We start from the raw sequence: 144,179 nt of genomic DNA, 5'->3' as shown, positions 1-144,179 counted from the left end.
CAGTGTCCTTGGGCTGACTCTTGTTCACTTAGCGATAGTCATCAAGATGGAAGATCCCTGTTGAGGACAGGGATATCTTCAAAGAGGAGCTGTGTGGGTTCTGCGGCTGCCATGTGAAGCATCCTTATTGCTGCTCCCAGAAGCTTTTGTTGACGTTAGGGCAGCAGTGTTTTACAGGAACAGAGAGAGGAGGGACCTGTAAGATGGAAAAAGTCATGGGTTTTTTAGGTGCAGGTTTTTTTTTTTGTTTCTTATTTTTAAGTCAAGCATAAACAAACATACATGGTAGACATATGTCTTTTGGAGTCTACACACAAGTCCCACCATTCAATATAGTTCATATACTCAGCCACTCGCATGACCTCTGGATAATAGCTGATCTTTGGGAACCAGGGCCACCACCTTTGCTCCATGTCCATTTCAGCATACATGCCCACATTACCTACATCTTTAATTTTCTGAGGTCACAATATTAAAATGATTAAGGTAAACCTGTACTTATCTTCTGAAGCTTTAGATGAGAAACATAAAACTTTTTTTTTTCGCCTTGAAAGCTTGAGAGTATTTCATCAAATCACTACGATGACTGTATACTTCTGAGTTAAAATTAGGGATAAATCTTAGTATTATTTTTCCTCTCTTCTATTCCCTCTCATTTTAACTGAGTTATAAGAAAGGACTTGATTAAATAAAATGGAAGGCATCATGCTGTAATTGAAAGCATTTTGGAGTTGGCTTTTCTTCATGTATACTTTTTCTTTATTATATTACATTTCACTCCCCCAACTAGATGCTTAGCATCAATAACAGATGCTTACATCCCATCTAATATACACCGATGAGCTCATGTCCAATATTGGTCCTAAGAGTCAGCTAGGGCTCCACAGAAATAGAATGAAGTATTTTATTAAGCTGCTCATGAGGAATCAGCAGTTCCGATTGCCAGTTCTCGCAGAAAACAAGTGACATTTCATTCATATTTATGTTACAGCATAAAGAGTAAATTCTGACTGGTGGTGAATAAATTCATTAGCAAAAGGTGTGATCGTTTGAATATTGTGCTCTCATGATTTGAATGTTTGGACCCAAGAGAATGGCTCTTAGAAGATGGTTCTGGAATTCGGGAGGTGGGATCCAGCCTTAGGAAATAGGTCGTTGAGGAATATATTATCCCTGGAATTCGCTGCCTCCTTCTTTGCTTGCTGGTCATCAAAACAGTGGAGAACTGTCTTCCATATATATATACAAGTTCTCACTATGGAGTCCTGGCTGGCCTGAAATTGTTTATGTAGACCAGGTTGGCCTTGAACTCATGAAGACCTCCCAGCCGTCTCTTCCATGGTGGGATTAAAGGTGTGCACCACTTTGCCAATTCACCATCCTGATGTCATAATATCCTGCCCCAGTGCATGGCATTAAGTAACCACCTACGGAAGCCTCTGAAACTGTGAGCCACACTAGGTTCCTCTTTGGTGAAGTTGCTTCTACTGGATATTCTGTTGAGAAGCCTGCAGATGTGACTCCAAGAGCTGATGGTTATGGGCTGTACAAAGGCTGTGAGCTCTTCTTTGTGCTGTGTGTATGATTGCTTCCACAGAAACTGACAAGATTTCATGCTTCTTCTGTAAATTATATAGGAGGCCACAGAACAGACATGTCCCCAGACACGTACTACATAAAGGGTTGAGCGGGAGCAATCACAGCCTGGGTATCTAAAGAACTGACCCGTCATGAGTGAAGGCTTGTAGTTGGCTTGTAGACAGCATGGGGCTCGTGGAGAGCAGAGAACAGGGCTAGGGAGATGGCTCGGTGGTTGAAAGCAGACACTGCTCTTGTAGAGGGCACGAGCTCAGTTCCCAGCACCCACACTGAGCAGCTCATACCTACCTGTAACTTCATATCATGCTGTCTCTTGGCCTCCCCGGGCACCTGTACTCATGTGCACGTACACACAGGCACATGCTCACATAACCTCTAAAACAAACCCACTAGTTTGAGTAAGCCTGAGCCAGTCTGTTGACCTTGCCCCTGACTGACTGATGATCAGGGGCTGGAGCAGAGTAAATTGGAATCTAGGATGCCTGCTTTTCATTGTGCCATGGGGACGTAAGCACTGCACTGACAGATATATGAGGTTGCATTAGAACATTTTCAAAGTTCTGTTATACATGTTTTCTTTATCTCAGTTCCTAGTAAGCTTGGTAACTGACCAGGTATGTGTTTAGTGACTTAGGAGGTGCTTCTCCAACACATCCCAGAGAAACAACAACAACAACAAAAAAAAAAACAATAAAAAAACGTTGGGGAAGCTCATTGGTTTCTGTCACAGCAAAGGTGCGTGTGAGTACCTGTTCATCTTGGAATAACAGAATGCGTTTCCACAGCTCCTTTGTGTTGCCCTCAGCGGTGCTCTCTGTGAATGTTGTGGATTTTACTATCTTGGCAACACAGTAAGGTTTTCATTTTTCATCATCAGAGAGATTACAGACCTTGTGTAAAGTTCACGGCCTTTTGCAAGTGGTAAAACCAAGACTCACCCAGGCCCTCAAGCTCTGCGCTGGAGACACACAGAAGACTCCACTATGTTTTAAGACACACTTGCTCCCTTCCCAGTGTGGTGATGGAGCTGGGGAGCCGGTATGATGTTATCCACTAATGTATATGTTTATAGGAATAAACAGCTGGTTTTCAAATAGCTGGAAGAAGGTCACTGATGGTGACTAAGCTACTCATGGTGGAATGACTTTCCCAAATGGGAAGACTGACATTTTGATTTTATTAAAAGAAGAGGAACAGTTGTCATAGTCTACCAATATAACATTAATGGATACACTTATTTCCCCGAAATAGCCTACACTGTCAGAATAAAGGATCACTCTTCCAGGAAAAAAAATCTAACCCCATCAACACTTCCCTTCCTGTCTCTTATTCCCTCACCCTCTTCCCTAGCCTTCACCCTCCACCTTTCTTCTTCTCTTCTCTTCTCTTCTCTTCTTCTCTTCTCTTCTCTTCGTCTCATCTTGTCTCATCTCTTCCCTTCCCTTCCCATCTTTCCCCTTCCCTTTCTTCTCTTTTCTTCTTCCTCCCTCTTCTCTCTTCCCTTCTCAGGTTAATCCAGGCTATGAACTAGCATTGAGGATGCACAGGTGAACCCTTCTCTCCTCACTAGGAGCCTGTGCTTCTTTCCTTCAGGAAAGGACTCTGGGCTGCAGTGAACTAAACTGTGAATCTTTGGGGGTGGGGGTTCGGAAATCTCTGTTTCTAAGAAACATGGCAAATTTAACATATTAGCTCACGGTGCTGTAAAGCAGCACACTGCAGAAGAGAATGTGCCACCAGCGGAGTGTTGACATGTGCCCACTGAAAACAAAGGGGGCCTCCTCCAAGCAGAAGTGCAAAGGACTCCACAGCCATAGAAAGAAGGGGGTCTGGGAAGAGTCTTTGCAGCTGACAGCCGTGGAAGGTCTGCAGGGAAGGGCCATGGAGGGTGTTAGCACAGGGTGGAGACTGTGATGTTTGGATGGTGGCTGCAGGCTGGATCATCCCTCTGATGGAGATCATGTTTCCTTATGATTGTATTTCACACTTCTGAAATCACACTTGAGTGTGAGTCACTTCATTTCCTTTACGCTTCCCCACCCTCCAATCTACACCCCTCCAGACACACTGAAACCTCCTCCCAAATTCCCAGACTCTACCAGGCTCCATTCTTTGGCTGATAGGGACATCTGGTCCGTTTACGACGACGGAGGTAGAAGACGGACAGTGAGCTAGACGCATGGAAGCTTTGTGAGAACACTCTCCATTCTGCAGGCTCCTTGAAGTAACATCCTTTCCGCAGAGGTGTCATTAGCTGGAGGCTTGTCAGAAGTGTCCCACCTCGGGGCTTCCCAATTAAAATCATGTCTTCGAAGGTCCCAGGTCCTCTGTGAGTCCCCAGGGTCTACGATGTGCTGCTGAAGAGAAGAGGACTCTGGGTTTTAAAAGTCCTTCGCTACTGGCTTCTAAATACAGTTGAAATGCAGCTGATAAGTCCCTGAAAATTAAAACAGTTCCCATACAGCTAGAGAGTGAGCATAAGTCAAAGGTTATTCATAAACCATGAATTCTACATGATGCTAAAACTACTTTGCTGGAGAGATGGCTCGGAGGTGGGGCTGGAGAGATGGCTCAGAGGTTAAGAGCATTGTCTGCTCTTCCAAAGGTCCTGAGTTCAATTCCCGGCAACCACATGGTGGCTCACAACCATCTGTAATGGGGTCTGGTGCCCTCTTCTGGCCTGCAGGCATACGCACAGACAGAATATTGTATACATAATAAATAAATAAATATTAAAAAAAACAGTGAGAGAGCATTGCTCACTTCTCCTACATTATAAAAAAAAAACTACTTTGAAAGAGAGTACCTGAACTGCATGTAGTGACCTGAGCCTGTAATTCTAGTAGTCAGGCAAGATAAGGATCTAGAGTCTCGGGCTAGCCTGAGCTATGTAGTGAGTTCAGGGTTAGCTTCAGGTACAAGGGAAATCCTGTCTAAAAGACAGAGTTGGGGAGCATGGAGAAAGAATACAAGCAATCCAGGAACTACAGGGCAGGCACCCAGCAGGAGACCGTCAAAATGAAATTTTACATATAAAAGCTAACCGCTTTGGAGGTTGTCCTTTCTTCGGTCCTGCAGAGATTTCTTGCCTTTCTACTGGACAAAAATGGCATTTAATATAATTTTTTCCATAAGTATATAGCCTTGTGGATTTTTGTCTCTTAATGAATATTAAGTGTGTTTTTTTTAAAGAACAATATTTCTCCACTTCCTTTTATTGTATCTTCAACACCTGTTGGGAGGAGAATGTGAGGGAAAGGGATTGTCAAGATGGGGGAAAGACAGAGAGAAAGAGCAAAGAAAGAGATATTTTGACCAAGAGAGCCATCATGGAACTAGCAAGAAACCTGGCACTAGGAAAATTCCCAGGAATTCACAAGGATGACCCCAGCTAAGACCCTAAGTAATAGTGGAGAGGGTGCCTGAACTGGCCTTCCCCTGTAATCAGATTGATGACTACCTTAATTGTCAACATAGAACCTTCATCCAGCTGATGGAAGCAGATACAGAGATCCACAGTGAAGCACTGGGCTAAGATCCCAAAGTCCAGTCAAAGAGAGGAAGGAGCAATAATATGAGCAAAGGGGTGAAGACCATGATGGGGATACCCCAGCTGACCTGGGCTACTGGGAGCTCACTGACTCTGGACTGACAGCGGGAGAACCAGCATAGGACCAAACTAGGCTTTCTGAATGTGGTTGTATGGCTGGGGCAGTCTGCGGGGCCACTGGCAGTGGCACCAGGATTTATCCCTACTGCTTGTACTGGCTTTCTGGAACCCATTCTCTTTGAATTCTCAGTCTATATATAATAGGTAGGGCCTTGGTCCTCCCTCAAAGCAATGTGCTAGACTTTGTTGACTCCCCATGGGAAGCCTTACCCTCCCTGAGGAGTAGATAGGGGTGGTTAGGGAGAAAAGGAGAAGGAGCAGGAGGAGGGGATGGAATGGGAACTGGGATTGGTATGTAAAACGAGAAAATATTGGTTTTTTAAAAATAAATTAATTTAAGACAGGCAGTTGGTGGTGCACACCTTTAATTTCAGCACTCAAGAGGCAGAGGCAGACAGATTTCTGTAAGTTCGAGGCCAGCCTGGTCTATAAGAGCTAGTTCCAGGAAAGGCTCCAAAATCTACAGAGAAACCCTGTCTCAAAATAAATAAATAGATAGATAGATAGATAAATGAATGAATAAATAATAAGTTAATTTATAATTAATAATAATTAATTTTAAGAAAACAAAAAAGTAAAGAATGGGCTGAGGAGAGGTTGGGGAGAGGTTTGGTCAGCAGCACACTTGCTGAACAAGGATGAGGGCCTGGGTTTGAATGCCCAGCAGGCACATGAAAGGCCAGGCATGGCAGCTTGCACCTTCAGTCCTACTGCTGGGGAGGCAGACACAGGTGGATTCCCTGGGGTTGTTGACCTAGTCACCAATTAGTCAGCAATTAGTCAGGCCTAATTGGTAAACTCCATGTTCCCTGAGAGAGCCTGGCTCACAGAACTAGGTGAGAATGGTGGAGAAAGGCGTACCGCATCAGCATCCACCTGATGCACGTGGACGTGTACACTCTCACACACACCACATATAAACCAAGAGAAGGAAAGTGCACCCCCAGCATCCTCACAGAAAGGCTTCCCAGACCAGGAGATGTGTGGCTGCGAATATGAACCTAGTGTGCTTTTCTATGATTTCCATTTTTGGAAATCATAGAAAATCACGGTCTGTGATGCGAGAGTCGCTACAAGCTTCCCACATCACAAAACACCTTCTCCTCTGACCTTGCAGAGACACACATTCTGTCTCCACTAAGCTGCAGTCTCCCTCATGGAGACGCTTGTGGCTAGAGAAGCAGCCATGATACACATGGTCCCTGGGAAAGACACCGGAGGGGTGAGGGACCTGCTAGGTCCTGTCCTATTAGCACGTCAACACAGATTTGTTCAACTGGCTGATGCTCATCCTAGATGCCAGGGTAATCACAACCTCCAGTGACATGCCACACAGGACAAAAAATGGGTTTTAAGATTCACATGCAGGAGCAGAGCTGCCACTGGGCAGACCCTCTGGGAGTCTTCTGTGCAGGCACTTGAGATCAGCGAGGAAAAGAGATCCATGGCCCTAGGATAGACTGATAGAAGTCCATTGGAAGCAAAGAGCAAGGAAGGACTTCTTGTATCATGGTGCTCCTCTGTGTCTACCAATGATTGTGTTCTGAGCAATGACTAAGCACTGATGCACCTCCAAGAACAATTTACCCAAGGCATTTTAGCCTGGGCATCTTCAGGAAACATCAGAAGATCCCTAACATTGGCAATGTGGTTTTGTGTGTATGTTCATCTTTCTGAGGAGAGAGTCCACGACTTTTGTCAGAATCTCCATGTGTTGTATCCTCAAACAGAATCCAATGACTGAGGAGAAAACCATAAGAAGACTTAAAAAGCCACAATGGGAGCCAGGCAGTGGTGACGCACACCTCGAATCCTAACACCCAGGAGGCAGAATCAGGTGGACCCCTGTGAGTTTGAGGCCAGCCTGGTCTACAGAGCGAGTTCCAGGACAGCCAGGCACACAAACTGAATACAAACTGTCTCAAAACAAACTGGATCCATCCCATGAGACATCAACATTAGTCTATCTATTCCTGAAGGAAGCTAAGTCAGCATCACGCAGAGAAGAAACGTGTGTGCAGCCATGTGCATCGCTGCCCCAGGCTCGACAGCCAGTCTGTGGTCTCAGCCTAGCCGCCTGTCAACAGAAGGGTGCGAAGAGAAAACGTGATTCCCTCTGCCACACAATGGAGTTCTACTCAGCCATAAAGAAAAGTAAAGTACATCAGTTTCAGAAAAAGGAACGGACGAAGCTGGAGATTATCATTTTCAGTGAAGAAAGACAAACATGATGTTTACTCCCATGTGCGAAAACTAAAATCAAGCTAAAGACTTGAGAGTAGAAAGACTGTTCAGGATCATAAGGAGAACTAGAGCCAGGGAGAGAGAGGGGAAGGAAGAAGGAAGGGTGGATGAAGTCAAGGTATGCCAGATACCTGTATGAAAATCTCCCAGGAAAGCCAGTTAGTGTGTAATTAATAATTATAATTTTAAAAAGTTCCCATGACAGTGCCATAGCCTTCAAGTGTTGAGTTGGTCAGAAGGGTTGACTGACCTAAGCTGCCCTCGTGGACCTATCACTCCTTCGGTATGGAACCTTTTCTTCCTCTTGCTTCTCTTTTGAGTTCACAGTCCCCACAAGGTCCATTTATACTTCGTAACTCTCAGTGAGGCACTCTCTCCACTGAGGGCCTTCTCTATCCATCCTGTTGGGACCTTTATTAATAACTGCTCTGTTTCCTTCATTGCTTCTGAAGTGTTTCTGAACAGGGAATGGAGTGGAGAGCCGGGAGCTCACTGAATCCCAACAGCATTTGGCTTGGTGAGATGTGATTTTCTATTTGTTTGTTTGTTTGCTTTTGTTGTTGTTTGTTTGTTTTTAGTTTTGAGCTCTCTGGTCTCTTGTATGGGAGGTCAGAGGACCTCTCCCTGGGTTTCCCTGACAGAAGCAGAAAATAGAGACAAGTACCACCAAGTAAAGTGGTACCGCCTAGAAACCCTGAGCCATGATTACAAGCTACTTGGTTCCTAACCTGAGCCATTTCTTTTTCAAATTGTTTGGCTAGGGAACATTAGGACTCTGATTGAGGAGATGAAAGAGAAGGCAACTCAAAAAAAAAAAACAAAACCAGGTTGGGAGGTAGTTTGAAGAGGTAAAAATTATAACAAGAAAAAGGAAGAAAGAAAAGAACAAATGTGGATTGCAAGGTAATAAAGGAGGCTGTGGGAACAAAAGAAAGAAACTTCCCCGACAACGTGGGCACATCCACCGATGTGCATGCGCAGCCCACAGCTATGTTTGCACAAATATATCGGGGTATCAAGAATGTTATAATGATACTCCATCACCCGTGGCTCTCATTTTAACCACTGTAATAAGCAAAACACACAGAGCACATTGCTGGCCCTCAAGGCTATAATTTTCTCTGAGGAGAAATATTGCAAAAAAGGAAAAAGAGAGAGAGAGAGAAGAAGAAAACATGATATTTTGTTCAGATCCTAAAAAAAGCATTTTTCCCCTTTCTCTGCTGCTCTTTCCTTTCATTAAACTGTCCTTAAGTGCTTTTAGAGAAAACTAAGTAGGCCACAATTCTGGGATGTTGACTGAAAGATTATAAGTCTGGGAGGCTTCTGGGATGGCCGGAGAGAGGCCCAGGTCCCTTTCCTGAAACCCAGAGACCCGTGGGGACCATGCCAGTTGCGCCTGGATTCCTCACGTTGAAATGATTTCTTATTTTAAAGAGAAATCAGGGACATTCTTACCCCTATTAGGCTTTGCAGAACTTGGACCTCTGCCAGATTTTATTGGAAAATTGCAACAAAGGAATTAGAGATAGCGGGTCCTTATATTCAGAGCGTTATGTGAGAGGCATATCGAAACCATATTTATTTCCAGATCAGCTCCGCTCCTTGAGCCTGAATATATTCTCTGTGTTTTGAATATTCACATTTCCTGCAAAGCAGATCCTTCTGGTTAACTGTCCTTTCTCTCTTCCACTGTGTGTGCACATAAAATGTGGCTTGTAGGTAACCAAACAACAAAAGTCACCGCAATGGCATGGATGGGCCTTTGGCCACTGAGAGCTTCAATTTCTCTAGGTAAGCATGGGTCCAGATGGACCCATAGATGGTTGGGAACATGTAGAGATGCCACAAAAGACTCATCACAGCCAGGATATAGAACCCATTGAGAACAGAACAGAGACCATATTCTTAAGCACACGGTAGTTATTGCCATAAACTCAACAACAACAAAAATGGGTACAATATTAGAGACCGTCCATGGTACCATTGCCTGGGTGGCTATTTAGGAGGCTAAGGCTAGCCCAAAATAAACTGTAACTGTTCTCTGGACCTGCAATATTAAAATGCTTCTACATCACTAAGCTTCTAGTCACCCAACCTTTGCGACCATTCTTATTCTCAAGCGTGCCTCTTGGGCATTCTAAATGCTGCCAAGTTGACACTGGGGATTTACCATTGAAGCCATTCTCTCGGTGTTGTCTTTATTCTGGCCCTCTAGTGTGAGCTAGGTTGTGGGAGTCTCTGAGGACTAAGAAAAATAGCCCCCCCCCCACAGAGAGGCTAGCCTGAGGCAAGGATACCGGTCTCAGTCTTCCTTATTGACCTAAGTGGTTTCCATGAACTGATGAACTTAAGGGACCTGTTCAGACAAAGAATAGGAGGGGAAAAATACCTATTTTGGTGTAAGATAGATACCTTGTGATGTTTTCTTTCTCTTCATAAATGTCACTGTCATTTTACACTACTGGTTTTTACACAACCACAGAACAGACAAAGCAGTGGTAATCTCTGCTTTATTGTATGTTTGCTGCTGATTCAATATACTTACACTGTTTCCCAAAGTTACTTCTTTACTCACTAAAGTAAAAAAAAAATGAAGACAAAGATATGTGTGCACTTATCCAAAGGCAAGAAAGCGAACTTAAAGGTTTACAAGGAATTAGACTGTTCTAAAAGGGACAGGTTGGGTCATCTTTTCAACAGTAGCACTGAGCACAGCACTGGGCTACCATTCCTGCTGATTGTCTACCTAGTTCTGCACTTCTCATATGTGTGGCTGAACCCCATTCCTTCAGCCATGAGAGAAAATGGAGCAGCTTGGGGTGGGTGCTTGCTTGGCGGGATTTGAGTAAAAGAGAAAGGTGAGGTACGGGAAGAAGAGAACTGACTGCCTCTGATTTTGATGCTCTAGATGCTCAACTGGTCCACACCCAAATCTTGGATGAAGCTTCTGATTCTAAACTTTTGTTCTCTTAACTTGCAGGAAAATCGATGTGGCTGCCATTTGACGTGTTATTCTATTACCATTTAATGGCAAGCACCAAGTTTCTTATGATTAATGAAATGGCTGACATAAAACTTTCTCAACAGAAGAATAAAGTACATCCCGTTGTAGATAAAGTTCTTATAGACAGGGCCTGTGGATGATTCTGTAGTTCTCTCCCAAGGGGACAATTGGGTCAATTTCCTTGAAGATGTATGCATATGACTCTTAGTGTGAGTCAGGAAGCTTAAATGCTTAAAACGTGAGAATTGGCTGGCAGAATTCTCACCCCGCTTCCTCCAATCTTGAATTCAGAAGCATATATACCAGTTTCTATTCTCAGCAGCCTGCACTGGAGACCTCTCCTTCCCACCTCCATGGCCCAGAATGAGTTTGGCATCAGGTCCCTGGATCGGGACTGGTACTAAGAGGCAAGCATCACACAGCCTCACAAATAGATTGCTCATCTCTGCCACTCAGCTTTTCTCGCACCCTTTAGAGTTCAGTGAGTACAGTGGACTCTCTGAAAGGCCTGGGTTCTTCCACAGCATTATCAGATGCTGCTACCAAGTGTCTGGGCCCCTCGATCTTGCTGTCTCTCCAAGAAGCACTTTTCACGGAGGCCCCCACGTTATGAAAGCCAGGCTGGTTTCTCTCATTGTCTGCTCACAAAAGCGTGTCAGTAAAACAGGATTGGAACCATATTTTATCCTTCTTGGCAGTACTCCCATGCAGAGTGCAGGGTGATTGTCTTCATGTATTTCTGCACAGGCATGACACTGTCCTGGTTGCCGTCCCGTGGAGCAAAGACAGGACCAGGGAGCTGTGCACTGACTAGACTCTCAACAAATACTTCTAGATGCATAAAATCAATTCCAATGGTCTTCTGCAACTTCCTTTTGCATTTGCAATGCTCAGAGAGGGGAGTTTCAGTGAAAGGCCCCGGCATGTGTGCAGCCGCCTTTCTTTGCCCACTAAACTCTGTGAGCTTCTGAGCCATAGTTGGGCTGGATCAGAGCCTGCGAGTCTCCTGCTCTGTGTCCTCCTGTCTAAGTCTCCTTTCATGGTCCCATGGGCATCTGTGTGGTCCTTAGCAATGTCATTATCTCCAATTCAAAGCATACTTCACACGGGTCTCCCATGGTAGGAAATGACAGTCACCTTCCCACAGTCGGCATCTCAGACACTCTCTGTCCTTCATTCAAATTCCAATTCATATTTTCTTACTCTTGACAATTCTTCTTTATTGCCAACTTGGCTTGACTGGATTTAGAACCAGCTAGAGACACACCTTCGGGCTTGACTGTGGGGACATCTTCAAAAGGGCTTTACTGCATGGGAGTGACACCATTCCATGGCTGGATAAGGAGAAGGCAATTTGAGCACCACCATTAACCTCTCTCTCCTTCCTGACTTCCGATACAATGAGACCAGCCACTTCCTGCTCCAGTCACCATATCTTTCCTCTCATGACGGGCTATATCCTCAATCCATGAACCCATATAATTCTCTTCTTCTCTGAAGCTCTTTTTGTCACAGTGATGACAAAAGTGGCCCAGGCACCCACAGAGACTAAATTAGGGCCAGAGATGGTCAAGAGGTCACTTCAGGCATGCTCCTAGGGAGCTAGCCATAACAGCCCTAGAAGCTTTGACACTTCCGGCAAAATTTTCTTGAGACCAACCCTGTCACTACCACAAACAGTTCACATCACAATCCCCACAGCTGGTGATCCCTACTTAAGATCTTGGAAAAGTGTTGGTGCAAAACTCTCCAGTCTCTGATTTTCTTACGTGTCATGTGACTTGGCAGACATAGACAATGCTCAGGCCTCTGAACTGGAAGTCAGCAGTTAAAGGGCTGCCCAGCCAGGGGAGATGGAAATGGCATTTCTATGTGACTGACGCTGCTTTGAGGACACTTGAATCGCCTTTAGCCTCCCCACACCCCGCAGGGTCTGCACCAACTGTTGATCTTGTTCTACAGGTGAAGACATTCAGACCCAGAGAGATCAAGTGACTCTCCCAGGGCCACACATGCCAAGGAGTCTGGAAAGGAGATGTACTGGCTGAGTGGCTCCAGAGTCTGTGCAGTGACCACTAGGCTAGCCAGCTCTCCTTCATACTGTGTCATTAGTATTCTAGAGTTCATGCAACTCGGGAGGGTCTTTGTCAGGTGTGTATCTTACTTGTATCACTGCTGTGACAAACTACAAGGCTCGTGGGTTGAGGGTACATTCAGTCCATCCTTAGGTGGAAGCCATGGTTCCTGGAGCGAGAAGCAGCTCACACTGGGGCTATAGTCAAGAAGCAGGGAGATGGATTCTGGTACAAGGCTTCCTTCCTTCTTCTTCTTGAGTCTGGGACCCAGGCCACGGCGGAGTGAACTGCAATTATTAGGAAAGAAGTTGAGTTGTGATTAGGTTTTGTCATTGAGGAGAATTCTCATCAAAAGGTACAAAGAGGATGACATTGTGAGTGGAGGGAACAACAACTCAGAGAGAAAATAAAGGGCATCTGGGCACGGCAAGTCAGAGAAGCCTTGACAGCCTAGGCAGACCCTGTGGAAGAGCCGCAGAAGGCAGAACGCGGAAAGGGTAGGTTCCGAGTGGGGATGGGCACGAAGCCTGGGTGCCCTGGGAGGGGATCGCTGGCTACTCAACAGTTTCTTCCTTTCCATCTTTGCTGCAGAATTCCTCAATACTCCCACCGTCCCAGGCATGCTGTTCTTACTCTTCTAACTCTAGTCCCTCTGCCAGTGAGGATCTGGGGACACATGCTCATGCTCTTTTTGATCTTCTAACATTTTCACCCTGCCATCCACTATGGTCCCTGAGCCTTGGAGAAAGGGTGTGGTGTAGAAGTCCCATTTATGGTAGAGAATTCTGCAGTCTCCTACTCTGCACCTTAAAATGCAATACTAAAAAATTTGAGTTTGTTTTTCCATCAATTTATTTGTATATGAGTGACATGTGTGAATCTCTCTCTCTCTCTCTCTCTCTCTCTCTCTCTCTCTCTCTCTCTCTCTCTCTCTGTGTGTGTGTGTGTGTGTGTGTGTGTGTGTTTTCCATGAAGTACATGTGGAATCTAAGGACAACTCATGGATGTCAGTTCTCTCCTTTCAACATATGAATCCTGGGATCAAACTCGGGTCACCAGGCTTCACCTTTACCCACTGAGTCATCTCTCAGAATGAACGCAATAATAATCTTAAGGCATCTGGCTCATATCTACTTCTGACATGTATCTAGAAGGTGTATCTTGGATAACAGCAAGAATAACAAGTAACTGTTGAGTTCCTGCCACATGCCCACCCAGGACCAAGAACTCTGTGTATTGTTTTATTTAATCTTCCTGGGACGTGTACTATAAAAGCTCCACGTCTATTTCTTCTTAGCAGCAGAGTCCCTTCAAGGGAGTGCACGGGCTCTCATCTTTATCCTGCACATGAGGGCATGGGTCCAGTGTAGAAAGGGCTCTCACCATCACAAGGTGGCGAATCAGATTGCCTCTGTCTAAGCCCATTGCCTTGATGTGCATGTCTCCTGGTGTGTCTTACTCAAGGCTGAGCACTTGTCTTGTGCTGGTTTTGCTTGTTCACCACTGTGGTAGCACTGGGTCTCTGCATCTGTTTCCATCAGTTGCTGGATGAAGCCTCTCTGACGTCAACTGGGCTAGGCAAAAATCTATGGGTATACCAGAATATCATTAGGAATCATTTCATTGATTTTTTTTCTTTTACTGACCATGTTTGGTTCTATCCTAGGTCTCTGTGATGTCCAGACTCTGGGTCCTGGTCTTCCAAGCAGTATCAAGGGTGGGGTCCCTTTTATGGTTGGGGTCTCAAGCTAGACCAGTTATTGGTTGGCGAGTCCCATGATTCCTGCACCACCTTTCTGCCAGCATACCTTGTAGGCAGGGAAAATTGTAGGTCAAAAGTTATGTGGCTGGGTTGGGATACCAGTCCCTCTATAGGAAATATTGCCTGGTTACTGGAAGTGACTGGTTGGGACTCCATACCCCCCATTTTAGGAGCATTTGGGGTAGTTCATAACATATCCTGGCACACAACAAAGGAGGTGCATGAGCCATGAGTGGTGACCAGCATATCTCTGACAGATCTGTGGCTTCCACCTGAAGTTCTTAGAGCACCCATGCAAAGTCCTGGTGACCTCAACTGAATGAGGCTGTCGGCCAGTTCATTAGTGCCGGTATCACAGGTGTGGTATTTGAATGCAATAGCTTTGGTGTGGCTTTGTTGGAGTGGGAATGGCCTTGTGTGCCACTGTGGAGGTGGGCTTTGAAGTTTCCTATGCTCTGAATACCACACAGTGTCACAGTCAACTTCCTGTTGCCTGCAAGATGTCGTACTCTCAGCTATTTCTCCAGCACCACATTTGCCTGCATGCTCCCCGCCATGATGATAATGGACTAAACCTCTGAAACTGTAAGTGAGCCTCAATTAAATGTTTTCATTAGAAGAGTTGCTGTGGCCATGGTATCTCTTCCCAGCAATAGAAACCCTAAGACGCATGACCTTGCTAGAAATTTCCCCACTAGGAGTTCTTTGTAGGGTAGTGAACTACATGGAGTGTGAGGTCTGGAGAACGAGCTGGAGCTCTTCCTATGTGGAAAATCTCGTGAGCAGGTGTGTGTTCCCTCCCACTTCCCTGTGAGGACCACCCACATGTTGCTGTGCCCTGGAGTGGGGAAGGGAAACAGACATGTGTTTCTGTTTAGGTGTGACTTGCTCCGTCTTGCAAATGTCACTGTGACATTGTTCCTCGGGTGCCTCTGGATTTTGAACACAATGGCTCCGACTCCCTTGCTCTTAATTTGATCAGGCAAGTTGAAAAAGAATCATGGAGGCCTGGGTCACTATTGAATCCTCCCTGCTGATCAGCGAGCTGCTGTGTTTCTGAAGTTCTCACAGCTGGTTAGTGGCAGAGTCAGACCAGAACCTGGCACAGCTGCATACTAGAGCAGAGCCAAGAAGCACCAGGGCTTTGTTATGCCCTCTCTAGAGAAGTCTCATAGAGTGGTTGGGCCAGCAGGGAATTATGTGGAACCGGTTGACCTGTCAATCTTCTATCTATCTATCTATCTATCTATCTATCTATCTATCTATCTATCTACCTACCTACCTACCTATCTATCTATCTATCTATCTATCTATCTCCTATCAATCATCTATTTATCTATCATCTATCTATCTTCCATATATCTATTACCTACCAATCATCTATGCATCAATGCACCCACCCATGTATCTATTCATTCATCCAGTTATCATCTATCTATAAAAATGCCTCTATGTATAAACGTATATGAGTTTGTATATATAACATCCAGAATATAGCATATTATTCTTTCTTCATCTATTCCTGTACATATTCCATTGTTACAGTGTATTATATATGATATTAATAATATTCATGCTCCATATGTATTAACTCACTATTTATTCATCTACATATTGCATCCATCCATTTCTTTAAGCCATAATAATTTCAAATAGATCAGGAACCCCTAATGATACTTCCCAAGAATGGACGAATGGCTACTATCCATTTTAGAATCTATCAAAATAATAGACTTGGATAGGTAACTCTCTGTACTACAGTGCAAAGTGGTTCTTTTTGGGTTTTTCATATCCTTGCATGTGATATAACAGACAGCAGGATTTGTTTTTTGGAGGGAAATACTGAAAATATCTATCTATGCGTGTACGTATTTATATAACTGTAGATATGCATGTACATACAATATACATACAGCATATATGACAAGGGACCACGGTTAGAGTCACTAGAGAACGAACTCAGTTAATTTCAAACAGCTCGAGGTTCACCTGATATTTTCATAGATCCCGAGAATGCCTGGGCTTCTCATGAACACATCCCTCTGCTCTTCTCTTTGGGTGGTGGGGGTGCAGGTGAGGAGAATTTCATTGGCTGCTTGGCTAAGTTGCTTTGCAAAGATCTGAAGGATGCTAGATCGTCGAGGATGGTCCATCTCCATTGCCAACCTGGTGGGATTTAGAATGCTTTCAGAGAGGTTTAGCTGGAAAGGAAGACAGACCTTGAATGTGGACAGCACCGTTCCACAGACTGCGGACAGTGAGTCGAGCAGCAGCAGCCAGCTCTCTCTGCTTCCTGTCTGGGAGTGCAGTGTGGCCAGCCAGCCCCTTTGCAATCCCATCCCTGCACCTGCCTCCCATGGTGCATTGCATCGCCCTCTTCCTAAATGTGAGCTAAAGGAATTCTTTCTTTCTGCAGGTGGCTTTTGTCCGATATTTCACCACAGCGATGAGAAATGCAATATCCACTGCCTTGCAGGTGTCTCCATCACCACCAGCTTTTTACCCACGCTTTTTCCCCCACACCTCGCTTCCAATATTTGTTCCATGTGGATGCTGTGTGGGCTGAGAGTGAGTGGTGTGCTTGGAAGGCTGGTGGAAAGCCTCCCAGGCTGCAGCCCTTCTCTGGAGTTGCTGCTGAGAGCTACGTAGCACAGCTGTTCTTTTCAATTCCCTCTGAACAGAGGCCCTCCTTACGCAGACAGGGAGTGCCATAATTCTTGACAACTTCAGCTTTTCCAGCCTCCAGCCTGGAGGTCTACCAAGATGAGAACGTTTGGACCTCAAGGGTCAGGGAACAACTACTGTAAAGACGACCTAATATGGGCAAGGCCAAAGGTGATTATCTCGCCATTAATACCCAGGGAGACGTGCTAGGAAGAGCAAGGAACTCACTGTGTGGCAATGTCTGCAGAGGCAGAAGGGAGGACGCCCGTGGGTGGTACAAGAGTTCAGCTCTGGTATTTCCATTCCTGCCTGCTGAGGCTGAGGGAGCCTGGCCTTCTCAGGGCAGCTCCGGCGTAGCACATTTGTGTGTGTTTTACAATGGTGTTGATAAAATCCCTATGGAGGCCCAGAGCATGTGTGAGGAGTTCCCACCAGAAATCTAAACAACGCCCTGGCCTTGCTGACAGCTTAATAATGTGACAAAGTTCAGCCCCTTCAATGACAGGGACAGGAATGCAGCTGGGCCGGGTTGACCTAGAGCCTGGAAAATACCCCCCCTCGCCAACGCCAACCCAGCATTTGACAAACAACCTTTTCTTAGCCTCTTTGAAGGCACCAGACAGAATCAAGTGCCATGCATGGGCCACATGCCACTGTTAAAATGTTAAATGGAGTGGCAGGGGCCACAAGAGTCACTTGGGGCTGACATTTATCTTTATTATTATTAATAATAATAATGCATATATTGCTTTTTTGGTGCATTCCACGTTTCTCTCTCTCTCTCCCTCTTTTCCCTCCTAAATCACACGGCTGAATATCAGCAGACCCAGTAAATCACCCTGTGAGCCCAAATTCAGTGCAGCTGTCAGGCCAGAGCTGAAAGAAGCAGGGTTTCCAAACTGCAGCAGAGAACCAAAGGGCGTTGCCCAGAAAAATCAGGGTAATAGCAGCAGAGTGGGTGACATTCAAGAGCTAGGCTTGAGCTGCTAGCTTCAGCTTTAATTTTACAAGAGGAAAATAGATGTTGGGGCAGGGATGGGTGCAAAGAGAAATCCAGACTCCAGCAAATATTTAAACTTTTGGGCTTTTGATTGTTTTTCCCTTTCTGCCCCAGAGACAGTAGAGACGATGAACTCCACATTTAGGAAACCCGGCAGAAGACTCTTGTGCCTCATCTTTTCCTCTTCTTCCCTTTGCCATGCGCCATCTCTACCAACCAAAGGAAAAGCCGAATGTAAGAGAGCAGCATGACTTCAGTTGGTGCCAATTTAGTTGGCCAAGGGGTTGCACATGGAGGCAGCAGATCAAAGACCCACAAAGGATGTTACTGATGTAAAGTTATGTATGCTAAAACCCAGATCTTAACAGCTCTCATAAAGGTAAAGGCAGCTAATGGAGCGGCTTAGCTGACAGAAAATGGGCTTTCCCTCTGGCTGCCCTGCTCCCTCGACAAAATCACAGAGCATTTCAGCTGAGGAGATTCTTCCGGCCATAGCATGCCCTCATCCTTAGCTGACAGGAAAGGAAGACACAGACCTGCTCACCAGAGAGAGGTGAGTCCAGCTGGATTCTACACCAGCAGATCACCAGCTCTATTTGACTCACATCTGTCTGCACCAGTATGTGTGTGCACACATGACGTGTGTAAGTGTGCACAGGTGTGCATATGTGTTGAGTGGTTTTGTGCATGTGATCATGTGTGTGCACATATGTGCATGTGTGCACTTAAGTATGTGTGCACATGTGTATTGCAGGCATATGCCCATGTGTGTATGCAATGTGTGTGAATGTGTGTATAAACATTCATGTACAAACACTTGTATACATGTACACAAGCAAATATACACATGTGAGCACACATGCACATACATACATTTGTGCACATATTTTCACACATACAAACACATGATCATACATACATACACTTACATATGCACGTGCGTGTAAACAAATACAAATACAAATGTGCACCTGTGTATACATACATTCACATAAACATGTGCTCACACATACAAACATGTACATACACAAGCACATACACATACACATGCATGCACACACATAAATACACATGTGCAAGTGTGAATACACACATTCATTAGTACCAACGCAAACATAAATGAATAGACACATATACATACTGGTGTGCACACGTACTTATACATGTGCCTATGTGCACTCACGTGCACACATATTTACATAGCACACATGTGCACATCCACACATATGCACATCCATATACACTTGTACACTCACACACAGATACGCATATACACATGTGAACATACAAACACATATACACACATACAAAATACACTTGTGAATTGTGTCATGTGCATATATGTGCACATGCATGAATGTGCATACACATGTGCACGCACATGTAGCTATACGTGTGTGCACATGTATATGTGTGCATATGCACGTATGTGCACATGTATGTGTGTCTATAAAATGTGTTCATGTGTCTGTGTGCTTTTTCTTCAGATACATGTGTATGTATAAATGTGTGCACATCTCCACATGCGCATTATGTTTGTGTACCTATTGCACACATGCATATATGTATGCACATGTATACTTATGCATGTGTACGTGCATGTGTATGTGTGTGAACATGTACACATGCATATGTATGTGCTATTTCTTTAGACGTATGGCATCGCCAAGAAAACCATTCCGTTTCCCTCTTTAATTTTTATAACTCTGTGTAATTTCAGGGAAATTTGATCCACGTGTTTTGGATTCATTTGCACTTAATCATGAAAATCTCTCTGGAAAAAAGCTATTTTCTGTCCCAGAAGACATTGTTGCCCTTTCTAACAAGCCCAATAAGTACTCTGCTATCCCAAACTGCCCTCTCTGGTGCAGAAAGTTGACTTTGCCAACTTAGTAAGGTCAGCCACTGAAGAGGCAGGGCACATTTGAAATGCTGAACCTGTGAACTTGGACTGTGTTCTAGAAACAGGAGCATAGCAGAGAAAGCAAGCTTTCCTACAAAGTAAATAGATGGGAGTTGGGAGATGGCTTAGTGGGTGTACGCTGTGTGAACATGAAGAACTGGGTTCAGATCCCCAGAACATGTGCCTGTAATTCCAGCTCTCCTAGGGCAGAAGAGAAGTGGAGGCAGAAGAAACCCCAGGAGTTTGCAGGCCAGCAAGCAGTGCAGTTTTCCACATGTGTTAAATAAGGTGGGAGGTGAAGGCCTTCACTGCACTTGTTCCCTGACTTCTACATGAGGGTATTCATAGACTCTCTCTCTCTCTTTCTCTCTCTCTCTCTCTCTCTCTCTCTCTCTCTCTCTCTATATATATATATATATATATATATATATATATGTCACTTTCTTAAATTTAAATGATCAATAACAGCCTACAGTATTTCTTGTCAATCAAAGGCATATGAGCACACAGAAAATACTTCCTGACCACCCACAGATAAGGCTTAGCCTCCAGTTCACAGGATCATATATGTTCTTGCCTCCTTTCTTTGAGCTTCTTGAAGAAAATACTTTTTATCCAGAGGTTCCCAATTACCCCAAGCCATCTTGGATGGCTCCCAAAGGCCATGACACGGCTGTGTCCAGGACATATAGCTCCCCACCCTTCATCCACAGCAAGCCAACCACAGCGGTGAAGCCACAATGACGTTCCTCCAGTCCAAAGCAAACATGTCATTACCAGGCTCAGATTAATTGATGCCATTTGCGTGCCCTGCTTGTTGGGTTTGAGATGGAGGCTGCCCAACAGCAATGGCTGCAACTCTACCAAACCTCAAGGCACTTACAAGTTTGGCCCTTGGCAGAACTTCCCCGGTAATTCTATTTTAACCCTGTAGCTTCAAGCCTTCCTCCTGTCCCCTCCCTCCCACTCTGAGGCTTTTTGTCTTTTTGGAGTAAGTTCCTGGTGGAAGGAGATTTTCTGGACCACTGAGTTTTGCTTTGATCAAGGTCTTCACTGTCTTTAATTAATTTCTAAGATACACATTTGTTTTTGTTTTAATGCCCTTGAAACTACAATGTTTCCATAACTGATGATAAGAAAGCATTGTAATGAGGTCATGGGAAACCTTGCACATTTTAGTGGTTCAAAACTAATGGGATGTCTAGTTCCAGAAAGACGTGTTTAGTTTTCAAAGCAATGTGATCAATTTTATTTCCTGCATTCATCGATTCACTGTTTCTTCTTCATTTAACCACACGGCTGACTCTACGCCCAGTGAGGAAAAGACGAGAAGAGCATTAAAATGGCTCCTTCCTTTTAGAAAGTTATAATTTAGCTCTAAACATAAGTGCATACATGACCCACCATGCAAAGTGCTAAATTAGCGGTGTGGCCAGAAAGTGGTAGAGAAGCTCACAATGGAGCCACAGGGTGAGTGGAGAAAGTCGGAGCCAGTGGCAGTCTGCCTGGCTGCAGGCTTGTCTTTGTGACCCGAGGAAGTGAATTCTGTCCTGTTGGATTAGGGGCTCATATTGGAGCAGAAGAACTGAGCTCAAGGGAACACTTAGATGGAAAGAATTAAGTTCCCCAGTGGGGATGGATGGGAGCATCTCCTACATATATTAGTATAAGGTAAGCCCTATGGAGATCTCTGGTGAAGGTTGGGTTAGCTTGTTACTACAACAAAAAGCTTTGGATATGCAATTTGCTTAGGAACAAAAATATATCTGTCCTATGTGATAAATCACTATGACTAAAATAAAATTGGGAAGAAAAGGGTTGATTTGGCTTACATTTTCATATCACTATTCATCATCTAAAGAAATCAAGGCAGAGGCTGGTGCAGAAGCCATGAAAGACTATAGCTTGCTCCCCATGATGCTCAGCCAGCTTTTTGTAGCATCCAGGATCACCACCCAGCAGTGCTCCATCCACAATGAACTGGTCCTCCCATACCAACCACTAATTAATAAAATCCCCTCTAGGCTTCCCTGCAGCTGGATCTCATGGAGGCACTTACCAACTGAGGTTTCCAGCTCTCAAATGAGTCTAGCTTGTGTCAAAGCTGACATAAAACTAGACAACACAGAGGACCAGTCCACTGCAGGAGGCAGCATTCTCTACCCAGGTGGTCCTAGACTGTAGAAGAAAGTAGCTAAGCATTGGTCTGTGAATGAGCCAGCAAGCAGTAGTCCCTGTAGTTTCTGCCACAGGCCCCTACTTGTGTCGAGGAAAGCTCTCAAGGATGGGTCTTTGAGGGAATGCTCACGTGGGAGATAAAGGAATCATGGTTCCTTTCTGTCTCTCTATGTGCTTCATGGCTGCCACGAGGTAGAGGGTACCCTCTGTTACACACTTATGCAGTGATTTATTGTGCCAATATGAGCCAGATTCCCCCTGTTAAGTCTTCCCTCCAAAAGATGCCACCATCTCCCAGCAGCACCCCAGGCTGGGACCACGCCTTTAACCCACCGATTTTGGGAGGATATTTACCCAAAGACTTCTTTAAAATTGATGTAACTCAGTGAGAAAGAGGAGCAGGAATTCGCAACCACCCCTGCCACCACAACCACCATCAAGTACAGCCCCAGTTTTGACATTGGCTCCAGCTGTGACTCAACATCTGGAGCACCATGCAAAGGTGAACCAAGGAGAAGGTGCCCGTAGAACTCCTGCCAGGGAGCATGCTCGCTCTGAACAGTCCCAGTATGAGTGCTCATAGCCACCCACATCATGTCTGCATAGACCCCTTTCATCAGCCTGGTTTCAAGGGGCAATTTCAGTCTTCCAAGATCACCCACTGAGCAGTTGCTCTGTACATCTCCTTTGTGTGTTTGTTTGGTTTGGTTTGGTTTGGTTTTGGTTTTTGTTTGTTTGCTTGTTTGTTTTTGAGACAGGATTGCTCTGTGACTTTGGAGCCTGTCCTGGAACTAGCTCTTGTAGACCAGGCTGGCCTCGAACTCACAGAGATCTGCCTGCCTCTGCCTCCTGAGTGCTGGGATTAAAGGTGTGCGCCACCTTTTATCAGCACCTCATTGGAACAAAGTATTGTTCTGAGGATTAGCGGAAAGCCCCACTGCCAAATCGACAACACTGCCCACCAGCAGCAATGAGCAAGCCTTCGAGGGAAGTCCCCCAGGAGGACTTCCTGAACATAGGTCTTTTCTCTCAGCAGTTGCTAGAGAGCTTGAAGAATTTCAGTGGATAAAGCTGGAGGGTCAGCTTTCTGTGTGTTGAGGTGTATGAAGCACAGGAAGACATGCTTCTCAAAGGTGTGTAGGCAAGGCAATGTGTGGGAAGCCTTCTGCATGGGGGGGGGGTTTACTTAGAAATAGTACTTTCTATTTTGGGAACATTCTAGATTATTCTCCACACCTCCTTCAATGTAGAGACTGAAGAATGATTACAGGCATGAGAAAGCCTTAGTCTCAGGCTTTACAGCCCTAGATGCTAGCATCCCACCCTGGGTACAGCAAAAATACTCCCTGAAGATGCTTGAGCATGTTCTGTTTGGGCTGAGACTACGTGGAGACAAGTGAGGAGGGGGTGCATGCAGGGCAGACTTAGACATGAATAGATGTGATGTGTTAGCTTCCTGTGGCTGCTATAGCACAGTGCCACTCTCTGGGCAGCCTAACTGAACACTGTGCTTGTCATTCACAGTTTTAGATGCTAGAAGTTCAGTACCAAGGCATTGATTGTGACATGTTCTTCCAGTGTCTGGAGGGAGAATCCCAGCCTTTTGGAGCTTTTGTAGAGCCGGCGCTCCTTTCTGGCAGCGTATCTTCAGTCTGTTTCCGTCTTCACATAATTATATTTCCTCTCAGCCTGGTTCTATACACAAACCTGGTGTAGGAGGTCCTTCTTTCTATGTGTTGCTTGTATTGGTTAATGAATAAAGAAACTGCCTTGGGCTGATAGGCCAGAACTTAGGTAGGCAGAGAAGACAGAATTGAATTCTGTGTGGAAGAAAGCAGAGTTAGAGAGATGCCATGGATCCATGGCCGGAGGTAGACAAGCTGAAATTTTTCTGGTAGTCCACAACCTTCTGGTGTTACACAGATTATTAGAAATGGGTTAAATAAAGATGTAGGAGTTAGCCAATAAGAAGCTAAAGCTAATGGGCCAAGCAGTGATTTAATTAACACAGTTTCTGTGTGGTTATTTTGGGGCTAAGATAGCCGGGAGGCTGGGATGAGCAAGTAGCTCTCCTTGCAACATAAACCCTTTCTTTTTACTTCCTTTCTCCTCCTGCCTACTGCTCTTTCCTTCATACCACCCAGCCTAGGCTGTTTTGTACTTTCCATCCTCCTGCCTCAGCTTCAACAGGGCTTTGAATACAGGTGTGTAGCAACACAGCTTGTCTTAGCTAGGGTTTCTATTGCTGTGAAGAGACGCCATGACCACTACAATGCTTACAAAGAAAACATTTAAATTGGGTGGGGCCTTACAGTTTCAGAGGTTCAGTTCATTATCATCATGGTGGGGAGCATGGCAGTGTGCAGGTAGATGCGGTGTTGGCTGCATCTTGACCAGAAGGCAGCAGGATGTGGACTGGCTGTCACACTGTGGAAGGTTTGAGCAAAAAAGACCTCAAATCCCACCCCCACACTGACATACTTCCTCCAACAAGGCCACATTCCTAATAGGGCCACTCCCTTTGGGGGCCATTTTCTTTCAAACCACCACACACCTAACTATAAAACCCATTTAAAATAAAGCCAGCTGCATGGGTATTAGGCATTGGGATTCAAACACAGTGTTGGTGAGGGAGAATAATCAACCTATAACATAGAGATTATTGAAAAGCAATGATATTTTGCTGCTTTATCAGATGAATATCTGGGATGCTGTGGAAGCTTGAATCTATTTTTGTTCTAGCTTAAGGTTCACCCTTTGAAGGATGGTGACTTTCTTTTTGTCATTTTCTTTTATTTAAAAGGGGGGGACTATGGTATGGCATGAGATAATTGGAGTGGTTAGTATTGATCATCAGCTTCACAGGATAGACTCACCTAGGATAAGCTTCCAGGACATCTATGATAAATCATGAAGATTCCTTTAGTCTCCAGTCATGCCTAAAAGGGATGGCCTCACTTATTGAGGTGGGAAGGCACACCTTTGTATGAGACAGGGTTTCTCTGTGTAACAGACCTGGCTGTCCTGGAACTTACTCTGTAGGTCAGGCTGGCCTGGAACTCACAGAGATCCGCCCACCTCTGCCTCCTGAGTGCTGGGATTAAAGGTGTGTGACACCACCGCCCAGGCGGGAAAGCATACCTTAAAGGAAGGTGGTACTGTTTGGGGGTGCAGGGATTGTGACCTGAACAGCATGAAAGGGAGGAAGCTAGCTGAGTGCTGGTCAGCAACCTTTCCTCTCTTTTCCCTGACTACACATGCAATGTGACAGCCGCTTCCAGCATCTGCTGCCTTGACCTCCCTACCACTATGGGTTCAACTGTGAGAAAAAGAAGCCCCTCTTTCCTTGAGTTGCTCTCATATTTTATCCAAGCAACAAAAAATAGTAACTGACATGATAGTGGATCTCACAATAACAAAATTTTAATATAGTTTTTGTTCATTAAAAAGGATTAATCAAATTATGGCATACAAACTCGCCATGGAGAAGTAAGCAGCTCTAAGGAGTGGGGGTGGACTCTATGTGCTTACGTGGGAAGATGTGTCACTGTATGTGTGGGCTGCTATAATAAAGTGATGTCGCTGGAGTGATGAACATTAATTTCTCCCTGTTCTAGAGGCTGGGAAGTCCAAGATGAAGGCAATGACTGTTTGCCATTAGTCGTTTTACTTTCATGTCCTTCATGAGGGAGAGAGGAGGGTTCATTTTCCTCATGAGCATTCTTTTTAAAAATTTCATATGTATGAATATTTCAAATGCATGTATGTCTGTATACCGCATCTGTACCAGGTGTCCGTGGAGTCAGAGGAGGGCATTGGGTCTCTGGAACTGGAGTTGCATGCATAGTTATGAGATAGTATGTGGGCACTCAGTTCCTCTGAAAGAGCAGTCAGTGTCCCTAACTATTGGTCCATCCCTCCTGCCCCTCATGGCCATTCTTATTATAGTGTTGACCCGGTTCTTGGCGCTCTACCCTTATGACACAGTCTTTCCCCAGAGGCCATATCCCATCACCATCATACAAGACAGGACAGAAAAGTTCAACATATCAATTTTGTGACAATGCATTCTCTCCATAGAAAGTTCTCATTACAGAAATTGGAATGTGAAACTTCCCAATATTTAAAATATTAACATTATGTTAAAATATTAAATAAATAATAAAATATTAAAAGCATGTAAATATATTCTTAATTAAAATATAAGGCATTTAATTAGTTAAATGCACATCTCTGGGATCTGCTAATCATACCTTTAGGGAACTTGTACTAACAATATTTTGTCACATGTGTTCAATATTAGAGATTTGTTTGTTCCAGTTTTATTTCAATCACTAGAAGTCACTTAAGAATATTTTAAAAGTACATAGGTTCAATGATATTCTATCCACAAAGTGAAACACTAGGAGATACTACATAGAATATAAAATATATATTAATATGTAATTTCTCATATATTTAGATATATACACATGTGTAATCAAAACATCATATTGTCATTTTTGATAAAATAAGTATAATTTATGTATGTATACTGATTCCCCATATCCTACTGATTTTAAAAGAGCATGTATGTATGTATCTAATGGTATAACTATGTGTTTTACAGCAATTTCCTGTTACTGAAAATGTTCCATCTGGGAAGGAGGCTTCTTAAGACTCAGAAAGTAAACAACTCAGAAGTCTAGAACAGTTCCTGAAACCAACCAGGTTCACAATGTTCTTACTTTGTGAAGGCTGTATGAGCAATGAAGACTGCTAAAGAGAAGAGACCTGTTGAGGGGCCTGCAAGTTGTGCAGAGACCTCTACAGTTCCAACTTTCATGAGTCATCACCCAAGCTGGGGTGAGCCATTGGTGATATAGCAGTTTTGTTGTCATCCATGTTCCTGTAAGTAACCCCTCCTCATTAATACTCCTGCAAATAACCCCAATACAACCATTGATTTAACAAGTTGAACTTCAGCTTTGTGTTCATGTCTTCCTAGGAATAGTCTTAGACAGTGAGTTGAAATGGAAAAATCTGAAAGTAAATAACCATGCACAAAATCATGACTTCTCAAGGCCTTTGGAAAGCAGTGAGAATGTTCCGGGCAGGAAAGTTGCCTACTGTTCATTATAATACTTTTCAATTGAATTAATTTTCTTTTGCTTTGTGCATGTTTATCTTCTTAAATTAAAAAAATATGCATAAATAAATATCTGTTCAATAAAAATCCATATGGCAACAAATGGAACTGAAGAAGGTCTTTGTATTCTTAGAACAAACTGTAAGTCACATTTTAAAATAATATGTGCTTAAAACATAGTAACCTTTCTCACTGCTGTGACACAACCCTGACAAAGCAGCCCAAGGGAGAAATCATTTACTTTGGCTTACAGTTTTGGATGGGTACTATCCATCATTTGCTATAGAAATGAATACTTTGCATTGGTATGGCTCTTGGTTTATTGATACAAATTTAAAGCCAATTTTGTTATATGTATTTTTGTTGTAATAGGAGTGGCGGGGCTGCGTCCCCAGCACCCCGGCCACCTGGCTAGCTTATGCCCCGAAATAACAACACACAAATTGTATTTATTTAAACACTGCTAGGCCCATTAACTCTAGCCCTTACAGGCTGTTTCTCATATCCCGATCAACCCATCTCTAATAATCTGTGTAGCATTAGTCTTACCGGGAAAGATTCTAGCCTACGTCCATCCTGGGTCGGAGCTGAATCGCATCTGCCTCAGAGAGCAGAGCTCTCGCATCCACCCTGGAGAGGGGAGCATGGCGTCTCTCTGAGCTCACTTCCTCTTCCTCCCAGCATTCTGTTCTGTTTACTCCTCCCACCTATGTTTTAACCTATCAGGGCCAAGCAGTTTCTTTATTGCTTAACCAATGAAATCAACAGATTGATATGACACTCCCACATCATGTTTAAGGTATTATGTTTAGAAAGCTCATTTAAAAGTGTAATGTATAATTAAAAGTTACATATTAATAGATAGTCATTTATAATAGACAAACTTATAGTCATGTTAGTTAGTTTTTCTAGATGTACAGAGATGTATTTCAGCTAAATTGGTATTCTTCAAACCTTTCAAAGACTTACAGAATGTGGCATTTAAAATGTTTTAAAAACTTAGGACTTTCATGACAATGAGACACATCTGCTCCTGGCAGCACCAATCTGTTTTAAGAAGATGATGGGCATCGAAGAGGCTCCTTATGGAGTTTGCTAACCATTTGGGTAAGAAACTGCTCTTGCCTCGACTGCTTGATGGTATGCTAAATGAATTGGATATGTAGGACCCACAGAAAAAATGACTGCTGAACTTTCCTAAAGGTGAGACTGTCCTTCGGGGTTCCTGTTTTATGAAAGAGTCTGCCAGTCATTCTGCAGGACACAGAAGAAAGTGATTGACGAACTGCCAATATAGGCAAAAGGGTCTTTGAAATTTCCTGTTTCTTGGAAAAGTCTGCCAGATACTATGGGCCTATGGGCTGAAGATGGGTGCCCCAGTGTTTCAAAGGAACTTCAGGTGACTGTCCAGAAAGTGAGATATCTCTGTCAATTCTAGAGTTTTGGAAGTTGCTTAAAATGCACATCCTGGTAACTTAAGTAATATTATATCCTTCTGGAGTCTTTGATGAAGTTGAAGAAAGAAAGTTTTATAATTATAAAAGATAGATCAGATATAAAAATTTAGACTCACAAAAATAAGATAGATGATAGAGTATTTTCCTAAATCTGCCAAATGTAAATGGACTAAATATTATAATTCTTGCTTGATAACTGTTTTGTTATATGTAATTTTACTACGTTAAATTTAAAGCCTTTCTTTTTATTTAGATAAAAAGGGGAGGTGATGTGGGATTCCTCTCTGTATGCTGTGAATATGTTTACTACCAATGGTTAATAAAAGAAACTGCTTCGTGCATATTGTAGTGCAGAATTGGGCAAGGAGGGAAATCCAAGCGGATGAAGGAGGAGAGAGTAGGCAGAGTCAGGGAGATGCTGTGTAGTCGCTGAAGAAAACAGATGCCTGGGAACCTTACCAGTTCACGAGCCTTGTGGTAAAATATAAAATTGTATGAATGGGTTAATTTAAGAAGTAAGAGCTAGCTAGAAATATCTTTAAGCTATTGGCCACACAATATTGTAATCAATACATTTTCTGTGTGATTGTTTCTGATCAGGGTGGCCAGGAAATGAAAGAACAGCCTCTGCCTACAATCTTGACAGGGAAGACAAGGTAGCAGGAGCAAGAAGCCAGCGGCTCACCTCCTTACTCAGAAAACAGAGGATGACCAGGAAGTAGGGTCTCAGGTCCTACCTCCTAGTTGACCCACTTCTTCCAGCGAGGCTCTGCCTCCTAAAAGTTCTCTAATGCCCCAATGGCTACCACCAGCTGGGGACCAAGTATTCAAACATGAGAGCCTATGGGGGACTTTTCACACTGAACCCCAAAACTTCAGCTGCTTTGTATGCTTCATAATGCTACCTGGTTCCTACTCATCTGGTGGATTAAACATATCATATCTTTCCCTTTCTGACTTACTCTTTCATCACAGCTTCACACTAAGACTGCCATGTCAGTCTTTGGGGCCGAATCCTAGTTCTTTGCGAGCCCATAAACACCCTTTACTTTGCGACTACTGCAAGTCTCAGGTTCCATCTGTATATAAATAAAGAGAAAATATTATGAAGGTATTTTAAGGATCTGAATGAATATAAATATGTACTATTCAGCCCATGAGAATCCAGAGTTGGTCATTCAACAGGGTGGATCATGGTTTCATTGACAATTCTTGTGATTTGACCTCAGTTGGACTCAAGTAGGAGCCACCACACCCTAATTTCACCCCAGGTAAAACATGTATGGACCACGGCCAAGGCTGTTCCAATAGAAGTCCGGAATTTTCCTGGGTTTCATGGCCATGGTATCATAGATAAGAGTCAAAGAGTTCAGAATTCACTACTCTGGGTACAAATTGGTGTGTATCTTTACCTGTGTGGGGGTTTTACTGTCCTTATCAAGCAAGCTGATTATCAGCTTGAAACCACGTGCTCTTGTTCTTTGTCACCCTCAGGCCACCTATTGTTACCATCCCATGCTCTCAGTCCATCAAATCCCTTTGCCTTTGAGCACATATGTCCTTTAAAGATAATGAAATCATATCTCTGTTGTTTTTCCTTGACTTTATAGAGTAAAAAGGGAAAAGTGACCCTCCTTCATGTTCTTCCCATTCCCTCCTCCAGGGTAATGCAGGGTCAAGTGGGCTCACTATCTTGTTGGTTTTCTGCCTTTAAGTATTTATAGGGTCTTTCTTTTATTACTGACTTTGGAGTTCTTTGTAAGGTACTAAAGAAAAGGCATTTTCAAATAGGCTCCAGTGGGCAGTTTAGCATTTAACTGCTCTTTTCATTATCCTTCTCAACACTCCGGTATAGTTCCCCTTTCTAGAATTAAGCAACCGCAAGGTCGCTTTGGGAAACTGCGTCTCTTTTGGATGTTGAATTTGGACCTGCTGTGGCCTTTCTTGTGTAGTGGTTCAGTGAGACTCTTGTGACCCATCAGAGACGTTACTCGGTTCCCAGTCTTTGTTTGTGGGTTCTGTGGCCTCTTGTTAAGGGACAAACGCAGAGCACTCTCTTGGCTTGTTTGAGAATCTGTGACAATGAGAGGATGTTGACTGAGATGGAGCTCTGACTCAGGATAACATCATGGGACAAGGGAGAGACCAAAGAGATCAATTCAAAAGTCCATCTACTCCAGCTGAGTGAAGTCTTTCTCTGACCAGCACTAATTAACCTCAGATTTCATGGAATCTTTGCTGTTTCTCGGCTCTTGTTTGAGGGGCTAGATGACTCTGGAGGCTGTCATCCCAGATACAGGATAACTTAAATATAGACGCTTAGATTTCAGCTTCTTGTGCTTTCACACTTCCACACATCCTGGGGTAGAGACAGACAATTTGTTAGCTTTCTCCCCACTCCTCCATGCTCGTCTGCCCGAGAACAGGTTTAACTCTGTACACCGAGGGTTCAACGACGTCTGAGAATTTCCGGTAGAATTTTTCTAGAAAATCTAATGTTTCCACATACACTGCTTCCAACTCTGCAAGTTAGAGGAGACCCCGCCTCCCCTATACCTCACATGCTGGCATGAGACACAAGGACTTGATCTAGGGTGGCCCGGGTATAAACTAAAGTAAGGGAATTTTTTTTTCTGTTTTGTTTTTTTGCGTTTTCTCATGTTTCAGTTAAAAAAGGAAATCTATATGGTAGTGTCTGTTTCAAACTATACCAGGAAGTCAGAAGGAGAAGAGCAACTGCCAGAGAAAGCAGTTCAGGCTCGGCTCACGCAGATGTGCTGGCTTCAGATCTATGGCAGCTGTACTGAAGGAGAGGAAATGGTACCCCTCTTTTAAGAGCGAGAGCCTAAACAGTAGATGCAATGGATTCGCATACTTTGAAAAGCTCTTCAACACATAGGTAAACAAAGGCAGACCCATGAAGTGTATTTCACAGGCCAAATGGAAGAGAATTGGAAAGCAGTAAAACCTGACACTGGCAATGAGTGAGGGAAGGGCTCTCTGTGCTCTGCTGCCGAGGAAGGATGATGGAGCAATCCGAAGGCTAATTTAGCAGCATGGACAGGACTCTTACAATATGCATGCTTTTTGACCTAGTAATTCCAACTCTAATATGAATCCTAAGGAGAATCATGGAGACAGTGAGCAGTTAAGCCTCTTGATGGGCCTTTATAGCATTGGTATAAGAACAAAAAGCTAGGAAGAGTACTCCATGATTTCAGTATTCATTTTTAATCATAGAAAGTGTATGAAGGAGTGACTAACAGACACCATTCAAGATGATGATAAATGGTGAGAAAGCAAGCTTTGCTCCGTAGGTGGGATGCTACTTGATATCTATTCTGTATCTATATTATGACTCTTGGGTGGTTCAGATACGAAGCATCTATAAATTTGGAGCTAAGAAAATGTGGGACATTAAGGTAGTTAAATTAAATGAGGGTTAAATGAGGGCAAATGGAATTTATTTTCACCCACATTCATCTTTTTAAAAACATATAATATTTATTTTATTTCTAGTCATGAATGCGGTGGGTGGGTAAATGTAATATGAGTGCAGGGGCTCAGATAGGCTAGAAGATGGCTCCAGTCTGACCACCACAGCTGGAATAGAGGTGGTTGTAGTCTGCCCAGTGTGTGTACTGGAACCAGACTCATATCCATGAGAACAGTCACACTCTTAACCACTAAGCCATCTCTCTGGCCCCTTCACTCACGTTCTTTATCTTCAAAGTTTTTTGAGTCTTCCCTACTTTCTGTCTTAAGCAATTGCAGCCTGGTGAGCTTCATGGCAGAGCCGTGGGAACATGTTCATTGAAAGAGGAAGCAGGTTTCATTGCATGTAGGCGGAGAATATGAGACACAAGTGTTATGTGAACCAACTCCAAGACAGACACTTGACATATCAAAAACCCACTTAGACAACTGCCAATTCTTTATTTAATACCTGACCATTGATGAAGTCGACAGAGAAAGCTTCCTATAGACTGGACGTTTCAGTTTGTTGGAATGTCATTCCATTTGAAATAAGTCATGGTGGCCTCTAAGTGTTCTTCATCAGAGACCCCAAAATCTCCATACACGGGAGTTTGTGCTGCCTTCAGAAAGCTGAAGGCATAAAACAGTCCTTACCCAAGGTCACAGAACATTTCAATTACTGTCCTACAAGTAGAATTATGTTCTTGTCTTCAGCCTGAGCTGCCTCCCTTCTTGGTATGAAGCCCTGCACTTCTATTTGATAAAAAAAAATGACTCTGTTTTGTATGTAGGAAGCCTAGGTGATAGACCTAAAAGAGTCAGGCTGGAGGGATGGCTCAGTGGATAAAAGCACTTTGCCACATAAGCATGCTGGGACATGAGTTCCGATCCCAGCACCCACATAAAAAGAAGGGTGGATACACACACATTGCATAGGGAGGAGATAAGAGGATCTCTTGTAATTTCTGACCTTTAGCCTAACTTCAGGTTCAATCAGAGATCTTATCTTTAAAACAGGGAGATAGTGATGGAGCAAGCTACCTAATAGCCTCTTCTACACACACGTGAGCATAGATCATATTCAAACACACACTAATACAAACTAAGAATAAAAGAAACACAAAAGTGAGCATTTTTGAGTGATTTTTGGAGACTTCTCCACAAGAGGACTTCACCCTCCTCGATACTATGCACATCCATTGCACACGGTGTTTGTTACAAAACTTACTGCTGGTACCAAATACCTGACAAGCAGCAAATTAGAAGAGAAGGGGTTTATTTTGGCTTACAATTTGGGAAGGGATTCAGTCCTTCATTGTGGGGAAAGCATGGCAGCTCTGAGCATAAGGGACTGGACACAGTGTATCTGCCTTCAGGAAAACAGAAAGGTCTATAAGCCTCAATGCCTGACCACAGTGACCTACTTCTCCTAGTAGGTTCTACAACCTTCCAGCAGTTCCAGCAGCTTGTGTGGTGGAATAATCTTTTTGAACACTGTGAATATGTACCACTCTGATTGGTTCAATAAAAAGGTAAACAGCCAATACCTAGGTAAGATTTTCGGGGCAGAGAGGATGCTGGGAAGAAGAAGGATGTCATCAGCCAGACAGGAAAGCAGCATGGGCATTACAGAGTAAAGGTAATAAAGCCAAGAAGCAGAAAATAATGTAATAGAAATGGGTAAATTCAATTTATAAGAGCTAGTTAGAAATAAGCCTAAGCTATTGGACAAGCTTTCATAATTTAACCCCGTGGTTATTTGAGAGCTGGCAAACAGGACAGAGAAATCTGCCTACAAGCTGTACAAGCTCAAGCACATGAACCAATGGCTGATATTTCAAGTTCAAACCATGACATACTCCTACACTGCCTGGTTTCTTCATGATAAAGCTAAGGAGAGATGAAGTCTCCCTTGATTGAGCATGGGCTCTGCAGTTCACAGTTCTGCATTCCAACAATGAAACATGGGAAGCCACTTGCCTACTAACAATGAACTTGGCCACTATATGATGTCTTTGGTGATAGGGGGTAGGAAAAAACAAACACACTCTCAGGAATAATATGGGCTAAGTTACAGCATAGGGAGAACAGAGCTAGGACTGGGTTCAGAGTTTTTTTTGTTTCCTACAATATGTTTTACACTGCATAGAAAGGGGAGGGAGCGCAGTGAGGAAATACTGAGCTAAAGCAAGATGGAAAACCAGCTGGGAAAACTCTAAACTCTGAATATTTGATGCCAAAACACTCTTCAGATCTCCAACACTGTTCAGCTTTATTGACTACAATACACTTGTTTCTCTTGGGCTGGTTTCCTTCCCAGTTACCAGCTCTCTTTGACAGGTAATTGCATGGCTCTATCGCTGCCAACATCTTAGGGTCTCCAAGGCAATCCAGACTTCAGCTTCACAGTTTTAAGCATTGGCTTCTCTGGGCCTCCACACAGGGACACACCTGGCCTCAGCAGCTTTCCATAGTCATGGAAGGAAGTTCCATAATCCCTTTCTGTAGTAATAGGAGCGGCGGGGCTGCGTCCCCAACACCCCAGCCGCCTGGCTGCCAGCTAGCTCTAGCTTATGCCCCGAAATAACTACACGGACACTGTATTCTTTTAATCACTGCTTGGCCCATTTCTATCTAGCCTCTTCTAGGCTAATTCTCACATATTAATTTAGCCCATTTCTATTCATCTGTGTAGCACCCCTAGGTGTGCTTACCGGGAAGATTCTAGCCTATGTCCATCCTGGGTCGGAGCTTCATCCCGTGCGTCTGCCTGGGATCTGGGAGCATGGCGTCTCTCTGAGGCGTCTGCTCCCAAGAGGAGAGCTGTGGAGTCTGAGCTCACTTCCTCTTCCTCCCAGCGTTCTGTTCTGTTTACTCCTCCCACCTATCTTCTAACCAGTGAGGGCCAAGCAGTTTCTTTTTTTTAACCAATGACCTTCCTCCATCACCTTTCTTCTACCCTTGACTCTAAAGCCATAGCCATGTGGCCAAAGCTGCCAAGTTCTGCTCTTTGCTGGGGTTAGAACATGACCTCATTCAGTCACATCTTCATTAGCTCTCTGTTTTCCATGGTTTCCTTCACTGCTTAAACCTGGCTGTCCTGGAACTCACTCCATAGACCAGGCTGGCCTTGAATTTAGAGGACCAGCAGCCTCTGCCTTCTGAGAGTTGGGATTATAGGTGTGCACCACCACACCTGGCACTAGGCTTTTCTTTAATTCCTTTTCACAATTTGGAAGCTTAGTTGGGTGGGGTCTTACCCTGAGGTCACCACTTCCTATATTTCACTTAATATTTGGTTCTTCTTTGATTTTTTATTTCCTTGAACATAGGACTGAGCTCCATTCCACTTTCTGGTGCCCCTTTTCTCCTCAATCTGTACATTTTGTGTTTTTAACTTACTCAACTCACTCGCTTTCATTATAAATCTTCATAAGAGTGAACATTAGTAAGCACACGACTGAGTTTATACTAGGCTGCTTTGAGATTTATTCTGCCAGTGGAATTAATCCAAAACTCTTCACTTTAGTCTCAGGCAGACTTTGGGGAAAGGGCAAAAAGCACCTACATTCTTCACCAAAATATCACAAGAACAATCTCTAGGTCACTTAATAAACCACCCACAGTTTAAATCACCCTCAGCACCACTGTCTTCCATGCTCCTACTAGAGACACCATGACCACAGCAAGCTGTATAAAGGAATACATTTAATTGGGGCCTGCTTACAGGTTTAGAGATTTAGTTCATTATCTTCATGGTGGGACATGGAATCATGTAGGTAGGCATAGTGCTGGAGAAGGAGCTGCGAGTCCTACATCTTGATCTGCAGGCAGCAGAAGGAGACTGTGCACCACACTAGGCATAGCTGGAGTTTATGAGACCTTTAAGCCTGCCCCACAGTGACACTCTTCCTCCAACAAGGTCACAGTTACTCTAAGAAGGCCACACCTCTTAATAGTGCCATTCCCTATGACCAAACATTCAAGCACATGAGTCTATGGGGCCATAGTTTACTGGTCAAATCACCACATATATCCAGTGGTGGCACCTGATGAAGCTGTTTAGTAATTTCTCAGATTCTCAAAGGCTAGTCTCACTCTACAGAGACCCTACAAGGTGGCCAAGACCTTAGCTCATAGGTGACCTCATCAGAGATCACATTGACTTCGGAGACCCTGGGTACCTCAGCTCTGAGTCAGTGATATGATGCTAAGACCGGAAGTTTAGAGCTGGGCATGTGATGGGAGTTGGGCCACAAATTGATGGCTAGTTTAACTCACACTAGACTGCAACTCGCTGGTCTCCCTCTGGGTAGACATTGCAGAAAGGAAATGGGAAGCATGGCTGGTAAGGGTATAATGTTTCACCTTACCCCTGTGCTATCAAAGAGCTTATAGCCTGCCTACTTTAAAAAAAAATGGTAGTTTGGATGCTCACCTTACTAGACCTGGATGGAGGTGGGGGTTCCTTAGACTTCCCACAGGGCAGGGAACCCTGGTTGCTCTTTGGGCTGACGAGGGAGGAGGACTTGATTGGGGGAGGGGGAGGGAAATGGGAGGCGGTGGCCGGGAAGAGACAGAAATCTTTAATAAATAAATAATTTTAACAAAAATGGAACTGGGACAGCGACAGCACAAGCCTTTTGATTTCGTGCTTTTCACTTCCCATTCCTTTCCCCTTCCTTCATTTATCTTTGCCCCTTTTCTATCTTCCTTTCTTTTTCCATCCTTCCTTCTTCCTCCCTATTTTCCTCCCCCCTCCCTCCCCTCTTTCTTTCTATCTTGGGGATGAAACTTAAGGTACCTTGTACTCTAGGGCTCTACGACAGAGCCACATCCAGTTCTACCTGTGTGTTTTTTTAGTTTTGATTTTTTTTAAAAAAAATGAACACATTTTATGTGAAATTAAATAACCTTTATTTGAAAAAGAGAGAATTCTATGCTGTCATTTAAAGTAGCCTAACCCTTCCCCAAAGAAGTCCAGTGATCTCTTCTGTAATATTTGAAAATAAACCAACTTTATTTGAATCAGTCAATACCAATCAAAACTGGGAAATGCATTTACAGCTGGCTCAAGATATAAAGCAAGCGTTGGACTTGTGTGTATTCAAAGGCATGTCACATTTAGTAAGGCTTTTAAGCAAGGCCTGGTCTCACCACAGTTAAGGGTCTCAAGAAAAGTGAGTTACCATTATTTGGAGCATCTACAAATTATTAATTAGAATTGCTAAATTAGTTAATTACTTATCTTACAAAAATTAAAAGGCTAGGTGACTGGGAGGGTGGGGAGGACAAATTTAAACATCAGCTGGATATTTTGCTCCTTTTGATTTTGTCCTTTTGTTTTGAGATGGTCTCCTATAGCAGGCTGGCCTGCAACTTGCTACATAGCTGACCTTGAACTTCTGATCCTCCTGCCTCCACCTCCCTAGAGCTGGGATTACAAGTGTTCACATCAAGCCTGGTTTATGTAGTGCTGGAGATCTAGCCCAGGGCTTCATGCATGCTAAGCAAACACTCTATCAACCAAGCTAGATCCTAGTCTGATATCTTCTATAAATACATTCATGGTCAATGTCTCAACATCTTTAGCTATATACAAAAATATCGTGGCTTCAAATTTTTTTTTTTTGCCAAACATCAGGTTGATTTAATAGAAAATACAATTTAACTCAAACCTCATACGGGGACAACGTTTTGCTTATTTTTGGTAGTATAGTTGGTAGTAGTAGAGAACAGATCTATTTCCTCCAACAACGTTAAATAGGATTGTGCTGTTTGATTCATACTTACAAGATGAAAGTGTCTTGAAACGAGGCTGAGAACAGAATATTGTAAGGGGAAGAGAATGGACTTAGAGCTCAGCACAGACTGTTAGTTTGAGTGGTAGAGAGCAGAGGATGCAAGGTCACTGGCCTGTCTTTAGAAGGGCCCCATGGCCAATGACAAGATTCCGAACGCTCTCCCAACAGAAGAATCTGGTGCTTCATAGGCACGCTTCTCTCCTCCATGTTTTCTAGTGATCTTTCTTTCTCTTTCTTTCTTTCTTTCTTTCTTTCTTTCTTTCTTTCTTTCTTTCTTTCTTTTTTTCTTTCTTTCTCTTTTGAGAAAGACAGGGTTTCTCTGTGTAGCCTTGGATGTCCTGGAACTCATCTTGTAGACCAGGCTGGCCTCAAACTCACAGATATCGCCTGCTTCTGCCTCCTGAGTGCTGGAATTAAAGGTATATGCCAGTATCACTTAGCTTAAAGATCTTTCTTAATGCCATGTATAGGTCTAATATGTATGAATATATATATATATATATATATATATATATATATATATGATACACATACTTAGATCTTAAAATATAAGCCTTGAGAATTCACTGAACTTAGTTTCAAGCACAAGTTAATGTTTCATGTTTCCAGGCAAGGCCACATCCGTTTCCTGACTTGTCTTGTAGTTGAGCTCACCTCTGACCATGGGAAAATGGAGAATCCCAGAAGCACCTATCAGACACCTGTTGCTTCTAGAAAGATCTGATTGTTGTTGCAAATCCTTCCAGTGATGGCTGCAAACTCTTACTAGATGGACACCCAGCTTCTGCCTCTGCTTTCCTCAAAACACAATATGCCTGGGCCTTGCAGGTTGGGACTTTTAGACAGTTAACGTCTGTCTATGCTAAGCATGTTCCATTCCCAAGATGGTCCTAAAATGCTTGGGACTGTCTTTCTGTAGAATATGGCCATTTTGAAGCACAGGTGCTGTCTTCTCGACTGCTGCCTCATCTCACAACCAGAAGGTACCAAAAACATCCCCCAAACAAACCTCACTCTTGGAGCGGCTTCTTGTGGATGAAGAAAAGTCAAGACCCTGTCTGGTCCCACCAGCGCCAGAAGGGAACACCAGGGGCAGTTGCCATCTACCAGGAAGCTGGCACATATTTAGGATTGCCTGGCCAAATAAACCGACTGTTTCCAACTTCACAAGTGAGTTGTTTGCTGCCAGGAGCCTAATCTAGACCCCTTGTTTAAAGGGTGAAATATGCACATACCTAAGACCCTGAATTTAGCAGGAAAATATGAAATGTTCTGGAACAACCAAAAATTCACTTTCTATCTTATTGTATATAGTTGCTAATATCTTAATAAAGGTCTTCTCTCTGGGTCACCCTAAGATGTAGGAAGTTTTAAATAGGTAGATACACGCAACTCAGTCATTCTGAGTCTCACTCCAGCTGCCTGTCTTGCCTTCCGCTTGACACACACACACACACACACACACACACACACACACACAATTGTCATGTGTCAATCCAAGGTGAGAAATGAACACAAAAGAAATGGTTCCATCAAAATAGCTTGTCTTTCTCTGTCACCCAAATGCTTCCTGAGGGACTGGCATTTGCCAGAACAGCTCCTATCCAGTCTCTGCAGGCAGTGCCTGCACGGTCTGAGTTAAGACTTGGAACCTACGAGAGGGTAGTGGCAGATGGTGAATCATATACATGACAAGGTTAAGGCCAAGGTCCAAAGAAGCTGGAGCCTCAGAAGAAAACTCTGCTCTGGGGGTGGGGGATGGGGGCATAATCATCATTTACTTAATTGCTATTTTTATATACCAAGACAACTCTGTCCTAAGACACTGGTCAGTCTAATTATGATTCTCTGATAACATTAAAATCACTTCTGAACTCAAGTACTCAGAAGAGCCTCCATTCTATAATCTCACCACTTTTTAAAGGGGTTTGATAGATCCAACATGGGCTCAATTTTGTTATGTATGTAAAACTAACCCAATCACAGGAGGACCTTCTAGAAATAGTATTGACTCAGCTTGGGTGGTTTATTTTTAAAGACTTGCCCATTTCTGGGCTCAGAATATCACATGAGGGTCCTGAGTATTCTCCTTTCCCTCGGGGACCCCTCTATATGTATCCTGGTCTTCACCTGAGGTCCACCGGCAGGACACAGGGCTGTGAACTGCCTGGGTCACCCTGCTTGCAAGTTCTGGGAAGGATTCCTGAGAACAGCATGGTTTCCTATTAATTAAACAGCCTTCCTATGGTTCTGGAAGCCTCTTCCTGCCCCCTCCCTGCTCAGCAGGCCCACCAGGGGCTCTTTCCCTGCAGAAAAAGGGCCGGTCCCTAGGCAGAGCTGCCCTTTAAACACCCCAGGGGCAGTTTGCCGAGAGCCTGTAGAAAGGTTCCTGTAGGCTGGAAATGAATCGACTCATTTTGCACCTTCAAAGCCCTTTCAGGCTTATAAAACACAGGCAGAGTCCTCTTCCCCAATGGGCTAGGGAGACCTCCCGCTTCCTCCCTTCTTGGATCAATGGTTGTGCTTTGCTTTCGTGATCCCTAGAGGCAGGTGAGTCCGGTGACTGTTAGCACGTGTTGACGTTTCTGTGGAAAGGACCCGTGCTGCCCCACCCTCCGGAGTAATGAGCCAAGTCCAGGGGCTTTCCGGTCCTCAGGAGCCTCGCCCTGCACTGGCAGCAACACAGAAGGCAGGATTGTTAGAGTGAGGCCCAGCGGATGGATTTCTCCCATGTGCACCCTAGCTCATTGGTAGAGGAAAAGCGAATGGTTAACTCATTTGTCATAATGGTTGGTCAGTCCAGGCTCCCATACTCAGGCCCTGTGAGCTTTGTAGGTAAAACACAAGGCAGACAACTAAGGAGAGAAATATTAGGCTTAAAAAAAAAAAAAAGCTTTTTCTTAAAAATCTGATAGATGAGTCTGACGGCAGGGAAAATGAACCCAGGACAGTATATTTTCCAAATTCAAGCTGTGGCTTCCCAGTCAGAAAGACCCATGGGCTTTCTTCTAAAGGTAGCCCTTGATCACACCATTCCCTATTAGATTTCTCTTCCATCAGACGCTGGGGCTGAAGAAGCCGGGATCCTGAGCACACCCAGGTGGCAACCCACATCCAGAAGTGACTAGGAAGGGCCCGGAAGACAATTTTGGCCAATGTTGGAGTCTGCTTGATGGTTGGGTGTGCCCTAAGAACAGTCCATGATTTAGATGGTGAGGGAGAAGACCGGTCTAAAGGTTTACTAGGCTACTTTTCAAACTCCTTGCTTTATCTGCTCCCATCCCTCTCCTCCCACAACTCCACCCAAAGCCACTCATTGAAGAACAGTCCCACCCACTCATGTAATCTCCAGTGGCTGAGAGCTCTTCAGTCAGTGACCCCTGTGGCTGTAGACCCTGCGGGGTCTTTTGGCATCAACATTGCTTCCCAGAAGTCCCTCTCCTTTTGGATTGCCTCAGTTTACAATCCTAGATCAACCGCCTTTGTGGCAGAATGAAGACAGGTGGAAAGCTGGGCTCAGTGCTGGCCAGGACGTAATCATATTGCACCTGGTCCCAGCACTGCGACGAATTGGGGTGTATCCAAGGGGACTTTATAATATGGCCCTCCGTCAGAAAGTGAGCAGCTGGAACTGCTCTGCGTGATTCCCAAAGCCACACCCAACTGAGTCCCTCCCCCAGCACTGTCTTCCAATCAAAGCATGGTTCTCTCCCTAAGGATCATGGGATGATTTTTGTCGGTGGCCTCGCAGTTACTGAGGAAGAGGTGGGGTGGAGGAGAAGCTGGGATTGGAGTTGTTAATGCATCAGGGAAAGCGTTATGACATTGGCAGAAGGGACCAGTGACAATCCCACGGGAGCTCTTCAAACTGATCCCAGTCACACTGACCCTAGATGGGGTCAGCAGGTGGGAAGGTCTGCTGCTGTGTTCTTTCCTCTCGTCTGGCTCCTGGGATAGGGCGGAAAGATGGCACTGATCTTAGAAGGTAGCAGGCTGGAGCTGAGTTCAGGGGTGCCGGCAGGATGTGGCTTCATTCTTTGCTTTTAAATGTTTCCTCAAGGTAAGGAGGGAAATGAGTCTGTAGAAGAAGGCCCTTGGGAGAAATAGAATTCCTTTGCAGCAGAATCGGGCCAAATGGCTAAGCTCAGGATCGGCTGAGGCGCCTGGCGACATCTGCATAGGCCAGCTCGATCTCGCTGTCAGCTGCACAGGTGTTGGTGAACTCGTCCCGCGCATAGGCGTTCTTGAGGTACCGCCACAAGCCTGTCATCTCAGCCGGGAAGTCATAGTTCCGGTACTTCTTAGCCACGATCTAAACAAAGAGGACAAGACAGAGGTAGTGTGAAGACAGGACACAAATCAGTAGGAGGTATTAGGGCCATGATTTCACGGGTGACTGTGCATATCAGGTACATCTGCATGCACCAAGGCTGAGAAAAGTTGCCCAGAAAGACTAGCCATATCAGCAAGCTGAGTTTGATTGAGAAAGACTGCCTTAATGAGTCAATGGAAGAGAAACTGAGGATGACTCTTGACATCAACCTCAGGCCTCCATGTGTATGCACATACATGTTTATTTGCACCAAAGCATATACATGCCTACAGGCATGCAAACATGCATATGCATACACATATATAAAAACAAAAAAAAGTGTGCTGTGAAGGAAACCTGAAGCGATATGAAATTTTTTTAGGTAGACATAGTTTCCATTCTATGTAACATATTTGGGGAAATATGTGTGACAACCACAAGCATATTACCAATAGAGTATCCATATTCACATAGCCCAAGCTAACCTCAAACTTCCTATGAGACTTTGAATTTTCAGTCCTCCTGCCTCAACTCCCGGGTACAAGGATTACAGATACATGCTTCATGTTATAGTTCAAATTCTCTTTATTTTTGGTCCCTCTTCTGCTATGCTCTAAATAAGCATTCTTATTTTTGTGTGATGGCGGTGGTGGTGGGACCCAAAAAAGTGAGTCAGGTATTAGCATGTATATATGTAAGTTCTAGATCTGGTGAAGGCGTGGGCCACTAGTAATCTCCAATCTTTTCCGAGTCTCCACGCTTATGGGATGTGGCCTGGGACTTGTGGAGAAGAGGGGTTTGTGTTTATAGAAACAGCAGTGTTTTAGGGGCCAGCTCTGGGATTCATCTGGCCACTTTGTAGTCCCGATTCCATCTGACAGCTGTGACCAAGGACAAATCCCTGACACCTCTCTGAGCTCCAATTTGCTTTTCTCTGACATGGAGGTGATAGCAGGACTTTACCTTGCAGAAATGGGTAAATGGGTCCTGACAGAATGCTCAAAGGAGATCCAGACACTCCATAGCCATTGTCTAACACGATTCACTGAGGCCTGGCTGGTGCCCATTTCATGCATTTGCTTCTTCACTACATGGAGGCTGGCAGGGTGGTTTTTTGAATAAGGTCTGTGTAGTCGGGACAACTTTCTGGACACATGACCTGTGAGCTCTCCCAGGGCCTTGCACACAGAAGGCCCTTGCTCTTGCTTTAATGCTGTGTTAATATCAGCAGAGTCTTGATATATATTTTTTAACAAGGGCTCCTGTGTTCAATGTTCATTGGGACCTACCCATTAGTTCATCCTGCCTATAGCTCTCACGGTCAGGCAGGGGCAGCAGAGAGTAGTATCTCTCCAAGGGTTCTGCTCCCAACTTCCTTCATTTTCTCTTGTGGGTGGAGAGACATCAAACCACAGGATCTGATATTCTGCTCAGAACCCCCTCAGCTCAGCTATGTGAGGATTTCTCCTTCCTCCCCATCTGGATGATGTAAAGTCCACAGAAAATTATGCCAAGACAAGGACAAAGATGACCTACTGCACGAGAAACTCATTCTGGGGATCCTACTATACCAGGGAGAGCACACGTTCCTTCCAGGCGGCGCTCATTCCAGTTTTCAGGTTCCAGGACAATATTTACATTCTGTCCCGAGTCTCAAGGATGACAGCATCCTTTTCTCCTCCCCAGCTTGTAAGCAACAGCAGAACAAGGTGGGACCACAGTCTTCTCGCTTCTATACCCTTCCGTAACCCTAATGACTGGCTCATAAGCCCACTTTCATCTGGGTGCTGTGTTACACTACTCAGAACTGGGTGAGAGCTATTCAGATCTCTGAAGCATCCTGCAAGGACTGTATACCTATTGTCCAGATGAGAAAGGAGAGGCATAGTCATTTTAATAAGTAAAGCTTCAGTGCACAGCTGAATTGAATCTTTGGTATCTTCTGTTATCTCAACATCAGACAAGGTACATTGAGGTATATGTGAAGAAACCATTCTCTCTCTCTCTCTCTCTCTCTCTCTCTCTCTCTCTCTCTCTCTCTCTCTCTCTCTGTGTGTGTGTGTGTGTGTGTGTGTGTGCGTGTGTGTGTTGCAGAGGACTGAAGCCAAGGCATAATGTATGTTGGGCAAACCACCCCCATTAAGTCACATCCTGGGTGTTCCAAAGCCTTTCATTTTAAACGTGAAAACATTCTTTAGCCATGAGCAAACTAGACCCAGAAGAGACTGAAAGACTCATGAGATGTTGCAGTGATTCTCAACCAGTGAATAGCGACCCTTTTGTGGGTCAAATGACCTTTCACAGGGGTTACCTAAGACCATCTGAAACACTGATATTTACGTTGCAATTCATGATAGTTGCAGTTATGAAGTAGCAATGAAAATTATTTCATGGTTGGGGGTTGCCACAACATGAGGAACTGTAGGAAAGGGTTACGGCATGAGGAAGGGTGAGCATCACTGCAGGTCACAAGGACTGCCTGTACCGTGCCTGTCCATTGAGCATTAGGAAGGATGGGAACCACTGTGGCTTGCAGAGACTACCAGTATGGTGCTTGTCCACTGAGAACTAGGAAGGGTGTGCATAACTGCGGATTATAGGGACCACCAGTACGGTGCCTGTCCTTTGAGCATTAGGAATCATAACTGCGGATTATAGGGACTACCAGTACGGTGCCTGTCCTTTGAGCATTAGAAAGGATGGGAACCACTGAGGGTCACAGGGACTGTCATTGCAGGGCCTGTCCACTGAGCAATCAGGAACACTTGTTACAGTTCCCGCTCGCCCCATAACTCTCCTCTCCATTCAGCCCTATGCAAATAATGAGGACAGACAACTCAGATCCTAGGCCCTAAGTGCAAGTTAATCTGTGACCTCTTACTGGTGACATTTAGACAATGATACCCTGGTTCTCTGACATCCTGGGAGACCCAAAAAAACTGCTTGGGGTTCAGAGTCCCTCTACTTTTGTCCTGCTTCTCTGTGCAGAAGAGAATTGCCTGCTATAGCACCTTAGCATTTCACTGTCTGTGTTGGAAAGGGAAACCGGCCCCTATGCACACCTGCCCGGTAGCTTCTCAGTCTCATTCACAGGAGTTCCCTGTCTTTATGTCCATCCTCCCTCAGTAGTCTTCAAGGCACCTTCAAACTGATTGCATCCCCCATCTGCCTCTTCCCCTTGAGAGAGGGCTGATGAACCTCAGCTACTCTAGTCTCAGGTCATGTGGCCCCATGCTCCTGTGTAGAAAGTCATTTGTGACCTCCTCCCTTCCTCCATGGAATCTGTCCATTCCTCAAAACCTGTGCTCATTTCCAAATTTGTCCCCCAATTTGCTTTGTTGTTATTATTATTGTTGTGGTAATATTGGGGTTGTGACCAGCCTACTTGTGTCTCATCAGGTAAGTCTACAGGCTCTGAAAAAAAGTTACTTCACCCGCAGCAAGGCTGGAAGCCAGGGTAGAAGGTGCTCCCCTTCCGATGGCTCTACTGTTCTCTATGGCAGCCATGAGTCCTGTTTCTTTATTTACTCCCACACCTCCTGTGCCAGCTCAGAAGGAGCAGGACACGACAGGGACTCAGCGGCAGAGACTGGCTCCCGACACAGCCAACCCTCCCTCTCACCTCCAAAGTCCAGGTGGTATCTTTGCAGGACCCACATCTTCAGGGCTCCCCATTGACACATTCCCACAAATCTGAGTGGTCCTCTGAGAAAGTAACTGCCACTGAGCATGGAAACCTCCAGGCACATCTGTGCTTCCCAGTATTCAAGAGGCAGAACTTCTTGATAGGAAATCATTCTCTCCTGGGGGTGAACCCTAAAGAAACCACCTACATTGTTCTGTCCTGCTTGAGTGTAGCCAATAAACAATAACCACCAGTTGTCCCAGAGCTCCCTCTGGTCACTACAAGAGGAGGGCCTTCCAGTTTGACCAGGGACCTTTGAGAAGAGATTGTCTCGGCTTGGAGCAAATCTAGACTGTGATGATTTTCTGACCAAGGGAACTAGCTGGAATTAGCCAAGAGGGATAAAAATGGCTCAAAGGAGAGTGAATGAATCTACTAAGAGCCGGTGTGCCTGATTTGGCCCGAAGGCATGAACTTGGAATCCAAATAATCTCACAAGACTGAGGCAGGGGCAGGGATATTCCCAGCACTCGGGAGGCAGAGGCAGGCGGATCTCTGTGAGTTGGAGACCAGCCTGGTCTACAAGAGCTAGTTCTAGGACAGGCTCCAAAGCCACAGAGAAACCCTGTCTTGAAAAACCAAAAAAAAAAAGACTGAGGCAGGAGGATCTCAAATTAGAGAACAACCTGGATCATTTATTTATAGACTCTGTGCCAGCTGAGCCCAAAGAAATGGGGTTGGGGATATTTTATTTTGCACTAATTAATAAAACCATACTTGATTAGTGCTAGCATATTAACTTGGAGTTTTATTATTTTTCCATTTGTTTATTTGTTTTTGTGGTGCTAGGTTTCAAGGGCAGTGCTCAGGAAGAGCTGTACCGGTTGCTAGGTTTCAAGGGCAGTGCTCAGGAAGAGCTGTACCGGTTGGTTTTGTCAACTGTACACAAACTAGAGGCATCTGGGAGAAGGAACTTCATCAGGTCGCACTGTGGATATGTCTGGTGGCCATTTTCTTGGTTATTGATTGATATAAGAGAGCCCAACCCACTGTGGGTGGTACCATCCCTAGGCAGGTGGGCCAGGACATAAGAAAGTTGACCGATAAGCCAAGGGGAGCAAGCCAGTAAGCAATGTTCCTCCTTGGTTTCTGTTTCGGTTCTTGCTTCTGGGTTGCGGGTCTAACTTCCCTTTATGATGACTGTGATGTGAAAATGTAAGCCAAATATAAACCTCCAAACTGCTCTTGGTCGTTGCTTTATCAGAGCAATAGAAAAGCAAACTAGAAAACATATCCTGGGCTATCTTCATTAGTTTGGAAATAACAGACATGCAATTACAGAATCTATATATATATATATATGTCTCTCTCCCTTCCAAGTTGTCCCACTGAGAACAGTCACTGTGCTGGGCCAGGAAAAGCCCACCCATGGAAGTTTAGACCAGGCTCAAGGTGAATGTGGGTCACAGCCCCTCAGCATCCTTGGATGGGGATAGATGTGTCTGGAAGGCAAGCAGGAATGAGGACGTACAGAAGGAACTTCCTCACTCATGCTGTGAATTTGCTGTCTCATCTGAAAATAGTTAGCTCCCACCGCCCAGATTAGATTTTGGCGTCTGAGGCCAAACTGCCTTGGCTCCCCTTCATGCTCTCTACACTGGAGAGCTTTGCCAGGTCCCTGGATCTGATAAGCTGGATCAGCAGAAATCCAAGGAGACAGGAGCCCGGGCCCAGCCTTTGTTCCCTCCTAGGCCATCCTCCATCTGATCCCTGGCTTCCCAGAGCTAGAAACCCACTGAACTGTCTCCAAGGACAGGGATTAGCTTGGTCATTTAGGGCTGGATGGAGCTGACGCATTCAGAGGATGGCATAGAAGCTTGTGTGCTTGCTTACTTTGACAAAGGATGCCTAAGTGAGTTGCCTGTACATGTTGGAGAAGAGAAGAGAGAAGGAAGGAAGGAAATGGAAGCAAGGGAATTTGATCCACGCCTCTTCTTTTAGGCATGAGAAAAATGAAATCCTAAAAGATCAAATGACTTGCCCTAGTCCGCCCTGCTAGTTGGTGGCAGGTGATGAATTAGATTTGGGTCTTCTGATCTTTCCATTCTATCACCATGACACCGTGTGACTGAGTGGGCATCACACATACCTAATGGTTCTGCTTATTCAGGGAAAGGAGGAGAAAGCACACTTTGGTGGGTGGGGTGTGCAATACTTAATAACTTCAAAGCAACATACTTGGCTGGTCCTACAAGAGATCTTTAGCTTGGCCCTGAGCCGAAAATGTCTTCATATTAAAGTGTTGTATTGGCCTGCCCTGGAAGCATGTAATTCCCTCCCCAGTTTTCGTGCTAACCCAGGACCGTGGGACACTCACACATGGATGGCCAGCTGAGTGACTTCACCACAGGGTGGAGTGCTCTCTAACTGGAGGAGAGTCTGTGTATCTAGCTCAATACTACAGCTGAAAGTAATAGCTATATCCTAATGATTGAGAGTAGGTGAGCCTTCTCCTCAGTGAGGGACAGAAATAATATGACTACCATAAACAACATAGGGGCTGATCATATTGCCATAAATTAGTATTTATTAAAGGGTCACCACACTTGGAAAAGGTTCTGTGGTCAGAATGAGATGGTAAGACACAGTAAAAGCAGGGGGTTATTTGGGCATAAGACCCTACTACATGTTGTCGTCTAGATGGTGAGCATCAAAATGGATGAGGGTCAGGGTGAGCTGAGGAGATGACGGAGTCAGTAAAGTTCTTGCTTTTGCAAGCATGGGAACGTGAGGGTAGTTTCCTAATATAACCCATACACAAGAACAGGTGTGGTGGTATACACGTGGACTCCCAGTGCTGGGAGACAGAGACAGGAGGGTCCCTAGAGCTCACTAGCCGGCTAGTCTAACGAAATTGGTGAGCTCTGAGTTCAGTGATAAAAGAATAAGGTGGACAGGGATTGAGGAAGACTCCCAATGTTAATGTATAGCCTCCATGGGCTTATAATGCATATACTTACTTAGATGTATATGCACATACACAAACGCACACATGAGAGAGAGAGAGAGAGAGAGAGAGAGAGAGAGAAAGAGAAAGAGAAAGAGAGAAAGAAGAAGGGAGAGGAGAGGAGAGGAGAGGAGAGGAGAGGAGAGGAGAGGAGAGGAGAGGAGAGGAGAGGAGAGGAGAGGGCGGTGTGTCTGTTTGGAGACCTCAGTAGGATCCAAATGCTGACTTCCAATGAGATAAAGGAGAACAGAGGGCTGTGGAATAATCCTTTTGTACACGGTGAAGATATTTCTTATTAGTTTAATAAAAAAAATACCAACTTGCCAATAGCTAGGCTGAAATAGGTTAGGTGAGAGAGCCAGACTGAGAGAATATTGGGAAAAAGGAGGGCGGAGTCACCAGGCATATACAGAAGGAATAGGACATTTAAAAATAAGGTAACAAGGCATGAGTCGCATGGCAGCCCATGAATATATAATATAATATATATAATAAATATGGGTTAATTTAAGTTGTAAGAGCTAGTTACTAACAAGCCTAAGCTATTGCCTGAGCATTCATAATTAACAATAAATCTCTGTGTAGTCATTTGGGAGGTGGCTTATGGGACAGAAACTTCTGCCAACAACGGGGCTGTCCCACGTTGCTCTGGAGCACGTGGTTGAGCTCCATATAGGAAAGGATGCTTTAGTACTCAGAGCTGTGTGCAGCCAGAAGACAAGGGCTCCTTACCAGAAACATCCCTCCACACTGCACAGAAGGCTGCCACAGACACAGCAGGAAGTAGACCAGTGTGAGTTTGGAGGTCGTTTGAGATAACTCTTAAATTTCCTCTTAAAAGTGCTCAGTCTGTGACCTTTTTATAGGGAATGACTGAGCAGGTGGTGAGAACAGGCAGCAGGCACACTGAGAACAAACGGGCATTCTCGACGCCACTCCTTTGCGGTTTCTATGGATTCAGCCAATATGGAGGGAGAATGGCAGGTGGGTAGCAGAGGGAGCTTCTGGAGTCTGTGCACAGCAATGCATGAAGACCCATGAGGACCCATCTAATGCAGGTGGGAAAGCATGGCGGGGATAACTCCAAGATGAGGCTGCGATGCAACTGTGTATAGTAGCATTGCACTTATTATACATTGAGCCCCTATAGTAAAATAAGCAGTTTCATACCTAAGTCCCACAATAACCCTGGAGGTAAATAACAGATGACGATTTTATAAATAAATATGAAAGCTCAAGGGTTGGAGAGATGGTTCAGTGGCTAAGAGCACTGGCTACTCTTCATGAGGACCCGAGTTCAATTCCTAGCATACACTCGACAGCTCACAGCCATCCGTAACTCCAGTTTCAGAGTATCTGATAGCCACTTCTGACTTACACGGGAACCAGACACACACAGTGTAATACACACATGCGGGTAGAACACCAGATGTATACATTTTTTTTTTAATTTAAGGAAATTCAATCCCAGAGAGGCTGTTCACCCAGCAAGCTGTGAAGGTTGATCTGGGTCCCTAATAAATCTGACTTCAGAGCCTAGAGTTGTCTGGGCTCCCAGGAGTTACTACCCTTGATTCATCCCCCCCACACTTGGCTGGGCCTGAGAGGACGGCAATACCAGGCACAGACCCCTCTTACCTTGACAACATGCAGCTTGGGGAGCAGATTGCAGTCGGCCAGGGTCAGCTCATCCCCATCTAGGAACTTGCGCTGGGACCCTTTCTCATCCCCACGGATGTTGGTATCAATCTCCTCTGGCAGAGGCGTGTTCAGGTAGTCATCCAGCTTCTTTAGTGCCCTTGTCAAGCCCCTCTCAAGGGCTGCCATGGAAGAAGAAAAGAAGGGTCAGCTCTCTTACTAAATATAGTCACAGGGACTTCAGAGTACACCTGCATGTGTGCACACGCACACACACACACAATAAATCTGAGAAACTAGCCAAGCAGCAAACACTAGTTATTTCTTTAATTTGATTAAAACACCAGATATTCCTTTTAATTTGATTAAATTCCTTTTACTTTAAGTTGTGTCTCCTATTAAATAAAGAATTTCAGTAGTTAAAGCGTATGTCAAAGTATTCGGAGCTTATCTCCAGCAGTTACAACATTAGGCAACTTTTATTTTTTGTTATATTTATTTTTTGTCAATGATTCATAATACACACAATAATGTATTTGAATAATTTTGAAGAAAAGGCTGATTAAGTAATTAAAAATGACACAGAAGTAGTCCTAAGATAGGACCAGCTTTCTGGAAGTATTAACTTTGACTAAACTAGCTGGAAATGGGGAGGGGACCTTCAGGGACCAGGACATAGGAAAGAGAGCCCCGTCCTGTTTGGGGGGACCAAAGCAACCGACAGGAATGGCCATTAGTAATATGCATTCGATTCCACTGCATAGAGACTGTCACCTGTCATAGATGCAAAGAAGACGAGGTGGCAGAAGACGTTTATATTTCTATCCTGAGTATAGCAACTAACCCATTTAGATACGCAGGAGCAGAGGACCTTTGCATCATGGAAAGATGACATGGCAACTATGCACCTGAATATACAGGGTTGCTGCATGGTCATTAACCACTGTACATGTGACATCAGCCCCCCTCGTCAACTTCTCCCACCCCCTGTTTTGACAGCATGCTCCTGAGATCCCACTGACCCACATGGCCTCATACACAAGGGGGGCATTGCCATCCAGAGGAGAAACTGCGAGGGCTGTCCTCCTTGTCATGGCTTCCCAGATGTGCCTTCTAGTAATTAGCCACTCCCAAACAACCCACTTTTGTCTTTTCATAGCAGGCCTTTTGTCTGAGACAATGGAAGGACACTAATCTGAGACAATGCTGCTGAACACTTCCTGGAATGTTTGGGAACCGGCTAGAGGCAGGCCGTTAGTTTCTCAATACTTCCTTCTCCCTGGTGTGGCATTTGAACTCGGCTTCATCATCTGCTTTGTGTTTTCGGTTTGAGAGAATAGAGTGAGAAGAGCTGGGGAAAATGCTTGAATTCCCCTCAGTGATTGTCTAGACTGTGATGGGATTACCAGACTATTCAAGGGCTAAGGCAGAGGGTGGGTACTGGACAATACTTATTATGTTTTTCTCCCCAAAGCGATTGCATTTCATGCTGGATTTGTTTGCTTTCTCAAATCCTTTCAGCGATAGAGTGGGGCAAAAGCCCAATCCCAGCAGGAAAGGAAAAAAAAAAGCACAATATTCTAGTTTCAGTTTTGTTGTTCTGCTAAAACATCCTGTTACAAAGCAGTATGAGGGAAGAAAGGGTTTATTTGGCACACATTACTGAACTGCAGATCATCTTTGTAGGGAAGTCAGAGGCAGGAGCCTGAGACCCGTTGGTCACATCACATCCATAGTTAAGTTAGCAGCATGAAGCAAATATCCAGGGTGCCTTCTTGCTTGCTTGTTCTCTTTTTTTTAATGTTTATATATTTATTTATTATGTATACAATATTCTGTTTTTGCGTGTATGCCTGCAGGCCAGAAGAGGGCACCAGACCTCATTACAGATGGTTGTGAGCCACCATGTGGTTGCTGGGAATTGAACTCAGGACCTTTGGAAGAGCAGGCAATGCTCTTAACCTCTGAGCCATCTCTCCAGCCCCTTGCTTGTTCTCTTGTCTGGCTCACCCCCACCTCCCGCCTGGGGAATGCTGCCACCCACAATAGGCTCTCTTGGTGTCCGTGAGCAATCAATGGAATTCCTGCTCTACCTGACCCAAATAAATCCTCAACTGAAACTCTCTTTCCAGGCAGTCTAGGTTGTGGCAAGTTGACATTTAAAAATGACCATGACACATGGTATAGTTGTTAAATTTTGATCCATTTGTATCAGTGGACGGATATGAAGGAGTGTGCAAACGGAAAGGAGACATTCCAAGTCCTAATTCCCAAATGCCTCTTGGAGACCTTTCAGAACTGTGAATTTTGGCAACAGTGAATATTGGCAAAGAGGCAGGAAGCAGTGATGGAGACCTTGAGAGAGCAGCTCTGGATAGAGTCCAACTATCTGCCAAATGAGCTCTTGAAATGGAAGGGGTAAAGTTTAATAACAGTTATGGTTGGGTCCTCTACCTCATTACTACAACGTCACACAGGGCACGTACATTCTGAGCATGCTCACTGCTTGTCAGTAACTTGACTTGCAGTAATCATGGTAGAGACACAAGATGAAAAGCAAGACGGAATCCCACAGTGACTTCCCGCCCCCGTTAGGATTTGGATTTTGCCTAGAATAGACTCACAGTTGAGGTTATAGCTTCAAGACCCTTTAACTGAAGAGCCCTCTCCAAGACTGGGGATGGGAGGACATGACTTTTTTCACTTCCCTGTTTAAGTTTATTGTATTAGCTTTGGGCACCATAAATCCCACCTGTGCCCCTGATTCTGGAGGCTAGAGGTTAGCTCCTCAATGTCACTGAGTGACAGCCTCCTCATCTCAGTGACAATGAAAGCTCCCAGGTCACACATGGCCCCTTTTAGGTTCACTCAACTCAGTGTAGGGAAAGTTCCTGAGACAAGGGCCTGGGTCAGTCAATGGTTATCACTGTTTTCTTGTGACTCGATGAAGCGGTCATCCTTCTGCCTGTGTGTATCCTCCCATACTTCAAATCAGTGTACCCTTAAACATTCCAAGATGCAACAGAAAGCACGAGATTCCGAGTAGCCCCAAATCTGAGGTCAAGTCCCCAAAGTGGAGCTTTCTTTCCCTCTTTTTACTTATTTAGATTTTTAAAATTGTTTTTTGAGATTTGCTCATGAAGCTCAATAACTAGCAAAGATGGCCTTGAACTTTTGCTCATACTCAATAACTAGAAAAGATGACCTTGAACTTTTGCTCCTCTTGCCTCTGCCGCCCTAATACTAAGATTACAGGCATGTGCCACCATGGACCCTCCCTTGCATATTTAATGCACAGCCATAACTATGTCCCCCTACACCCCCTGGAATCCTTGTTGGTGACAAACCATGTAGAGAGGGATGGTCAGAGGGGAACGGACACACCATACCCACATGCTGAAACACTCCAGGCTAACAAGCCGCCCGTGACAGTACCAGACATTCTCTTCCAGCCTTCTCCCTCCTGCCTGCTGGCTCAGTCCTGAACCACAGGATTAAATGGTCTCTTTCGGCTGATGGCATTTGGGTCGTGAAACCACTCACAGTGAACTTTCTACTGTGGTAAAATGGATCGGAAAGAGACCAGGGTGAAAGGCAGGGGACAGTAAGTCCTTCGGGGTGTGTGTGTGTGTGTGTGTGTGTGTGTGTGTGTGTGTGTGTGTGTGATAGAGAGAGGGAAGAGGGAATCTCACCACTGAAAGGCTTCCTCAGACACTGGCTGTGGTAACTAACCTCAGGCAGGCTACGGCAGCCAGTGACCCTTGATGACTAACGTCCCATGAACTTGATGGATACCCAGTCTTTTAATTGCTCCGCTTCTGCTTCCCATAAAGATTTATTCCGCACTACACACAAATGTGCCGGGTAAAATATGCAATGAGGAAAAAGGGGAAGAGTTCATAAATATTCTCAGGCATATGCAAACAATCTCAAATTTATTTTTCTCTCTTTTTTTTAAGGAGAGAAAAAAATCCACCCATTCCATGATCACTTCCAGATTCATTGAGGTTGCTATTACATAAGAGCCAATATTGTTTTCTCGTCATAGAGAAATAATGAGTTGGGAATGGCAATTTGAGCTAAGAAAATAATATAGTCTTACCAAGGCATGGGGGTTGGAGGAGGAACGGGGAGCCAAGATTCTAATCCAGCTTCCAACAAGTTTCTGCAAGCATGGTTCAGCCCTGGTTTGCTAACATCTGGGCACAGCATGGGAACTGAGGATCATGAAACCAGCGGCACCTCTGGCTCTCAAAATTCACACAGAGAGGGGCAGATGCCAAGGGTGGTCTTTGAGACAATAGAAAGCAGGTCTGGGGTCAGGAGCTTTGTAGGGTCTTCTGTGTATTTTTCTCTCTGATGTGTATTTGGAGAAGTACACATATATTACATACACTCACACAGACATATCCATATAAACATAAATAAAAAGAAACCTTATAAAAATAAATTGGGAAAGAGATGGCTCAAGGGTTAACAATACTGGCTACTCTTGCAGGGGACCTGGATTCAAGTCTTAACTACACAGGGGCTAAGAAATGGTTCTAACTGCAGTTCAGGAGATCGATTGACCCTTTTTGTTTGTTTGTTTGAGACAATGTTTCTCTGTAGCTTTTGGTGCCTGTCCTAGAACTAGCTCTTGTAGACCAGGCTGGCCTCGAACCCACAGAGATCCACCTGTTTCTGCCTCCTAAGTACTGCTGGGATTAAAGGTGTGCACCACCACCACCTGGGTTCGATTAACCCTTTCTGCCTCCTCAGGCACTGTGTGAGGTCTACAGACAGATACGCAGGCAAAGCATTTATACACATAATTTAAATTATAAAATGTTGTTTTTGAAAGAGATCAAGGCCCACCTTTGGCAAAGATCTGCAGCCTAGGTAGGTGCCTGCCCATGGAAAGGTAGATCATGACCGCTAGGTGCTGGCCCCAGGCTGAGCAGCCTTCACACTCTGTTCCATTCATTGCTCCTCTAAGGACCATTCCCACGGGAAGGCAACACTCACTGTTTTCTGAAGGGACCCCTGAGTGTGGTACTCATGGTTGCCTAGACACATAAGAGCCAAGGACTAGTATTTATTCTCACTTAACAGCTAAGTAAACCGAGTCACAGACATACCCAAGGCACATATACTTATGTTGGACATACATAGCTAGTTTCTTGAAGCATTCAGAGCACTCCAAAGATATACATGAACATAGCATGTTCTTGGTTTCGTTTGTTTTACATGCTTACTTAGAGGATCTCATGCGCTGGGCAGTGGGAAAGTTAGCAATTTATTAATCTATTCTGGATTGTAACTTAGTCTGATGTAATAGTCCCTCTAGAGGATTCTCAGTCTCTTTTGCATAGAAGTACTCAGTTTCTCAGACAGACTGTCTCTCCCTTGCTCTTCTCCCTGCGTAATGGAACTGGGGTGGGGGAGGACACTCCTGTGACCTAGTGGCACTGGGTGGGGGTGGGAGCTCATACATGTCTTGACTTCTCTCTAGTGTGGCTAAGGACATGCTAGCTCTAAGGGTGGGGTGGGGTGCATATAGGCTTCTTGCCTCCCCTCCATGATGGGAGGATTTGCAAGCCGAGCACTACATGGGTCTGTTAGACACAAATCTGCTGACTTCCTGGCCTCTCTCACCTTTCTGTCACCCACAAATCTCTAAGTCAGTGGATCCCAACCTTCCTAAGGCTGTGACCCTTTAATACAGTTCCTCATGTTGTGGTGACCACTTCCCCATCGTAAAATTTTCTTTGCTACTTCATAACTATAATTTTGCTACTGTTCTGATTTTATCTGATATGCAGATGGCCTTAGGCAATCCCCATGAAGGGGGCATTTGTCCCCCTCAAAGGGGTCACAACCCACAGCTCAGAACCGCTTCTCTGAGCTTTCCTTTCAGTTTTTCTATGTCAAATAGTCTGTGAGGTCCCTAGCAGCAAGCCCCTTTGCCTAGGCGCATGAGGGGTCCGTCTGCACTTTGTGAGCTTTCTGGACAAGGTTCTTGAGGGGTGAAAAATTAAAAGAGAAACTGGGATTTAGAAAATCTCTAAAAAGGTATGCAGCTATGTTGAATTCCAGAAATCAAATACCAAATTCCTTTTTCCCCCCCTCTTAAAAATCTTAACTTAAAATGGACCTGGAGAGATGGCTCAGTGGGTAAAATGCCAGCCTTGAGCTTGGCTCATCAATAACCATGTGCACCAAGGCTTGGCAGGGTGCATCTGTAACCCCAGTACAGCAGGATGGAGACGAGAGGGCATCCTGAAACAACTGACCAGCTGACCCAGGGGACACTGCAGGCCCAGGTTCATGGAAGAGATTCTGCATCCAAGAATAATGTGGCCATCAACAGAAAGTATCCAAGGTTGACCTCTGCTCCGTTCCCTCAACATACACACACACACACACACACACACACACACACACACACACACACACACACAGAGCCTTCTTAAAATATCTTAACCTCTAGACATAAGTATGTATAGCTTGAATTAGAATATACTCAGAAATGCTAAGAAAAGCATATTTTCAAAATATTAGCCCAAATAGATAAGTCAGGAACAAAACCTAGTTTTAAAAATTGAGACTCTGGATCTCAAAACTTAAATCTTTCCTACCCCGCAGGCCACTGTGAGTGCCAAAGGCTGTCCCATTGCCTCTGGCCACCTCTGTGGTCTATCTCATGCTAATGTCACGTCATCTGTCTCCATCTCATTGTTAAGGGGAGCATCATTTCTTTGTGCCCCACCTTCAACCAATTGGAGGACACCTTGCTTTCTGCTATTAACGGTTGAGTTTGATTATGATCCTGATGCTTCAAGAGTCATCCAGAATGGCCTAGAATTTGTCTGTGAGTGCAAAGCCTACCAGAGGCCTTTACATCCTTTCTAAAGAACCAACAGAGGCTCTGCCTGTGCCCAGGCACAGTGCTGTGTAAGGAAAAGTGAAAATGTGTGGAGAAAATTCAATGGAGAAAACTGGGGTTCCTCCATGGAGGAAAAAACATGTGGATACTGAGAAGTACTTGGAGAATTGGATGAAATTTCTGATTTTTCATCTGAGCTCATGTGGATAAAAAAAGGGGGAAGAACACAGCTGTCATTTGAGGGAGACCCCAGCCATCATGTTGTTGGAGGCAGAATAGAAACATAGCCACATTTTGCTGGCATTCAAGAGTTAAAAATAAATGAGATTTCATGAATTAGATAAGGTAATGGAGACCAAAAAAAAATCCAATAAGAAGAATCTGACGTCACCTCTCTGGCATGTTTTGGAGGGAGAAGCTTTTCTTCCCATGCCCTGGTATTACATGGAGGGAGGCGAAGAGGAGAGGCGGAATTGCTCAGAGCCAGACATTCAAGGAATTTGGGGCTGGGGCTGGAACAGAACATGGCCATGAAAGCTGTGAGGTAAGGAGCCTGGCCAGCGTCAGACATGGTGACACTGTGACACTGAGGAGTGCATTTCTGAGGAAGTCGGAGATGCTGCAAGGACATTTTCAGGAGTGATTTCCAGTGTGGTGCCCCTGTCCCTGGTGCATGAATTCCAGTGTGGTCCCCCTGTCCCTGGTATATGATTTCCAGTGTGGTCCCCACTGTCCCCAGTATATGATTTCCAGTGTGGTGCCCCTGTCCCTGGTGCATGAATTCCAGTGTGGTCCCCACTGTCCCTGGTATATGATTTCCAGTGTGGTCCCCACTGTCCCCAGTATATGATTTCCAGTGTGGTCCCCCTGTCCCTGGTGCATGAATTCCAGTGTGGTCCCCCTGTCCCTGGTATATGATTTCCAGTGTGGTCCCCACTGTCCCCAGTATATGATTTCCAGTGTGGTCCCCACTGTCCCTGGTGCATGAATTCCAGTGTGGTCCCCCTGTCCCTGGTATATGATTTCCAGTGTGGTCCCCACTGTCCCCAGTATATGATTTCCAGTGTGGTCCCCACTGTCCCTGGTGCATGAATTCCAGTGTGGTCCCCCTGTCCCTGGTATATGATTTCCAGTGTGGTCCACTGTCCCTGGTATATGAATTCCAGTGTGGTGCCCACTGTCCCTGGTATATGAATTCCAGTGTGGTCCCCTGTCCTTGGTATATGAATTCCAGTGTGGTCCCCCTGTCCCTGGTATATGATTTCCAGTGTGGTCCCCACTGTCCCCAGTATATGATTTCCAGTGTGGTCCCCACTGTCCCTGGTGCATGAATTCCAGTGTGGTCCCCACTGTCCCTGGTATATGATTTCCAGTGTGGTCCCCACTGTCCCCAGTATATGATTTCCAGTGTGGTCCCCACTGTCCCCAGTATATGAAGTCCAGTGTGGTCCCCCTATCCCTGGTGCATGAATTCCAGTGTGGTCCCCACTGTCCCTGGTGCATGAATTCCAGTGTGGTCCCCACTGTCCCTGGTGCATGAATTCCAGTGTGGTGCCCACTGTCTTTGGTATATGAATTCCAGTGTGGTCCCCCTGTCCCTGGTATATGAATTCCAGTGTGGTCCCCACTGTCCCTGGTATATGAATTCCAGTGTGGTCCACTGTCCCCAGCATATGATATCCAGTGTGGTCCCCACTGTCCCTGGTGCATGAATAGTCACATAAGTGTTTGTGTTCATTGTGCAGGTTTGGGGAATCACCCAGAGTCAGGTTATCTGAGGGTAAGGGACCACACAGAGGTAAAATATAAAACAGTTGGCTGTGGGGTTTGGTTGCCCATAGGAAAGACACAGCAGGTAAAGTGGAATCGACTCTTATGAGGTCCCCAGAGCCACTGGGTCAGAGCAGACACAGGATTCCAGAGTCTTGGAAGGGGCTTACTCGGGGGTTCGGTCGCTTCCTTTGTTTATGGGCCTCTGGCTGTGTTAACATACCACTAGTGTCCACGGAGGATGGAGAAAGGGAGCCGGGGTCAGGGGAACCATGACAACAGATGCCAACCCTCCATGACACGTCACTCCCAAGTCACTTGCTCTTGATGTCTGCTGCTACCAATGGCTGTTTACTAGCCACTACTGAAGCTACTTCCACAGACTAGCAGAGAGTAGGACCTCAGGAAATACCTAACTTATGATCCCTTTGTGACTGGATCTGAGCCTATGGGAGGATGGGGTCACAGAGTGAACTAGAGGTCAACTCAAGGCAGAAGTTCAGTGTGGGAGGAAAGCTGAGAACACTGGATCTTCCTGGGCATGAGTAAGGATGACCCCGGGGGTCATAGAGGATGGCATTCATTCCCGTAGCGGAACCTACCCTTGTCTGGACTCCTCTCCTAGGGCCATGTCTTACTCTTTCCATAGTGCCAGAGTTCGGTTTTCTTGCTCTGATCTTTTGAAGAATTTGGGCCCCATCTTCCATCAGGCCAGTACAGTAGGCATGACCCAATTGGCCAGCAGGATGTGTGTTACCAAATCAGCCCAGCTCTGGGAAACCCAGCCACACACCTGTAGGAAGCAATCCCTAGGCCTGCATTTCCAGACACTGGCCCAAAGAGAAACGGCAGGAAGACAAAGGGAAGAAAGATGCCATGGCCCTTATACCTGTCCCCTGCTGTGCCCTGGCGGTGGCAGCCAGCTAAAGGAAGAGTCTAGAGTTCCTACCGCCAGGGTTGTGCCCTATCCTCTGGAAAGGACGTCCGCCTTGGGTGGAAGAATGATTTCTTCCTCCACAGGCAAGATCCAAACCTTGTGACTGTGGTGAGTTGCACAGTGAACACTGTGGGCTCCCCCAAAGTCACAGTGTAAGCAGAACCCTCTCAGACTGTCTCCAAGGAAGCCAGGGACTTTCCTCAAAGGAAAATGCATTCTTCATGAAACAGCTTCCCTGGGCTTTATAAAGGAGCCAGGTTTTTTGAAAAGAAGAACTTTCCGATTTAGCTCCACAGGTCAACTAATTATCCATTAATTATTGGCAAACATTTATGAGGGTGATAGAAAACACTATACGTATGCTATTTTATTGAAAAGAATGAGAGCTTTTGGTAATTTTTAGCTATGCCTAAAGCATCATTGTGGTGAGCAATTCAGAGCAATTTCGGCATGCTGTTCATATAATACATTTTTGAAGGATGGTATTGATGATATAGACAAGTTCCAGGTGCAGATATTTTTTTTAAATCTCCTCGAAGCCACGGTACATTCAAAAAGAAAAAAAAAATGTCATTTACTTCTTCAAATTTAGGGTTCCATATAACTGTACAATTTAAGCTCTCCATGTGTTTATTTATCAGTGGGGGGGAGAGGGAGGAGAGGAGAGAGGGAGGGAGGAAGAGAAGAAGAAGAAGAAGAGAGAGAGAGAGAGAGAGAGAGAGAGAGAGAGAGAGAGAGAGAGAGAGAGAGACGGCATAGCCCTGACTGAGTGGATGTGTTCTTGATTAGTGGCCAGTACTGACACCAGCCGTGGGATCGTGGCGACCCCTTCTGGCCTTTCCTTGAACAGCGCGCCACCCTGTCTACCGCTTCAGTAGGAGCTTGGGTATGTTTCCTATTAGGCTTCCCAGAAACTCATAAACGGCTGTAAAATCCATCGTGCTAATAGAAGGAACGACATAAATGCTGACTGACGCTGTTGATGCCGCCAGTGTCGTTCACGAGGCTGACTGAGTCGGGTGGAATCTAGGAGATGTTTCTAAATTACTTCACAAAAGGTGATTTTAGAGTGTGGGGGGCCTAGATTAGGGTTAACACGGATGTTCAGACTTAAGGGCGAGCTTGTCAGAGAGACGCTAATTACACTGGCTGTCTGCTCCTGTATAGCCCCAGGTCTTGCTTCACCTCTCTCTCACCACAAGCACTCGGACTAAAGAATTCCATTCCCCATGCTTGCTTGGTCCTCAAAGAACCACATCTTTAGACAAAGACCTTCTCGGATGCGCAAGCAATCACCCTGCCACCTCCCTTGCCTAGTCTGGGTAATTTGGGGCGTGGTCTACACATTTTCTTCCAGTTGCCTTGCTCAGTGTCCGCTACATGCTGGGTTTGGTACCTTCTGTTCCCCTGTGGATGGTGAGGTCTGGGTCCATGGTGAAGCTGGGCCTGCTGAGTGTCTTAGAGAAGTACACACGGTACTTACTCTGCGCGGACTTGCTGCCTTACGAACCGATTTGGTCACTGTTTTCCAAGCCTCCCTCTTGTTTGAAAACTCAGCAACTGTGTGCGGTTCTTAAACAATGGATAATGTTAAATATGGAACACACGCCAAGTCGAGAGCACAGACCATGGGGCCAGCCGCTGGGTTTGCCTCGCACAGACGGGGTGGGCTACTTTAACCTTCTGTGCCTCGGTTTTCTCATCTCCAAAGTGGAGCTCACAACCTGGTGTACCCCATTGGGTTGGTGGCCATTGTCATTGAGTCGCTGACTATCAGGGACAGTACCTGGTAATGTGTGTGACGCGGGAGGGCACTGGTGTCTGAGAATCAGAGATGCGAGGAGAAATGTAGCCCTCCCTCTGCGGGACAGATGTCGTGTCTGACTAATTGTCTTCCTGCGAAGTCATCCTGGACAGACTCAAGTCCTTCTTAGCAAGTGATCACAGGAATGGAGATTCTCATCTGGCCATAAGTGTGCATGAATGTGCGTGTGTGCGCACACATGAGTGAGCGTGCATGTGTGTACACGTGAGGCCATGTGTGTGCATGTGCGTGTTCAGATGCTTGTGCAGGTCAAATGTCAGAACCAGGTGTCTTCCTCAGTTAGTCATTTTCCACTTTTTTTTTTGAGACAGTGTCTCTCATCAAACCTGGAGCTTACAAATTTGGCGAGACTAGCTAGCCACTGAGCCCCAGGAATTTTCCTCCTTAAGTATTAGGGATGCAAACTCAGGTCTTCACATCTATGGAGCAAGTGCTGCACCCACTGAGTCATCCCCCACCGTCCTCATCCTAGCTTGTCTTTATAACCCTGCAGTCACTGTCTGGCCCCAGGAAGCCTCCCTCTTACCCATCACACGGATGGGGCATCCCTGGGGTTTTGACAGAAATCTCCACAGAACTCAGATACCTTCCAACCCACTCTCCCGGCCCCATCTTGCCCAGAACATTTCACGGGTGCCCCACCTGCCCCTGGGCAGTCTGGTTTGAGGATTGAAACTACCCAGGACTCTTACAACCAACCTGAGACTGTACCTTCTGAAGTTTGAGCTGGGTACACAGAAAATTCTTCACATGGTTTTTTACTTCTGTTTCTTAAAGTTCAGCATATTTTGTCAAGCCCCAAAGAGCATGGGAAATGATGTATCTTTTATGGCATGGCTAGATAGGATATTTTAGCCATAGGGGGGAAATTACCTTAACTTGAAAGTGAACTGTATGCAAGAATCCTCTCTTCCCTTCTTTGTTACTAATAGAAAACAGAACCCATTTTTTTCCCTTTAGGATATCAGAGTGTTTGGTCAGAAGGACACATCTTCTCAGACTGGCACCCTTTTAGGTGAATCTGGCTAAGGGGACACAAGTAGAAAGTGGTCACTGGACTTCTGGAAAAGACATTTCCACCAACAATGAGAGAAACTCAGATCTAATGTCTGGAAATATAGTGGCTATCTTTGTGGAATGAAGACAAAAGGCATACGTTGAAGCCTGGTGAGATGGTTCGGTGGATAACAGCACTTATTCACTAGGACCCCAGAACCTATGTGAAAAAAAAAAAAGCCTATCCCAGCATAGGGCAAGGGGTGGGAGTTGGGCAAAGGCAGGAGGTTCTGGAAGCTCCATGGCTGGCTATTCTACCTGAAACAATGATCTTCTGGTTCTCTGAGAGACTCTGCCTCAAGGCAATACTGTGAGGTGAGAAAGGGAGACATCACACATTCTGACTTTATGTGTGTGCAATGTTACATTTACTTGCACACTCATGTACTTGTACCACAAAACATGCATACCAAGTACAAACACACACACACGTGTGTACACATAGCTGTAAGCCCAAGATGAAGGATCAGGGGGTCTGAGGACCCAAATCCACCATTTCTTTAGGCCCCACAGTATTTGTCTGGAACGCACTGTTCTTTTGACAGCTTGTTATGTGAGAAAAGCAAACTTCTGTTGAGAAGTAGGTATCAAGAACTCTTAGGACAGGGCATGGTGCATAGCAACGTGCTTCACAGGTCTTGCCGAGCCAAATAGAATAAATGTTTGCGTTAGCTCCTGTAGTTATGTTTCTATTACACATAGCAAAACATACCTTTTTATCGATACATGTAGGTATCGCAGCATTTTGTTGTTCTATTTTTATCCTAGCACACTGCACAGCACCTGGAACTGAATGAACTGTGTGTGGAGGGGTGTGTGGGGTACATCCACGCATGTGTGTAGTTGTGCATATCCATTTGCACGCATGCAGAGGCCACAGAGGATGCTGGGGGTCCTACACTACCACTTCCTCTTTTATTGCCTTGAGAAAGAGTCTCACACTCCTTTGAATAGGCAGACCAGCTGACCAGGGAACTCTTGGAATCCTCCTGTCTCCACTCCCTAGTGCTTGGGTTATAGGCACGTGCAGCCACACCTTGCTTTTTCCCATGGGTGCTGAAATAGGAACTCAGCACTGGCAAATGTTCTAACCTACTGAGCCATCTCCCCAGTTCCTGCTGGAACCTGATTGAGCATCTGGCCCAGACTAGGAGCTGAGGAGGCCTCTGGAGGTGATCATGAGTGAGACTCGCCCTGGACGGCAGAGAACCATCAGGACGAGTGGTAACACTGTGACTGCTGAGGAACCATGAGCCTTACTTCGGGCCCACTGCCTCAGTAATAAAATACCTGATGCTGCTGACCTTATAAAGAAGAGTCTTTAGTTCAAGTTTGGGGTATCCCTATTGGTTTTGCATTCTGGCGAGGGCCTCTTAACAGTATCATGATAATAGAAATTGCATAGCCAAAGCAGAGGCCAGAAACTAAGGTATGAGTTGACTCATCCACAATAACTCAGGCTTAAGAAAGTGCAGAGATCTCATCAAAGCTGTCTTACTAACCTCCTAGGCAGTGCACCCCCTAAGCTCCTCAGTCGTGATTTGGAAATAGCCTGTCCCCCAAAGGCTCATTGCTGAAAACTTAGTATCTGGCTAGGGTGCTTTGGGGAAGTTGTAAAAACTTCAGGTAGAAATAGGTCTCTCTGATCATATCCTGGAAGGGCATGTTGTGTTTTGGAACCTCTTCACTTCGTTCCTCACTCTTTGCTTCCTGGCTGCAGTGAGGAGAACAGCCTCTACCACGTGCTGCTGCCATTGTCAGGTTCCTAGTCAGGAACTGAATGTCAGACTCTGAAACACGAAGGATGGCTGTGTTATAGGTTGGCACAGCCGAATCTGATGGGAATGGCAGAAGTCATTGAAGCCGGCACAGCTGCTTGGCAAAGACCCGGCAGAGCCATGTGATGGCCACTGCGCAACCTTTGGTTTGCATCTCCACCTAATGCTTACTTGGGGGGGTGGGGGTTAAATAGTTGCACAATTTGGGGATATTGGATTGATGGAAATTTTCTTATGAATCATTTATGCCTTCTCCCAGGAATGCTGCTTCTGAGCTTCCCCAGGGCAGTCATGAGCATGCTATTCCCTGTGCTCGAGGGAGAAAGTCTTATCTATTGAATGTCTTCCTTATGCCTCAGAGGTTTGACTCACGAAAAGAGGCCAGAGGTCTCTTTATGAGGCTCTGAGATATTCTTGAAACATCTGTCCCTGTACTTACACAGGAACAAGATAATCAAAACAAAGTAAACTGAAAAAGGTTAGCAAGAATTGTTGGGCAAGAGGAGCAGGCCACAGTTTGGATTGCAAGCCCCTTCCCACTACACACTCAGGCAATGGCATAGCATATACAGCCACAAAGTGAGATTCGCTGAAATTACCTCTGCCCTACACAGAGACTCATACTGATGAGCAAAGAATGGAGGGGAAATATGATAAAAGAATGAGATGTCAGGATCTCCCTTTCTGAGAAACGTCAGCTCATGCAGAACCAATGTGGTTTCATGTGACTAAGGAAAAATGGAATGCCAGGACTAGACATGTAGACAGATTCTATAAAAATATAAAATATAAACATTGTATAATGCCAGAATTTGATAATAACTGCAGCAGCTTTGGCCTGAGGATTTTTCTTGGGCACTCTGACCACTGAGAGTTAATAATGTTTGGGACATGGCCGTATGCCCGGGCTGGCTTGAAGATTTTGTTTTGGTCTAGTGTCCTTGAAGCAACCAGGGCTACCAGCCTGAGAACAGGCTGTCATGTGTCTCTAGATTCTCAAAACTTGGCTGATGGGGTTAATGAGTAACAGTGACAACTCTGTTTATCAATGAATCACTGATGTCAAGACTGGAGGGAAAATGATAATAGTGATAAATGTTGTCATAGTTTATTAATGATGACTAGAAGATGAGCAGAAGGAAGTGAAACGCATGTCCAAAACCAAAAAATGATATCATCTGTGTTTCGGAACAACATGAATGTATTCCTACTTACTAAATTCTGTATAAATAAAGAAATACTCTGGCTGCCAGTCAGTCAGGCTGCAAGACTCTCTCAACCACGACAGCCTGGCTCCCTCCCTCCCTCACCATCTCTCTACATCCCTGGTTGGGACCACAGAGGATGTGCTTTCTCTCTGTCCACCTCTCCTAAAATGAAACTAAGAGATGTCCATCTTTGATTCCTCCTCCGTCGCCGCCCTTGCATCCACCCATCTTCAAACCCTGCCCTCATCAGGAACCGGACTCCAGCAACAGGCGATAAAACAGCATCCAATGCTGGAAATACATCTGCCACCCCTCTCTTTTAGTTGAAAAGAAGCCCATAGATTTACCACAGTCAGGACCAATGCTGACCACTGAAGACAGCAGAGCAGCCTGGGGTAAACAATTTTACTAAACAGAACTCATGCGCAGTTACTGCCCAGAGATTCAAAACTATTTTGTTTGTCATTGAGGAAAATGCACTGTCCTCAGTTGAAGACGTGGTACGGGGTCATTCAAAGCCACTTTTCGGGGTGACTGGCTGAGTGTGCACTGAGCAAGGTCAGCTGCAATGACGTGCTAATGTGGGGAGGGGAAAAGCCCAAGAGGTCTCAGCTCCACTCAGAGAACTAGAGGCAACTCGGGGATGCTGAGAACAGGAGAAATAGTCCTCCCCAGGGAAGCACAGCAATTGGTTACCCAATGCCAAATGGTCAGCCTTGAAGACACGCAAACGGGTAACACACAGAGCGAACAGGTTATATTTAGACATAGGTGTGCATCCATATGCATAGATACTTATAAGCAATAACTGGAAGAAGAGCCCACGGATTTGAAAAAGAGCAAAGATATATGGGAGGGTTTGAAGGGAGGAAAGAGAACGAAGGAATTATAATTTTGAAAATTATAAGAAGTATTTTTTAAAAGCTGCTTTTCAGCTCCTGAGGATTCACTCACTCAAGGCAGAGAGGGACTTGACACTGTGTTTGAGACTCAACTCGGAATGGGGGTGGTGCCAGATTATGGGCTGAGCTACCAGACTGAATACAAATGAGCAAGTGAGCTGAGCATACGCTTGGCTCTTCTCTCACTACTCACTGACGGCACAAGCAATGTGACCAGCTGCCACAGCTTCCTGCCGCCATGCTTCCCCTGCTGTGTCAGTTGGTATCAGATTGGTTTGTAGATGCCCCCAGATGGAGCTATTTGGGGAGTTCTGGAACCTCCAGAAGGCAGAGGTTTCTAGAGGAAGTGCGTCAGCGGGCACAGGCTTGAGATGGCACAGCCTCTCCTCCCTTCCTTTTTCCCCTGCTTCCGGTGTGTAGATGAAATGCGATCCTTCTAGTTCCTGCACCTGCTGCCACGCTTCCCTCACCATCCTAAACTCTATCCCTCTGGTACCCTAAGCCGAACAAACACTGTCTTCCTTAACCTGCTTTTGGGTGTGGCATTTTATCACAGCAACAGGGGCATGCCCGATACAGCTGCTGTGATAGGCTGCTCTATCAGATTGCCAGGTAATACAAATGCTCCCTTCCTCACAGAACACAAACATTGTCACAGCAATGAGAGAGATAATTAACTAATGTAGCGGCATTTCATTTTTGTTTTAATAAATAAAGCTGGCCTGAAGACCAGAGAGTAAAACAGCCCCATTGGTCAGCCTTACAGACCAGGCAGTGGTGACACACACCTTTAGTCCCAGTAGCCATACTAGTTGCCATAGAAACCGGGCAGTGCAAGCCTTTAATCCCAGTGGTGCACACCTTTAATCCCAGTCCTACAGAGGTTTTATAAGACAGGAGAAGACAGTTCACAGATAGTCTTATTCTGAGATTCCTGGAGGCAGGATCGCCATTTTTGGACTGAGGTTGAGGTAAGATCCAGTGGCTGCCTGTTTTGCTTTTTGGGTCTTCAGGTGTAACCCCAATATCTGTCCCTGAGTTTTTATTAATGAGGCTTCAAAATAATACAGAGACTTTCGAAGATGTCCCAGTTCCCCTACCCTAGTTGTCTGAGCAGTGTCTTGAGTGCCACCTATCCAATCTGTACAGGGAAGAGACGAAATTGGCAGTGAGGGTGTCTCAGCTGATGTTTCAGGACCTTTGCTTACACTGTGTGACGATGTGTCTGTGTCTTGCCTCACCTGCCTCAGGCACCCGATTGGTTTAATAAAGAGTTGAATGGCCAATAACTAGGCAGTAGGGAATAGGTGGGACTTCTGGGCAGAGATAGGAACTCTGGGAAGAAGAAAGGCAGGGTACACCAGCCAGATATGGAGGGAGTCAGATATAGAGAATGGAAGAGAGGTAAAGAGCCACGTGTCAGAACAAATATTAGTAGAAATGGGCTAATTTAAGTTTTAGGAGCTAGTTGGGAACAAGCTTAAACCAAGGCCACGCTTTCATAATTAATAATAAGTCTCAATTTCATTCATTATTTGGGGGCTGGTAGTCCAAAGAAAATCCAACAAGAAAGGCTGACTCCCAGCTGGGATGTTTAGGTTTCAGCTGACAGTCTCGACAATCCACCAGGCTTTCACACCTTGTTGTTTTCAGTCACAGCTTTTCCAAAAAAGGGGGAAGCTCATTCCTCATGCTAACTTCCCAGAGCCCCTTTCCATGGCGACTCAAGGGAAATGTCGGAGAATCTTTCTAGAACACTGTGTCCTGATCGTGGATAAGGGCTCATGGACACAGACACCATAAAAATCAACTCTGCTTTTCCAAACGATGTGCACCCAGGGAATGTTGACACCCACACCCATGCAGCAGTGAAGAACCACTACGCTCGACAGTCAAGCTGGGTTGCATCATCGTGGATGGAAGCTGAGCGGAAGCTTAGCTTTGCTTCAGTTTAAATTAGATCTAATTGATATGATTAGTTAAGGAGGCATGCGAGGCTTTTGCCGGCACATAAAACCATCAGAACACAGACAAAAAATTGTGTGTATGTGTGTGTGTGTTTGTGTGTGTGTGTGTGTAGAAAGAGAGAGAGAGATAAGAAACTTATTTGCAGACTGCACAGATCTAAGAGATCCGTCACACAGGATGAAGTGAGATCCGTCACACAGGATGCAGCCACAGGGAAAGGAGCATTTAAGTTTTGTGTAAGTCACTCATCTAATGCTCCTTTATCCCCGAGGCCTTAGGTCTTGATCTGAGGCCAGACTAGGCCAGCAGAACTCATTCTGGTCAGACAGTGGGAAATTCCTCCACATGAATGGTGTTGGTGGTCTCCACCATACTGTAGTCCCGGAGCCCACACAGCAAACTCTCACTAATGAATGAGCCCACCCACGCAGGACCCGCCACTCCTACCCCCCTCCCATTCAACACCCTCACACCACCACCGACCGCCTTAACCGCATTTTTCACTACTACCCAAGGATTCGTGGGTTTCCGGAACAAACTTTGTTAAAATTCAAATCACAGAAACCTCCTCAATAAGGATCCAAACCAAAGACCCTCAGGAGGGATCCCCTGGGCAGCTCCTGGGGGGTGGCACAGGAAGTCACAGCCACTGGAGCTTGTAGTCTCCATAGAAGAAAGGACTAAGGTATGGGGCCTGCCCGATCTTGGAGGTGGGTCTACAGCACTTGGCTTGTTTGTTTTTCCTTGCAAGAATGCTAATCAAAGCACAGCTTCAACCCAACCAACCAACCAACAAAATACCCGGAGCTGGCAAGTGGCAGGCAGGGAATCCAGGGACAGGCAGTCTGGAGGGCCCCTTTTGTGGTGAAGGCTTTTGGAAAAGGAACTTTGATTGCTTTCTATGGAAGGTCTGGCCACCCAGGAACCCAAAGATAACAGCATCGTGACAGCATTCCCTGCAGTCTTTGCTCGGGGCTTCTCTCAGACTGGGGTCTGAGTTGCTAACAAGTCTTGATCTCTAGATGAATCAGGGAATATTCCCAGTGGAATGGACATGGAGCCTCCAGCCACAGCCCTACAAGCCACAGCCCTGTCAGCCACAGCCCTGCCTGGCCTGGAGAAAGCCACAGGGCCACTATGCTTATATTCCTGCTATCTTTGCTTTTGTTTGTTGCCTCCTCTGCCTTTTCACCAGGTCCTGGAAGTTAGGAGGAGGCTGACTGAGTAGGGGCGGTGCACCTCTGAGAAAACCAGGCTTCTATACAGGGTCCAGGGTATGAGCAGATACTGAGGGGAGGGGAGAGAGAGAAGATATTAAGTGCCTTGTTTTTGAAGTACTGAACACACACACACAATTTTCACTGTGGCCTGCCACATCTTGGGAATCTGAAGAAAAAAAAAATAAGTCAAGCTGGGCTCTGTCCCCAACAGCAGGAAGCTTTCATGACATTCTGGAACAGGCATGGGCTCTTTGATGATAAGGGTTCCTTAGTTCTATGTTAATAGCCCTCCCAGGCTTCTCAAATCCTTCCCAACATGTCTCTGTTTTAGGTCAAAGAAATTTGTAAAGGTTCAGACTGGTGGTGCTGGACATGGGAGAGGGAAGTGTAGAGGCTTCAGGATGCAGCTTGCCAGGGCCTCTGAGAGTTTGTTAGGCCTGGTAGGTTCATCCTTCCTTTAGTACGGGGCAAAGACTGTGGAAGGTGTCTTGGAGACCTGGCCTGTTTTGAAATCCCCAAGTCAAGACTGACTGAGGGTCTTTGGAAACCTGCAGGTCTTCAGGCTTCTCTGGGACTGATTTCTCTGTCTGCCACAAGAGGGCAGCACATGCCTCTCTATTGGCGGGAAATCCTGCACAGAGCAGTCTCTTGGAAACCACAGTGATAGGTGCTGGTATCTAAGAGCTCTGCGTGTGTGCAGGTGTTGATTGACACAGCGATGCTAGGGGGGGAGCCGTTTTAATAGCATCCCAGACAGGAGTCAATGCAGCAGAATCTAGAGAGCATGCTGCTGTAACCAGAGACTGCCTTAAACAAAAGTAGACACAACGCAGAACCAGACCACCATCCACTGCCCGTATTTATGCTGTTCTTGAGCTAAGACTGGTCTTTACATTTTACATTTACACAACTGCAGAGTTCAGGGAGTGGAAAGAAGAGTATTTTGTGACATGGGGAAAGAGTATGAAGATGTATTTTAGGATCCACAGACCAAGTTCACTTAACATAGCAACACACGCTTGTTTATGGACTGTCTGGGGTGCACAAAGATTCCAAGGGCCTTGCTGAGCAGAGCTGAGAGAGCTTGTGCAGTTTACCAAAAATACAATGCTTCCTATCTGACCCTTCACAGAAATATCTCATCAGCCTCCGACCTAAGACAAGTGTACTGCGTGACTCCAGGCCAGGGGACACAGGTGAGAGTTGACACAGGGGAGGGCCAGTGCAGCCAGGGCTGAGGAATGGGGCAGTGTTGACCTGGACCTCTTCCTTTCCTGCAGGGGAGCCCGGGGCAAACAGTAGGAGAGGTAACACATCTCACAAGCAGCCTCAAGAAAGGTTGGTAGGAATCAGGAGCCCAAGATACTGCAGCGCCCACATTTGAACATCTTTGGTCTTCAGCTGCTCAGAGACATTTTAAATGAATGGACTTAAAGCAAATGTCCCGAGGGTGGGTGTACCTGTATCACGGTACACCCGCCTGATAGCTTCAGCCAAGTGCCTTTCATGATGGAGAGACACGGTTCCTGGACTTAATGTACCCGCACCTATTTCTTATCACTCTGTCTCCAGTGAAGGCCACATGGAAGCAGCTGCTCTTCAGTCTGTAAAAGCATGGTCTCTGTGGTTTTAATGAGCATAGGGTGTGATGGTGGGATTTTTATCAACCTGATAAAAGCTAGAGATAATCTAGAGAGCTGCAACCTTAATTGGGACATTGTCTCTAATCAGATTCACTTCTGCGCACGTCTGTAGGGTGATTTCTTGATTGCTAATAGATGGAAGAGGGCCTGGCTCACTGTGCCCGTGGTGACTTTGGGAACAGAAGTAGACAAACACCTGCAAATCTATCTTAGGAACTGTGGCGGTTTGAATAGGAATGGCCCTCTCAGAATCACATGTTTGAGAGCTTGGCCCATAGGAAGTAGCACTGCAGTGTGGCCTTTTTGGAGTGGGAATGACTTTGTTGGAGGAAGTGTGTCACTGAGGAGGTGAGCTTTGAGATCTTATGTGCTCAAGTTACTCTCAGTGTGGTACAGTACAGTCTTCTTTTACTGCCTGCAGATAAGAATGTCGAACACTCGGCTCCTTCTCCAGCGCCATGTCTGCCTGTTTCCCACCATGATGATAATGGACTAAACCTCTAAACTGTAAGCCAGCCCCAATTAAATGTTTTCCTTTCAAGAGTTTCTGTGGTCATAGTGTCTCTTCACAGCAGTAAAACCCTAAGACAGGCGCGAGTGGCTGCTCGTATCTGTAATCCCTGCACTTGGGAGGCTGAGACAGGATGCTTGTTTGTGAGTTCCAGGTTAACTTGTGCTACATATAGAGCAAGACACTGTCTCAAAAAATAAAGAATAAGCACGTAGACCACAGGCAGGTTGCTATGTGTGCATCCTCCAGACCCAAAAGGCCAGCAGAATGGATGATACAGTCCTGTGCAGCAAAGCCTCTTAAGATCTTCCCAGAAACAAGAACAAAAAGAAGCAAATCAGGTCAGGATGCAGAAAGAACACAAGTGGCCACAAGAGAGGTAGGGAGGGGGTGTAGCCAAAGGCAGGGGCAGGGGCTGCGTGGAGAGAAAACACAGAAAGGGTGAGCTCGCCTGGGCTGGAGTCACTGGGCAGGAAGGCAAAGCACAGGGAAGAGCCAAAGAAAATGGAAACAGCAGCCCCTTGGTGTCTGCGGCTCAAGTCAGGACTATTTGTTATTCTTTGGGGAGCTTGGTTTGTTTTTATCTGTAAGGCAGAACCAGGTTGCACTGACCAGAAGCTTTATTTTGCTTCATCTGCTTGGAAGTTTTGAGCCACGCTGGTGGCCCACCATGCCTGTCAGGCAGGCCGTCCCGGGTACTGGACCTGGTTTACACATAAACACACACAAGCACACCACACACATACACACATAAACCACACACACACTACACACATACAAACACATACACACCACACACACATAAAAACACATACACACGCACACAATACACACACACATGCATGCACTCACCCCAAGCAGATAGCCCTTCTCTGCTTTTTTTCTCATGTTTTCCCTAGGGGATGATGGTTTGCTATGAGGAGCTAATAACAAATGGATTATACACTTAAAATAGAAAAGAAGGCCCCCAAGACAGAGGGACATGAGAGGAAAAACGAGAGAAATGGAGGCTGGAACAAAGAAGAAAAGAGGGAAACTCAAGCTGGTGAGAACAGTCACCCCACAGATGCGTGGTCAGATGGGGATGAAGCCCCATGGCTGTAGGTGATTTATAAAGTCCACACTCAGAGGCGACCACTGGGACCTTTTAGCCCTTTAGCGGGTAGAGAGAGTGCTCTCCCACCCCACAAGTGGGCTCTTTAAACTCCCACATTTGTGGCATGTCCACAAAGACTGGGGATGGAAGACGGTAAATGTGAACCAAGGGAAATAAAACCCCAGATCTTTGTCTTAGCCCAGTGCATACACATGGCCCACTCCCCACCAGCTAAAAAGAAAACACAGAGAATCTGACACTCTTTCCCAAAATGAGGATGGTAATTCCGGGCAGGAATGTTAACTGTATCTGAGGGAAACGCGATAGGGTTGGAAAGAAGAAAAAGGGACTCTCAAATGAGTTAGTAAGAACAGAGAATTAGACATGCGCACTCCATCCCTTGATAATTGCCTGGAATGCGCCATATGGTATAAGACATGAAATGTGCCCCAGCAACTGATAGGATTGAAGGGTAAGGAGAAGAGAGATTGGGGAAAATGCGGTAGAATGCAGTGTGCTACGCCTAAATTATGGTAAGTAGCTAAAAGGAGTTTGTGAAGGCCAAGTGATTTGGCAGAGATTTTCAGCTCTGATCTGAAGGCAATTTGTAAGATGAGTGTTCAGAGGGAGAGGACTAGAGTGTCTCGGGAGATGACAGAGAGTGGAGGAGCCATGTACTGGAGTGTAAAAGGAACCCCTACAGGGAAGAGGGAACCCACAGAGCCAAACTGAGGTCTCCAGCAGAACACATGCATGCCTTGCAGAGGGGTCAGGCAGAATTGTCGGGGCTACTGCCCCCACAGCCCATCTTGGTTTGTCTGGGGTTCCCTATGACTGCAGCATCTCCTTGGAGCAGAGGTGGGAGGCAAGGGTTGTGTCTCACATCACTCAAGTCAGAGATGGTGGGAACTAGAGAGGGAAGCTGGATGCTGTCATGTGACTGTCACAATGCATCAGAGTATTTAGGGTGACAATAGAGATTGTTGCCTGACTATGGACTCTAGGGATGGCAGAGGGTATGCCAAAGAGAAAATGGGAGCTTCAGGATTCTTGAAATCCCAATGCCAAGCAAGAGACAGCTTTCCCCTTCTCAACAGAAAAAGCCATGTGTGAGGAGAGCAGGGATCCCTGCAGCCACACAACTACTTCTCAGGGCCTGACGGCTTTTTCACCCCCAAGGTGTCCTTTCTTGGGCCATGGGCACCCTCTCTGTAGGTTTCTGCCGTTCAGTGCCATCTCAGCACCAGCCCACCAAGAGAGAGGAATCCTGACTCTCCACTTGGCTGGGGTTTCCCTGAGAATCAGTGTCGCCCACAGGAAGCAGAGGTGGAAGACACTGGGAATTTCAGGAGCTGCACAGTGAGCGACATTCACAGCCTTGGGCACCACACTGCAGGGTTTTCCGTAGACAGCCCTGGGCTTTTCTTTTTAAAATTTCTGCCTTTCCTGTCTCCGTGACCCCTCCCTCCTTCCCTTTCTTCTTAGGCTGGGTTTTCTGAATACCCCACCTTTCCCTCTGCCCTTCCTCAGACATGTTCCTTGGATGGATGTTGACCTTAGTGTCCTGCTCGCTTCCTGACCTAGTCCCCTAGTCCAATTCCTCAAACTGCCCCAAAGTGCAGCGGTCAGCCTTAGAACAGCTGGCTGAAACACAGGGAGAGCCATCATGTCATAGGAATGAGTGTGGGGTGCACACCTAACCTCCCTGGTCTGCAGATGGAGGAACTGAGGCAAACCCTGTGCTGTGAGGCCAGGCACTGTGCCAAGGTGTGTGCATGCTTTGACTGAAGAAATACATGAACCCACCACACCAACTGTGGCTGTGCTTGGCAGAAGTATTAAGAAGTTCATATTGGGCTGGAGAGATGGCTTAGAGGTTAAGAGCACTGACTGCTCTTGCAGAGATCCTGAGTTCAATTCCCAGTAACGACATGGTGGCTCACAACCATCTGTAATGTGTCCTTCTGGCCTGCAGCATACATGCAGGCAGAATACGGTATACATAATTAATAAATAAATCTGAAGAAGAAGAAGAAGAAGAAGAAGAAGAAGAAGAAGAAGAAGAAGAAGAAGAAGGAGAAGGAGAAGGAGAAGGAGAAGGAGAAGGAGAAGGAGAAGGAGAAGGAGGGGGAGGGGGAGGGGGAGGGGGAGGGGGAGGGGGAGGGGGAGGGGGAGGGGGAGGGGGAGGGAGAGGGAGGAGGAGAAGAAGAAGAAGAAGAAGAAGAAGAAGAAGAAGAAGAAGAAGAAGAAGAAGAAGAAGAAGAAGAAGAAGAAGAAGAAGAAGTTGTTCATATCCTTGTTTCAGAAACAGCCCTGGCGAGAACACATCTCTTAGGCACATTGTGCAGCTAGCTTTGCAGTTCAAACCCGGGTCAGTAATCCCACCGCCGCCTGATTTCTAGCTCATGCAGACGGCTAGTTCACTAAGACCTCTCACAGACTTCCCTTGGTAGCTTCAGACCCTGGTTCAGTGTCTGTCTGCAACATAACACAAGCTATTTCAAAATGAGTTCGGAGTAGGTGCTGTTACATGCAGTGTGTGTGTGTGTGTGTGTGTGTGTGTGTGTGTGTGTGTGTGTTGTTTGCACATGAGTGTGTGGGTGTGTGCAGGTGAAAAGCAGAGCAGGATGTCTTCCTCTGTTGACTTCTGCTTTATTGGCTTGAGACAGTCACTTGCTGAACTGGAAGTTCCCCTTTTCCATTAGGCTGGCTGGCCAGCAAGCTCTAAGGATCTGCCTATCTCTCCTCCCCAAAGCTGAGGTTACAAGCACAGGATGCAGCAGGTTTAGCCTTTTACATGCAGCTGAAGATTTGAACTCAGGTCCTTATGCTTGTAGAGCAAGCACCCTTGCTCCCTGAGTCATTCCCAGTCTCTGCGGAATTTTGTTGAAAGGCTACATGAGAGAGTGAATGGCCAAGCCTCTTGGGGACTAGCCGGAAGAATTTCCCCAGAATGAGAGCTGGCTTACAGTAGTTGGGAGATTTTGGATGGGAGCTAAAGAAGAGTAGAAGCAGCAGGATTGTCTTGTGTTTCCAACAAACATGATTATGATTAGTGTGTACTGAGTACTCCTTCGATGCGGGCACTGTGCCGAGGTATGTGGAGGAATGATTGACACCTTGAACGGTATTTGCGGCACTGGCTTTTCTTGAGCTTTCTTGGTGATGGGGAAAGACTAGATGATGACCATCGGCAGACTGTCTAGGGGGAGGAGGAAGAGGAGGCTCTGCTCATGAGAGAAAAGGAGGGCTGGAAATAGCTCTGCTGGCAAAGTGCTTCCTGCATAATAACGAGAACTTCAGTTTGGTCCCCAGTACTGCACGCAGTGGCTTGGAGTTGCAATGGCATTACTTAGAAGTCAAATGGCTTCCTGGAGCTCATTGACCAGCATGATTTAGCCACATCAGAGAGTTTCAGGCCAACAAGAGATGTGGTCTCGAGAAAAACAAGGGGATACCATCTGAAGAATGACACTTGGGATTGACTTCTGACCTCCACACACGTGTACACACATGTGCACACACACACCTTTCCACCCACACATGTGTACCCTGACACACAAGAACAACAACACCAAGTTAAAAAAAATACTCAAAACAAATGCAAATGAGAGAAATGAGAGCGAATTAGGAGATGCCTACCGTCTGAAGAGGGATGTCGGGAACAGGGGATTGACACAATGAATTAGGAGATGCCTACCATCTGAAGTAAGACGTCAGGAACAGAGGATTGATTAAAGAGCCAGCGAGAAGTGATGGATTTCAGAAAGCCTACAGTTTCCAGCCTGGAGCTCCCATGGACAGCACCATGGCCTGTCGCCTGGAGCATGTGGGCTTTGAGCATAGAGCTGGCTCTGCCTTGAGAGTGTGGCCCTGGGCACTCTTGCAGGAGGGAGGCCGTCTCTACAAGGAAGACTGGCCTGCAGAAGCATGGGCCCCTGGCTCGCTGAGCCTAAGGACGTCAGGATCCTGCTTACCAACACTGGGTATGGGACAGGAGGAAGGAAACGTGAAAGGGCGTGCGGGGCAGTGGGTAGTGCTTGCTACAAGCATGGGCTATCTCAGTGTGGGGCTGAGAAGAACAGAGCTCTTGAGAAAGCAGACCTGTGCGAGCTTTGAAATGTGCAAATGAGTTGGTGGAGGGACAGAAGGGCAAAGCCCCTTGTGGGGAAAACCAGGCTGAAACAGAAGAAGGGAAACAATGAAAACTGGAGAGGATTGAGTTCATAGGAAATCGACACACGGTATTCTGTGCAAACCGTTGCTTCGGCTTTGGCCGTAACAGAACTGCATATGTGGATAATATGTAAATACCATTTATAATTTAAAAAGTCTGGAAGACTCAAATGAGATAATCTTTCTGAGGGCACTCTGACAAGTATGGAGGAAGATATTTGTGGTTGAGATAAAGTCTGAAGAAACAGAATCCAAGAGCCAGCCACCCCAGGGAAAGAGGGACGTCTCTGATCCTCTCCTTGGCCTCTGGGCCCTGGGCCAGGAAAGTGTCAATAACTGTTCTTTTCCAGGAAGTTCTGAGGGCTGTGATACTTAAGCTTGATTGACAGCTTCGCTGGATTTAGAATCACCTAGGAGACAGACCCCCGGGTGTGTCTAGGAGGGGGTTTCCACAGAAGTTTAGCTGAGGAAGGAAGGTCCACCCTGACGTGGGTGGCACCATCCCATGGGCCGGGTCTTGGATTTAATAAAATGGATAAAAGGAGAACACCAGCTGAGTACATCGGCTTCCACCTGCTTCCTGACTGGGGACACACTGTGAACGGAGGCCCTGAGCCCCTGCCCCACCCTCCTGCCAAGATGGACTGTATCCTCAAACTGTGAGTCAGCGTGACCCTCCTTCACTAATAGTTGCTATTGTCACCGCAGTGGGAAAACACCTATTACGGATTGTGTTAGTCTGCTTGGAGTGAGAGCTAAATAAGACCACTGGCCAGGTGACTTAATTATGGGATATTTCTCACACGCCAAATTAAATGTCAACTTTTCCTTTGCTTTTTCTGCTTCTGGAAAGCCTTAGCTGTGGCTGCGGCTATGGCCTCTGCCCTGTATCTCTGTGTGTATATTCTTAGCTTTTTTGTTGATGTTGTTTTGTTTTTGTTTTCTGAGATAGGGTTTCACTGTGTAACAGCCCTTGCTGTCCTGGAACTAGCTCTGTAGACCTGGCTGGCCTCAAACTCACAGAGTTCTGCCTGCCTTTGCCCCCCAAGTACTGGGATTAAAAGCTTAAAATTGTGAGCCACCAGCACCCAGCTCCTCTCACCTTTTTATGAGGACAATAGTCATTGCATTGAGGGACCACACTAAGTGCAGGATGAAGTCATCTTGAGATCCTGAGCTAATCTCACCTACAAAGACCTCACTTCCAAACAAGGTCATATTCTGAGGGTCCAGGTGGACAGGTGTATGTGACCTTTGAGGGACAGGGTGTTATTCATTGAACTACACTATTCAAACTATAGTGAAGCAAGATCACCCTATGCCCTCCAAAAGCTGCTCTCTGACAGTACTTCTAAACGTCCCTCTAGTGGCCGTCATTGTCCAGGGATAAAGCCATTGTCCAAGGGACATACAGACTGGTACTGCAGTTCTGGCCTCTTCCCGACCTCTGGTCTTAGCCTTTTCCATCTCCCTGACCTCCTACACACTGCAACCTTATCTCTAGTTGAAATCCTTCTAGAAACTTTCTCAGATGATGGAACCCTACATAGAAATTTCTTTTCCTTTTGCTAGCCCGTTAATCAGCTCTTCTCGTTCCCTTTGATTAAACCAGACTGTGCCTCCTGTCTTCTAATTTGACTGTGTGTGTGACTTGGAGCCTTCCTCCTCCACCAGCAGGCACAGGAGACTGTGGGCACAAAGGGACCTGGTACCTGACAATCTTGACTTTCTGCCCTGTGTTTTCAAAATGTGAGCCAATTGATCCTTCCTTGACTTCCCGCACTTTCCTCCCATTCTGAACTGTCATGAATCTCTTTGAGCTCCCAGGTTCAAACTAAGATCCCAGTGTCTGTGACAGCTCTATCCCCTTCCTGCTATGCTGGGTCTGTTCTCACTACCCACCTTTTTTTTCTCTCATGAGTCCTCAGAGAAACCCCTGATCTGAAATCCAAGAGGACCTGATATCTTCCTGTGGTCCACCATGCGTCACTGACGGCTTTGTTCATGAAGATTCACATGGTGTTTCCTCTGCTTGGCTTGGAACTGAACCCTGGGGATCCAGCTCATTCTCTCTCTCATCTTCTTCACCCCTTTGCTTAGAGTGTCTCACAACCACTCTTCAGGTCCCACACACCCCCATTCATACACCTCAGCGAATAATCAAAGGATGCTCCTGAAGGAGGGACCGAAATTCCCTGAGCTCAAGTGTGTGTACTCAGTCCCCGCCGATGGGGCATCATAGGGGAAGCAGGTCCTAGGTTTGTAGCCAGTGCCACAAAGGAAAGGCTGTGTGGAGGACAGAGCCTGGCCTTCAGAATCCCATCCCTAGACTCCCCACAGCACTCATAGTTAAGAGAATTATGTCTCTGTAGCATTCACCAAATTCTGACCCTCATCGCCTTTCTCATGCTTCCTATCAGCCCAGAAAAGCTTTTCCGGGACTACAAAGAAGTGGGAAGTTGTGCCCCATTGTGAACACAGATGGAATCACATGTCTGGGGACACTGCACAGCACCAATAACCCTTCCATGTCTTGCCTTCTGCTGTACGATAAGGTAGTTTTCCAAAGCGAACTACACCCCTGCCTCTGAGTCAGCTTCTCCTGCGCTGCAGGCAGCAGGTTCTGTGGCCTCCCTTCTGAGTCAGGAGGAGGAGAGGAGAAGAGAAAATAACAAGCAGCTTCGGTTCCAGAAGCTTCTCTGGTCTGGTGCTCTGACATGGTCACAGGCAAACCAAAGATGCAGCACGAACAGACCCAGGCCAGGCATCCCTGGGGGTCACTCACCCGCATTGTTCTGCTGCTTGGTGTTTTTGATGTAGGCTGAGAACTTGGAGAAGATGTCAATGCCCGCAGTGTTGGACTCCCGGTGTCTCGCAGCCAGTTTGGGGTACCTGGAAGGGAAGGCACGGTGCTCTATGAAACTGTGAGAAAGGGTCTCTTTAGGGACAAGCCTGTTTGTATCGCAGGGGGCAGCATTCTCTTTCTTGGCTGAGGCTACCATCTTCTGGGATTTTGCTGTCATCCTACAGGAAGGGTGGGCACTCAGCATTCACTCGTAATAAAGGAAATCCGGTGAGGTACTGAGAACCTCAACCAAAGTGAGTCAGATATTGGGCAATGAACCAGAATGTCATCCATAGGCCTCGTCCTGAAACCATCACCCATGGTACAGAGTGATACAGGGCTGGCCTCTGTGTTGGGTGGGGGTCCCTGCTAGTTCCCCTGAATTCATGAAGACAGACACCTATTCTCAGGCCCACCACCACAATCAAGGCTGGCCAAAAGCAGTGGATGCCGAACTCATTTCTCCAAAGGAAGAGTGTCTCCTAGGTGCTTCTAAAATGACTTCCGGCACTGAGTACATGTGTGTGGTAATAAGAACTGAACCCGGCTCTGCTCGAAGGTCCTGTGTTTTTATCACCTGGATTTCCAAGCGTGAAGGGAGACTCACAATGATCCCCCACTCCGTTCCTTATGCTGTTTCTCATTGTGAAGCTATGAAAAATACAAGCTATAGGGCCAAGCATAGGACCTTGGCAATAAGACTGATGAGCAGGTGCATTCACATGTGTGGGAACCCTTGGATTTAACCCAACACCTCCATCATAGGGTGATCCTCACTACTAATAAATAAACAAAACAAAACCATTCTTTTCCCAAAGTCATCGTGCGTATGGCCAGGAAGAAGTGGGCAGAGACAGAGGCAAGTGGCCATTCATCATTAACTATAAAGGTGGGCCTTTGTGATCTGGAGTGAACGGTTTTACTGTATGCTTCTGGTTGCTTCATGTTTATTAAACCAAATTCGTTTGTTCAGATTGTATGTTTTCAACCAAAGGAGTCTTTAAAGATCATTTGCTGTGGGGTTGGGGAAGATAATTCAGTCAGTAAAGGCAGTGAGAAAAAGACTTGACTTTGACATGCCCAGAAGTCACGTCAGAAGGTGAGGATGTTTGCTATCCTAGCGCTGGAGACGTGGGGTTGGCTGGCCAGCCAGACTAGACTAATTGGTGAATTTTAGGCCAGAGAGAGATCCAGGTTCATAAAATAAGAGAGGAGGTGACGCTTGAGAGATGACACCCAAGTTGACCTTGATCTCCATATGCACGTACACACACATGTGCACAAACCTGCATGCGTGTGCATGCACACACATCATTTGCCATCCTTCTTTATTTCTTTGTTCTTCAGTGATCTCGTTGACTAGGACTGCCCTGCTTTGGGGGTCGTGGAGGGCTTAAGGTCTGAGGTAATGCCCTTGGAAAAGTCCTCAGCCTAGGGCCCGGCTCTCAGCTCCACTGGGAAGAGGAAGCTCCTCGGTGGAGCTGGCGTCAGGTTTTACAGGAGTCCCAGGGATGCTGTGGTCACTCAGGGGTGACTCATAAGTAGTGACCATGCTGGGGTTCATCTTTGAGTTGACCACGCCCCTGAAGTAATCCTAATAAACTCATTGGTTTACCATGCTCGACTTGGGTGGGATCATTTCACCCGTCTATGGTGGTGCCCTACTTGGGCTGAATAGACATTCATTCATGGTGTCTTGCAAAATACCACATAGTACTTGAGAATCAGAATTATAGAAGTGTTTTTTGTCTGTTCTGTTTTAAATTTCCCTACCAGCAAATGTGCCCACGTACTAAATACCCATGGTCTTTTCCACGTTTCCCAGCCAGTTACACTGTGGTCATGTGACTAGATTCTAGCCAGCAGAATGGGGAGGGGTGGGGTGATGTAACCCCTCATCACTCTGGCCCTTGAAAGCACTACGTGTGCCCCCCCCTTTTTGCTTTCCTCTGTCGAAGACTTTGGAGGCCATGTGCATATAGCTACAAGATGGAAGAGGGCCGCACCATCCACTGAGACTGCTTCAATGACAAATGCCCTTGTCCTATTATGTCACTGTACCTCATGTTACTCCATGTGGCAGAATAGACCTGAAGCCATGTAAGAGGCTCCAGAGCTCACATTCAAGGCATGCAGCAGCATCCTGTGGGAGCATCTGAAGCTGTGTCCACCTCTCAGAGGGAGAGGAGAAGATAGCTCTGCTCTACCGCTGCAAGAGATCTGTACACATTTTTAATAAAGCATCACACTTATGATGCCTTGATTTCAATCCTTGGTAACGCTCAGGGCATGCCTACTATCTGACACAGCACACCATGTGACCAGCTGACTGATGGGATGGTACACCACGTAACCAGCTGGGTTTTGATTCGGATCCTGGATTCTATGCTTTCCTTCTTCGGTTGTTAGTGTGTGCATGTGTGTATTCATGTTTTTAATGTGTGATGTGGGAAGGGTGTGGGGGTATGTGTGTGCACGCATATGTGTGCATGCATATAGGATCATCCTCAATCACATTGCATTTCCATCTCTTTCTCATTGGTTGAGGCAGGGGTCTCTCAGTCAAACCAGAACACCTCAATATGGCTAATCTAGCTAACCAGCTTGCTCCAGGGGATTCCCTGCCTCTGCTTTCCAAGGACAGAATTACAGGCAGCCAATTGTGCCCACCAGGCAGTTCAGTGAGTGTCTAAACGCTCGTTTTCATGCTGGCCAGGCAAACACACATGCTGAGCTGTCTCACAGCCGCCTTCACCCCCTGAATTCTCATCCCCGTTTCTACCCAGTAGGATTATTTTAAAGCAGTCGGCTCTAGGAAAGACCTCGGTGAAACTCATGCAGTCACAGATTTAGGGCTGAAGGGGATCTTGGAGAACATAGTGTCAACCCTTCGTTTTCAAGATGATCACACCAGGAGGGAGAGAGCCTTGTCTAAAGTCACACAGGGTGTGCGATTGGTTTTTAGGCAGCCATGCTTCTCAGTTCTGAATCCTAGAAACTCTGGCAATGGGATGAGACCACAGGTAAGGGCCAGGTTTGTCTCAATGATAAATCTACATGAGCCCCAAGACTTTTTTCCTGAGCATTAACTGGGTTGGTCCACAGAAAGGAAGGATGTTAGCCTCATGTAGAAGCTAGTATTCTTCATCATGACCCTAAATGCTCTGTAGAACCAAGGGTAATCTTTTTAAAGTGCTGGAGTATTTGTGTGTGATTTCCTCTCCTTTGACAAACAAAACGAAGGGAGAAAAGTCTTGGCTCTCTGCCAGTTTTCACAAACAGCAACACGATAAGAAATTCATGGCTTCGCAGCATCAGGAAACAGAGTCTTGCTGCCCCCGGAGAAGCAGAAGGCCAGGCAACACTATGCCACAGGCCTCTGGATGCAAACCACCCCACCTCCCTGCCCAGGATGGTGGGGAAGTTGGTTATGCTTGTGGCTTGAGAGTAGACTGGCAGGATTCTGAGCTCGGAGCTGAGGCATTGGCTTGGTGATATTTACTGGCCAGTAACTGCAGCACCTGCCCCAACCTGACGGTGCAGAAGCGTAGAAGGACACTCTCTGTGAACAGCACTCTGAGTAACTACTGATGGCATTGACTAATGGTCTTGTCGCTGAGCTCCTTTCCTAAGGAGGCCTCTGAAGATGTTCATTCAATGACCTCAAGGACCTGCGACCTAGACAGGTCACTAGCATGGCTGGAATGTCCTTCCTCGCACCTCCTCTACTTAACTGAAGTTCAGAAAAGACCTGGGCTGGAGGCAGCAGGCTCAGCACCCATAGCATGAGTGAGCAGCCAGGAGATGCTAGAATGGACCCTGCCCAACACTACTAGGTCCTGATAGGACAGTGGAACCTTTACAACAAGAAGACATTGAGTTTGATAATGACCTTCAGAAAGGATGTTCAAAAACTGTGAACTATATACTCTTAGAGTCCTTGCGCCCTATGTGGACATTGACTGAGGTGATGAGAGCCTGGGGTCTTGACTAACCTGACTGTGAAGAACCAGGACAGCAAACTGTCTGGGGTCGGGAATGTTCTTTTACAGAGGAGGCCTGAAGCCAAAAGCAGACATGGGATGATGGCTCAAGATGACACCTATGTCCCCCGGTTGGGCGAGCAGCCTATCCCACCTATCAGCTTGGCACAAGAGTACGTGGACATGTCTTCCTGTGCCCTCCTATCCTCCTTGCCAGAATGGGTGGAAGCAGACATTCCTGCCTGGGAGGATGGTTCCAAGGAGACAATATTAACCTCCCCGGGAGACGCCTGGACTCCACTCGGGTGCTGAAAACAGTTATTCGTGTGGGATTCGCAAGTAGTGCAAGCAGCAAATGAGGCTGAGTCCCAGGGGAGGAAGAAAGAGCAGTCGGCCCTTTCGGGACACATCCATCCTGGCCTGGTGTTCCGTCCAGAGACATCTGTGGCTTCTGACTGTGGCCTGCTGGGCTTTGTGTGTGACTGCACTGACGATTGAACTAATGTCCTTATTGAAAGTCTGTACCTAGCCACCTCCAATGGGCTTCAGGCAGCTTGCCCCTCGTGTGAAAACAAGCTGTCCTAACATGGTGACAAAAGTTATCCTTAGCGGAAACCGTGTCCTTGCTTAGGGCTGCATCAGAGCACGGCAGAGATAACTAATTTTCCAACAGTAAGGGCTTCATTGGTAGCCATGGGCTATCCCACCGTGCCCGACTATGAGAATGAGGGTAAGGATTGCTCCTTCTCCAGGGTCCCAGGGCTGCTGAGAGGGGGATGGGACGGGAGAGTTCAGTGCCTGACACAACATGGGAGCTACATATGTTGACAGGTAAGCACAGCTTCAGTAAACACAAGAGGGTGATTGGTTGTCGGATTCCACTTCTGGTAAAGTCTCCTCATTCCTCTTCCTCGTCTGGGCCGTTCCTTCTGTCTTGCCTGGGCTGCCACCTGTCACCTCCCCCTACCTGATTCTGAACCTCCGCCCATTTGTTATTGATGCTTTGTTTTAGACAAGATCTCAGCTACCCCAGCCACTCTTGAACATCCTGCACTCCAAAAAATAACTTCAAATCTCCTTGACTCTACCTCCTGAGGATAGAGGCATGTACCCACACACTTGGTTCATGTGTAGCTAGGGGGCTGAATGAACTTGGGGCTTTGCACATGCCCGATAAGCACCCTGCCAACAGAGCTACATCTTCAACCCTTTGCACCACTTCCTTTCCCAGCCCCCAGGGTAAGACTTCCAGTCCAATCTCCAAGGTGTTTGCTCAAGATCTTCCCTTGGCTCCTCTAAGTACATGCTGCCTTCTGTAAGCAGTGCCAGTTTTCTGGCTTAACAATGAGGTATGATTGCTTTAATCTCTGATTACAGGATTCTACAGCGATCAGTGAGCCTAGGCGTTGTCATCTTTTAAACTATGCCTTTTCTCTTCCCTTGGATAGGTAGCAGCTAATCTGCATGCCCTCCCCCTCCCCACCTCCCCACCCAGTGAGGACATCAGCTCCTGCACCTGACAGGTCCTGTCAGCATTTGTTTGCTTCTCTGTGACTTGGTCAGACTTACGACTCCTGGTGTCATTTCAGGCACCAGCTGTCCCTTTCCTGGTTTGTCGTCATCTCGCCTCTAAAGAGGAGGGAGTCTGCCCCATCTCGAGTCTTTCTTAATGGGTACAGTGTACAGAGTTGGGGAAACAAGCCCAATGGGTAAGGGAGAGCTAACGATCTCCGCAGGGTCCCTAAAGTCACTTCGTGTAGGAACTGACTGGCAATACCTTCTAGCAACTGGCCTTAGTGGACCCACTTTAAGACTGGCATTCCACACTGTTGAAAAGCAGAGACCCTGCTCCAAAGTAAAGCAGCCTCTTTGGGAGCCTGCTCTCCCACAGCTAACCCTCCCCCACTTGCATAGCTCTGCAAAGACTGAGTTTATTACTTCTCAGGGGTCAAGGTCTCCTCCAGGAACTCTTCTATCTTGTTGACGTCAGTCTTCACATCCCCATTGAAGGTCAGGAAAGGCGGATGCGCGCCAGGAGCGAGGTTGTGCAGGTCCGCTGGCTTTCTGTGGAGAGAGTGAGATTCAGGTGATGGCAGGAGTCCTGGTCTGAGAAGCCTTTAACTTTATAATCCCCAACGGGTGCAAATTAGCATGCCCGTAGATTAACCAGATTTGTGGTACTCGGGGTAAGACAGTAGAAGCTGGCTAGAGCCCTGCAGGCCTATGATGTGACAGAAAAAACTCAGGGGGGAAGGAAATGGCAGAGGGACCTTGCAAGATGCTGAACACAACTGAAACAAATCAGGAGGGAATCATGGTGGCTGCCCAAATTAACTCGCAGCTTTACTGTGCAGGGCTGTGCTTGCAAATGCTGCTTGCTTCACTAATGAGTCTAATGAAACCCACAATTCCTGGCTTGACAAATTAACATGCTGGGGCTGGAGAGATTGCTCAGTGGTTAAGGCCACATCTGGCTATCCAGAGGGCCTGAGTTCTATTCCCAGCTCTCACATTTAGGAAGATTACAACCGCTGGTAATTCCAGCTCCAAGAGATCTCTTATCCTCTTCTGGCCTCCACAAAGAAAAAAATTTGGCACATTGGATCCTACTTTGACCCTAAGAAATATCTTTGAATACAAAAATTATATATGTTGGGGAGCTGGATTTGGGTCATCGACTCAAGTTCATATGCTCCCATTATGAGTAACCTAATTTAAAATATAGCAATTAACATCTGTCATTGGTCAGTATATTTCTAGACATCACAGAATACTTTTTCTGTCTCCAAATAGCCCCTGTTGTGGGAAATCCATGAGAAAGATAAACATTAGTTGAAAAACAAAACTATGAAATGGAGTCTGTGTATTCAAAGAACTTTGTCTTGCTCATTTTCACCATTGGGCTCTAGTGGACACCCATGCGGTTCAGTCCCACAGACCTACACTCAGTTTTACAGATCGGGAAACGCTGGGCAGACTGTGGCCAAGAACTCTACAGACAGGATTACGAGCTGGGGCTTGACGGTCTGTCTACTCCTGGTGTTCCAGCACATGAAAGACTGGGGCAGGAGGATTGCTACCACTGTGAAGCCATGCATAATAAAGTCTCAAAACTTTATCAATAAAACAGACAAAGAGACCCCACTGTTACTGAGCAAGAATATAACTAAGAATCTAAGAAAAGTCTTTCTGCTCAGGATCAGTGCTAGAAAAATCTTAGAACCATGCCTGGCTTGCAGAAGTTTTCAGCAGGTAGGTATGTATTTCAAATGACTACATAAACAAAATATACATCTTAATTTAGAAAGGGAGGATTTGGGGCTGAGGAGATGGATCTGAAGTTGAGAGCACTGGCTACTCTTTCAGAGGACATGGATTCAGTTCCCAATACCCACATGTCAGCTAATAGCTCACAACTGCGTATAATCCCAGTTCCAGAGGAACTGATGCCCTCTTCTGGCCTCTTCAGGTACTGCACACACAAGGTGAGCAGACACAAATGGAGGTAAAACACCCATATATTCATTAAAACTTTAAATGAAAAGTAATGATCTTAACTGTGAAATTAGAGATCAAAAGTTGGCCTGATATGGATAAAAGCTCCAACCCAATTATAAAAGTTTTGAGCTTTCCGCTTAATGTGGGGGATTAGTAGGCAGCTAGCCTACTGGTAACCTGTTAATAATCCACCATAGTTCATCTTTATTGTTTTCAATCTTAATTTGAGCAAAACTGTTCTTAAAATCTGACTATTATGATTTTAATCTTACTGGAAAGCAGTTGTTTTGTTAAGTACTTTTTAAAAATCCTGTTCAATATATGTAAATTTAAAATTAGAAATGGAATCTTTTAAAACAAACTCTTGGGAGCATTTAGGGGATACCTCAGATTGTAAGTGATCAATTTCCAAGGAATTACAGCTTCATTCTCCTAACAGGACTTGAGTAAATGCAGCATGTGTTTAGGAAAGCTGGTTCCTCCTGTCATTGTTTGTGGAACCAGGAAGACCTTGTAAAGGACGGGTACTTAGCTGATACAGTCCGCATAAGAGAGAACCCAGACCCATCACCCCAGCTAGATGGGCGAGCTAAGGCAGGAAGATCTCAAGCTCAAGGTCAGCCTGGGCTCCAGAGTGAATTCAAAGTTTCGTCTGTGCACCTGAACAAGATGCTATAGCAAAGCAGAAAACGCAAAGAGGGAGCTGGGGTGCAATGGAACACTTGCTAGTGTGTGTGAAGCCCTGGGCTCAGCGCCCTGATTCCAAACACAAGGAAGAAAGAAGCCCTTGGGGTATGCTGCTCACGTCCATAGTAACCAGGTGTTGGTGAACCCCGACACCTCCACCACACACAGTGGATATAAGGAGACTCTGAAGTTCCCCCATGATACAGAGAGGCAGGCAGAAATATTGGTGAAGAACAGGGATGTGTGGAGCACACATCCATGAATAAACAAGGAACCATCTGAACTTTCTGGACTCTGCCCTCTGTAGTGCCTGGTGTGGTCCCTGTTTGTGCTGGACAGCGTACTGACCGCCATGAAGGAGGTGCCTCTGGCGACAGCAACAAGAAGGACTTGACTCTGTGACTGCCAGTGATGTGGTGTGTTCTGCCATGCTCCTGCCAAGGTCAAAGGTGAGAGTGAAAATGACTGAGGGAAGGGGAGCAACCTTGGCAACAGAAAGTATGGAATCCGAGGGCTGCACTAGGGAAGGAGAGAGGGGCTGACGGCTGAAGTCTCCGGGCATGGGGAGCATCCATGGCCCTGTATGTTCTCTGAGTTTGCAACATTCCTGTGGACACTGGAGCAGAAACTATGAGGTGGAGGCACTGTAAGAAGTCAACAAGAGGGGCAGAGGCGTCTGTAATGAGACAAATTCCTGGCCTAATCAGTTAGGGAGGGGACAAGAGGAATTTCAATGACATGCTGCTCCCTGTCACTCCCAACAGGCTGCTCTCCAGCCTCGTTCTGTGACACTTGGAACTCAGACAATTGAGACTGCAAGTATTTTTAAAATCTAATTTACTCGGTGCCTCTGTTGACTCTGTGTGTCCCTCCCCTGACATAAAGAGAGGACATTCTTGGCCGGTTCCTCCTGTTTAGCAACTGACGCTGGCAAGGAAGGAAGTTCTCACTCATTTTACTTCTGAGCAGTCACTGTGGCTTAAAGATACTGCGATCTGTTGATCGAGTGGCTGTGTGGTTTTGTTTCTGGGTTACTGGATACACGCTGATTTCTGGATTCTGACAAGTTGGGGACATGCCACTCTGGCTTCTGAAACTTAGCTGGGCATTTCTGAGAGATTTCTGGCCAGTCACTGCCTCCTCTCTGCATAGACCTCCTATTAACACTTGGAGTTGACTTTACAGAATCACACATTGCCTCTGATTTGTGAATCATTCCATGTGCCTCAATTTTTCTTTTGCTCCTTAGATTGACAATAACACGGGTAGAGGAACATTGCTAAGATATAACATTGCTACCAGGTTTCAAGTTCAGGCAGTAGGGCAAGTATAATCCCGAACATGAATACATGGCTCACCTCCTTAAACCCTCAGCAGCACTCCTATGGATTAAGAAGGCATTGCTTTTCCATCATCATTGGGAAGATGAAGAAATGGAGGCTCAGGAAAGTTCAAGGTCACCTGGCCAATCAATGGTGGTACCAGATGAATTAGAATATACGCATGTGTAGATACTGCTGTAAACTAAGGTGATGCTACTCACCAGGCCCACCTCAGAGAGGCGTTGGCAGGACCAGATCTGATCATGTGAGAGACAGAGAGACAGAGGCATCCATAAGATGCTGCAGAGACTCCCTACCCCAGCCTGAGCTCCAGCTGGGAACAGCTGTGAGCTCCATAGGTGAGAATCCAAGCAAGCTCCTCCCCCAGACTGTCCAGCCTTCTCTCTTTGTCACAGACACTAGCTGCATGGCAGACACTTTCCCTTAGTGCACTGAAACCAACCACAGGCACTAGGATCTTAGTAGCATTCCCTCCTATTTCTGGCTGGGACATGGGGCAGGTCATCTCTGCGGCTCTTTCTCAGCTTCTTTGTATAGTATGGAGTCTGGGGCTTTCCCTTGTGAATGTCACAGCGCAGGATTTTACATGGGAAAGCCCTCAGTGGTTATAAAGCACTGGGACAGTGGAAGTCATACCTGGATGAGATGCTAAATGACAATTATGCCTAAGCCCAGGTGACAGGAGCGAGGTGAGTTTAAAGGGGAGGCCACTCTGGAGAGTGATGGGGTACAGAGGCCCTACCGAGGAATTGGGGCTGAAGTTGAGCCTGGAGGCAGGGTATCCTGTGCTTCTGAAGAGACGAGGAGGAGCCCGTCGAAGTGGAAGAAGCTTCCTAGTTAAGAGCTACTGGGATCCAGAGCAGCTCTGGAGGTAGACCAGTCTACAGGCAGATAGGACGCAGTGAGAGCATTGGGAGAACTGTACAAAGCATGGACTGCTTTTGATGCTTCCCACTGCGGGCAAAGGGATGGAGTAAAGGTTTTCTGGGCAGTGTTAGCCCCAGCGGAGTAAGACACCTGTTGTGCTGCAAGGCTTCTGGTCAGATGAGCAGGACTGTAACTGTGGAAGAACACTTGGATAGTATGCATGAGGGTCCACGGTTGGGCCTCAGCACAATAAATAAATATGAATAAGGTTTGAAAGCTCCACTGAACAGACATAATTAAGCCGTTTCTTTCCTTTTAGGACCTCCCCATGAAATCCTCCGCTCCACAACCCTCATGTTATGGATTCTGAGAGTGAAGAGAAGGAAGGATTAGAAGTAGTCTGGATTCCAGTGCCCCAAAGACTCAGTGGTCCCACAGATGCAGTGTCTGTGCTATTGCAATAAATATGTTTTTAGAGCCTGTGTCCATCTTTGAGACGGACACTCATCGAGTGGCCATTTGCTTGCTTTTTTTCCCCTGGTAATCAATTCTCACCAAACAGGGTAGTGAATGAAGCACAGCCCCAAGGGAGGCCCTGGCTTTTTCAACCTCCTTTGTGCCCTCCACTGGTCTCAGGGAACAGTTCTGGGCAATGAGACGGAATCCATCAGAGGTTGCCTGGAGCCACGGGCTGGCTTTCTCTCATCCCGTCTGAATCTTCCTTGTGCTAGGTATTCTGTCGTGAACATGGGGTCCTTTACCTTTTCAGATCCACAGTGGTGACATTGAACACGACGCCTTTCAGCCAGAGGATCATGAAGAGGCGTTGAGAGAAAGGACAGTTGCCAATGCTCTCCCCATCAATTCCAGCCTGAAAAGGAAAGGGGCAGACGCCTGAGGTCCGGGGCACAAACAAACACAGAAGAACATGGATGGTAATGAACAGCCGCTGGGCTTCTAGCCACATCCCAGCGGACTTCAGAGACCCAGTGTATCCATCCCTGTTTCCCTAGCATCTGTGCAAAGCAATGCCTTCTACCTTGCATGGTCCTCATAAATGCTGAACTGGAATTTCCAACCTGAGATGCTCTAGAATCATAGCCTTCTGAAACTGCCGAACGTTGACATCAGGTTAACATTCTACATATCCATATAATCAGCTGGTCTGTGCTTGGGCATCCCCTTTGACAACTTTGGTTGGGAATCATTACTACATTTCTTTTCTAACCATACCGAGAGTTACCATCACTATCTAGGTCATGCTTTTCCCCTTGCTGGAAACAGACCCATCCCTAGGACCCAAGAGAGCCTGGGCTGCCACCACCAGAAGGGGGCACCCGACACAGAACTAAAAATCACCACAGAGCATTCAGAGAGATGGTGACCCACTTCATCCCAGTGGGTGCAAATGCGTTTATCATATCAAGTCCCTGAGAAGTCCTCCAAAGCACTCAGCAGTCCATGTCTCCTCCCCAGGGACAGCTATGATGCAGGAGACAAAGAATGTGTTAAAACTTGCTTTGGAATTCACATCCCCATACCGCCATCTGTTTTCCTCTTGTGCTAATGGGAGGATAAGAAACTAAAGGAGGGAGAAAGAAAACACTGGACTTTGCCTATGTTGTGTGGTGCTGGCTGAAATCTCAACAGGAGGGTAGAGAGTTCAAGGCCAGCCTGGGCTTCCTAGGGAGTTCATGGCTAGCCCTCTACATACTAAGACCTTATCCAAGCAAATTTATTTGCTTATTTTTCAATTAGTTGTGTGCCTATTTGTTTGTGTATGTATGTATGTCACAGTGCCTGTGTGGAGGTCAGAAGGCAACTCACAATTAGCAGGTTCTCTCCTTCCACCATGTGGATCCTAGGGGATTGAACTTGGGTTGTCAGACTTGGTAGTAGGCAGTGTGACCAGCTGAGCTATCTTACCATCTCCCCACCTACCAAATTTTATAGAAAGGAATTCTTGACTGGCAAAAAATAAGATCCCATACAATAATTGTTATGTTAGTAACAATAACAGTGGTCTGTTTTATTAGGCGTGGGGTCTAAGAGATTTACATCTATTATCAACCAATTAATTTGCTCTCCATGAGAAGTCTGTGAAACAGCATCTTACCATCCCTTACAGATTGGAAGCTGAAGGACAGAGAAACCATATACCTGGCCAAGGTTCCCACCCTGGTAGGGCCAGGACTGAGCCCAGTGGTCTGCCTCTAGATTTGGTGCTCTAATACTTTTCCAGGAGTCAGCCCTTAGGCTCAGCCAGGTTATCTCCTCCCAGAGTCTGGGGATCTGTGCAGTGAAATGATGACCTTGAGGTAGGCATGGTCATGCCCCTCCAGTCCACCTGTGTTAGCCATGCCAGAATGCAGGGAGTGCTATGTTTTTAGGATCATGTGGCTTCAACATGTGTATGTCTTAAATCCGGATCTAATGAACAAAGGTTGCTGCTGTGGTTTAGATGACCAATATCCCCCATAACTCATGTGTTGAGCACTTGATTCTCATCTGATGGCACTGTTTGGGAAGGTTGTGGAACCCTTGGGAGATAGAGTTTGCTGGGTCACTGGAGAGAAAGGTTTTAGAGACCAGCCCCACCTCCTGTCTGCTTCCTGTCTACCAAGATGTAAGAAGATGAGGAGTCACACTCCAGTCACCTGACTCCCACTGTGATGGACAGTGTGCCCTCAAACTGTGAGCCAAATAAACCCTTCCTTCTTTAAGCTATTTCATCAGATTTTTGTCATGCCAACAAGAAAAGTAACTGCAACAGCTGCCAAGAGCCCATGAAAATGGTCCAAATTTTGGTGTTTTGCTCTCACAACCCTGGCAGCTCACGGACCATTTTCTCTTTGCTCATCAGCACTGTGGTCCTGATAAGCCATTTAAGAAATGGGTTAAAGATGGCAAGCTTATGGTGATGATGACTCAAAACAGATATGATTCTGCACCTTTAAGGGTGATGTCTTTGCTCCAAAACGTTCTGCTGGAAAAGGGTACAAACATGGTAGGCTAGGCTGAGTACTGTTGCCCCTAATAATCTTTACCTAGAATCTAAGAATGGGCCTTATTGGGAAATAGACATTGCAGATTCAATCGAGTTTAGCTTCAAATCCTCTTCCTCCCTCAGCTCATCTTCCTCCTTCTCTTCTGTTTCTCCTTTGTCCTTTCTCTTCTTCCTCTTCCTCCTCCTCTTTCTTCTTCCTATTTCTCCTTCTCTTTCTCTTTAAGTTCAAACTTGGAACAAAAAATATGTGACTAAGTGATAAAATACATGAGATTCACGTTATGATTAGTGTTGCTGTCATTACAAGCATAGACCATGAACACTCGGAAGAGCTCCTGAGATGTCTGTTTATAGAAGTCTAGGCCTTAGTCAAGAGTCAACAAGTCTCTATATAGTGGCACAAAAGCTTGACAATGCTCCATGCTCAGGGGGTTGTGGGTGGAGCAATCTCTCAATCCAAAGGGCAAACATAGAAGGAACCATAGCCAGCGTTCACTGGTCAGAGAAAAATATTCCCTGGTTAGGCCACTCTCACATTTCCTCAGAGGGAGGCTGCGGGAAGGGGCTTATGCTGTGGTGGCTGATGGTGCATGAACAAGCAGGTGCATGTCTGCTCTCTGGGAAGCTGTTACGCTGCTGTCCAGAGGATCAAGCTGCAAGTAAACACTTTTAAAAGGAGTTCAGATGCCAAAGATGGGAAGGGACTGAGACCCAGGAAGACAGATGGGTGAAGCTGAGGAGTCAAACAGGGAGCGATTCTTGCATTTTATCAGTGAAGCCCAGTGGAAGTCTGTGTTTTCTCAACATCCAGGAATTGCTGTCACAAACATTTAAGGGCCCTCCATGCTGTTCATGAAACCTTGTGACGACCGTCCGCCATTACAAGATGGCGCCGGCTCCCACTCAGGGCGATGCCCTAAGTTGTTTTTCACATCAGCGCTTCTGTGCTGTTTTGCATTCTTTTGCCTGCTAATCTGCCTAGCAACACCAGCCGTCCAATCCTGTATAGCCTTGTGTAGTAGGCCAGCTAGACACGCCTACACCCTGCATATAAGCACACCTCCTGCCGTGGTCGGGGCCCCTCACCTTCAGCTCTCCCTCAACCAAGCAGCGCTTCAATAAACTGTGATTGAAGAAGGATCCTCGAGTCGTGGTGTTATTCCCTGCTGGTCAGGGCTCGCCGCAAAACCTGATTATAGCTCTTGGTGCTTGGATCAGGAATGCTCAAACTGGAATTCCTCCACCTCAGAAACCTTCCAAAGCACAGGAAACAAAAGAGTGATAAAAACCTACATCCCTAAGCAGACAGAACTCCTTTCAATGTGGGCTTAATTTGAAAACTTCTTACTTGAACTTCCCGAGGTCATCCAGTTCCTAATGGAGGAAGCTTGCTTTCCTCATCATGAGGGCATGCTCAGAAGTTTCTCTTTGCTCTCTTGACATTCATTTTGTTTGTTATTGCAAAATGGTATCTATATTAGTTCTAAAACTAATGAAGTTCTAAAACTCATGAAGCCATTCCCCCTACACCCATGGATTCAATCTCTAACCCCAGGATTTATATACCAAACAAAGACACCTTGACATGGAACCATTTCTTCTGCTAAGTTTGGCCTTTGAGATCCTGGGATAGCTGAGATTCTTCAGTTATTTCCATCTTCCTATCTTCTCTCCTTGGACCTAATGTTGATTTTGAATATTGAATCTTAATAGTCTGGATAGATGTTAGAGAAACCACAGAATCTGTCATCTTCCTCCTAAGTTGAGTTTAGTTAAATGATTCTTAACCCGAAATTCACAATCATGACATAGTAGAAATTTATGGCACTGAGATCAAGTCAGAGTCATGAGATTTATTAAAAGTCCCTATGTCTGGGACTTTCTGGAAAAATCTGTGCAAAATCAGTATTTAAGAATATGTCAATAAAGCATGCTTGCAACCCTTCAAATTCACATCCTAATGCTTATGAAAATGCCATGTCTAAGCTCCTCTCATGGATATGAGATTTAATTTGCCTGGCTTAGACATCATCAATTCTTACTCTCAGAGTTCCGGGGATTGCCAGGGACTGACAACTTCTGCTCACTGGGGGATGTTCAACAAAACCAAGCAAGGAGATTATTGAAAAACAAATGAACAAAGAAATAAAAGAACTTACTGGGGGCAGGATCAGAGTCCTGGGTCTGCAGCAAGGGTGACAGGTGGGACCAGACATTGCACTGCTTGGACATTGCTTTTCACTACTCTTCTTCCTCCATCTTCCCCCTCCACTTCCTTCCTGCCACCCCCTCCTATTCCCTCTTGCCTTCCCCTCTCTTCCTTCCTGCCTCCCCCCTCCTCTTCCTTTCTGCCTCCACCCTCCTCTTCCTTCCTGCCTTCCCCTCCACTTCCCTCAGGCCTCCCTTTCCACTTCCCTCCTGCTTCCCCCTCCCTTCCCTCCTGCCCCCCACTTCCTCCTGCCTTCCCCTCCACTTCCCTCCTGCCTCCCCTTCCACTTCCTCCTGCCTCCCCCTCCACTTCCCTCCTGACTTCCCCTCCACTTCCCTCCTGCATCCCCCTCTACTTCCCTCTTGCCTCCTCCTCCACTTCCTTCCTGCCTCCCCCTCCACTTCCCTCCTGCTTCCCCCTCCCTTCCCTCCTGCCCCCCCACTTCCTCCTGCCTTCCCCTCCACTTCCCTCCTGCCTCCCCTTCCACTTCCTCCTGCCTCCCCCTCCACTTCCCTCCTGACTTCCCCTCCACTTCCCTCCTGCATCCCCCTCCACTTCCCTCCTGCCTCCCCCTCCACTTCCCTCCTGACTTCCCCTCCACTTCCCTCCTGCCTCCCCCTCCACTTCCCTCCTGCCTCCCCCTCCACTTCCCTCCTGGCTCCAGCTCCACGTTTTTGCTGTTCTCCTTCCCTTTCTGCTGCTGTGAAGAAACACCATGACCAAGGACACTTACAGAAGTAGTTTATTCAGCTCACCTTGCGTAGGGTAAGTTACAGGACCCCATGAAGAATTATCTACCATATCTACCATATCTGTTGGTACTGAGAGGAGACACAGGGAAAAGATTTATTGGCCAAGAGCAGCAAAGAGAGTTAGAGGCCCATGGTGATTGAAGAGGGATTCCGTGAGACATAGCACACAGAAGATGGCAGCCAATTCTCTGTGGTTTTGTTTGTGTCTGGAGTGGGGTCCTCAGGCTGGAGGGAGAATGTGTGCTGGAGAACTTTCTGCTTCTTGCACAATCATCCACTCACAGTTCTCAGCATGCACACACTGTGTGATGCAGCTCGGGTCCCGTGTTCATATTGTCACTGCTTCCTGACATCAGTCTTACTTACCACACCGTAGGCATAACTTCTCTTATCCTTCAAGGCCCATATCAAGTACATGGCTACCCTCAAACCTCCCTGGTGGGCTCTTCCACATTCCCACTCCAGTCTAGTTGGTCATCAGCAAACTGTGGCCACCTTTGCCCCTTGTCTGCACTGTGCTCCATGTCCTTGAGAAAAGCACACGACTTGTCAATCACTGCACTCTCAGGCTTTGCTCCCAAACTGGCCCTGGGCAGAGACACACACTAGGCTATTCAGAGCCGCTCTAATCAAGGGCCCAGTTTGGTGCACATGGCTGAAGACTCTTAGTCCTCTGGCTAGGCAGCAGAGCCAACAACAGGATTTTGTGGGGCTCTTCCATCTTACAGGAAGTCAAATTTAAGCCCTTACTAAAGGAAATGTCACTGGGTACATCGGCCTGTGACTGTGCTTGTCGTTAGAGAGCTGTGCCTGGTGGCTAGGAATCTGGGTCTAGTCACAGGTCTCTGTGACACTCCAGGATGACCACACCAAGCAGTAGTATTTCCACAGAGTTACAATCATAAAAAACTCAAGCACTTGGCATTGCATATGGCCCCACTGGCTTGAGTTTCCCTAGCGATTGTGCAAATGTGTTCTCTGCTTCCATAATGACTTAAAATAGTGTGGTCCTCCACAGCCTGAGCAGGCATGCGTGGTAAATCATATGGCATGGGTGCTGGGAACCCTGTGCTAGTCTCTGCAAAAGCAGCAAGTGCTCCTGCCTGCTGAGTTAGTCACCTCTCCAATCCACTCCTTTGCTTTGCAGTCTAAGCCAACTGAACAAGACAGTTCACATGACTTTTCATTTTTAAAAATGTTTTCTTTTTAATTTTCTTTTTAATTTTAATTTTGGTTTTTATATCCAAACCTCAGTTTCCCCTCTCTTCATTCCTCCTAGCTTCTCCCTACGTCCCCAGATATACGTCCCCACCCTCTGTTTTCTCTTAAGAAAAGAGCAGGTCTCCAAGAGACGACAGCCAAAACAAGATACAACAATAAGCAAGGGGAAGCCCTCATATCAAGGCTGGACAAGGCAACCCAATAGGAGGAAATTAGTTTCCACAGCAGGCAAAAGTGAGAGACATGCCCATTCCTTCTGTTAGGGGTCTCACAAGATCACCAAACTAACAGCCATAACATAAATGCAGAGGACCCGGTGCAGACCCATGCGGGTCCCGTGCTTGCTGCCTCAGTCTCTGAGCCCATGTGAGCCCTGTTTAGTTGATTCAATGGCCCCTGTTATCCTGTTCTCCCCCATCCCCTCTGACTCCTACAGTGTTTCCCTGCCCTCTTACTCCAGGTTTCCCGATCTCCAGGGGCCAGGTTTTTTTTTTGGGGGGGGGAGGTTATTTTATTTTGTTTTTTATTAGGTTTTTGTTTTGAGACTCTCGTTATACAGTTTAGCCCGGTGGGGCAGGGAGCTGAGGAGATGGCTCAGTGGCTAAGCTGCTTTACACACAGACATGAAGACTAGAGTTCAGATCATCCCAAGCTCACACAGAAGCCTGGTAGAGGCGGTGGCTACCTGTCCTCCCAGCTTTCAAGAGGGGTCCCTAGGGCAAGGTGGCTAGCTAGACTACCTGGAATGCATAAGCTGCAAGTTCGGTAGTTCAGTAAGAGACCCTCGCTGAATAGAGGAAGTGTAAGACACCCAACATTGACATCAGGCCTCTACAGACACACATATGCATGTCTGAGACCCTCATTGAATAGAGGAAGTGTAAGACACCCAACATTGACATCAGGCCTCTACAGACACACATATGCATGTCTGAGACCCTCATTGAATAGAGGAAGTGTAAGACACCCAACATTGACATCAGGCCTCTACAGACACACATATGCATGTCTGAGACCCTCATTGAATAGAGGAAGTGAAAGACACCCAACATTGACATCAGGCCTCTACAGACACACATATGCATGTCTGAGACCCTCATTGAATAGAGGAAGTGAAAGACACTCAACATTGACATCAGGCCTCTACAGACACACATATGCATGTCTGAGACCCTCGCTGAATAGAGGAAGTGAAAGACACCCAACATTGACATCAGGCCTCTACAGACACACATATGCATGTCTGAGACCCTCATTGAATAGAGGAAGTGTAAGACACCCAACATTGACATCAGGCCTCTACAGACACACATATGCATGTCTGAGACCCTCATTGAATAGAGGAAGTGAAAGACACTCAACATTGACATCAGGCCTCTACAGACACACATATGCATGTCTGAGACCCTCGCTGAATAGAGGAAGTGAAAGACACCCAACATTGACATCAGGCCTCTACAGACACACATATGCATGTCTATCTGCCCCTACATATGGCACATACGTGCACACATGTGCCACACACACAGAGGAACCCATCACACAAATACATGCCATAAAAAGAGGGGAAATCTGAGGACTGCAATTCAGGGACATACACTTTCATAGCATGCTAGAGAGAGGCTCAGTCCCCAGGACAACAGAAAACCAAAGCCAGCCCTTTCACTCAAGACTTGGCCTGAGTGATTGAATCTTCTGCTTTTCGAAGATGCTGAGGATCAATTAGGCATTCCCTCGAGGAGATGCGGCTTCATTTCATCCTCTACCTTGCAAAGAATTCACTCTGAACTTGTACCTGACTGTGTTACAGGGTCAAGCTCAGGGCTGAGCTGTAATTGACCAGGAGTCTGTCTTTTGTTTGCGTCCAGGCAAACTAGGAAAGGAGAGCCTTTTCCAAACAGCAGACTAAAGCAGGAAATGGCCTAGTCATTGTATTCCCACTAAAAACATAAGCCTACTCCAAGAACTACGCAGAACACACAATCACCCAGGACGCCACAATCTAATAGGAAGGGGATTAGAGTAGGGGATTTTTCTAAGACCCCACCAATATTTCTAAAAGTTATTATTGGAAACTATGAGATTCTTGTACTCCTTCCCATTTCCGGCTGGCACGTGCTGGTCTTGCTCGTGCTACAAGATAGATGTGCCGCCGTCAGCGAGTTGTGGCTTCGGTCTGGCCTTGCACCCCCTTGCTCCTGAAACAAGGGCTATGTGAGGACCGCCCCTGCACGGGCTTGTCTGTGATGAAGTTAGACGGGATCAGGATTTGTGACAGTCCTGGAAAGTTCCCATCTGACGTCTCTGATAAAAGCTGAAAGTACCATGATAAAGACCCAAAAGGAGCTGAGGAAATAGCTCTGTTGGGAAGATGCTTGCCTTATAAGCAAGAAGACCTGAGTTCAAAGTTCAGAATCCATGTTGAAAAGGGCTGGGTGTTCCCTCATCTCCTGGGTCCTTTCTGTGAATCTAAGAATTTGGTATGCTCCTTCCGGCATACTCCATCTCACAAGTTTTACAAAACCTTATTCTGGTACACACATCTCTTCTAGATTGCTTCCTGTTGCTGTGGTCAATAGTGACTACAACTGACTTAGGGGAGGAGAGGGTTTATTTGGCTCACAGGTTACAGTCATCATCAAAGGAAGATAGTGCAGGAACTTGGAGGCAGGAATTGAAGCAGAGATCACAGAGGGATGCTGCTTACCAACTTCCTTCCCTGTTTTATACAACCTAGGCCTGCCTGCCCAGGGCTGGTACTCCCCACAGTGGGCTGCAATTCCCCACACCAGTTAACAATAAAGAAAACGCCCCATGCCCCACAGACAAGCCCGTCTGATGAAAATAACTCCTCGGTTGAGTTTCCCTCTTCCTAGGTGTGCATAGGTTTGTGTCAAACTGACAGAACCCGTGTAGTTTCTCCTCCTGGTAGAGACATTCGCAGAGCGGATCCCTCCCATGGGCCCTCTGGGATGCCAGAGGACGTGGACATGCCCTTGCAGCCCTGACAGATACCATCCAGATCAAAGGCTTCTGGAACGACGGAGTGTCATCAAACCAGACCACGTATACATGTTTCCATCTTGTGGGAGAGGACCAAGTATAGCAATTGTACCAGTTTGTGGCACACTACAAGGCAGTCGTCTGCTCCCTGCCCTGCAAGCCCTCTGAGCTCTTTGTAAGCTGGGACAAACCCAGATCTCTTCACTTGAAAAGAATGGCTAAGGAAGGAAGCCGGCTATTGTTGGGCTATGTTTAGAGTGCATGATACTGTGATGACCTTCGAGATTTCACAGCACCCAGATCCGACAGCTAAGACCAGCCCCTTCCAAGGATGTTTTGATAAAAGAACAGCAAAGAACTTCCAACGTGTGCCTCATCTCCTGAGTGTTTGAAGAAGAGTCCAGACGATGCTCTAGAGAGTTCTGAGACACCAGCTGGGGTCAGTGGGAAAGAGTATAATTCGGTGATCACGCATTTTATTTATGACTCTGGCCTTCCATGAAGTCCACACAGACACTTCTATACAGAGATGGTTCTGCTGAACACCTAGGAGGGGAGATGAGCGCAAACTCCAGCCAAAGGCACAGTTCCTCCTTGTGTCTTTCTAGTTAGCCTAGACTATGTGATTACTGGGATTCCTTTCTGCTCTGTCATAAGGCAGATTCTGTTTGATTCTTCTCAGTTTGTGACACACTTCAGGGCCAGGCATAGCCTCTCTAGTTGTAGCACGCAAAGATCACAGCAGCAGAGAGATCACGGGCCAATAAGAAACCAGGCTTCTGGATCTGATTTAAGAGCCAGGGCCTTTGTTCCCTCGCGCTTGTAGCTGGATATTCTCTCTGCCTGTTCACCTGAGAAGCATTTCTTTTTAATGGTTTAAAGGGTTTGAATTGGCCTCAGCATTCCCACCCCTGTTGTGTAATTATTTGGTGATAGAAACAGTTGCCCATGGTACACGAAGTTCTCTGAGAAGATAGTGTGATTGCCAGCATCCTAAAAGGGTGAGCAATAATCATTACATAACTAGTCTCTCTATCAATGGAGTGCAGTTGTAGCTAGAATACAATGTCCTTCAGCTTGGCAGTTCCCTTAGGAAAATGAATACACACATACACCCAGCCCCACCCCACCCCCGCCCCTCAGCTGAGTCCCTTGACAGCTTGCTTTCCCTGGAGCTCACAGCAGTATCCCTTTTGTTCAGGGAATTCTAGACCGATTCCAGTCTTGCTACTCAAAATATCAGCTCCTGGGAGCTTCTTAGAAAGATGGGTTCCCAAGCCCACCATGTGCCTACTGAATCTGAGCATGTTCACCGAAATCTCCCGGGGACAAATGCCTGTGAGGGTTTCCACATCTGGATTTCATATAACTCCTGTTCGGGAGAAGATAAATCTCCACTCTTGTGTAGAATAATCTGGCCCTCATAGGTTCTCAAAATGTCAGTGAATCTCAGCCAAATTTCCATACCTCCCGCGGGGGAGGAGCCAGCTTGCAAAAGACAATGGTGCCAGCTGCTGAAAGAGAACCCTGACATTGCAACAAGAGAACTGGTTAAATTATTCATTGAAATTCCAGGACTTGGCCTATCTGTTAGAAGCCAGCCATGCTGAGAGTCACAGGCAGTGTTTATCCTGGGCAAACTCCACCCAACACCTGCGGAGGTCACCTGCCTCCTTACCAGAGGGACCAGTCAGATGTCGGACCCTCGTCTGATGGGTTAAATTGTGGAACTCTGGTGTGTATTGGTTTGTGAGTGGGCTCTATGAAGGTGTCATGGTGACAGCTCATGCTGCCCGTCACTGTCCAGCACAGTGCATTGCCAGACTTCTTGTCTGCAAGCCCCAGTGCAGAGAAAACCTACACGTTGCAGAAAAAGAAAAGTGCCAAAGTATCATAGCTAATTCATCTTTGTCTCAAGCATCCTGTGCCTTAGGATGTCTGCTTGTGTAATGAAGAATAAGATTTCTTTGCCAACCAACATCCATATGCATGATTACATAAACCCTATATATAATAAATTTTCCTTATATCATCATTTGATCCTCAAGTGCCATTCAATATAAACATCATATGTCCCTTTATAGCAGAACAGTGATTATGATCTCATAGAGATATATGATAGACTGAAATACAGCTATTAAATCAGAATGATATATATCTTTATGTGTTATTCTGGAAGGAGCTTCATGGTCAGAGAAAAAGGCAAGTCACAAAGGAACAAGAATGGTGTGATCGCTTTTTTATTTTAAAATAGGGCCCTGCACGTGTTCACAAGTGTGTGCGGGAGAGCAAGAAGATTCCCCATGCTGAGAGCATGTTTCCCTTCCTCCTGCTTCCTCTTTTCCTATTCTTCCTTCTCCTTCTTTCTCTTCCTTCTTTCCTTCCTTTCCTCTTGTTTCTCCTCCTCCTCTTGCTTCTCCTTTCCCTACTCTTCCTCCTCCTCTTCCTTCTCTCCCTCATCTTCCTTTTCCTTTTCTTCCTCCTCCTCTTCCTTTCCCTCTTCCCTCTCATCCTCCTTCTCCTCCTCCACTTTTCCTCCTCCTTCTTCTGGAGACAGATCATCATGTAGCCCAGGCTGGCCTTGAATTCCCTATGTAGGCAATGATAACCTTGAACTTCTGATCCTCTTGCCTCCAGCTCCAAAAACTGCAGAATTATGGACACGTGCCTCCATGTCCAGTGTCACACGGTGGTGAGGATCAAACCCTAGGTTTGTACAAACACTTGCTAGTTCAGCACACTCCCAACTGAGCTCTAACCCAAGCCCCGACATTAGGAGCATTCAGAGGGCATTTGAAGAAGTATGGAAAAAGTCTTGATTTGTGTTGTTGTATACATGGTTTCAGGCACGAAAATATCTGAAACCCTTAGAAATAGGTTTTTTTTTCAAAGTCCTTAATACTTTGGAGTGTAAAAATTAAATACTCAGCAGATTAGGGGAATATTTTGATAAAATTGAAGGGACTGAGGAGTAATGAGCTCTTAGAACGATGCCATGCAGCTTTTGTTATTATACATGAAATTAATTATACATGGGTATATTATATATGTGTCATTGCACATGAAATAGAAACAAATGCCTTTCTGCCAAAGTTCTCAAAATCCAGTATATACCCAGGTGACACATCTGGGACAGGTGACCATTCACTTTTGTCTGGGTCCCTCTCAGTCTTGAATATACGCATATGTGTATGTAGTATATATGGACATGTATTTATGTGCATTTAAGTTTATCTTAAAAATCTCTTCCAGGTTTCCACAAATCTAAGTATCTCAACTTACGAAAAATAGGCCAATATTTTAACTATCCATCTCCTAGCTACAAGCACTGTCCAACTGGTGCCACCTCAGGTGGAACGTCATCTCTGTCGCTGTGACATGCAGGCCTGTTGTCACTTGGAATGTTGACAATGAAACCAATGGACTGCATCAGTACATGACATGAGGGATACGCGGTCCATTTCTCTGTGCTGTGCAGGTGGAGAACCAGGCCCTGAACTGTACAAAAGGTCAAACCAAGAGTCAAAATGCAGGCTCTTTCTTGATATGGGAACTGCTCATGCTAGGATCTGACACCTACTCTGGCCGTCACCCAGAGTGACAGGAAGGCTCTAAACAACGCTGGGAAGACAAAAATTGTTGTATTGTTGTGATAATAGTAACGGTAATATAGATGTTCTTCAACTCAACATGGTTTGACTTAAATGAGTTTGTGGCTTTATGATGGCAAGAAGCTATACCCACCTGACATTTCTGTTTTCATTTTAGTACAGCATTCCACACATCACATGATGTATTTGATAGTTATTGTGAAGTAGGCTTTGTCTTAAATGGTTTTACTCCCTTATGGGTTAATGTGGCTACTGTCTTAGTTAGGGTTTCTACTGCTGTGTGGTGACACCATGACCAAGGCCACTCTTAGGAAGAAAACCATTTCATTGTGGTTTCTCACTTACAGTTCAGAGGTTTAGTTCTTTGCTGTTCTAGTGGGAAGCAAGGCAGCGTGCAGGCAGACATGTATGCATGTGTGTATGTGTGTGAGTGTGTATGTGAGCGTGTGCATGTGTGTGAGTGCATGTGTGTGAGTGTGTGTGCGTGTGTGTGTGTGCATTATTTCCTTTTCGTTCTATGCTTTTCACATGTAAGGACACAAAGTTAGATCTCAACCACTGTATGATAAGATAATCTCCTCCCAGACTGGAGTTGATCCATAATGGGTGATTTCCGAACATGTCTTGAAAGACTTCACACAAAATTATGAATGGATTACTCACATATCTTAATGAAATTCATGGGAATTCTGGAAAACATCCCTTTTTAATGTTAACTGACACTTTCTAAAGCCACATATGGTGGCACATGCTTGTTATGCCAGGACCACATCAGGAAGCAGAGATAGTTGGATCCCTGGGGCTTGCTGGACAACCGGCCTACCCGACTTGGTGAGTTCCAGGTCAGTGAAAGACCCTGGTTCAAAAAAATAAAACCTGAGGAACAATAGGCAAGGTTACCCTGTGACCTTCACAGGCAAGGACACAAACAAGAGCATGCACCTGCACACACATGAACATGTACACATACATAAACACATACGCACAAAACTTTTATAAGCCACGTTCAAGGTTTATTTAAGAACACAAAAGAACCCAAGAGTTAGCATTTCTTTCAAAATTATAATGATTATCAGAGAGAAGGATGTTGGGGAATGACAAGCCGCAGTCCCTGTGGTGGTCAGGTGATGACATTGTGGAATGGGTTGTCCCCTGGGTTTGTTCCCAGGGATGGAGCTCGGATCATCAGGCTTGTAAACACATGCTTTTGTCTGTGCAGTCATCTCACTGGCCACAGGAGTGACATTTCCAGGCAGCTCTGGGTGATACTGATACAGTGGTCAGGGTCTTTCTTTAAGAACCTCTGTCCTAGGTACCAGAGGCTGAGAAAATTCTGAAGACCGTGAGTCAACCCTCCGAAAAAGCTCAACACTCTGGCCTGAGGACAATCCACAATCAAGTGGGGGTAAACCCAGAGCCAGGTCAGGTGGTTGAGATTTGAACTCTGGTTCTCTACTCACTGCAGTATGACTTTGAGCATGCCAGCTACCTCCCCTGAGCACCAGCTTCCCTCGTGAGTCATAGTGTGAGAATAAGGACAGTCGTTTCGTGTCTGACCGTGAGATAGGAGGATCCAGGACAAATGGAAAATATCACAATACTGACTGGAAGTGATTCAGAGGGAAGGGAGGGGACTCCTTGAATGGTAGGGAGGGTCTCTAAGCATGTCATATTCCTCCCCCTTTCCTTTCTCACTGTTCAGTGTCTTAATGACTCCGGTAGAGGAGTGGAATCCCTGGTTGACTCAAGACCATAAGGCAGCCTTCAGTCCAGAGCCTGTCTGGGAAGTGCCATTTGGGGGAGGTCTGCTGTGGGCCCCGTGGGACTGTGTGCTGTTCTAGTTTCTGCTTTTCTCTGCATTTCATTGCTTCCAATAGCCAAATGCTTCCACAAAGCAAGATTTCCACCTGTGAATGCCACCCTCCCTAAATTGTGTTTGAAGATTTCTTTTCTTTTTAATTATGTGTGTGTGTGCCTGTATCTGTGTCTATGTGGGAGTCTGTGCATATGAGTGTGGGTGTCAGTGAAGACCAGAAGACAGCACTGGATCCCCCTGGAACTGGAGTTACAGAGGGTTGTGAGCCATCATGCGGGTGCTGGGAACTGAACTCAAGTCCTCTGCAAGAGCATCAAGTGCTCTGTACTTTCTGCTGAGAAATCTTTCCAGTTTCAAATATCACATTATCCTTCGGAATAATTCAATGATAAGAAATTCTATGTCCTTCAAGAAATTAGATGTCTTCTACTCTGTGAATTCTGGAACTGTTTGCTTTCTTCATTTCCCCCTTGCTGTCGAAGAAACTCACAATCATCTTTTGGTCATTTTCAGTAATTCTTTTGACTCTCCACACAGGCAAGGTTACTGACATTTTCTACTTTATTGTTACTTCATTTTCCATATTCACTAGGTGAAGAAAAACTCTCTTGTCCTATATAATTTCTAAGATTTCTAACACTATGCATTCTAAGTGCAAAGAGAAGAAAATGAGGAAAGTCATATTTATTTATCTGCATATACACACACATATAGATATTGTATATAGATACTTGTATATATATGTGTGTGTATATATATACTTGTATACATATATGTGTGTGTGTATATATATATAATGAGCTAAATAGTTGAAAAATAAATGTACTTTCTCTGTATCTTTTGAGATTTAACAAGGAAAAGATTAAACACTGAGCATGTATGATTCAACATTTATCAGAAACCATAGGGTGTGTCCTGTTCCTCTCCTGTAAATGGTGAGCCTTTAGGGAGGCTCAGTGGAGATTCCCTGATAATGGACTAAATAAGAGTGAAAGGTTGCACTTAGATATTGCTATTCAGCTCTGGTGAGTGTCAGCCAAGGTGCTAGCCACAGTGAGTGTGTTAGTCAGGGAATCTATGGCTGTGAATGGACACCATGACCACAGTGACTCTTACGAAGGGAAACGCTGCATTGGGGCTGGCTTACAGTTCAGAGCTTTAGTCCGCTATCATAATGGAGAGCGGCACGGTGCTGGGGAAGGAGCTGAGAGTTCTACATCTTGATCCACAGACAGCAGGAAGTAAACTGTCTCATTGGGTATGGCTTGAACAGATATGAGACATCAAAGCCCACCTCCACAGTGACGCATTTCCTTCAACAAGGCTATGCCTTCTCCGACAAAGCCACACCTCCTAATAGTGCCACTCTCTATAGGCAAAGAATGCAAACTCATGAGTCTATGGGGACCACATCTGTTCAAACCACCAGAGTGAGGGTCAGAGAGAGGCTATGTTTGGTGAAATATAAAGAATCAAGGGTGATGCTGAAGTTGTGATTAACATCAATGCCAAGATGGTAAATGGGACATGAGCAAGCCCGGCACTTGGGAAGGTTAGGGTGTGAGACAAAATAGTTGGGATCGTACCCCAGCAAGAGACCACACAGGAGTTATTATTATTGTCCTGACTCGAGTCTATCAGTTAGGGTGACTTAGGACAGGTTTATTGCTCTTGCCTTGCACTCAGGAAACTGAGTCCTCAGGAATTGAACTAGTTCACCTCTACTCCATTTCTAGCTATCTTAATGAATAAGTTAATAGAATATATATATATATATATATATATATATATATATATATATATATATATATACAGTGTGTAACTATATAAGTGTAATATATACATTATACAGCGTGAATGCATATGCTATGCATAATTGCAGCTCATGAAGCATGTCACATAAGGAGACAAAAGCCTGGGTCAACTTCATCTCCAATTGCATGTCTGCACAGATGAATGATACAACAATGAAGTCAAAATTATCTTTTAGTATTGACTGGCCCTTCAGTCTGGGAATCAGTCTCAGTGATATTCGGAACTTGTTATCACCAAGACAAATTATAGACCCAAAACTGGAATGAGCTTTGGTGAGAGGTTAGAAATGATGCAGATAGACTACAAGTTACTGATGTTGGATGCCTATGGTTACAGGCTGCACAGAGAAAAGGCCAAAATGCCTAGAAAATGGAATAGCAATAAAACAGATAGTCTGGGCTCTTTTTAGCTTATACTTAGTGACCTAATTCTCAACAGATCTGTGAAATCTTGACCTTGATCCAGGGGCTTTTTTACAACCTGATCCTTGTAGATCTAATACTCATGCAGATGCAAAGAAAGGAAGGGTATGGGGTTGGCGTCTGGGTAGAGCATTGTTAATATTCTTACCAGCAGAATGAAGAAATTCATAGCTTCTGGGATGCTGCACACATGGGGCTATGAAAACACCACACACAAACACACACACACGCACACGTACACACACACACACACACAGGGCTATGACTATGCCTCACACACAAGACTATGAAGATACCACACGCATGGGGCTATGAAAATTACACACACACACACACACACACACACACACACACACACAAACAGGGCTATGACAACACCACATACATGGGGCTATGAGGATCACAAACATACACACACTTGCGCGGGGCTATGAAGACGCTGCACACACGGGGCTATGAAGACACCATTGTCAAATGTTCCTGAAAGTTCTCCCAGGAGAGAAATCCAGACAAGAGAGGATAACGAGGGAAGTCTGGGGTGGAGAGAGAAAGTTTGAGTGAAGCTATGACCTGTTTGCTCAGTGTGGCTGTCCTTTGACAGTGAGGCAGGAAAGGGAAAGGTGGACTCAGCCAGCAGGAGAGGTCACGAAGCCACTCATCTCATTTGGAGCATAAAAGTAGCTGGTGAAAGGATCAGGTGAGACTCTATCACCGCTGTCCTGGGACAACAGAGTTAGGGCAGAACACACTTGACATTCTTGCTCGGGGCTTCCTTGGCTTTCTGTAAACAGCAAGCTGTCTTGGAGAATGCTCCTGTAAGCATTCTGTGGTGCTGTCATGAAGGGTCTCCTTCCTAGCCCGCAGGGTGGGAGATCTTTGTCGCTGTGGGCTGCCTTCCCTATTTCCACTTTGCTCTGGATTCTAGGAGGCTGATGGTGGGGGCATCATCAAATGACGCTCCTGCTTCCTTTCTGGAGACGATGTGACGCACCAGTGATGGGAAGCAGAGCAGAACTGGAGTTCTTAGGAGCATGAAGTTGAAGTATTCATTGTTGTGGCTCTCCACCCATAGCGGGTCACTCTGCATGGGTCGCATCCCTTGACCAAAGGTGCCACTCATTCAAGGACTCTCTGGGTTTAGTGAAAGGTTCAGGTCTAATAACCCCTGCTATTATTGCTCTCCTAGGCACATTTGTCTGCACTCTGTGGTTGGGGCCTCTGCATTCTGTCCATAGCTTTGTAAGTAATTCCTTTAATAAGCTCTCTTCCAAGTGTCCAGTTTGAGGTGTTGAGGTGACTTCCCCATGTCACTTGATTCTTTGGTGTAAGAGGAATATGAAATGGTGAAATCCTTAAGGCCATCTAAAAGGCAAAGAGCACTGGCCTGGGGCTCAGGAAACCCATATTGTCCCATGATTAACTGTGTGACCTCAGACATAGAAATTCTGCCTAGCATGAATAGTAGCCTTGCTATCTATCATAAATATTTAGGGTAGGCTTGAATGAAGGTTTGGACCATGGTCGCTGGAGGCCTGGTATTCTATAGAAGTTTAGATACTATCTTTGGGGGGGAGCGAAACTGTTCAAAATGCTCTTTGGACTTGTTTGTTCGTTTGTTTTATAATGATTAACTGTCAACTTAACAGGACCTGGAGTCACCATAGAGACAAAGCTCTTGTGTGGCGGTATGGGAGTTTCTAAGTGGGGCTAACTGGGGTGGGAAGATACATCCCATGTGCTGGGTTCCCAGACTGAACAAAGAGGAGTAAAGGGGCTCAACAGTAACATTCGTCCTCTCTCCCTCTGTCTGTAGACGCAGCATAATCCAAAAACATCCCGTGTCTGCACCGTGACTTCCCTGTCTTGATGGATGCTACTTTCTTCCCTTTTTAATTTTATTGATTTTATTTAGCTATACATTTTTTCTGATCTCCTCCCTTTCTCTCCCCTCCCATTCTACCCTCTACCATGGCCCACATGCCCCCAGTTTACTGAGGAGATCTTGTCTTTTTCTATTTCCCATGTCGATTAGAACCATGTATGTCTCTCTTAGTTGTCTAGGTTCTCTGGGATTGTGAATTGTAGGCTGGTTTTCTTTGCTTTATGTCTAAAAGCTACTTATGAGTGAGTACATATAATATTTGTCTTTCTGGGTCTGGGTTACCTTACTCAATATGATGTTTTCTAGATCCATCATTTGTCTGCAAATTTCAAGATGTCATTGCTTTTTTGCTGTTCAGTATGAAGGTTGATGCTTTCAATGGCTGTAGAGATAACATGATCTGAAGGTCTCCCATGCCTGCCCCGTGACTTCCCTGGCATGATGGATGTTACTTTCAAAGGCTGTAGATATAAGACGATCCAAAGGCCTCACATGCCTGCACTGTCACTTCCCAGTGGTCATGGGCACTACTTTCAAACTTCAAGGAAAACAATGCCTTTGTGCCCTAAATTACTTGTGTCTGCTGTTTATCACGACAAGAAAAGTGACTGATAGCACGAGGTTCCCATTCCTTGAGAACCTACTGGGATCAATGAAGCTGTGAGGTCCTTTCTGGCTTTTTTGACTTCTCAGTCACCAGGCAAAGGACCGAGAAGATGTTCTTTCCACTGCCATCCTCCATGGCTCAAGCCCCGGGGAATCTCTAGCTAGTCTGACCCAGCTCAATAGACCTAAACCTGTGAAAGGGCAAATGACCCTGGAGCCGAAGTGTACGTGCCAAACTCCAGGATAGCTTTGGCCTGAGTCACCTTCCGTGAACTACTCATACGTAGTAGGAGTCTCTCCTGAAAGTTCAGTGTGGCTCTTGTGTTGTCCATGAAATTAGAGATCTTCTCCTCTTCTGCTGGCAGTCACTGGGAGATGCTGAGAATAGTAACATGAGCCATCCATCCTGCGGTCTCCACCCAAGCATGTGACCCCATTAACCAAGCTGGGTATGGAACTCTCTGTAAAGCATTGGCCTCTTGAGACATTGGCTAATCTCAAAAACTCCTCTATTAAAACTTTTCATGATAGTTGCCCTGGAAGGAGTCATTGCTTCTCTTTTAGAACTAAACACACAATGTTATCTTCTGCCGTCCGTGGCTGTTGATAGGTGCTCCCGCACCCATCTCTTCTGCCAAGCTACTGGGTCCTCTGAAGAAAGGGCCATGATATACTGACCTCTGCATTCTCCTCGGTGACTTCATATACAGACAAACTGAGAAAAACTTTCCTGCTTTATTGATTAATAGTGAGAATCAGTCTGAGAAGAATCTATGAGACACATTTGCATCGTGTCTATAATCACAGCCTTAAGGTCTTAAGGGACTGCCTTAGTTGGTGGAGGTTGCTAGAAGAAAGTACCACAGACTGGTGTGACTTTATCAACATTCCTCTCATGTTCAACATACATACATCCTATCTCAGTCTCCCACAAAGTCTCAACTCATCTTTGAAGCCCAAGTCTCTTTAAACTGACTTCTAAATCAGGTAAGCAGGGGTCTGAGGTACAGTTCTTCTTGAGCCTGCATTTCTTCCCAGCTATGAACCTGTGAAATCAGACAGGCTATATGCTTCCAAAATATAAAGGTGGGACAACATATGGGAGGTGTTCCAAAAGGGAAGTAGGAGAGAAGAAAGCACAATGGGACCTGAACAAGGGTGAATTAAGACAGAAACAAGGGGTCACAGTATGAGGCGTGAAATCCCTGCTGTGTGCCAGGCCTCAAAGCCAATCAGAGAGCAGTTAGTTACCCATAACAGTCATGCCACTATTGCTCGGGTGGGCATATCTTATATTTTTGGTTGTGAGCCCAGCCTTTAACGGCTGAGCCATCCCTCCAGGCCGTCGGGTGGGCATATCTTGCCAGGAAGTCTAGCATTGCAGTATTCAGGTCCAGTACTGACTTGGAAGAAGATATGTTGTGAGAGGATTCAGGGAGAATCAGACGGGGGGATATGGGCTTATATAAGGTCACATTTCATTATGTAAATGTATGACATTCCCAATGATAATGAAAAAATTAAGCTTTAAAGCATGTTCTGATTTGATTCCCTTTATGGATCTGTGATTTTCAGGGGCAGGTGTCCCATCCACAGCTGGACTGAGGTCCTGGCTCCTACCTCTGACTGTGAGAATTCCCCTTCCCAATAGTTCACAGGTTGACCCATCCCAACAGCTCAGATCAGAGGCCTAAGATATTGAAGTTGAGGCAATGGCTCCATTCACTGCTGGCACAATCCCCTTCTAGCTTCTCCTAACATCCTGCATAAATAGTATGTTCTGTAAATATGCTAGTATTTAGCTACTGTGGGATCTTGACATTACTTCTGTGAAGGAGGAATTACTGTGGCTAGCAAAAGTCAGGCAGTCTTGTATTTTAATTAATGTGAAAGCATTAATTATAAAAATAAACAACACCAAAAAAAAATCCTAGGTTCCGATGTAGCTCAGTGGCAGTCATTTTCTGCATTCACCATGGTTTTACGTCTCATCTCAGTGTGAACCAAAGTCATGGGTGCAACTTCTACACACCACATAGTGTAATGTCAGCAAAGGTATCAGGTAGCACAGTTTAACCTCAATGGAAAAGCTTGTTGTTGTTGTTGTTGTTGTTTTTAAACTATCCTACAAGGATTCTCTGTCCCATTTCTATTCTGAAAGTGATGGGCAGAGCACAGGGCAAGCCGCATGGACCCTTGCATGGACTACTCCTCTTCCTCATTACCCACAGACTGACCCTGCTCCCACTAGCTCTGAGTGTTGATGTCTTAGTTGCTGCAACAGAATACCTTGAACTATAGAGGCAGCCGTCAAATGACCAGCCCTGGGCTGGTTTGAGGAACAGCATCCACTGATGGGCTAGTGTTTAACTCTGGGTTCAGATCCTGGAGTTTGGATGTGTGGAGGCTAAGATGCACTCAGAAGCTCATGTCTTGAGTTCTCACGGTGATATCTCCACCCACATTGCCTGTCTTTGTTCGTGGGATAGGAGTTTACAGCGGGAGCTTGGAATTAAAGCACTATGCATGAGACACAGCTTCTTCTGTAAACTGTGAAGCCTTGGGTAAGAACATCTCCCTCCCTGAAATGCTTTTCCATCTGTAAAGTAGGGTCACATGGACTGTTAAGAATTTAGCTTATGTGCTCATTTAAACATTCACTGCAGGCTATATATGTTTTACAAATATGGGTGCTGTTAAGATCAAACATAAGAGGTCTGTTCTCACACTCCTCTGAAAATCTGGCCCACAGTTTCACTGCGTTGACACCAGTGACCTGAGATTATTATTTTAAGTGGTTTCTACTCTTAAGTCCTGAGTTTCCATTCCAGTCATGAGTCACCAAGTTAAAGAGGCAGCAACAGACCTGTCTACCAAAAGCAAACAACAACAACAAAAATCATCCTTCATCTTAACTATTTTCTTTCCTTTGTCCTTTAGAAAAAGCATGACTGGCGGTGGTGGCGCTTACCTTTAATCACAACCTGGGGAGTCAGGGGCAGGCGGAACTCTGTGAGTTCAAGGCCAGCCTGGTCTACAGAGCTAGTTCCAGGACAGGCACCAAAGCTATACAGAGAAACCCTGTCTTGAAAGGAAAGAAAAGAAAAAAGAAAAGGCATGACTAATAGATCACCAGTGGGACCAAGTTCCTTGTCTAACTTCCGGCAAGGACACCAGACTCTCTAGGCATGCAGGTGAGCTTGCTTATATCAACAACAGAACGGATTAATAATAGTCATTCCTTCAAGTGAGCTATAAGTAAACATACTAAAGAAACAAAACCTGTTATATATAAGGATTTATACAACACTCTCACAAGCCAGTAGGATTGCTCACCGGGTGAAGGTTCTTTCTAATGACTTGTTTGTGACCCCTGGGCCCCACATGGTGGAAGGGGAGAACCAACTTCTTCACCTTGTCCTCTGACCAGTTGCTGGTCTTGAAGAAGGAAGCTGCTGTGAACTGTATAAAGAGAGGGCCAAGTGACAGGGAGCTGGGGGCAGCCCCCAAGGGAAAAAAGGCATTAGCCTTAGACTTCACAGACATGAATCCTATCACGAACCACCAGAGCACAGAAGAATAGCCAGAGTTCCAGGAGAGATTTAAACGCTGGCAGGTACAGCTATTAAAGTCCATGAAGCATTGAGTACAGGTCTCAGCTTAGTTTAGATTTCAATTCTACTTCTTTCTGTAAAGGTTTCAAAGACAGTCAAAATCAAAACAATGTATATCCATAGCAAAAACAATTAGGGCTAGAGAGATGGCTCAGTGCTTAAGAGTGCTTGCTGCTCTTGCAAAGAACCTAAGATTTGTTCCCAGAATTGAAGTTAGGCAGCTTCTAACTGCAACTCCAGCTCCAGGAGATCTGACGTCCTCTTCTGGTCCCTAAGGGTACCTACAATCACATTCATATACCCACACACAGACATACACACGTAGACATAATTTTTCTTTTGACTTGAAAAAGTAATTGATTGCAACAACCAAAGGCCTAAAGCTAATAAAAATAGCTCTCAGTCCTATGGAGCAAATGCCAAACTTCTCTGTATTGGGTGTAAAAAAAAGCTCCGGATTTGGCTGCATGCAGAACTAATATTGGCTCTAAGCCCATCATTCAAGGATGAGAATACTGGCACTTGCTGGGTCACAGCTGCTGGTGAGCACCCTGACCACCACCCTGGAGGGATGCAATGAGTTTCTCAAAGTTCCACATTAAGAAGTTAATGGACCACATGAGGCATGGTCTCTAGACCATGTCCCAGATGCAGATGTCATATAATTGGACTATTATCTATAATGACCAAATTGCCAAGCGCAGTTGTACTCTCTCTCCGGGCACTGCCCAAGTGCGCTTCTCCATGGCCCCTTCCCACACCCTCCCTCTCATGCTCCCTGCTCCCTTCAACTGGGTGACCCTCCTCCTCACTGCCTGGGCAATCCAGCTACCCTATTCCTGCAGGTGGGAACAAGGATCACTGATGTCAAAGTTCACTTTACGTTGATGAATAGAGTACCTTGTAGCTGGGTGATTTATAAAAATGGGGGTTTATTTTCTCACAGTCTTGGGGACTGGGAAGTTCAAACATGCCAAGATTGGCTATGAGGAAAATGCTCAGTTTCTAAGATGGAGTTTGGTGTTTGATCACTGAGCTGAAGGCAGAATCCTACTCTTTATAAAAGTACCCCCAAGGATTAACACATCTCAAAGGGTCCACTTTCTCATACAACCATGCTGGCAACACCTGCCTTTTCAAAAGATTTATTTTTAAGCGTGTGTGTGTGTGTGTGTGTGTGTGTGTGTGCACGCGCGCGTGCGCGCGCGCGTGCGCACATAAGGTCAGTAGGGGCTGGAGAAGGGAGTCAGATTCCCTGGAGTTGGAGCTGCAGGTGGATGTGAGCCACATGACCCTTACTGGGAACAGAACTCCGGTCCTCTGGAAGAGCAGCCAGCACTCTCACCACTGAGCCTCCAGTCCCAGTTCCTGAGGTTGTGAGGGGCACATTCAAGAAACAGCGGTTGGTGACTTCTCTTCTCTAAGTCTCACGCTCCCTGTCCTCCTAGGAAGTTTTCAGGGAATGTCGTCTACAAGATGAAGATGAAATGACAAACGTATAGGCGATGCTTGAGCAGAGTTAGAGCTGCCAGACAGCAGTGCTGGGACCTGTTTGTGTTACCAGCCCTGACCTTTCCAAAGCTCTGTCCCGAAGCCAGATGCCTATGAAGCCTCTCTCCATCTCCTTGACTTGAACTGGCAACCTCCTATCTGAAGCCCACATTTTCTCTCCCTTAGGGTTCATCTTGACTCCTGCTGTGCTCTCCTAGCAGCAAGAGAGCTGTGTGGAAGTCTGGTCTGATCAAGGGCAGACACTCTGATTCATTTTTGTCATATCTGAGTCTAGCACAGCCACAGCTTGGGACATTGAAAGTGCTCAGAGAATTTTTGTTGACTTAAGATAAAATGCTGAAAAGCTAGGTGTGGCCAAGCAGGCTGTAATGCCAGCCCTGAGTCGGTGGCGATAAGAGGATTCCTCAGACTTGCTGCTCAGCCTGTCTAGTTGAATCTGTGAGCAAGAGCTTTCCTCAGAGAACCTGTCTCAGAAAATAAGGTGGAGAGTGACCAGATAAAACGTTCAATGTCAATCCCTGACTTAGACACATATACAGAGAGACCAGCCCACACATGTACATACAGGCATATCCCCAAACACACACGAACATATGTGCACATGCACCACATACACACACACACACACACACACACACACACACACACACACACACAGAGAGAGAGAGAGAGAGAGAGAGAGAGAGAGAGAGAGAGAGAGAGAGAGACCAGCATTCACATGTACCTACGGCACATACCCAAACACACATGAACATATGCACACATGCAACATACACAGAGTCCAGCATTATTCACATGTACATACAGTTATGCACCCAAACACACATAAACATGTACACACATGCACCACACACACACGATGAAATACTGAAATGTGTGTTTCTTGAAGAAATAAAACAGAAAGTTTGTAAGAGCCAGGATAATACCAGGAAGTCCGCTGTGAAACAGTGGCTCCTACCAATGTCTGTGTAAACAAGAGAGAACAATGGCGGCATCGGTGGACAAGCTTACATGGAAGGGGAGATTTTTTGGGATTCCACCTGTAAACAAAGAACTACAGGCACCTAATGCCTGCTGGGAGAATAAGCTTCTCCCTGAGAGGAGCTTTCTTACTGATTATCCAACAGAGAGTGGTCGGTCCTGAAACCAAGTATGAACAAACAGCAAAAACAGACTGCAGGTTGCATTTGTATATTAGTGCATAAGCTTTTTTTTCCACTCTGGAGTTCTTGCTCTCCTGGGTAGAGTGGCGGGTGGGGAGGGTTGTGATGCACTCCCCAGGAAGCTATGATGTTCAACTATTTGGATCCTCAGTGTTTTATGTCATTAATGGAGAGTTTGAATGAGTTTAGAATCACAGTGCCATTTGGAAGAAATATGAAGGCTCAGAACCCCCACCCCAGACATTCTGAACTGGCTACTTCCTAGTAGGAGCTCACATGCCATTAGCCGAAGGATTTGAGTTTCCCTATAACACAGAACAGAATCATGTTAACTACAGCCAGCAGAGGCTCTGTGTAATATGGAAGAGGAGAATGAGAACAAAGAATTCAACACTGGTGTTTGACAGGCTAGTCAAAAAGAGATATTAATTGATGGTGACTTTTTTTAAAGAACAATTTTTTAAAACATTAAGTTTTAATTCCGTATTATAGATAGGCACTCATTTGCCCCAGGGTTTGAGACTTAACAGTAGACTGTATGCAAGCAATCTATTTCCAGAAAGGTTTTAAGAGTACTCAAACTGGGGCTGGAGAGATGGCTCTGTGGTTAAGAACACTGGCTGCTCTTCCAGAGGACTCAGGTCCCACATGGCTGCTAATCAACTTCTGTAGCTCCAGCCCCGGGAATCTAGTGCCCTCTTCTGGCCTCCGAGGCCACTGCACTCACATAGTGCACAAACATGCACTCAGATAAACCACTGATACACACAGAATAAAGGGCGGCAATGCCCTGCTATGAAAATAGCTCTTATCTTCTTTGGAACATTTGCCTGACCCCACAGTCAGAGTTAACAAACAACTTGAGGTTGCTTGATGCATAAGACTGCTATCCTAGTCCTTACTGCTATCCTAGTACTTGGCCTGTTTCTTTAGCCACCCTTTAGGAGACCAATGTAGCAATCATACTTGCCTTTGAATTTACCATATTATCAGCTTTTGCAATTTAAACTAATGCATAGCCATATTATTAAGTTATTTTCTCTTCCATGCCCTTAACCCACAATTAAATCATGTGTGTACGTTATGGGAATAAATGCTGGAAGTCAGCAAATATAATTTGGAAGTAATCTTACACAATGGAAATCTGTCATAAATGCTGACAGCAACATACAGGTGTTTCTTGATAAACAATGATATTTGTAATACTAGCTGTTATCTGGCCACCTGGGGTCAGCTGCGGTCATGACTTCATCCTTTTAACAGAGTGGCCCATTCCCGTGTGATGCTTTCTGTTAGGGACACATACAGGGACATGCAGACACGGGGACAGACTCGTAAGACAGTATCCAGGCAAATACAAGTTTATGCTAATACAGACAGGAAACAAGGAATAATATAAGAAGGAAAGGAAAGTAGAGAATTCAAACCTGGACTTGCTCTTGCTCTTAGGTAAATTCCATCAAGGGGAAGTGCCTTATAATTTATTTAATTTAATAATTTAATGTGACTCTGAAAAGACTTGAATCCTCAGTGGTATGATGAGTGTGTTCAAAGTGATATAATCAAGCTCAAAATCAGGTAGAGTCATAGCAAAAGCAGTTTGCTTTTGAGAAAGATGGACACAGGTCAACAGAGTAAGCAATGATAGAAAAAAAAAAATGTATCATGGACTCCAGAGAAACCATTGTAAGCCCCCTTTGCACCTAGTTCAAGCAAACTACTACCATTCAATGACACAAAGGTGTGTATTGTTCTGTCCCTAACCTGATTCTGTCCTGGAATTCCTAGCCCAGGCACCCTGGTTTCCATCTTTAGACACGGTGAGATAGAGAACAAAACCACACACATAGGAGATGCTTGGTAGATGGCTAGTGAGATAAATATTGGCTGAGCTCATTTCTAACAAGCAGTTTTTCCAGAAAATATGGCAAATGCAGACCGTGCCTGAAGACTGTGCGAGACGTGAATGTCTGTGAGTCGAAACGAGAACGGCTGTTCACAGGTAGACACAGAATCCATCTGCAAATAAGTTCTTGAGAGTAAAAGCAAATGCTTCATGGGAGGGTTTCAACTGCAGACAAGTGTGGAAGGGATGCTGAAATCAGCCCTGGAGAGTCACCAGCTCAAGTTTATACATGGACCTAGTGTGTGTTCAAGCCTAAAAGATACAGGTGTGTGTGTGTGTGTACGCGCGTGTGTGCGCGCGCGTATGCACGCCCAAGCACATGAATGAGAATATGTCTGAATACCAATTCTAATTCTACATCAGCATTTTCTACCTTTTATTTGTATCTTTTAAATAACTTTTTAAGGCTTTCTCCTAGCCTCTCTCATGATGATTTAAGACTACAGATGTAATATATATCCATTTGTGTTTGGGATGAGTACTTGTGACTTCAACATTTCACAAGAATAAATTTTATTCACTGTGGAATAATGTTGCCCAACCCTAAGAAGACATCAGCTATCAGTGCAGCTGTCCACATCTGGATGTCACACACGGGATGCTAGTTGGAAGGAGATCATGGCATCTTGAAGGAGCCCCTACTGCTAACAGTTGTCTTAGAGAGCTGTCCTAGTCTTTCAAGCAGTTCCTTGCCTGAAACACATGGTAGCAACTGGAAGATGGCTCCAGTCAGTTGCTCAGCTCAGTGGGCATAACCTGCTCTCCAAATCCCAGAAGACATTTCTATAAGGCCATATGAGCGAAAAAACATAATAAGAAAACTTTCTGCAATTCTATTTTTGTACAGTGTCATTGCAAACTGTGAAGTGTGTACATTTTTAAAAAATAATTGAAAAACATTTTTATACAATGTATTTTTGATCATATTCTTTGTCTTCCCCCAACCGCAAGAAGAATTCATTTTGGAAGAAAGAGAATCACGTAAATATTTAACATTCTCTAGCTCTCATCATTGGGATAGGCAAGACTTTGTCAATCAAATGATTGGTCTCTGAGAAATTCACCGAGCATCTCTGAAATATTCAGCTCTGTACAAGCTTATGGGGATGCAGACATAAAGTCAGTGGCTCTCCCTTTCCATATTTCAGCCTGTGGCAGAGGGCAGAAGCAGAAGACGTCAGCTCCTGCATGAATTTGCATGGATCAGAGGATGCAACTGTAGCTCTGAGAGCAGAGCATCATCTGAGCCCGTTCCTAACATTTACAAAACTCTTCACATAGCAGAGGTGTCGATAGACTTATCTGTTCTGTTTTATAGTGAAGACCTAAAGGGGGGGGGATTAAAGCCCTAAGCTTATAGGAACTGATTTCCTAATGAGTTGGATATGTACCCCATGCCAAGTCCTAGGTGCTGGATCTAAATGCACAGATTCTTTCTCCAGCAAGGCCCTGTGGTCATTCATCCAGCCATTAATTTCATTCATTCCCAAATGCAGAATATTTCTATGCACTTAAGTTAGGACTTGTAAGTAGCACAGTACAGAAGACATTAAAAATATCCTATTTACATTTTGTTTTTCTTAAAGAAACAATGGTGGGGAGCACTATCGCACACCACAGGTGGGACCCTAGCTCCTTTGAAAAAGATTTAAACAGCTAATTCGCAGGTCCTGTGTTTGCGCTGATGGGTGTGTCCACTGTAAATGTCAACATTTCATCCAGTTGAAAATACTCCCAAAACATAAACACGTGAATAATGGGTAAAACTGCCTTTTTATTATAAATTTTTGACCAACGGAAAAAAATTCTGTCAAGTCATAACATATGACACTGCTGAAAAGGGTCTTTTAATATGAAAAAAATTACATTCAAACCTCTCAAATGTAGATGTACAGTGAACATGTCTTATATGTACTTAAACCAGTGTAAAACAGCAAAAAAATCCACCGACTTCAAGTGGATTCTTCACATTTATGCACGTTGAATGGAGGCCAGTATGTCGCAGGGCCAGGAATGTGGTTCCAATCTGTTTCATAGTTGAAAAATTCCCCAGAGAGGTCAAGGGTCTTGGTCAAGGGTACATGGAAGTCAAGGACAGAAACCACCCCAACTTTTTGCCATTAAGAAAAGGTGACCTCATAGGACAACAGTGTCCATTCTCAAGAAATCTCTGACGCCCTACAGATGGGGGTGGCTGTTTGTAGGGCTTGCCCATCTCACCTGGGTTCTACACGGGTCTGGGGGTGAGGCAATCATTGTTTTTGCAGTGCTGTCGCTGTAGGTGGACGTGTTACATCTTCCTTCTTCCAGGTGGTTATGTCCTAGCACAAAGCAGCCAGGTGCTAACCAGGCACACAGAAGATGCCAGTGATATGTGGCCAGGTAGACACCAGGTCAGCCAGTAAATGCATGGGAAGCAATTGACAAAAGAGTAGCCAAGTGCAGGGAAGGGAGGCAGAAGTGCTGAGGGAACCACAGGAGGAGTTTGGTCCATGTACACCCAGACTATGACCTAAGAAACTTTGCTATGAGCCTGGCAACACAGTTCCATACCTCCGCCTGTGTGACTCTCATCACATGAAGCAAAGGGGTATTAACAACCCGAACTTACACAGAAACATTTTTAGGAAATTCAGAATACCCCATCTCATTATTAACTCAGAGCTTGCATCTTCATTCTTGGGGCTTTGTGGAAGAGTGTCAGGTGGGTCTGGCCACCTCCCCTGAAAGTGACAGTTCTCCCATACTATGGTAGAAAAGAGCAAAGAGCATGCCCACAGCTCTGGCCACCCTACCACACTCATTTCAAATTCAGTTGTATATATTCTGCATGAATTCAGTTGGGTGACTAAGTCATAAGTCAGCCCATGGTGACACTAGAGTAGAGTATTACTAGAATACAGGTGTTTCCATTAATCTGCATGTCGTCTGTGACTGTTCTCATGGTGACAGAACTGGGTACCTCGTGCCTGTGACAGAAACAGTGGTATCGTACAAAGCCTGAAATATTTGCCATGAGACTTTTATAAAGGACCACTAGATGACCCTATCTTGGGCTATAAGAGCTCAGCTTCTTCACCAAGAAATCCGTAAATCCTTGTGGAATCGCTCAAAGGGCCCTAGATGATACTCGGTACACTGGAGAATAAAATAATCAACTCTCAGAGCTAAAGGGGAACTCAGACAGCAGCAAAATAAATAAATAAATAAAATCATCCAATTCCTCTATTTTAGAGATAAAGACAGACAAACTACCAGCTCCCACCAACAAAATGGCAGGAAACAAAGACCCGCTCAGCACAAAAGGGAAGTTTTGTTAAATATGTAAGATGCAAAAAAAAAATATGCATGCAATGGTATGATAGCAGCCAGTTATCCAGCAAAGGATTGTGCCAAGCACTATGCAGCTATAGGCTTCCAAGTCTTAGACCTCAGGTCACAAGAGAGAAGTATTGACTCTGGGATAGCTGAGTTTAGTTGTTAACTGGATACAATCTATCTCAGCTGAGAAGAGAGAGTTAATGAAAGATTGTCTGCAGTGTGTTAGCCTGCAGAGGACTGTCTCAAGTTACTGGATGTGAGATGGCTCAGACCACTGTGGGAAGCACCATTCCCTAGACAGAGCGTCCTGAATTGTGTCAGTGTAAAGAACTAGAGCTGAATACAAGGAAGTCAGTGAGCACGTATGCTCGTGGCTGTGGATGTGATGTGGTTAGCTGTTTGGAGTTCCTGACTTGACCTCCCTGCAATGATGTACTGTAACCTGGAATTGAAGCTGAAATTAAGTCCCCTTTCTCCCCGGGTTCTTTGGGGATATTTTATCATGGCAACAGAAATCAAATTCAGATAAAACTTATATGTAGATACTGAAGAGCATGTGTGTGCTTGTGTCTGTATGAAACAAACGCACGTGTAATACATAGGCAATAAAGAAATAGTGCGCACAGGCCTTTGTAGGAAAGCAGGCACCATGAGAGGACCCATTCAATATGAGGTGCTGAGGTCAGCATTTTAGACAGTTACTGTCCTGTTGCTTGAACCCAAGTGAAGGCAATTATTGGCAAGCAGAGGGAAGGAGGGAAGGAGCAATGGTTACTCCCCCCCATTTCTACCTCCTGTAAGCCATGCTCCCCCCACATCCCATGTCTTTCACCAAGTAACTGACCCTGCTAAGCCCTGCTTCTCCTCCACTGTACTGTATATTCACTTCTCCAACCCTAGGAGCCATGCATCTCCCTACCCTGAAATAGCAGGTACCTCACCTAGGTTACAGTGATTCTTGGCGCACAGAAAGAGCTTCTTGGGAGCAGAGGCCAAATAATCTTCTTATTGCCCTCTAGGGGGGACCCAAGGTGGTGAGGGCTTCTCTAGTGGTATTCTTTTGGGGAAAGGAATGCCAAAAGATGTTTCTAGGACCATGACAAGGGTAGAGAAGCTGAGGTCACTTCCTTATCTGCCCTGGAAGCAGGTCGGTGGGGGAAGAGCTGCCTATGAGTCATGCAGGCAGCTCCAGGGTTACAGCTTTTATGAGTTGCCAGTCAACTCCTTCACTTCACTCCCTCACAGGAATCCTGCCAAAGCAATCAGACCCTTGGAGGTGTGATTCAGCTGATAGTGTACTTGCCTGGTGTGCATAAGCCCCTGGGCTCTGATACCCACCCCCCATAAACCAGGCATGGCCGTGTTTGTCCATAATCCCTGCACTCAGCAAATACAAATAAAGGCAGGGAGATCCAGAGTTCAAGGTCATCCTTAACTCCCTAGAGAGTTTGATGACAACCTGGGATAACGTATCTCAAAATAACAACATACAAACAACAACAACAGCCATAAAATATGACAATAAAGAAGGATCATATCGCTATACTCTCCTACAGTCCTCTCCCTACAAGAAAACTCTGACCGATGCCACTGAGACAACCAACAACAGGCTGGTGGCCCCTGTAGTTTCCCAGCCAAATCCCCAAAGCATCGCGGATCCCAACTTTTATGTTCTGACTCACACATTTTGAGCCTGCCCCTCCTCCCTTCCTTGCCTGTGGTTTCCTCAGGGCCTGTGCTCACTGATAGCATTAGGAAGCACTGGTGTACCTCTGGGGGAGAGGAGCCTTCGACTGCACAACAGGCTATCTATCTCCATGACAACCTCCCAAAATTGGACTCTTACAAGACAGTAACTGGAACAAGGGTTTCCTTCCTCTCATTCCAGGTAATGGGCTTGCTGCCAGGCATAGCTAGCTCTCTGCATGTTTCCTCCTCCTTTTGTGCTATTTCTGTGTTTGTAGACTTGGTTCTTTCTCCCTTATCACTGAGTAATGATGGATAGAAGTGAAAAAAACATTACTGTGAGGTCCATAGGGTTAGAGCAGGGAAGCTGACGATACCACACATAGGTGACCGCGACCGTGAAGGTACAGGAACTTCCCTATGCATTACTATAGGAGCCTCTTCAGCCGCAGCACGGTCAGGTGAACATGATCGGATAAGCACCTTCTCTCTCTCTCTCTCTCTCTCTCTCTCTCTCTCTCTCTCCCTCCCTCCCTCCCTCCCTCCCTCCCTCTCTCTCTCTCGCTCTCGCTCTCGCTCTCGCTCTCTCTTAAAATAGCACTTTTAGTAAGTAGAATAAGCCAGTAGGGATCTCCCATCCCATCAGTTAAGAACACAACTCAAACATACCATTTATGAACCAGAAAGCAGGCCTTCACCAGACATCTAACACGCCAATGCCTTTCCCTTGGACCTCCAAGCCCTAGTACTAAGCAAAGCGGGTCTCTTGTTTGTAAGATATCTAGTTCATAATCTTTGCTGGAACCCTTACTTTAACTCCATCTGCCTTCCCGACATCCCCTGTATTCACTCTCTTGACCCCAGCCAAGAGGAGGTCTTACTTCTTAGAGGATACAACCTGGCATTTCCTGTCTCCAAGCTATCATTCACACAGCACCTAGAGTGTTCTGCTTAACCCCTTCCTACCTCTCATCACTTAATCAACTCATCCCTTGACCCATCCCTCCCCTCATTTCTTCTCACCTTCCCCACATGCCCTCCTGTGGGGAATGCATTCCGTCAACCATAGCTCTAAAGAGGACTTCAGACCCACAGCCCTGACCACCCTGGTGTTTGATTCCAGCTCTCGAGCACTAACATGAAGGTTTATCTACAATGGCCCTGCCCATGCTTCATATGAAACAGTTTCAACGTTGCATTATCTTTTGTGATCAACAAACCTCTTCTTCATAGCCCCAATTCACTGTGAATTCACAGCGTTTCAGCATGAAAAGGAGCCTTAAAGCCCAAGGAACTGATCTCCACTTAGAGCACTTGGTGCTCCTGGCTACGCTGGCCAAGCACATTGGGGTTATCACTCTTCCCAGCATGAGAACACGTCTCTCCAGAAATGAACTCTCCATATCACCATGAGGCTTTGACATTCCTCACAAACACAGGCTTCTTCTGGGCTTTCTTCTACGTGTTCCCACAGCACCCTCTGCCCTTCAAATCCATTCGGGTATAGAAAGGCTTCAGTACTTGTGCTGAGTTCCACCTGTTTCGAGGCTCTCAGTACTCTCCTGTGGCCATGGCGGGCAGGGGCATGGTGGGCAGGAGCATGGTGGGCAGGGGCATGGTGGGCAGGGGCATGGTGGGCGTGGGCATGGTGGGCGTGGCCACGATGGGCAGGGCGCGTGGTTGGCATGACCATGGCGGGCATCCCCACAGCAGTAATGGCAGAACAGCATCTGCTCACGTCTTTCTTCCTTCCACATACATAGCACACACTCCAAAATGTCCAACTTGGACTGTTTTCTCAGGGAGGGTCACACTAGATGACTTCTGGATATTAATATTTTCTTACTTAGGGTTTCTATTGCTGCGAAGAGACACCATGACCACAGCAATTCTTATAAGGAAAACATTTAATTGGGGCTTGCTTACAGCTCAGAGTTTCAGTCCATTATCATCATGGTGGGACATGGCAGAGTGCAGGAAGACAAGATGCTGAAGAAGGGACTGAGAGTCCCACCTACATCTTGAGACAACAGGCAGTGGTTTGTCCCTCTGGCCATGACTTGAGCATATATGAGACCTCAAAGCCCACAAAGACCACCACAGTGACACACTTCCTCCAACAAGGCCACATCTCCTAATAGTGCTACTCCTTTTGGGGGCCATTTTCTTTCGAACCACCACCACAAGCATAAATAGAAAATGATACAATTTTAAGCTGCCGAGCCCATTGCATAGAGGAGCAAACCACATGTGGGAGGGCAGGAGTGGATCCAGATTGTCTGTCGCTGAGTTCATTGTCATCTCAGTGTATCACACAACACAGCAGATAGGCCTTTCTAGGCATGGGCTGCAGGCAGACACCTCTAGTGACTTCCACTACTTACAAGAGTGCACACCAATACACGGTCCCCTCCTCTCGTTGTTGTTTATGACGTCTTTCCAACAGCTGTTCCATTCCCGGCCGACAGCCCTGAATAATCCTGAACTCCATCACCCAGCTCGCCTACTCCCAGCTACCTGAGCCTGGAATCATGCCTCAGGGTTCACTGCTGGTTTCGCTTCCTCCCAGATTAGTTTTAGGGTCCTTCAATGGTGCCACCCTGGCCCCTTCATCTGCACCCCTCATCCTCTGTATGTCACATCCTGCGGCACATGCGCATTTCATCTCCCTCCTGTGGGCTCCTGGGCTGCAACCCCATTTGCTCAGGACCTCTCTGTGATCGCCCTCAGCTTTCAGAGTCTGGCACAGGGTGGGGCTTCATAAACATCTGCACTAACCACTCTTTCTGTCAGCTGAAATCCCCCGAAGCCCTTTATCCTCAAGCTCTTTATCTGGCTAATAGCTCCCATTTGCCCAGCTTTTAAAATTGCTTGTCACTCCTGCATTACTGAGAAAAATCACAAGAGAGGAAGAGCAAATAGGAAAAAAAATGTCAAAGCATTCCTCCCTTTCCTGAAGATCTGACGCCAGTGTGGGATGCTTCCGGCTAACGAGCATATTTGCCTTAGCCTCCTCCATCCTGTAAAATGCATGCTTCGGCAGGATCTGGCTTTCATTTTGTCCTTTGGATCTCCCATGGGCTCATTTGGTCCCTTTCACTTGGGTTTGAGCCGGTGCTTCTTTGTCTTTGATGAGCCACAAAGTGACTTCAGGGTAGCTGTGTAAAGACACAGTTGGCTGGGTTGCTCTCCTCAACCACCCTAAATCTAAACTTACAGGAAGAAGGATTGAGGAGGATCACATGAACATCTGAAGAAGCATCCATGCATCCAGGGCTGAGACCCTCTGGCCTCACTATTGTTTACTAGGACCACAGCAATAAGAAAAACCCAGGCTCTCCTGTGCCAACAGTGCTCTAGGGTGTCTCTATAGACAGGTATAGTGGTATATTTGTATTTTGATAAATACATCTTGCCTGAAGACCAAAGGCAAAGCTAAAGCCACTAGAGGTCAGGCAATGGTGACACATAGCTTTAATCCCAGGAAGTCCTGGGTCAGATGGATCTCTGTGAGTTCAATGCCACCCTGGGCTACACAAGATCAATGCGGAAACAAATCCAGGTAGTGGTGTCTACACCTTTAATCCAAAGCCTAGGAGTCACACACCTTTAATCCCAGCACTGGAAGGAATATAAAATGGGAGGAGAGAGAGGCTTAGGATGCTTAGTCTGCGGTTGCCCAGCCTTGGTAGAGGTAGGGCTTTTCTAGTGGCTTGGCTGCTTCCCTTTCCTGTTTTTGGGTTGAATCCCCATTTCTGATTCTGGGTTTTTATTATTCATGCTACAGGCGGGAGCTCCTTTCTTTTTAAAATAAAAGGCTCATCTCAGTTCTGGCAGAAAATTTTTATTTGTCCTTAAATAACTTCACATCTTGGAACTCAAAACGTCTTTCAAGGAACTATCTATATTTCCCAGAGGCTGGCAGGAAATAGATAAACAGTTCTAACTTTCCGAGAGGCCGGAAGAGATGTTTCCTCATATAGAGAGCAGGCTCCTGAACTCCTGGATGGTGAGGGACCTTTTACACACCCACACCTCTGGGAAGCTCATGGGTGTTTGTGTTTCCTCCAAAAACCTCTACACCTTTGCAAGGCCTGGAAGTCTTTGTGAGGGGGTGAAGAAATCTGAAGAGAAAACCAGGGACCTCCAAAAGCAAAGGGCCTAGACACCAAAGCCTTCTCTTCTCACCTAACGGTCAAAGTCACAGACAATTCTCAGGTGTAAATTCTCACTCTTCCTGGAGTCAAGAGACAGGAAAAGGAACAGAGCCCTGAAACCCATCCTCGCAGGAAACAGCTGTGCAGAAGCTTTGTTGGATGATAGAGGAACTGACAGGAAGTATCAGCTTCCAGAATCAATGATTCTGCTTCACCCCTGTACTGTGGTGACACCAACCACACCCTTGATGCAATGGCCTCTGGTTGGTGACAACATCAGCCCAGTCAGAGGACTGGGATCCAGGGACGGCTGCCCTAAGGGCCAGCTGCCCTTGGTCTATGTCACAGCTCCATCAATGAGACAAGGTGGTGAGAATAAGCTATGACTTCCCGACCATCCAGGGAAAGAGGGCTTAAAGTCCTTATCTTACACAGGGTCTGCAGAGGTGGTCCCAAATTCTAACATAGAAAACCAAACCCATCAAATACATACTGTTATTATTAGTGTTGTCCTAGTTGGAAGGGAGGAAGGAAAGAAGGAAGGAAAGAAAGAAGTCAGGGAGGAAGCACACTATGGCCTGTGATGTCAAACAATTTACCATTGCCCATGCAGCAAGGAAACCACAGCCTGGAACCGTGATACTTTTCTCCTACTGTGGGCTTAGCACTTGGTCTCTCAATGAAAGCTTCCAACTTAACTACATATCGAACTTCATAGACTCTGATCAAACTGGAAAAAGCCAGCAGCCACCCAAAGAGAGAGTACAGATCAGCAGGCAGGCAGGGGCTCATGCCACTGATACTGGATTTCTGTCCCTATACCCTGCCACAGCACCTGAGATGGGCACCATCCAACCTTCGAGTACCTGGAGAGGAAGCAGTGATGGTGCACATAGGTGCTAAGTATTGGGATATTGAGAGCAGATCATGACTCCTGCCAGGAAGCCAGGTAGGCTGCCCACAGACCTTCTTCTCCCTCTTACTGTTCCTCTAGACCCAACCCGTCAGTCTTGTCCCTAGAGCTGCAACAAATCACCAGCTGCAGCTTCTCTTCCTTCCTGCCTGTATCTCTGTGGGTCCCATAGACCATCTCCTCCTAACTTCCCTCCCCCAACCCTCCCCTGTATCCCAGCCTCCAACACTAGCAGGCATACTCCTGTGAACACATTAGCTGAGCACGCCAGGAAAATAAAAAACACAACAGCCATCATACTCTGAAAATCCAGAGAGGAAACAGAAACAAGTGAATAAAACACCCACCCAACAAAGACAAACCCAGAAACTAGCACTAGATCTATAATCATCTCAAACCCAGATGCCTAAATACCAGCACAATAACAGTCAACAACAACCAAGGCACTATGTCCCCACTAGAGCCCTAGCTATCCTACCACAGCAGGCCCTGAATATTCCAACGTAGCTGAAGCACAAGAAAAAGACCTTAAAACCAGCTATATAAAAATGATAGCGGTCCTTAAAGAGGAAGTTAATAAATCTATTAAAGAAATCCAGGAAAACACAAACAATTGGAGGAAATCAATATATCTTTTAAAGAAATCCAGGAAAAGATAAACAGTGGAAGAAAGGGGATGAAAGTGTTCAAGACCTGTAACCCCAACATTTCATCTGAGGATGGAGACACCAGGATTATCTCATTACTGGGGCTCGCTGATTAACCACCTGGGCTCAAGGTCACTGAGAGAACGTATTTCAAGGCAAAAAAAGGCAAAGAGTGATAGAACAGAACTCCTGATGTCCTGATTTGGCCTCCAAGGGCATGGGCATGTGCAACACACACACGCGTGCGCGCGCACACACACATACCTCATGGGATAACTTATGCTTAGGTGAGCTGCCTGAAAACATCAGGCTGTCAGAAGAGCATGCACATGCGCGCACACACACACACACACACACACACATGCACATAAACACACACACACACACACCTCACGGGATAACTTATGCTTAGGTGAGCTGCCTAAAAGCATCAGGCTGTCAGAAGAGCATGCACATGCGCGCACACACACACACACACACACACACACACACACCTCACGGGATAACTTATGCTTAGGTGAGCTGCCTGAAAGCATCAGGCTGTCAGAAGGCTATGTGGGGAACACCACGAGATTCCATCCTGCCTGTTCTGGAAATCAGATGACCACACTATGTATCTCATGACTTGACCACTGCTCCCCTGTCAGAGATTTTGGGGTCACTGGCAACGAAAACAACTAGCCATTTCGATCACACCATCAGAGGATTGCTTTATTCTCCTACTAAAAGCACATGGCGTGGAGGACTATTTGACTAGCCACATTCACCATTCACGCATGGACTGTTCTAGAGTCCTGTGCAAAGAATCACTGCTGGCTCGTTAGCAATTGTTGACGGAGTTGACTGTTCCATCCACAGCCCTCCTGACCACACCCCCAGTTTACTAGACATTCCGGACTTTCACATATATTATTTTAGCTGTAGCAGAAACTGCCTGCCCTGCACCCGCCCCTGGCTGTCCATAAACCCTGCACACTGGAGTCACCTCAGGGTGGCAGTGAGAAAACTGCTCTGGACTCTGCCCGTGGGGACTGATGACATCAGCCTGGGGAAGGTCCTGGCTCAAGAACCTTTCACTTTCCCTAAATGACTTGCTCATGTATCCACGTTTGAGAACCCATAGTTTCTGTTGATACCCCCAGTTTCTAGAAATGACTGTTGGGGACTTGTGGACCATAATCCCTTTTCTTTGGTAACTTTCTGTTTCTGGGACCTAGGGCGTGTCTAGGAGAGGAGGGAGAACTTGATCCACCCTGCTCAGAAAGTCCTGTGTTTGTCCTCTCAAATTGCTTTCTGTTTCGATTTGATTCTCTTGTTCTTTATTCTTTCCTTCACCAAACCATATTCATTGCCTTCTCTAACCTGGTACCCTCCCTTTATGATCAAAGTCCAAGCTACAGATGATCTCATCCGTTCTCAAAATATCCCTGCAAGTGAGGAGGGAGCCAGGCCTTGACTCTCCATAGCAAATCAGGGACACCCAAATCCAGAGACACTCTACCTGCCATACAACTTAAGGGAAGATGGAAGGTAAGACATGTGTAGCAAGCTTCCTTGCAAAGCACTCTTGCCTGTATGACCCCATGGAAGTTTTACAGCAAGTTGGTGGTGACTGCATTTGCCTAATCAGAGCACCACATGTTCTCAAAAACCTGGTCACATCTATCCTCAGTCTAAGCACCACAATTCCCATCACTCTCGAAGTATCTTGGTTTGGACAATGACTTGTTATCATTGTTAGCTTCCTTGCTATTAGTTATAAACACTTTTGGCTAAAGGAGAGGCCAAAGAAAATTAGGGAAGTTGAGTAATTTGCTCATAGTCATCTAGTTCGTTCGAGGCAGAGAGATGCCTTGGGAGCAGGTTTTATGTAACATCAAGAGCCCAACTTGTCAGAATAAAGTCTAAGGGGCTGCCGGTGAAACTCAGTTGGTAGAGTGCTTCCCTAGCATGCATGAAATCCTGGTCTCCATCCCCAGTACCAAGCAAACTGGGCATGGTGCACTCTTAGCATTGAAGAGATGGATGTGGGAGGATTGGGAGCTCAAGGTCATCTTTAGGTACTTAGGGAACTCAAGGCCAGTCTGGGCTACATGATAGGCAGGAAAATAAATAATACAAGGACGGACATATCAGTGTCTGGGGAGAGACGGGACGTATAGAGTATGATGTGTCAGACCGAGGATTGAACCTGCATGCTGTCTGTGGGCTGCTTCAGAGCACTTCACATGCCTTCCCCCAACACAGAATTGCTCGGCGGTATCATGACACAAACCCTTTCCTCGTAGCCTTGGGTACCGAAAGGGAGCATACCTCAGTTCACCAAGCGCTGTGACTATAAGGATCATGAGGTCCTGTAAATCATAGTTCACTGTTTTATTCATTTCACATAAGAGTGAAATAACCTTCATGAATAAGGATGTGAGGGCCCAATGAGATCATTTCCTTCCTTGAGCTCCACATGACCTAAGATGCTGCCTTTCATCAGTATGACGACGACTATCACTGCAGGAGAAACAGGTGATGGCCTCGGAGAGCAAGGAAAGGGAACAACGTAGAATCTCAGGGAGCAGTAGGGTGGAACGGCAGACTCAGTGTTATGTGAAGTGGAGGTGGGGGAGTCTTTCACAGGCTGCTGACAATGACCAACATCACTGCTCCAGGTAGGGCCTCCTCTCTGTGAGTTACTTCAAAGGGACCAACCCACATTCCCTGTGAGCTACTTCAGAGGGACCAAACCACCCTCCCCTTCAGAAAGCACGTCGGTTACCCAACACCAGACCTCAGAGACATTCTTTCTGTGGAAATCCGGAAGGGAAACTTCAGATTTGGGAAAGTCTGATTCTGCAAACTAATCACCCTCTCCCCAAAAATGACACCGCTCAGAGCGGCAGCTCCACTCTAGACTCAACTGGTTAAGTTTAGCAGACGGAGTTTCTCTGGGTAGCCTGGCTGTCCTGGAACTCGCTCTGTAGACCAGGTTGATTTTGAACTCAGAGATCTTCCTGCCTCTGCCTCCTGCATGCTGGGTGAACCACCACCGACCTGACTGACCCAGCTTTTGTGTATACTCTGTTACCATAACAGTAACTAGAAACTAAAAAATGAGAATAGGGGAATCAAAACAGCTCTGCCATCAATCTGGTCTTAGAGACCAAGGCCTGCTTGCCTCCCACTAATTGCTTCTCTTTAGAGAAAAAGCAGATGACAGCACAGATATTCTAGAATTCTCTGGGGGCTACTTGAGCTGTGGAGTAAGCTTTTTTTATATATAAATAGACAAAATCTCTGAATGCTGCCAACATGAAATTCCAAAGACACAGGTAGAATTGGTCTCTGCGTCTGGTAACAGGGCAAAGGGCTCCTTTGGCTTAAAAGAACCAATTTGTGTTTGAAATTTCCCTCAGGGAACCTGACACCTTGAAGTCCCTACTCCCAGGGAAGCTGAGCAGGTGCAAGAATGGCTCTCTTAAGGAACACAGCAAGCTGTGTGAAACCTCTGTCCATTCACCCTCCCAGCTGTGGGCCTGGGCGCCTGAGCTGGGGGCTCCCCGTGTGGATCCCTTGGTCACATCCTGTCCAGCCTGGGAGGCGACAGGGCCCTTGTTCATTACCTAGGTCGGCCGCCAGCACAAAAGGAGATCTAGATCACTTTGTAGACACAAAATTACTTGTAACAGATTATATATTATTATATTATATATAATATATTAGATATATATTATATTAGAAATTCAATATGTGTATTGAATAGTGTGTGTGTGTGTGTGTTTCAAAGATGTCAAAGAAGAAAAGATTGCTGTTCAGGTTTACACAAACCTAAAACTTTCTACAGAAGTCTGCGCCATTGGCTCGGAAGGGGTGGTTTGAGCAAACTGACATCTTTCGGCTCCCAGGTTATATGCACGCCCTTTAAGCGACAGTGTGTTCTCCACACTCAGCACTCTGTTCTAGGAAACTGCCCTTGATTTTATTCTCCTTTGTGAAAAGTTCAGGTGATCAGGCAGCGGAGCTCTCCCCCTCCCCCTAGTCCTGGCGACTCCGCCTGCACAGAGGCTGCTTTCCTCCCGCCTCAGGTTTCCAAGTTTCTGCTTCTGCAGTGTCCCGCAAGGAGGGCTGATCAAATGTTTCTGCCCATGCCCGCGGACCTGGCCTCGTACTTCTTCAGCAGCTTGCAAAAGAAATACAGCCTCTGTCTCGCTCCTGCTCCTGCTCACAGAGCGCCCAAGAAGCTTAATCTGGTTCTGCTAGACTAGACGGTGCTGCTTTGCAGCCCTGACTCAGGTTGACTGGCAGGTCCCCTGGTTACAAAGACTGCCCCACAGAATCATAATGACAATGACAATAACAGCGGGGAACGGGTGTTCACTTTCTACTTTCCAAGCCACAAAACAAGAAAATAGTTTTGCGAGCTTCACTGTTATTTTAGTCTTTCTGAATTAAAAAAAAAAAAGGAACGGTGCTAGGAAATGCTATTTTTGCTTTGCCAAAGATCATTTTTATCAACGTTCCCCCCCCCCCCTTTCTCCTCCTCCTGCTCCTTCCTCTACTGTAGGAGAAAAGTTTACTGGTCCAGCCAGGTCCTCCTGTCCCTATATCTGGGGGCATCCTTTAAGATCAGCCTGGTCAAGGCGACCCTTGGAGTCCAAGATCCATGGTGGTGACCTGCCCTACAGTGTTTCACAGACTGCGGGTCAGCTCTCCAGGAAGACAGACACCTGCCAGGTTGAAGTTTACTCCATCCTCCCGGAAACCCCTTGCAGAACCAGGAGGGCAGGGCCTTGGGCTGTGCTCCCTAGGGAGGGTCCCTAGTCCCAGAGGGATCTGCGCCCTGACACTTGAGATGACGACGGAGCCAGCACTGAGAGAGGCCCGCAGATGCCGACCTACCTTCACGAAGAGCTCGATCTCGGGGTCCCTATCGTCCCCATTAGCTGTCGCTGAGTCCATCATACCGTCGGCGCCCCGGGCCGCGGTCCCCGGTCGGAGAGGCGCCACCTCTGCAGCGCTTCGGGCTCCTGCTCACGGTGGGAGCCTCTCTTCTCAGTGCTGTTTAATTTTTTTTTTTAAGGCTTCCAGTCTCTCATCAATTTCCTCAAGCAAGGACAGCGATGTCTGGGAGATCAGTGTCTCAGGTGATCCAGGGAAAGAACCGACTTCAAGAGCCAGCAGGGGGCTTAAGGGAAAAGCGAGCTAAGGGATTGACAACAGGTCCCGGGAGCAACAAGTGCCTGGCTGCTGGGAGGTGTCACAGGATCCGTGACTGTCAGCGATCCCGCGCCTCCGCCGGTGCGCCCAAAATAGACCGCGGCCGCGGGGCGGGGTCAATCCGGGCGGGGACTTGGCGGTCGGGAGGACGACACAGTGGGGAGCTCTGCATGAGCTGCCTCCAGTCACCCCCAAAACCTTTCAGTGCTCGAGGCTCATGCAGAGCCTGGGCAGTCCCAAATGACCAAGAGGACGTCCTACAGGGGGTAATGAGACACAGAGAGGGAGCCAGGGACAAGAGGAAGAGGTGAAGAGCCCACGGCTTCCCAGATTTTCTAAAGTATACATTTTTATTTTTTTAACAAAACAATTCAGCTAGACCAAGTTATTCTAGTACCAAAATTACGTACTTGCAAGGCAGGCAGAGTCCTGGGAAAAAGGAAAGAAGGGAGATCCCGAACTCGCAGCATTTGCGTCTTTGCACTGAGCAAACAGAGAAGGGGTGGGGCAGGAGCCTGTGAGAGGCAAAGGGGTGCGCCAACCGGGTCAGGGGTACTGGAGTCAGGGATCCCCGGCTTTCAACTTTATGGGTCTCCCCTTTCCCCTGGCTTTGTTTTATTTTCCTCTGCTTTCTATTCCTCTCTCTCTCTCTCTCTCTCTCTCTCTCTCTCTCTCTCTCTCTCTCTCTCTCTCTCTCTCTCTCTCTCCTTTTTCTCTCCTTTTACTCTCCTTACACACATGCACACACATCTCAGGCAGACCAGACTGGCCTTTGACCTTGAATGAACTATGTAACTGAAACTGAGCTTGAATTCTTCATCTTCCTGCCTCTAACCTCCCAATGGCTGCTTACAGGTGCATGCCACCACTCCAAGCTTTCTTTATTGTATTTTTTGTGTGTGTGTGGGGGGGTGTTGTTTGTCTGGTTTGTTGTGCAATTTTGTTTTGTTTTGTTTGTGAACTATGATGAGGGAGATACTCACATCCTTGGGTATACAGCTAAATGTATTTTCACCTTCGGTTACCAGATGAAGGAATAAAATGTTAGCCACATCACCAGTAGTTCTTGATCCTTTTTTCCCCTGCTCCTCCCCAGCCAAGGTAACCATTACCCAGACTTGAACTAGTCTAAGGTGAGAGTTAGGGTTAGTGGAGTGAGGTTAGTGACCCTGGTTTCTTTCAACCCTAACGACAATGGACACATTTCCCTTGGATGTATCCTTAGGAGGGAGGTGCTAAACCACAGATTCTCAGGCACTCTTGTTAAACATTGCCTTGTGGTTTCCGAAAGTATCTTTCCCTACCTTTTGTTTCTTTTAAAAAGTAGTTGTCGAGCTGGGGAGAGGCTCAGTGTGCAAATCTCTTGCCAGACAAGCTTCAGGCCTTGAGTTGGGCTCCACAGCAGCTGTGTGACTATTGGGCCTGCTTGGTGGCCTGTCTCTGCTCTTAGGGCTCTGGAGGTGGAGACCAAACAGACTGAGCAGTCTGAACTCAGTCTGAACTGTGGGTTCGGGTGAAAGACCTTGCCTGAATCTAAGACAGAGAGCAATCCAAGAAAGACATTGGCTGTCTTCATCTTTACAAATGGTGTTATTGGCCTGATTTTATAGTGGGGAAACTGAGGCATAGTAGACTTAAGAAACTTGACTCTAGTTATCAATCTAGGACATGGGGAAGTCAGAATTTGAATAAACTGGTATTTCCTCCTCAGTTACTCAGCTAACTGTGTCTCTCACACAGTGCACACGGAACTGAAGGAAATGAGATCTGGTCCTAATCAATGAAAAGTAAAATCCATTTCAGTGAAGTAGTCCTAGAAGGCAACCTCAAGGCTGTCACACGAACTAGGCAGATGGAGGGTTTGTGTCTGAGTTTGGATCTGAACTGTCACTTGACTCCAGCCGTAGCACTATTGGAACCTCTAAGAGGTGGGGCCTACCAGTAGAAGGCAGTTGGGTCACTGGGGCCATGTCCTACAAGGCAATTGTCTTAGTTACTTTTCTATTGATGTGAGGAGACACTGGGACCAAGGCAAGTTATTTCAAAAAGCACTCGATTAGGAGCTTGCTTACAGTTTTAGAGGGTCCATGGCAGGGAGCATGAAGCGGACAGGCAGACTTGGTACTGGAGCAGCAGCTAAGTGTCTACACCTCATCCACGAGTTAGAGGCAGAGCAAAATCAAGACTGGACCTGGCATGGGCTTCAACCACACTCTCTACAACAAGTCTACACTCCTAATCCTTCCCAAAACAATTCTGCCAATTGGAGGACAGGCATTTAAACATATGAACCTATAGAAGTCATTCTCATTCAGACTATCACAGGAGTTAAGCAACCATACTGATCCGTCTTTTTGCCAGCCTCCATCCACACAAGTCCCTGTCATTGTGTGCAGTGTTACCACAGGTCCTAAGCAATGAGGCTAATGGATGGTGGACTATAGAACCTCTAAAACTGAACCCAAATAAACCTTTCTTCTTTTTAAGTAGTTTATCTCAGGTATTTTGCTATGGCACAAAAAGTGGACTAGCACAGAGGGGCTCCATGGGGCAGCACACAAAGGGCCTTCTTCACACTGTAGGGATGGGAGGAAGGAAAGGCTACACACAGCACAAGCTGATGCAGCTGAAACTCCCTGGTCATGTTTCCGGTAGGTAGGTAGAGGAGGACAATGCTATGGCCACCATTACAGACTCCAAGTTCAGGCATTCCCTTCCTGCTGAAGACAGCACCATCATGGCCGACATGCAACCCTCTGGGCACTTAATCAGGATGAGGTTCAATGTCTCGGCTCCTCCTTGCTTTCAGACTTACATCACAGAAGCCTTTACACAAGCTGTCACCTTCACAGCTGAAACTCTGCACCAGTGATGACAATCCCTAGGGTAGGACCCGGGTTACAGAGGAGTCTGGGGCTTTCGCTGTGTCACACCTTCTGTGAACCGGAGTGTGGGAATGTCTTCAGATTACATCAGCAAGCACAAACAAAATTAGAGAGAAGAAAGCCTTGGGAGATCTTTTAAATGGAAAGTCCTTTATGGGAGCTTTGGATCATGCTCTTGCCTAGGATCCAAGCAATGCATGGGATGATCTTTCTTTCTGAATCTCAAGCCTGGCACAGACATATTGGAAAACAGGAAGTTTCTGCTTATTAATATTTCTTGAAATCATCACCCATGGCAGCCCTGCAAACAACTCATAGTTTAAATACAATAAACTTTCATATTTTTTCTGGTTTTTATGTGTATTGTTGGTGTATGTCATTTGTAGGTACACACAGAAGTCAGAAAAGAGAGACAGATCCCCTAGTGCTGGAGTTACATGAGATCATACACCACCTGACCTGGGCGCTGGGAACCAAACCCAGGTCCTCCACAAGAGCAGGAAGTGCTCTTAACTGCTAAATGGTCTCCCCAGCCCCTTCTTGCTGTCCCACCCCACTTCAGGCTTGGCCATCAACTATTTTTGTACACTCCATAGTATGGTTGATATAATGGCTTTACTTTTATACCCAAATGTTATGGCATATTGCTTTAACTATATAAAGCTATGTTGCATATGTTTGTGTTGCAGAATATTAGCTAGGTAAAGCTGTGTTGCATGTGTATATGCTGTATTTGTCTCGCTATGTAAAAATGTGTTGCAATTTTACCTTGCCTGTTTACGGCACCTGATTGGCCCAATTAAAAGTTGAACAGCCAATTGCTAGGCAGTAGAAGGATAGGTGGGGCTGGCGGGGAGAGAGAATAAGTAGGAGGAGGAATCTAGGCTCTCTCTCTCGAGAGAAGAGCATGAAGGAGAAAGAGAGGCAGATGCCTGGGGACAGTCAGACGGTCACCAGACAGACAGACATGGAGTAGGACATACAGAATGAAAGAAATGTAAAAAGCCCCAAGGCAAAACACAGATGAAGATAAACAGGTTAACTTAGAATTATAAGAGCCAGTGGGACAAGCATAAGATAAGGTTAAGCATTCATAACTAATATGAAGTCCCCATGTCATGGTTTGGGAGCTGGTTGGTGGCCCAAAAGAAAGCCTGCTGCACCCAGCGCTGCCCAAGCAAACTTGCTTAGAGCCAAGGGCAGCTTTGACAGGCAGAAAACACTTTACTTCTCATGTTAGCCCACATCATTATAAACTCAGCACAATTTTTAGATTAGGCTTTATCAGGAAAGAACTGCAAAAAATGCTTTTAGTGTTCTCTTTGCCAGCACACAGGCTAAAATTGGAACCAGAGAGAGGAGATTACCATTGCTCGGGAAACGCTGATATGTGGGTCTCTATAATACCTGTATTTTTGTACAACTATTGAAGAAAAATACAACGTATCTGATATGTTTAAATATATCAGGTTGATTAATTTAAATTCATTAATATGGCAAATGCAACTTAAAGAACAGAAGTTAAAGTGATTTGTGTAATTGTACAGTTCATATAATCCAATTGAAATGCTAAATTGTTTGCCATAAATAAAAAAAAAGCTAAATAGTCCTATTGTAAATCCCAAATAAAGACCTTTATTTTATACAAAGAGATAACAGTAGAAAAACAGATGAGGGCTGGAGAGATAGCTCAGCAGTCAGGACTGTGTACTGTTCCTCCAGAGGACTGGCGTTCAACTCTCAGCACCCACATCCTTTGGCTCACAACCTAACCTGTAACTCCAGCTCCAGGGGCTCTGAAGCCTGTGGCCTCCGAAGCACCCACATACATATGCACAGCATCCACCAACAGAATACACATAATTTAAAATATACCATTTTCAATTTCAGATAGAGAAGCAGAGAGCTTGGACGTTGCTCTAGCAGGGGTCCCGAGTTTGATTCCCAGCACATACATGGTGACTCGCAACTCTCACATAACTCCCAGGTATATGCGTGATGCACATTCATACACATAGTGGTACAAGCATGCAAAGTAGCATTCGGGAAGCAGAATGGTGCATGTGTGTAATGGTAGCATTCAGGAAGCATAGAAATACATGTGTGTGATGATAGCATTCGGGGAGCATAGAGGTACAAGTGCAATGAAAGCATTTGGGAAGGCTGAGGCAGAAAGATTAGGAATTTAATGCCATCTCTGGCTACACAGCAAGTTCAAAGCCAGCCTGGGACGTGTGTGTGTGTGTGTGTGTGTGTGTGTGTGTGTGTGTGTGTGTGTAAGAGAGACAAAGACAGAGAGAATCTTAAACATGTATATAACTGATAATAACAGAGGCTCGATTCAGATGAAAGAAAAGTTTATTGGTCAGAAAAGAGAAAGAGACAAGAACACACTTGCAATCAGAAATTTCTGATCTCCTTCTTATTAATTGACATTTCGACACCTCTGTGAAGTCATAGAGAGACTTGGCAACACTGTCTGCCAACTTTACATGGCTAACATTTGTGAACTCTTCTAGGAAATGGTCACCAGTATACACATCATTCTCAAGTTTGCAAGGAAACTCCACCAAAGGACCATTGGTGTGGGAGGTCCTTCTCTCTATGTGTTGCTTTCATTGGTTAATGAATAAAGAAACTGTTTTGGACCTATAGCAGGGCAAAACTTAGCTAGGTGGGAAAAACTAAGCTGAACGCTGGGAGGAAGAAGGGTGGAGTCAGAGAAGATGCCATGGAGCCACCGCCAGAGTCAGACATACTGACTTACGCCACTGTCACATGGCGATACACAGATTAATAGAAATGGGTTAAATTAATATGTAAAAGTTAGCCAGTAAAAAACTAGAGCTAATGGGCCACGCAGTGATTTAATTAGTACAGTTTCTGAGTGATTTTTTCGGGGCTAAGCGGCCCGGAACTAACTAGCGGCCTTCCTCCAAAAGACCATATTCTAGTCACAGGAAAAATTCTGATTTAAAATGAAAATGTGTCTTATGGCTGTTATTGAGTCAATTAGATTGATGTCAGAAAGGCATGCTCCCCCAAACCAAATGTTTGTAAATTAAGCAATATAATAAAAGAAAATCATTGACCAACACAAAAGCCTTAAGGATAATTGGAAAATAACTTGAGCTGGGTTGAAATGAACATAGAGAACATGGAAATTTGTAGGGTGCAGCTGTCATGCTCACTGGATGAAAGTGATTTAGTAGGAAAGAAATAAAGTTAAGTCAGTAATCTAAGAGTCTACCAACTGTACCCAAGCAACTAGGGGAGCAAAAGAGTAAGTGTAAAATCAGAACTAATTGAAAGACAGAGAAAGAAATAGGATGTGATTTTAAAAACAGAAGATTTTATTTAAAAATAAAAAAGAAAGAAAGATTTTTTAAAAGCCACAAAGTTGAATATTCACACTCATCTAGAGTTTACCGAGAGAGAGAAGGTGTGTTACTAAAGTCAGATATGAAAGATGGGGCTATCCGCTCACCTCCACAAGCGAGAGGACACAGAACTGCTGGAAGAGCCTGCTTATGAATTATGTATATCACTTATACCACTTCCGCAAATTGTATGGAATCTTGAAAGACAAAACGTAACAAATTCATCCAAAAAAAGGTGGATCTACTTGACAGGCTCGCTCTCTATTAAATGTATTTTATTCATACTTAAGAACCCTTCAACAAGCCAACAGCAAAAGACCTGGAAACCCCAGACATCTCATTAACAAATTCTATCAAACATATAAGACAGAGTAACACCAATTCTATAAATCTCATTCAGAAATAGAAGGGGGGGGGTGTCAAAAGACACTCCAGGATGTGTAAGAAATTTTCACAACTCAAAAACAAGTGAACAATCCTTGTCTAAAAATAATAGCAGAAAAAGATACAGACACTTTACCAAAGAGCGAAACATGAAAATACTCTTAATGTTATTTCCTGGAGGTACACGGGTAAAAAGAGAGAAGCTACAACTTGTCTATTAGGAAGGGTGACTTCTGCTCTTCCGAAAACCCCGAGAGCTAGCACGAAGGCAGCTACAACTCTCAACTTCTAGAACATTTCCGCAGAGCAGTTTAGAAACTGGGTATGACATCAAGTCTGTGCTCGCTGTGTCTTCCCGTTTCCTGGGCATACTTCAAGAGAAATGAAAAGTCCTGTTGACCGAAAGTGTTGAACGTGAATGTTTACACAGTATTATTTATAATGACCACACACTAGAAACAATGGCTAAATGAATCAACCAATTGTAATACACACAAACAACGGCACACCGTTTAGCAGTCAAAAAAACAGAGCTTCTAAGAGGTGCGTACATGCATAAATCTCAACTGTACAATGCTACCTGAAAGGCTGGTCTCAAAAAAGTACACATTGTATAGCTTCGCTTGCATGACATTCTAGATCAGTGGCAGGCAGCAGCAGGCTGGGGGAAGTTTGATTGCAGAGATGTTAGGAAAGAGTTTTCACTGGTGCTAAAACCAATATCCTGTCTGTTCTAGTGGTCACAAGCATCTCTGTATGTGTTCAAATTTGCAGAACTGCATGCCCCCAAAATGAATGTTTCCTGTGTAAAGTTAAAAAGCGTCAAAGTTCTTAAATAATTTTGCAAACTGTAAAGTCAGGTCTAGGAAGACAGTTCAGTCAGTAGCATGTCTGCCATGCAAGCAGAACTCCCTGCGCTGGGTGTCTGTAACACATGGAACATTTTCAAAGGCCAGGCATGGTGGCACGTGCTTGGAATGCCCACACTCAGAAGGTGAAAACGGGGATGCCTAGGACTTGCAGGCTGCCCAGCCTTGCCTAACAGGCAATGAACAAAAATTACCCAAGGTGGGAGGTTCCTGATGAACAGCACCCAAGTTGACCTGTGAGCTACACATATTCACACAGTCTAGACACACACACACACAGACACACACACACACACACACACACACCAGAACACAACACAAAATATATATGAATCCACCATTTTGTTTTCATATCCTCCTTTCCATGCACTCTCTCCTCAAATTTCATCACACCATTAACTTCAGAAATATAAAACAAACTCCTGAAACAGAAAATGAAACAACACAGACAGGAAGGAAAGTATCTCTTGGCTGTGAGTCCTTATGAACATAAAAATGTTAAAAAAAAAAAGAGCATACACACACCCAACATATGTTGGCAGAGTAAACATCCCCCTTCATAAAGGGAAAATGGATGCCGTAGAGAGGAGAGATGGGACCCAGGCAAAACCAAAACACAAGGAAAATGTTAAAGCCAATAGCTCCATGTCTGGTCCCTGGGGCACCTGGTGCCATGATGTGTGCTCCTAGGAACTAAACACAGCCAGGAAATCCATGCCACAGCCTGAGTGTGGGTCTGCTTCAGGTGTCCTCCATCAGACTAACACACACATTTCCCTGAGCTCACCTTTCCCCAGAACCTCAGGGAACACAATGTAGACTCTTGGCATCAGTGTAACAGGAGCGTCTTCCTGTCTAGCCTTCCAGCGCTCCCCCTGTTCTCTCAAATCGTCTTTGCAGTCCAGCCTTCCAGTCAAGTGCCTGCCTGAATCACTCACTAAGCTTCTCTTACAGCATCCTCAGCTTTGCCAAGCCTGTATCCCCATGCTTTTCCACATCCCTTCTACAGATCAGTTCCAAAGGCTTCTGAACAGCAAGACCCCACAGGGCTCATCTACAGCAGGACCCCACAGCATCATCTACAGCAGGACCCCACAGCATCATCTACAGCAGGACCCCACAGGGATCATCTACAGCAGGACCCCACAGCATCATCTACAGCAGGACCCCACAGGGATCATCTACAGCAGGACCCCACTAACATTATCAACAGCAGGACCCCGCAGCATCATCTACAGCAGGACCCCACAGCATCATCTACAGCAGGACCCCACAGGGATCATCTACAGCAGGACCCCACTAACATTATCAACAGCAGGACCCCACAGCATCATCTACAGCAGGACCCCACAGCATCATCTACAGCAGGACCCCACAGGGATCATCTACAGCAGGACCCCACTAACATTATCAACAGCAGGACCCCACAGCATCATCTACAGCAGGACCCCACAGCATC

General features: G+C 45.8%; 1 protein-coding gene across 1 annotated transcript; it reads right to left on the bottom strand.

The window, feature by feature from the left end:
* Positions 1-38,458: 38,458 nt before the first annotated feature.
* Positions 38,459-135,320, bottom strand: Clic5 (chloride intracellular channel 5). Its single transcript, XM_075980686.1, has 6 exons — positions 134,885-135,320; positions 91,493-91,602; positions 86,275-86,400; positions 80,294-80,400; positions 50,551-50,732; positions 38,459-42,280 (listed from the first exon to the last, which is right to left on the bottom strand). The coding sequence occupies exons 1-6, from the start codon at positions 134,945-134,947 to the stop codon at positions 42,113-42,115; spliced, it is 756 nt and encodes a 251-aa protein (XP_075836801.1). The 5' UTR covers positions 134,948-135,320; the 3' UTR covers positions 38,459-42,112.
* Positions 135,321-144,179: the final 8,859 nt, after the last annotated feature.

Source organism: Microtus pennsylvanicus, chromosome 7 (assembly GCF_037038515.1).
Source record: "Microtus pennsylvanicus isolate mMicPen1 chromosome 7, mMicPen1.hap1, whole genome shotgun sequence".
NCBI classification, from domain to species: domain Eukaryota; kingdom Metazoa; phylum Chordata; class Mammalia; order Rodentia; family Cricetidae; genus Microtus; species Microtus pennsylvanicus.
Note: the sequence above shows the minus strand (reverse complement) of the source record. Positions and strands in the feature narration are given on the sequence as shown.

Bases quoted from the DNA above. Each gene is read 5' to 3' on its own strand.
- Clic5 (XM_075980686.1), bottom strand. From the start codon at position 134,947: ATGATGGACTCAGCGACAGCTAATGGGGACGATAGGGACCCCGAGATC. The intron at 80,401-86,274 runs GTAATAAACTCA...CTTCCCTTCCAG, and splicing joins GAGACCTTGACCCCTGAGAA to GTACCCCAAACTGGCTGCGA. The intron at 50,733-80,293 runs GTGAGTGACCCC...CTTCCATGGCAG, and splicing joins CAAGCAGCAGAACAATGCGG to CCCTTGAGAGGGGCTTGACA.